This window comes from Urocitellus parryii, chromosome 12 (genome assembly GCF_045843805.1).
Source record: "Urocitellus parryii isolate mUroPar1 chromosome 12, mUroPar1.hap1, whole genome shotgun sequence".
Taxonomy (NCBI): domain Eukaryota; kingdom Metazoa; phylum Chordata; class Mammalia; order Rodentia; family Sciuridae; genus Urocitellus; species Urocitellus parryii.
In genome coordinates this window covers 83,741,961-83,886,139 of record NC_135542.1, presented here as the reverse complement: position 1 = coordinate 83,886,139, position 144,179 = coordinate 83,741,961, and the positions used below count along the sequence as shown (strand labels likewise).

The 144,179-nt window shown below is 38.9% G+C and overlaps 1 protein-coding gene across 7 annotated transcripts; it reads right to left on the bottom strand.

The window, feature by feature from the left end:
• Positions 1 to 28,984: 28,984 nt before the first annotated feature.
• Aftph (aftiphilin) lies at positions 28,985 to 99,643 on the bottom strand. Of its 7 annotated transcripts, XM_077791867.1 has the most exons (11): positions 99,451 to 99,643; positions 83,088 to 83,192; positions 75,275 to 77,238; positions 64,270 to 64,421; positions 62,108 to 62,234; positions 61,692 to 61,748; positions 48,124 to 48,246; positions 43,277 to 43,337; positions 41,668 to 41,751; positions 37,368 to 37,491; positions 28,985 to 30,063 (listed from the first exon to the last, which is right to left on the bottom strand). In XM_077791867.1, the coding sequence occupies exons 3-11, from the start codon at positions 77,204 to 77,206 to the stop codon at positions 29,919 to 29,921; spliced, it is 2,805 nt and encodes a 934-aa protein (XP_077647993.1). In that variant the 5' UTR covers positions 77,207 to 77,238; positions 83,088 to 83,192; positions 99,451 to 99,643; the 3' UTR covers positions 28,985 to 29,918. The 7 variants fall into 7 exon arrangements, with proteins under 7 accessions (XP_077647993.1, XP_077647992.1, XP_026242984.2 ...); XM_077791866.1 differs by lacking the exon at positions 83,088 to 83,192; XM_026387199.2 differs by lacking the exons at positions 41,668 to 41,751; positions 83,088 to 83,192.
• Positions 99,644 to 144,179: the final 44,536 nt, after the last annotated feature.

Genomic DNA, 144,179 nt, shown 5'->3' with positions numbered 1-144,179 from the left:
CCACTCACTTGGTTCCAGCTCCAACTGTCTCCAGTTCCTCCAGATCTACCAGAGTCCTCCTCTAGGCTTCATGCAGCCTGTTCCCTCTGCCTGGCTCACTCCTCCCTCCTGCTCTGCCCACCCACCACCCAGTACCTCTGGCTCACAGGCCCCTGTCCTGCTTGCCTTTTCTCATAGCACACCTCAGGGTTGATTTGATCATTTCGTCTCCCTCATGGAATTGTACAGTCTGGGAGGACGGGGGTGGGAGGGAGGGTAAGGGGGAGGGGGGAGGGGAGAGGAGTGTACAGTGTCTGCCTGCTGGGACTCCAGGCCAGAGCAAATCCCCCACAGAAGGACAGTAATAGTAATAGGGGAACCCTGTGGACAAGGCTGAGGGGCAGGCAGTCATGGTAGATGCTTCTTTTTTTTTTTAATATTTTATTTTTTAGTTGTAGTTGGACACAATACCTTTATTTTATTTATTTCTTTTTATGTGGTGCTGAGGATCGAACCCAGGACTTCCCACATGCTAGGTAAGCGCTCTGCTGCTGAGCCACAACCCCAGCCCTGGTAGATGTTTCTTGACCTCTTTTTATGTCTGTGCTGGGCTAAGTGTTGTCCATGGATTATCTCATTTAATCTTCACTACAGCAAGGCAGGCCCTGTAACTGCCACCCATTGGAGGTTGGCCTCCTGCTCTGCTGGCTACCCCGTAGCTCACGAGGGTCTCCCTCTCTCCCTGGGCCAGTGACCTGGCTTCCTTATCCAATCCTATCTTGTCCCAGAGCCAACATTTGGCAACCTACAAGAAGGAGAAGCTTCTAACCCTGTATCCCTTCAGACCAAAGGAGCAGGCCCTGTCCCTGGGTCATGGAATAATCCAGCCCCTGCAACCAGGGACACTGTGAAGATTGAGAGGGCTCACCTGGAGGGAGAAAGCCTGAAGACACCATCCCAGGTGAGAGAATTAATGGACATAACGTCGGCCGGCTGGTCTTGTGAAAGATGTCCCCTTTACCACCCCACCCTACACGGCGTCCACCCCCTGCCTCCAGAGCTACTCCTCCATGTCTCCCTGTCTCCATGATGTGGCCTGTTGGCAACTAGTATGGAGGGAGAGGGGCTGCCAGGCCCTGACCTGAAAGAAAGGGGAGTGGACACCAATGTTTTAAAAATTATTAATTTTTTTACAATAGATTTTATTTACCCAGAGCATTCTTAGGTTTACAAAAAAATATCAAAAAAAAAAATGTACAGAGTGGAGCTGGTAATGTAGCTCAGTGGTAGAGTGCATTCTAACACACACACACACACACACACACACACACACACACACACGGGTTCCCGTGTATGTGTCCCTCCCTCCCCCCTCAGGGTTCCTCTATTACTAACATTTTGCATCCGTGTGTTACAATTTGTGACTGTTGATGAGCCAATAGTGATATATAATTATTAACCAAAGTTCACTGTTCGTACCAGAACTCACTGTTGGTGTGGTACATTCTGTGCATTTTAACAAATTTAATGACATGTGTCCACCATTATTATATCATATGGAATAGTCTTACTACTCTGAAAATTCCCTGTTCCACCTGTTCATTCCTCACCTCTCCACCAGAATCCTGGCAACTATGGACGTTTTTGCTATCTCCATGGTTTTGCCTTTTACAGAATGTCATATACAGTGGTTGAAAGCATACAGCATGAGGCCTTTTCAGACTTAGCAATACTCGTTTAAGGTTCTTCTATGTCTTTTCATAGTTTGGTAGCTTTTGAGTCCTGAATAATATATATATATATATATATATATATATATATATATATATATATATATTGTTTTCCTTTTTCTTTTTTGGTACTGGGCATTGAACACTTAACCACTGAGACATATCCCCAGCCCTTTTTATTTTATTTTTTTAAATTTTGAGATAGTCTTGCTAAGTTGCTTAGGGCCTCACTAAATTGCTGAGGCTGGCTTTAAACTGGTGATTCTCCTGCCTCAGCCTCCCCAGTCACTATGATTACAGGTGTGTGCCATGGTGCCCCACTAATTTGCAATATCTCAATGTAATATTTTGTTGATTATGTTGAGCATAATTTTTTATATTTGCTGATCATCGATATGCCTTTGGTGAGGTGTTTTTTCAAATCTTTGCCCATTTTTAAAACTGGGTTGTCAATTTTCTTTCTTTTTAATATTTCTTTAGTTGTAGTTGGACACAATACCTTTATTTTATTTTTGTATTTATATGTGGTGCTGAGGATCGAACCCAGCACTGCACACATGCTAGGCAAGCCCTCTACTGCTAAACCAAAACTGCAGCCCCATCAATTTTCTTACTGAAGTGTTCTTTGTGTATTTTCAAAACCAGTCTTTTTGCAAGTATGTATTTTGTAAAGATTGCTCCCCATTCTGTGGCTTGTATTTTCATTCTCTTAACAATTTTACTTTTCAGAGCAGAATTTTTTTTTAAATTTTGTTGATGTCCATCTTAGTTTTTCTTAGTTTCTCACTTTTGGTGTTCTATCAAAAAAGTAATTCCCACATCCAAGATTGCCTAGATTTTCTCCTATGTCAACTTCTATGAGAAGATGATGTTTGCATTTACATTTGTAAATTCTGCATTTTACATTTTGTAAATTTGTAGTTCTGCATTTTACACTTAGGTTTATGATACATTTCAAGTTAATTTTTGGTTTCTTCTTCTTTCTGGCATTTTTGTATTTGTTTTATTTTATGGTACTGGGGATTGCATGCTGAGTACATGCTATAATGCTGAGCTATACTCCCAATGCCTAGATTCATTTTAAAATTTTTTTCATTAAATACAGCTTTATTAAATTCATTTTTATATGAATCCATATCATATAATTTGTTTCAGCAGCATTTGATGAAAAGACTATTTCTTCTTTATTGAACTGCTTTTTGCTATTTTATCAAACACTTGTTAAACTGTATTTGTGTGTGTCCATTTCTGGTCTATCTATTGCTCAAAATCAAAAATTACAAGGCTGGGGATGTGGTTCCATGGTAGAGCACTTGCCTGACATACCTGAGGCCCTAGATTCAATCCTCAGTACTACAAAAAGAAAAAAAAATACAGCAAATTTAGTTTAAAGATCTTAATTGGTTTTATTTGCAAATCTAAAATCAGGCAACATTTTATTCCATGAAATAAAATAAGCATTCCAATGAGGTGAGTAGAAGAGATTGGATTTATAAGGCTGGGCATGGTGGCGCACGTCTGTAATCCCAGCTACTCTGGAGGCTGAGGCAGGAGGATAGCAAGTTCAAAGCCAGCCTCAACAACAGCAAGGCACTAAGCAACTCAGTGAGACTCTGTGTCTAAAATACAGAATAGTGCTGGGGATGTGGCTCAGTGGTCAAGTGCACCTGAGTTCAATCCCTGGTATCCAAAAGAAAAAAAAAAAAAAGAGAGAGAGAGAGAGATTGGTTTTATAGACAGAGAAGGAAGGGCTGAAGAAAGGAGAAATAAATAATTTTAAAAGCAGACTGGTCATTTCAAAGTTACTTTTACTTTTCCTTGTAAGTTAGAGACTGGGATACAGAACAATAAAAAATTGCTGATTAGTGAAGTTCAGGTTACAAAAAAAAAGCAAAATGAACTTCATTATCATGCTGATTAAAACTGTCCTGGGAAACTTGGCTATCACCTCTCTCACTGCTTTTCTCAGAAGATAAGAACTTAGGTTTGGGGGCTGGGGTTATAGCTCAGTAGTAGCACGCTTGCTTGCCATACACAGACACTGGGTTCAATCCTCAGTACCACATAAAAATAAATAAATAAAGTAAAAGTATTGTGTCCATCTGCAACTAAAAAACATTTTTTTTTTTTTTTAAGTTACAAGGCAGTAAATTCTGAGGTTTTTTTTTTTTTTTTTTTTTTAAGGAACTTGGCTCTGGTGGAAGTCTAATGTGAGTGATTCCATTTTGACTTTTAGTCTGGTCTATTAGAGCCTAGTGCAGGACCTTAGTCCAAACCGACAGCCTCCTCAAATTTTTATTTAACAGTGTTCTGGTCTACTTATCTATTCGTGTATCTGTTTTTCAATACCATGCTGCCTTGATCACTGTAACTTTATACAGTGAAATGGGGAGAGGCAATCCAACTAACTTTGTTTTTCTCAACTTCAACATGTATTTAGCTATCCTAGGTCTTTGTTCTCCACATAAACTTTAGAATCAGTTTGCTAATATCTTACAAAATAATATGCTGGGATTTTGATTGTGATGATTGTCTTGAATCTCTAGATCGAGTTTAAAAGAATTGATGTCAGAGCAATATTGAGTCTTCCTAACCATGAATATGGACTATCTCTGTTTACTTAGATCTTTGCTTTCATTCATCCGTGTTTTGTAGTTTTCCTCAAATAGATTTTTGCATGTGTTTTGTTAATTTTTTTTCTTATTTTGGGGTGCTAATGTAAATAGTTGTGTCTTTAATTTGAAGTTCCAAAAACATTCAAAACTTCAACATTCTAAACACGAATCAGGTTACCTCCTGGTTCCCCTACCTCATTTTCTCCACTAAACTTAAAGCTTAAAGCGTCATCTCCCTTCCTTGCCAGACCTCCCCTCCAACCTCAGCTTTCCCGTGTTCTCCCTCCCACAGAGCCATCATTGCACAAGACCACCCCTCCAAGCTCCATCCTGCCACAGAAACTTTGCACCTGCTACCCCTCGTTTTCTGTTATTGTGGACCCTCTCCTACTTCTATTTTTATAAACCAAAGACAGTTAAATATTAGTGATAATATAAGGTTCTTCTCCTCAATATGTCTCACTCCTTGTAATCCTCCAAGTCTCAGCTTATGTGCCAACTTCTCAGAGTGACCTTTTCTGGCCCCCTCATCCCCATCTAGGCACATCATTGTTTTATATTCTCCAGCATTTATCACCATCAGAAGTCATCTCATGTGTTCATTTGTTTCCTGGTCTCTTACTTTCTTTCCCTCTTCTGGCATTCAGGAGTATGTTCCGAACAGTAGAGACCTTGACTTAGTGAGCAAGTCCCTTAGAGACCAGATAGGCTTTGGACCCTATCTGGTCCACCGTAAGGGAGGGGAAGTACGCACACCCACCTCACAATCATCTGATGCCATATTATCAGCTAGATCTCTGGTTGAGGAAGGAGCCTGATTCACCTGACGTAGAACAACAGGGAAACATGACATTTCTGCCCCTAAGTATTGAGGACCAAATTAATAATCTTCACCATCATGTGGTTGGAAGCAGAGGGAACGGGGTGAGAAGCAGCTTTGCTCTGGCAGCACCCATTTGTTTCTCCAACTACCACTTCCTTCAGCCTATCCCACACTCAGCAACAGAATGGCTTTCCTTACATCACCACTCTCTCCTGCCCCATTGACAGCTCCTGGAGTCCCCTGCAAAGGATGTCTTTCTTCCCTCTCTCCCTAACCAAATCCTGCCCTTCTGGAGCTCAGATTTAGCTAGAGACATTCTCCAAGTCCACCTACAATACAAGTTCCTGGGCTTCTCCTTTTGGGTGCCCAGATTAATTTGCTCAACTCACAGGGTTTCTTTGAGGACTACTGGACCCTGTTTCAGAGCTTAGGCAGGATGGGGATGGAGTACAGAGACTGAATGCCGCTTTGGCTGGTGTGATGACTTGTAGGAAGGGGAAGGAGAGGAGCCAGAGGGGCCTCCCACCTGGAAAGGACCTCTGGGGGCAACATCTCCTCCATGATAGGGACCACAACCCCCAGTGTACACAAGCTCAGGGAGGTCAGGTGTCATGCCCTCGAGGGGGGATCCGAGTAGTAGCAGTTCCCCCTCCCCTGCCTCCCCTCCCTTCTCTGAAGTGTGGAGCCAGCCGGTTTGACTCAAGTGGCAGGAGAAATGCCCCCCCTCCCCAAGCTGCTGCACATCTGTGCCCAGACAAAGCCAGCTATTAATCCTAGCCTTTGTGTGAGTGTTTGGGTGTTGAATTCCACTTGGATCTGCCGGCTTTTGGAAGGGGAGATTGGAGGGGATTTAGCAAGGACAAAAGGAACCCACTGAGTGGAATGGTGGGGCGGGGAAGCAGGGAAGCTAAGAAACCCAAGTGCATTCACTCCCAGGCTGGTCAGGCCTTCTGGGAACCCAGCTTCAGCCAGAGCTGAGTGGCACCCTGATTCCCAGGGTCTGAGTCACAAAAAGGGGGCCACTTCCCAGAAAATAAAAAACCACCAGTTCCACTGGCCTGACAGGGGTCTGCCTTTTACTCCAGCTGCTGCTCAGGGGCAGAGGCCCTGCTAGGACTAGGCACTTCTCCTTTCAGACTTGGAAGCTCATTGCTCAGACAAGTCAAAGGGTGGGAGTCAGGAAGAGAGAGAAGAAGCCCCCAACCCCAGGGACCATGTCTAGACCAGAGAGAGGGTGCCAAAGCCACCAGGAGTCCCCAGCTGAGATAACAGCACTAAGGTGAGGGCCTGAACAAGAACGGAGGGCCAGGATGGGATTGTCCAGGTCCCTGGTCTCTGGTGGAAGCTCAGTATTGAGGGAATACCATCTACACAAGTTCTAACTGGCTCAAGCATCAAACATGCAGAGTAACCCAGGATGGGGTTACACTGTGTGTATGTGTTGTGTGTGTGTGTGCACGTGTGCAAGTGTGAGCGTGTATTATAAGGGAAGGCAGTTCTGTGGGGAAGACCTGCATCCTGGGAAAGTGTTACTTGATTAGATTATTTAGCAGAAGCTCTGGTCTTGTTGCCAGACTGCTGGGCGGGCAGCCTGGGGTGGGAACTGAAACACCCTAATCTGCCCCTGCCCCTCCTACTTTGTTAATTTCATTTAAAACATGAGATTTCCCATCTGCAGGGATGTGACTCCAACTCATGGAGTTGTCAAGTCACGTCAAGAAGTACACATGATTTTAACTCTAGGTGGGTGTGAAAATACACACTCAAAGCTTCTCCCACCTTACCTGAGACACGAGGAGATATCATTCAATCACTGATTAATAGTTAACTGAATGATAACATTGTAAGACCAAATTCTGGGTTAGTTGCTGCTGGGCAGCAAATATAAAATGTGGTCCCTGATGCCTGCTTGCACCGTGATAAAGAAGCTTCTGGACTTATTTAACTATTTGCTACTTGGTGTCAGCACACGTGGATGTGTTATTCTCTATCTTATTAACTGTAGAAATGAAGAGTCTTTCATTCACTCACCCTTCACTCATTCAGGGACAGCGAAGGCAAGTCTGGTCCAATGCTCTCCCAACTCCCTCTTGGACTTTGGGGAAAGGACTTTGGGAATTAAGATGGGGGTGGGTGGGACATAACCTGTTGCTGTCAAGGCACTCTTTTTGAGGCCCTGGCAGCCCTACTCTGGAAGGTGGGGGGAGAGTAAGTGGGACCAGCCCCTTTGACTTCCAGATGGGGCTTTTTAGAAGACATAAAGCCACTTCTGTTCACCATTTTGCCAGAGCGCATCAGCACTTTTTGCGGGGGGTCCTGGGATTGAACTCGGGGGCACTCAACCACTGAGCCACATCCACAGCCTTGTTTTGAATTTTATTTAGGGTCTCTCTCACTGAGTTGCTTAGCGCCTTGCTGTTCCTGAGGCTGGCTTTGAACTCAGGATCCTCCTGCCTCAGCCTCCCCAGCAGCAGAGATTACAGACCTGTGCATGGAGCTTGGCCACCTGCACATTTGCTGAGGAGTCCTGAGTGACTGGGTGGAAGGCCAGCCCTGCACTGCCTGGGCAGTTTTGTCCTAGTGGAGACTTTGCTCTGTACTCAGGAGCTGGGCCACCTCTGGGTGTAGCTTCTCCTCTGAACTGACAGGGGCAGGGTGGGGGGTGGTGATCTATGAGTGGAGGTGGTTTGTATTCCCCAAGGCAAGGTCACATCACTGTAAGGAAGGGCAGGTGAAAATGAACAGTGGCAAATTTCGAAGATACGTTCTGAGGCTGGGGACAGCTCCTGCCCATCCCGGAGTGGACTGCAGCAAATGGAATTACTATGAGGAGGGAGGGTCAAGAGAGGGCAAGGGGACATTACAGGAGGTGTGGCAGGGCAGGTGGGGGAAGGGGCTAGGGTCAGAAGCCCTAATCAAGTGGCCTTCCAGGCCATTGGTCCAGGCACAGAATCCCCCAAGGCTCTGCTCTGCTGGGAGCAGGTGGGCTTGAGGAGGATCAGAATCATCACCATCCAGAGGCTCCCTGTGTGCATCTGCCCACCCTGGGTGCAGGGAGAGTCTGGCTTCCCAAATAAAAAGCAACCAGAGTAGCATTTTTTGAGTGTCCTGTGTGGGGCAATGTGCTAAGATTTTTTTTTTTTATATTGCATTATCCCAGTAAAGCTCAGAGCAACCCAGAGGTCATTACTACTATTATGCTCACTTATAGCTGCTACATGGAAGATTAGAGAGAGCAGAAACTTATCCAACATCATGTTGCTAAATAGAGCTGGAGTCAGGACCTTAAATGGAAGATCCCTCAGACCCTCAGAGTCCTTTTTTACTTCCCCAGCTCTACCTCCCCCACCCTTCACACCCAGCAGTGTGGAAAAGAACTGGAAGAGCAGAAAAAGTCCAGTTTGAGCTTCTGTTATTGCAACTTGGTCCAATGTGGGATGGCTGGTCAGGAAATTATCTGGGGATTTCATTGCTTCAAGATGTAAACCAGCTACTTCCAGAGCAAAACAGATTAGCCATCTTTGGAGAGTAAATATTTAATTTTTACTTTTTAAATTTCATTTATTTATTGTGGTGCTGGGATTAAACCCAGGGCCATGTGCATGCTAGGCAAGCATTCCACTACTGAGATGCATCCCTGTCCCAAAGCAAATTTTTAATATATTTTTTTCCTTTTTGCTTTTTTGTAGAAATAAACTGGAAAATCCAGAAAAACCAAACTAAAAATATAAAATACCCTTGCACTATTCAGGGATACTGACAGCTAAAACCTTGACATTTATTTTTACAAGCTCCTTCGTAAGTACATGGGCACATATACGTTTCAAACTCTTTTGTTTTTTAAGGCACTATTATTATTATTATTTGGAAACTGCTTTATTTCACTGGTTAATTTGTCTGAACATCTTCCCAAGTCAGGACTTATTTATCCTCTAGGTCATATTCACTGGCTCTGTGGCATTCTATTCTATGACTGTACCGTAATTCATTAAGTTAAATTAATGTTAGATATTTAGGAATTTTCATTTTTTTTGGTTCCCTGTTATGATTAACCATTAGTTAAATCTCAGTACATTCCCATCTAGAATCTTAATGTAAAACTGATGGTCAAAAGGTGTGTGGTATGTGCCCAATTGCCTTCACAAAAGATTATAGCCCTTTATTCGTAGAAGGGTTTGAAACACAACCTTCTCTCTGCCCCCAACACACACACACACACACACACACACACACACACCCTTGTTATGCCTGGGAATATTCTTTCATTAGAGAAAAAAAAAAGGTTGACAATTTGATACATGAAATGCTATCTCATTATTGTTTATTTAGCATTTCTTTAATTATTAATCAGGGTCAACAGGTTTTCATGTGTCTATTAGCCATTTCTTATTTTGGCTTGGTGAATGCCTCTGTCCATTTTTCTATGGGAGGATCTTTTTTTAACACAGCTGTCTTATTTTAGGTGAGTGCTTCTCAGCCCTAGCACATTAGTCACCTGAAAGACTTTTAAAAACGGGGATAGAAGGAAGGAGAGAGAGAGAGAGAAAGGGAGGAAAGAAGAGAGCTTCAATCCAAGGTAAATATCCGAGGGCCTAGACATCAGTAGTTTTGGTGTTCTATGCTTCTAATTGGAGCCACAGTTATAAATTAGATTTCTCCCACTGCCTGGCTCCAAATGCTTTCATTGCAGAATCTATTCTCATTTCATTGATACCCAGTTTTCTCTGGTGAAAAATGGGTGGCAGAACTGCAAAGCAACACAGCAACCCCTCTTTCAAACTGTAAATCCCACAGAGTAGGAGGAGTTTCAGGAAAGAGGGGGAGGTGCCCTGTGATGGTCAGGCTTTCTACCAGGTGGGTGGGAAAAACCTGAAAAGAGCTTGCTCAGGCCTGGAGACTTCCCTGCAGACCTGTGGGCTGTAGGTGGAGAAGGAAGCTGGGACTGTCTGGAGCTCCAGCTTCTCTTTTGCACCCTCTGCAGATGCACAGTAATCTTGCCCTCTCTCAGCTTCCAGATTGAGAATTAGCATCTTGTCCAAGGGAAGTTCATCTCTTTCCAGATGCCAGCATAAGAGAGAAAAGAGGAGTTTGGGTCCAAGGAATGGAATCCTTCAGGACAGAACTGCCCTCAGGCTCTGAGACTGGAACCCTCTTCTAGTCTTCTGGAGGGGTTGATGACATTCTCAGACTTATTTGAATTCACTTCTGTTAAAATCCAAAGAATGGCTGGGCTTGGTGGCACATGCCTGTAATCCCAGTGGCTCATGGAAGGCTGAGGCACAAGCATTTCTGAGTTCGAAGCCAGCCTCAGCAGAAGCGAGGTGCTGAACAACTCAGTGAGACTCTGTCTCTAAATCAAATACAAAATAGGGCTGGGGATGTGGCTCAGTGGTCCGGTGCCCCTGAGTTCAATCTCTGGTATGCCTCCCCCACCAAAAAAATCCAAAGAATCTGTTTCCCTTCCTCTCCACCGTGGCTCTACCTTTATGCACACCTGGGAGACAAGATGGGATGTAAAAGGTCTTTCAGGTGATTCAGTAGGGAAGGTTCCTGGAAATCTCAGGCTGACTTAGTGCTGGGGGCAGGGGTCCTCACCTGTATCCAGCCTTCCCCACACCCAGGCTGTGTCCAACCTCCCAGCCTCATTTCCCACCAGCCTCTGTGAGCCCTAAGCGCCTGCACCAGTTCCCTGTAGCCCCTGTGCTTTCCTGCTCAGACTCAACTTTGAATATTCCTTGAATTAGTTTGCGGTACTGAAGATTGCATATGCCAGGGAAGTGCTCTGCCTCCAAGTTAGATCCCCAGCCCTATTTTATTTCACTTATCTCATTTTACTTTAAAGACAGGGTCACACTAAGTTGCTCAGGCTGGCTCTCCAACTTGTTGTCCTCCTGCCTCAGCCTCCTATGTAACTGGGGGTATAGGCATGTGCCATCATGCCTGTCTGTAAATTTAATTTTTATTGGGCACTTGTGACAGGGAACATACCCTATCTTCATTAGTTTATTAATTGCTCATAGAGCCCTTTTATTATCCCATTTCATAGATGAGGAAAGCGAGACTAGCTCAGTAGAACTTGCTCCAAATCAAGGGCACTAGAGGGCAGAACCAGGGCTTTAACCCCAAGGTGTTCTACTGCTCAGGTTTTATATCACAGGCACTGACCTTCTCATGTGGCCCCAGGGAGCTTAAATTCCAAGATGTTCTGGCTCCCTCCCCTCCACTCTCACTACCTTTTGCTCTCTATTCAGCATTTAGTCTAACCTGCCTCAAAATGGAATTTTTCATGAGTTCCTCCAGGGAAGACATCTGTCTTCCTATCTTTTATTTTAATTTTTAATTTTTATTTTTTTAAATATTTATTTATTTTAGTTCTCAGCGGACACAACATCTTTGTTGGTATGTGGTGCTGAGGATCGAACCCCGGGCCGCACACATGCCAGGCGAGCGCGCTACTGCTTGAGCCACATCCCCAGCCCCACAATTTTTTATTTTTTGGTACCAGGGATTGAACTAGGGGTACTTAGCCACTGAGCCACACCCCCAGCCCTTTCAGATTTTATTTAGAGACAGGGTCTTACTGAGTTGCTTAAGGCCTCACCAAGTTTCTGAGGCTGGCTTTGAACTTGAGATCCTCCTGCCTTAGCCTCTCAAGTTGCTGGGATTAAGGTGTGCGCCACCACACCTGGCTATGGCTTGTTTTTTCGAGGCTGGGTCTGGCAGCTGGGTCTAGGCAGGCCCCAAACTCCTCTGCTCAAGTGATCCTACAGGTCCAGCCTCCTGGGCCACCCCACCTGGCTCATCTTTTTTGAAAAACTATGATATTTTTCTTAGATGAATAATATATATTTCGCATAAAGCAGGCATCCTACAACATTTATTTTTATTTTTATTTTTGTATTGAAGAATGAACCCAGGGGGTCTACCATTGAGCTACATCTCCAGCCCTTTTTATTTTATTTTGAGACAGGGTCTGGCTAAATTGACCAGGCTGGCCTTGAACTTGTGATCCTCCTGCCTCACCCCCTGGGCTGTGGGGATTACAGGCATTCTCCACCGCACCCAGCCGCAATACTACTTTCTTATAAGTACTGCCTGCTCACTGGTTGCGCCAATGGAGCTCCTACAGTACCGTATTCTATTCTGCTCTTTGCTTTATGTCATATACAATCCCCCATATCGGAAATTCTTTGAAGATGGAATTTTTACTTTATTCTTTTGTGGTACTGGAGAATGAACCTGGGCCCTTGCAGGTTAGGCAAGTACTCTACTACTGAGCAGTACTCCCAAACCTGAAAAAAGGGATTTTTCATCTTTGTGTGTGGTGTTGGGGATCAAATATGGGACTCAAACTCTGGAAAGCACTCTGTCAGTAAGCTATCTCCAGCTCCCTAAAATGGCTTTTTTTTTTTTTCCTTTTTTTGTCCTGGGGATTGAACCCAGGGGTGCTTAACCCCTCAGCCACATCCCAGCCCTTTTTATTTTTATTTTTTATTTAGAGACAAGGTCTTGCGAAGTTGGTTAGGGCCTCCCTAAGTTGCTAAGGCTGGCTTTGAACTTGCGATCTTCCTGCCTCAGCCTCCTGAGTTGCTGGTGTGAGCCTGGCCTCAAAATGGCACTTTTGATGGCAGCAGATTGTTCTCTCCTGTGATTGTGTCAGTCTCTAAGCAACATTCATAACTGTTGTTCCTTTAAGGTCTCTCTGGTTGTTCCCACAGGAGAAACTCCTGGAGTGGAATCTTTGGGAGGGAAGAGGGAGGGGTCTTTTCAAGGCTTTGATGCAGCACAATTGGACTCTCTCAAATCCTCTTCTATCCTCACTGTGGGTGTCCCCAAGACCAGCCAGAAAAGCCCCATCCGTAGGGCCCTCTCTTCCCACTCCTCCTTTAAAGATTCAAGTCACCCCCCCCCCCCATGTCTGACCTGGAGTCCACTATCAGAATTATCCCCTTGAGTTAAGAGCAGGATGGTTAGTTGGGTGAGAGGGCAGGATGGTTAGTTGGGTGAGAGGGCAGGATGGTTAGTTGGGTGAGAGGGCCCGTGCCTGTAATCCCAGCAAATCAGGAGGCTGAGGCAGGAGGATCCTGAGTTCAAAGTCAGCCTCTGCAAATTATCGATACCCTCAGCAATGCAATGAGACCCTGTCTCTTAATAAAATAAAAGAAAAGAAAAAGAAAAAGCGTTGGGGATGTGGCTCAGTGGTTAAGCACCCCTGGATTCAATCCTGGTACCTAAATAAATAAATAGATAAATAAGAGTGGGATAGTTTAAAGTTTGTTGGCTGCAAAATGGACTTCCACCAGGGAACATTCTAAGACAATAGTTCTTAACTAACAATGGCCAGGAGATTAACCTCTGTCACTAGGTTACCAGTAAAGACTTGGCCTCAGGATATGAGGCACATTACAGAGGTATACATATATTAAGTTTTTTTTTATATTTATATTTAATATTTATTTTATCGGCAGACACAACATCTTTGTTTTGTATGTGGTGCTGGGGATCAAACCCGGGTGAACACATGCCAGGCGAGTGTGCTACCGCTTGAGCCACATCCCCAGCCCCCATATGTTAATTTTTATTGCAAACATTATGTAAAAATATTAAATATTCTGGGGAAAAAGATACAAAGTCATGGCCACATCTTTTTAATTTATTTTTCATATTTTCTAGGTAAGGGAAGTAGTTCTTTTCCTATGAAATGAGAATAATCTTTAGCGAACTTCAGATCAATATCTTCAGATGTTTCCAGCACCTTCTGGGACAGATTCTTATTCAGCCTATGAAGGACACCCCTAGGGCAACGGCCCGTCTCCCTGCAGGATCTGTGAGTTTAGCAGGTGCTGTGAGCCCCCCAGAGGCCAGCACACGCAGTCAGAGGAGTTCTCCAGCTCCACTGCAAACAACTTTGGGCTTAATATAAACAGAGGCTCAGTGGATCAATCCTTTGAGGAAATTTGGTCAAGTTCCACATCAGTCCCGGCCGTTGTCCAAGAAAGACCATTTTTTATTAAGGAACCCCAGGATTACCCTAGCAACAATTCTCCCTGGTTCATCAATCAGCAATCAGCAGGGCACCCTGCTATTTGAGGGAACCAAGACAGGGTCCCTGTCTTCAGGGAGCGCAGTCTACCCTCCCGGAACAATTTGGAGTTCCCGAGCAGAGGGTCTCCAACGTCAGTGCCCTTGGGAAGCGCCTAGAGGGCCTGGGGCACTCGGCTGGTCTAGGAGATTCTGATCCAAGAGTTCTGCGGGGCTGGAGAGTTTGCACCCGGGGCGGGGGTGAGGGTGCAGAGGGCAACTGCTGGTCCTGGGACCGCACTCTGAGCAGCGCTGGCCGGGGAGGTCAGAGCAAGTGACAGCCGGGGACCGAGACCCAGGGGAGACTGCCGGGGCTGGAATCGGAGGTGGGGAGCCGAGGGAGCTCCGGGCGCAGGAGGTGGTCGGCACAGAGGCGGTAGGGGCGCGGCTGCCAGGCCCTGGGAGCTGGACAGAGAAGGCTCACAGGCCCAGATCTCCAGCGTCCGCGTGGGCCGGCGACACGGCGACTCCGTACGGTTCCGCCGCACGGGTCCGGAAGGTGAGGCCTCCTGCAGGCCCCGGAGCTCGGATCCAGCCTCCCCGGCAGGTCCGGATTGCACCGCGGGGATTCGCAGAGAGCGACCCGCAAAGAGGGCGCCCGGGCACCGCGGCCCGAGTGGACCCTGCCGCGGGCGGGGCGGGCCAGTGCTTCCTCTTGCCACCCAGGGCCCAGAGGCACCCCGGAGTCAGTGCCCTGGCAGCCAGCCCCGCCTGGCGACACCCCCTCCCCTGGCTTCTCAGTTTGTCTGGGCCTGGGGACAGAGGGAGAGTTAGGAGACTGTCGCGCAAGGGCAAAGTGGTTTGAGGAGGGGATAGCCCTCTGAAGCCTGTCACCTTCTTCGCTCTGTCTAGGCTGATAAGGTTCCTGCCTCTCAAACACCTCCTCTCCCCCAGTTTCCTGACATCAGAGCACTGGGCTCCCTCAGTCCACAGAGGATAAAAGGCTTCAAACGTATACCCCACCCCCACCCCGGTCCCCAGGCACATTCAGAGCACTGGCCACCTCTAGAGCCTGGTTCTACCCCCAGCACAGGTCCTCTCAGCTGGTACTTTCAAAAGCTCGCTTCACCTTCCTGGCCTTAGTTTCTCCTTCTATAAAGCAACCAGGTTAGATGGTGATGGTCTCTGAGGCTCCTTCCAGCTCCAAAGAACTTTAATTGGCCACTTTAAACACCTCCGTGAAAGTGTCAGAGGGTAGAGCTGGTCTGCACCAGGGAGGAGAGACGGGCTGCAGGCTGTGAAGTTGGGCAGAGGAAGGGAAGCTGGAGGCAGAAGAGGGGGCATTGAGGAGACCTTTGCCAGCCACTCCCCACCCCAGTCCATGCTAGGGGAGTCCCAAAGGCCTATACCAAGGAAGGCCTCCAAGGGAATCTCCTCACTATCTGGGTGTGAGTTTGCAGAAATATGTTTGCCAGAGGATGAGGGAACAGGAAGGAACGTGCAGGCTCAACTGGAAAATCCAGCTGGGCAAGAGACAGGACTTCAAGTACTGAGCAGAAAGTTCAGTAGCTTTTAGTTTAGTTTGCTTTCAAGACTATGTGCAAATGACATTTTTTTTTTCACTTAAATTCACTTTCCTATAAATTTAGTCAACATGTTCAAAGATGCTGGTTCTTTAATTTACAATATTGACAGCAGTTTTCAACACATTAACCCAAAGGCTTTCATGTCCTTCCCAGCCCATCCCAACCCCCTTCCACAGAAAGAGAAGCTTCCACAAAACACCCAAATGGAGCTGGGTGTAGTGACATGCATCTGTAATTCCAGTGACTCAGGAGGCTGAGGCAGGAGGATCCCAAGTCCAAGGCCAGCCTCAGCAACTTAGAGAGATCCTGTCTCAAAATTTTAAAAGAAGAAAAGAAAAGAACTGGGGATGTAGCTCAGTGGTAAAGTCCCCCTGGATCCAATCCCCAGTGCAAAAAGAAAAAAGGAAAAAAAATACAAATGGTTCAAGGAAGTATGAATATAAAACATTTTCTGTATATGACATACTTCTCTGAACCTATAAGTAACTTAAAGATACATGTATGTGGATGTGTTTATTTACCCATTCACAGAATCCAGGAGGTAAAGTTTAAATAATTTTCAGGATGTAATTGGGTCCTGAATGCAATAGGAGTCTTTGATAGCTGCTCCCAAGTTCAACAATTTGAAGTCTGACTGCAATTGTCCTCCAAAAATCTGGAGTAAGGCAGTCTTTGAGTTTAACCTGATGCCTTCACTGGGCTGTGATTGGGGGATGCTGAGTAAGGCACTTAACTTGTGGGCCAATCAGCAGGGCTTGGGGGCTGACCCATGCATGTTTCACCCACCCTGCAGTTTCCACACCAGCAGGGTTTTGGAAAGTGGAGGTGGGCAGACAGTCCCAAGGATGACCTGGAGAAGAAAGACCAGGTAGGTGCAATGGACACAGAATGTTTGAGAAAGTCCTCCTGAGGCCCTGCTTCTAAGATACAAAGCCCCTTACCTCCCACGACTGATGTAGTGCATACAATTATTAGACTGAGATCCTCCAGCCAGGCGTGCTGGAGAGCCAGAACCAGAGGAAGAAGCCCAGCTTCTTGGAAGGACTAAAATTTGACCTCTTCAGCAGAAGTGTTCAAAGCTATAGTTCCTAGTGGTGCATGTTGTGCACAACCTGCATCACTGTAGCATCCGGGGTGCCTGTGAAAGTGCTCCTTGGAGTTGTGCCATGCTCAGTGTGTGTGGTCTTGGAGGTATGTCATTATTCAAACAACCAGGACCAAACACATATACACACTTTTTCTTTCTTTTCTTTTTCTTTCTTTTTTTTTTTTTTTGCACAGTTTCTTTCCTTTTGGCAGTCTTTAGAAACAACTTGGTGAGGTACTGGCTCACACCTGACCTCTTAGAATTGCCCACTGGTATGGCTCCTACAGAGCTCAATCTCACATGGCCTGAATCTTGGAGAATCCTTCTTCCCCTGAAAGGCCACTCCTGCAGAACTGTAAACACTCATATGGCCAATGAAGGTGGACAGGAGGCCCAAGCAGGGCATTAGGTGGGGGTAGAGCTGGAGCTGCCTTGTCCATCTCTCCACCTATACAAGGCTCTCATTGGGGCCCCTGAGACTGGCACAGAAGAGAGAATGAAAGTATTAACTTTGAGATCTCGGCTTCATCTCCACTTCTGGGACCAAAAGCTATCTCTTGTGGGTTGCAGGCTCTGGAAGCCTGGCTATTCCCTGGTGCCCAGGAGCTGTCCTTCATTTCTACCTTCTTTTGACCCCTCCCTCACTGTGCTTAGAGTGACCTCTTGCCCTCTGAATTCCCAACTCTCCTCTGGCTCTTGGTTCTCACAGCAGGAGATATATAACCATGGGGTCACCTTGGGCAAGTTGCCAGACTTCAGTGTTATCACCTGTAGCACAAAATAGTAGTAACGGAGATATCAGGGGTGTCTTGCAGCTCAAATGAGATATCAGGTCCTCTTCCTGTGGCCACAGGCATCTACAGCTGGCTTCACTAGGTTTAAATTCATCTGCCATGGGTTTTTGGGTAAATTACTTAACCTCTTTGTGCCTCAGTTTTACCATCTGTAAAGTGAGATGAGAATAATGGTACCTACTTCATAGGTCTGCTGGGAATTAGATGGGAAGCATCACGAATGATACCTGGCACTTACCATGTGCTGGGTAAGAGCTAGCTACTGTGGATACTATAGAGCCCAACATTGTGCTGTGCATGTAGGGAACCCTCAAGAAATGGCAAAAAGAGCTGGGCGTGATGGCAAACACCTGTAATCCCAGTAGCTTGGAAGGCTAAGGCAGGAGGATTGCAAGTTCAAAGCCAGCCTCAGCAAAAGTGAGGCACTAAGCACTAACTCAGTGAGACCCTGTTTCTAAATAAAATATAAAATAGGGCTGGAAATGTGGCTCAGTGGTCAAATGCCTCTGAGTTCAATCCCTGATACCTCCACCCCAGCCCCGAAAAATGATAAAAAGAAATGAAGATGCAACCTGCCTCCTCCCCTGGGCCTTGAATCCTCCAGTAGCCTGAGCTCCTGGGTGAGGTAGGGCAGAGCGATGTTTGACACAACTTTGTTGATTGCTGTATCTCAAGAGCTGGCAGGTGCTACCTCTGTGCTTTCCTTACCCTTCCTTGGGGGTGAGGGTGGTTTCCAAACTCCCTTGGAAAATGGATGACAGCTACAGACCTTCTTCCCATAAAGGTACTCAGAAACAAATAGTCATAGTACATTGCACACAGTTTCAGAGGGTTCCTGGTCCCCCATCTGCCACCCTGAGAACCAGGGTGAGAAGCCCCACTTCTAGATGATGTCTGTTGCATGTCTCATATGTGGGTTTTACCCCAACAAAACAAAAGCTAGCCCTCCTCCTTCCCTCGTGGATTGGTGGTGCCAGGTTGCCCTCGCCCTCCCCCCACCAGGCCCTCTGGCTCAGTGCCTACTCCAAGCCACAGCCCTTGGCAAGGCATTGAATGCAGCACCTGTTCAGCATTTGAGACCAAAAAAAAAAAAAAAAGGGGGGTGGGGGTGGGGGACCAGATCCAACTTAAAAAAAAATCAAACAAAAGGAAACATCCTCCAAGCCAAGTGCCATAATTCACAGGGCTCTTATTTGCTGAGCAGAACTGAATGGTATTTATGGCTGAGAGGCCTTGGACTCACCCTCAATCAAGGGATCCAGGAGTTGCCCAAACTCTAAGGGAGGAGAGGGCTGGGTGGCCCGGGGGTTGGCAGATCAGACAGCTGGCAGGGAAGACTTTGTTGGTCACAAGATGTGGGTTTTATTCCCCCTCCCTCCCCCCCCCCCAATGTAAAGTGTAGTTTCTGTCCCTATTTCTTGGAAGATGATAACCTTGAATGATATCTTTTTGCTTGGGGTCAGTTATGCGTTTGCCATTGGACTAATTGCTCTGGGGCCCATCCATTCATTCATTCACTCATTTGTTCCAGGTTTATCTGGTGCCTTCTGTGTATGAAAAGCTATTCCAGGCTCTGGAGGTATAGCACGGAACACAGCAACAAAGGTCTCTGTCCTAATAAAGTTCACAGTCCTGGTAAGAGGACAGAACACACAAAATAAACATCTCATGTTGGAGGGTGATATGTGCTCAGAAGAAAAACACAGCAGTCAGGGTTCCAGAGAGGCCTGGGGCACTGTCTCAGCTAGTGGGCAGAAAAGGCTTCTTTAGGAGAGCCCAGAGGGAGGGAGGGAGCCATGCAAGGTTCTGAGGAAGGTCCAGTCAAGAAGGAGGGCCCTCTACCAGGTGGCCAGTCCGGTTGTTGGGATAGTCAGCAGGAGTGATGATAAGCTGAGCCAGTTCCCACTGCAGGAGCTTTTTGGATGACAAAGCTTCAGAATGTCCCCTTACTTACAGGTTATACTGTTGGAGGAAATATAGGGGACAGAAGGACAAGCTAAATGACACCAGGAGTAGACAATCAAATAAATCCAGAATGTGAGACATTCTATCATTCTATAAGACAACTGGTCTTATCTCTTATAAAAAAAAAAAGCAATGTAATGAAGAAAATAGAAGGAGGGGAGATCATTCTAGATTAAAAGAAATATACAAGCCAGGCATAGTGGATGCCAAGGCAGGAGGATTGCAAGTTCAAAGCTGGCCTCAGGAACTTAGTGAGGCTCTAAAAAACTTAAAATAATAGATAAAAAAGGCTGAAGATGTGTCTCAGTGGTTAAGCACCCCTGGGTTCAATCCCTGGTAGAAAGAAAGAATGAAAGAAAGAAAGAGAGAGAGAGAGAGAGAGAGAGAGAGAGAGAGAGAGAGAGAGAGAGAGAGAGAGAAGGAAGGAAGGAAAGAAAAAGAAAGAAAGAAGCTACTGGAATATGTCCTCTTTGAGTAGCCCCTGGTTTGAACAAGCAGCAATAAAAGACATTTTTTGGCACACTTCAGGGAACTCCAACATATCCAAACTTCAAATGACATTCAGAAATTATTAACTTTCTTAACTGTGAGGATGGGATTGAGGTCAGGTGAGTGAATATCCCCTTGTTTTGGATATGATGTTGGTGTGTACGGTGACATGTGATGATGTCCATGATTTATACTAAAAAATTTCAACAAAGTAAATAAGTAAATAAAATCTAGGATACATGAGGCTAGGGATGATTCAAGGGAGAAGAATGAGATGCTCCAAGAGGCATGGCAGCCTTCCTGGACTTGGCGAGACACTGAGTGCTTGGCAAACCCCGGGGGTGTGCACTTTCTGTGTAGTCCGAAGGGAATGTGCCCCAGCACTTGGCACATAGTAGGGTTCAATGGATGGATGGGTTGTCTTTATTGGAATTCATTTCCCAGGATGGTTTCAAGCCCTATCCCCTTTCTTATATGTTTGCATCCCACCTGCCTTTAAGTCTTGGACAAGGTTGCTAAAAACATAGCTCCAGGACAGTTAAAAATGAAGGCAAATTGTCAAGGGTCACCTTGACATAAATGGCAGTGCTGGGGAGGGCCCTCTGAGGTCTCCCTGAGTGATTCCAGGTAACACTGCTGTCTCCCCAGCATGCACCTCTGCAGTACCTCCTGGCAGGGCCACCTTGTGTAGCTTAATGACTTCAGTAGCCTCATCGGTCGGGTTGAGGGTAGATTCATAATGGCTTGATCACAGACAGCTGGCCTGTTGGTGCCTCCTCCTCATTTCATTCAATCAGGTGCTGAATCTTAAATACCCTTATGCCCTGAAACTCTCCCAAGTCAGGCAAGATACATTGTAATTGCTCAATAAGAACTTGACATCCTGAATAATAATAATACCTAATATTTGCCAAGTTCTTGCTGTTTCCAAGAGTCAGGTAAATGTTTAACAGGAGTGCTGTGGTCTGAATGTTGGTGTTCCCCCTCAAATTCATACGTAGAAACCTAATCCCCAGGTGGCGGTGTTAGAAGTGGAGGCATCTGGGAGGTGATGAGGTCATGAGAGTTGAGCCCTCTTAAAAAAGGCCTGAGGGAGCTTTGCCCTCGCTGCATGTGAGGACCCAGCAAGAAGCCAGCATCTGTGCAGCAGAGAGTGAGCCTTCTCAAGACGTTGGTGCCTCGACCTTGAGCTTCTTCATCCCCAGAACCATGAGCAACACATTTCTGTTGTTTAAATATTACCCAGTCCGAGGTATTTTGTTTTAGCAGCTCAAATGGACTAAGACAAGAAGTTATTCCTTTAACTCTCCTAAGGAGAATATTTTTGGCATTTCTTTATTTATTTGGTACTGGGGATTGAACCCAGGGGGGCTTTACCACTGAGTCACCTCCCCAGCCCCTTTTATTGATTTATTTTGAGACAGTCTTGATAAATTGCTTAGGGCCTCGCTAAAGTGCTGAGGCTGGTCTTGAACTTGTGATCCTCCTGCCTCAGCCTCCCCAGCTGCTGGGATTAGGTGCCTATTTTGGCATTTGTTATTCCCCTTTCTATCCCCATTTTATGAACTGTCTGCGGTCTCACAACTAGGAAGCGATAGTGCCAGGGTTCAAACTCTGCTGCCTCATTCCTGCTCTTCTGGGAGCAACACTCAAGCCACATCTTCTGTGGCCCTGAAAAGACTCAGGATTCTTTTGGTCCTGGGGCTGGTACACACTTGAGGACAGGGACCTAGAAAAGCCTTGAGCCACCAGGGCCTGAGTGCTGCCTCAGACGGGAAACCTGACTCCATTTGGGTTCTTTGTTCTCTACCAGGCCCCATGTTGAAATGATTTTCTAAAATAATAGCTTGTGTCCTTTCTTTCACAATCCTTCAGAAGCACACAACTAGACAATGAAAACTCGGGCAGACTGGCAAGTGTCATCTTTATGGAAGTATCTCGGAGAAGGCTTTCCTCTCAATCCTTTTGGTACTAGGGATTGAACCCAGGGGGGCTCTAACCATTGAGAAACACCTGACAGGGTCAGTTGCTGAGATTGGCCTCAAACTTGCAATCCTCCTGCCTCAACCTCCCGAGTTGCTGGGATCGCAGGCCTGCACCACTGTGCCTGGCTAGAGGTCACCTGTGGAGGTGATACCATAGTGGTAGTCACTCCCCTTCAGGGGGGGGAAAAGAGTCTGGCTTTCTCATCAGTCATTAGAGACCTGTAGCTGGTCCTCCCAACATCTGCCTTAGAACCTGTCACCTTTTCTTGTCTTTGCTCCTCTCGGTGCTGGGTTGCACCCTGTCCCTTTCCCTGTCAGTGGAGGCTAGTATTAGATAAATACCAGCTGTCACCAGTGGGCTCTGCCCAGATTTTCCACCCCTGAATGCATCCTTTCAACAGGTGTCTGGTGACACAGGGCCCATGAGGGTCTGTCTGCTTCACAGATGTTAGGTTCTAGCCACAAAACCAAAAAAACCTGGGGTGGGAAAGAAGGGTCCAGATTTCACTGAAAACGAAGCCTTCCAGGGCTGCTGACTAAGGAGTTTTCTTTCCAAACATCTGAAACAGCAAACAGATTGTAAATTAAGAGGGTGGAACAAGATAGTAGCTGAAGGAAGCAGTGCCTATTTTTTGGGCTGGAGCTGAGGCTGTGCAGCCAGGGTGTTGGTATCTCAGAGAGGTGAGAAGATGGGGCTCACCAGGAATAGGGGCACCAAGATGAATGTTAGGTTAATGGGGAAAAGGCTCAGAACTCTTTGAGCCAAGGGAGAACATTTTTTTTTTTTTCGTACTGGAGATTGAACCCAGGGGCACTCAACCACTGAACCACATTCCCTGCCCTATTTTGTATTTTATTTAGAGACAGGGTCTCACTGAGTTGCTTACTGCCTTGCTTTTGCTGAGGCTAGCTTTGAACTCTCAATTCTCCTGCCTCAGCCTCCCAAGCAGCTGGGGTTATAGGCACGTGCTACCATGCCCAGCAAGAGCATTTTATTCTGACAGGGTGTTGAATGCTGGCCTGGGCCATTCTCTTGAGCCGATGAATTAATGATTTCCACCAGGTCAAAGTTTAGGATGTAAGGCAACTCAGCAAAAATGAAGCCAATTGTAACGCCGCTCAATACTCCAATTGATGCTTCCTGTGACGGAAGCATGAAGTGAGGAGGTGAACAGTCCTTGGAACACTTCTTTCCTTGACCAAGTAAAAATACTGACTTGATGGAAATGTCTCCTTTCAGCTGAAGGACCCCCTTTAGCCATGGCTTGAATTGATAACGAAAGGAGAACCCTGGTGTGGCTTGCTTTGGCAGTAATCCTGCTGGATTTGGTGTACCTAACCAAATAGGATTTAACTTTCCATGATCCTACCTGAGGAAGCAGGTGAGTTTGGGAGCAGGGTTAGGGAACAGCAGTCTTCCCCCAGCTGTATCAGGACTTACACTGAAATTTAAATGGAAGAAGCCTCATACTGTACTAAACCAAAAAGTAAATTGTATGGTACTTTACTAATTACCAGCAGGTCATTTTTTCTAGGACTCTTATCTTTTTTTTTCCCTTAAATTCCATATTTTTTGAGTTCATAAGTTTGGTCCTATGCACCTAGGTTAATGTTTTTCTGATCAGTCCTATTTTTTATTCAACTATGGAGTTTTTAAACATCTGTAACATTGCAATGGAGATTCACCTGCTGAAAGATACAAGGCCTTTACTTTTGTATGTATGCACATTGTGTGTTGTGTTGTCTATCCATATGTGTGTGTCCATATGTCATGTACATGATATCAAAATTGACAGATTGAAAATGAGCACTCATAAATTTAAAAAAGTGGATCCAAAAACTTTTAATTCATGTGATTTAAAATGGTTCAATTTAAATTGGGTAAACAGATGAAAGTAAAGATTTCTTTAAAATTAAACTTACAAGTCTCTATGTGGTCAAAGAACTAGTAAAATGTTGATATCTATAAAAATGTCTAATATCCATTGTTTCTAGGACTTTTCTTCAACATGGAAGAAATGGCTAATACTGTTCAATATACTTGTCTGATATCTTGGAAAAAACAAGTAAAATAGACTTGACCTGGGATTACTCATAAATGTGTTTGTTAGACATCTGATTAATTCACAAGGTTAAAATGCTAACTGTTAAATATACCATCAAGTACTCTTAACTCCTTGAATTCCATTGTGTAACATGATTGATGTTTTCATAAATTGGTAAATGAAAAAAGGGTTTAAAGTTGCTTTGTCATCACTAAAAAAAGTTACTAAAAATTTAAAGTCCCAACATGTATAATTCTATATACTTGAACATTGTGTTTTCATGAAATGATACAGATGTGATTCAATATATAAAGGTTTATAGAAGATTTCTATATACAAAGGCCCAACAGCTTCAACTGTTCTAATTAATAGTACTGTAAATAACAAAGTATTTTCATTTAATAAAAAGAAATACTTAATCTAAATTTAGAAATTTATAAAGATTGTTTCAGAATATGAACAGAAAGGGGGTTAACAGATGGGAAAAAATTAGAAGGTTCTAGGTATGGAAACAATATTTAATAGGAAAAGAAAGTGTTTCTGGATAAGAAAGTATGTGATGAAGTAAATAAGAGGGCTTAAATAAGTGATAAAGAAGGTCCATATAAGTTGGTTATATATGTATATGAAACAATCAGTCAAAGCTATTTGAAGTTTTTTCCCTTAGGGTCAAATGTTAAGTACTGACATAAACCAAAGTTTAATCTGTGTTAAAAGGACAAGGATTTCTTAAAACATTAATTTACCTATAACATTGTGTTTATTAAGTTTTGTTTTTTTGAGCAAGTAATCTTGAAGGAATGTATCTCAGTAGTAAAGTGCCCCTGGGTTCAATCCTCAGTGCCAACAAAACAAAACAAAATACCCCAAACCAAAGCTCAATGACAAGTAGATGGCAGAGAAAATGTGGCTTGACATTAATTAGGGGAAAAACTCTGCCTATATGAGGTAAAGAGCTAACATTATTGCTATAAATAGTAATGCAATTTTAGGCACAATAAAAGAAGTGTCTGAGATAAAGTAAATATGAATCCAATGCTGGTGGTGAGGCGATATCTGGTCAAGTATGGGAAGCATCTTTTTTTTTTTTTTTTTTTTTTTGGTACTAGGGATTGAACCCAGGGATGCTCTACCACTAAGCTATCCCCAGTCTTTTTCTTTTTTTGGCAGGGGAACATGGGAGGAGGAGTGATTTTACCAGGGATTGAACTCAGGGGGACTCAGCCACTAAACCACATCCCCAGACCTGTTTTGTGTTTTATTTTATTTAGAGAAAGGGCCTCACTGAGTTGCTTAGCACCTCACTGTTGCTGAGGCCAACTTTGAATTCGCAATCCTCCTGCCTCAGCCTCCTGGGCAGCTGGGATCATAGGTATAGGCCACTGCGCCTGGCCCCAGTCTTTTTTGAGAGACAGGGTCTTGCTAAGTTACTGAGAGTTTTGCTAAGTTGTTGAGGCTGGCCTTAAACTTGGAATTCTTCTGCCTTAGTCTCCCAAGTTGCTGGGATTATAGGCATGCAACACCATGCCTGGCTGGGGAGCACATTTTAAGAGCAATTTGGCAATAGGGACAGTGTCCAGAGAAGAATGATGTGTATGGGAAAAGGCCTGGTGGAAGGGAGAACAGGACAGTGATCTTCAGATACTCATGGAAAAGGGTTTATAGGCTTTATCCCAAGCAGCTTGAGAGGCAATAACTGGAACTAAGAAGAGGTTACCGGGAACCAGGTTTCCATGCAAAGTCCTAGTGATGAGTGCTGCCAACGAAGCATGGGTATGGGTAGTGCCTTGCAAAGTCCTGAGCCCACAGGAATCCTGATAAATGTTTAGGCAAAGGCTGAACTCATCAGAGGCAAGGCATAGGAGGGTGTAAACAAAAAGGCCAAGAGTGAGAAAACTGGGATTGGGTCCTGCCTCTTTATAGGTGAGATTGTTGTATAAGTTGATTTCTTTATTTAGGCTTCAATTTCTTCAGGTATGAGTTCTGAATCATCTTTGGCTCTTTTGGTTGCAATGGAACACTTCAATCAAATGGAATTTTCTATTACCTCTCCCCTACCCCCAGCCACCCATATTAGCTCGTTGTGTTACTATAGGACACCCCTTTGCTGAGGGTGCCTAGGCTGTGGAGCTCCTGGAGTGGTTTGAAAAGCCCTGGACCAGTTGATTCTCCAGCCCTCTGAAGTTTCTTCCCAGCTTAGTTTATGTGTGTACTGGAGATTGAACTCTGGGCACTGTGCACATTCAACATGTGTCCTACCACTGAGCTACATCCTCAGTCCCTGCCTTAGCTTTTGAGTATTTGAAACTTGGAAAAGGGATTTATCCAAGATCTTTTACCTGGTTAGTGGGAGAACCGTATTTAACACACAACTCCTATCTAATTCAGTGCTCCTTCTACCTTATCTGCCTACTTCTACCCATGATTTACCTTACTCTAAGGTCCCAATAAATCCTGGACTGCCTTTGATAGATTATTTTCCTCCTTGGAAAAAGCACCAGGAAGGCAAAAGATCTACTCTGAGGCAATGATCCTGGAATTCACTTCTCTATAAATCACTTTCAATGAAATACTATTTATATGGGTTGAAAGGTGAAAGGTGCAGCCCAGACTTCTGCTTGGTCTATATTATCTGTTCTCTTCTTCCTTACTACCAGAATCCATCTGCTTTAAGAGAGCCAAAACCTAGAGAAAATATCCAGAATAAAGGTATTTATTAGGTTCTTGTGGCTACTAAGTTCTGGTCAATAGATTCTGATTGGAAATACTGTATCTCCCCTAGGGAAAGTTTCCTTCACAGGAGAGAGAATCCCTTCTTCACCCTTTCTTCCATGATGACCAGATCCTGAACAATTATGTCGGACCACAAGGTAGAAACCATATGTTGAGGATGGGATACACAAGATGTTAAGTGCTCCAGTCTTTGACCCTATGAAGTCCCCAAGGCAGATTTCCTCCAGTGTTTTACAGGATGGAAACTTCTACCACTCAGCCCACCATTACTATTTTCATCAGCTCTGTCATTGATTACAAGGCAGCATTATTTCATATATCACTAAGAAACCACTGCCATTTAAATAGACACTCCTTCCAACTGTATGACACATTCCAATTTCAGAGAAATTAAAATGTGACAAAAGGATGAGAATTATTACATGCAAAGCAGTATTTTGGCTTTTTGTTTCAGCCAAGCCTAATCTTGATTCAAAAACATAACAAGTTCTAAATAAGAAACATCATAATCATGAAGAAGAAAGAAGTTTCTCTGTAAGAAATGACTCATAAATAAGGAGTGATGTGGCTCAATTTAGGAAAGTCTTCTCCTATGCTTCCCAATCTGTTTTGGACTAACCTGGGAAATTATATATGGCTATTTGGATTTGGCCAGTAAATGGGATGAGACCCTCGTATGAGTTGGTTTTAATGCACCTGGGACATGAAGTGGATTGCTAAACTAATGTGTGATTTGGCCTACTGGGGCTTCTACTCCTAGGCTTCTTTCCTTCCCCAATTCTGCAAGGTCTTTCTGGTTGACTTTGAGGCAGTGAGTAGCTGCTGCCAGAAGTAGCTGATGACCAAGTAAGTGGGCAGATGACAGGCTCTCCCTTTGAGAGATGCCAGAAGTGCTTGAGACCCTTCCAGAGCCAACTGCTGAGTGCTATTGGAAAAATTTCAAACAGGGAGAACAGTTTTGGGCCTCAGTACTAAAGCACTGCCTTTAACCTAAGACAATCCAGTATTGATGTACCTGTTGTGACAAAGGCAGCAATGACCAATATGACAAACAAAGGAAGCCTGATTTATTTAGTATGAATATTCATCTTATAAACACTTCTGTCAGTCACTGATTGTTTTAAAGTAAGTTACTGTATTATCACTTAAATGATCCCTTCTCCTGTGACTACTCAAATCTGTCAGGCTCTAGGAGTCTTCACAGGGTTTGCTGCTGTTATGCTGTGGCTACCATGTCTATACATGTGATAAGTGTCTTATGTCTTTTATTTAATATATCGACCCCATGAGGTAGGTAGTATCATTCTCATGTTTAGAATTAATATAATTCAGGCTCAGAAGTTGATTAACTTTCTTACAATATTGCAGCTAGTAAGTGGGTTCATTACAATTTAGTTGTCAGAGACTATAGAAGCAGCTCTTTAAGCTTCAATTACTGACACATGTAAAATTCTGCTGAGGAATATTTTATCTTCTTCTATTCGAAAGTTTCTTCAGGCATTGGAAATATGACTTCTGAAGAAAAGTCTTCTATGAAAAGGATTGGTGGGAGGAAGTAGGGGAAATGGCTGAAAGTAGAATCTTATCACTTCAGGCAATAACCTGGTAACCAGGAAATCTCTGACAATGATTGAGATGCAAGAGTTCTGCTGTAACATTTTCAGTGTGAGTAAGGTGGGCTACTCTTGGCTGCCTGTAGCTTATGATAGGTCATGTGACTTTTTTGCTGATTTAACATCTAATAATCTAAAATTAATTTCTAAAAATCTGCTCACCTTAATTTCATTGTACATTTTCTTGGAAAAGAAAAAAAATTTCCTATAAATTCTTATTTAATTTTGCCAATATTGTGATGACATGTTATAATGATGGGAATTTTTTTCCAGAATCCCATGTTGTATATATAAAAATAGCTAAGTTACTAAAAGTACTGATCCAATTCTTATAAGCCAGATTCTAATTCTTATTTCAACAAAGCGGAAGTCCACCAAATGATTTTCTTTGGATTGAAATACATTAATATTGGATAAAATCTCATATTCAAACACATTAAATGTTTCCTTATATAAAAGTTACACAGACACCAGGCTAAAATTTCTTTTAAATTATTTTTATTTTTGTGTAAGCTAAACGGAAATTTACACACTGAAATCTCAAAAGACCTTGGGCATGCACATTAACCTTGTTAGAGGTTCTTCTACATGTCTCTTTTTTTTTTCCATAGGAATTTCCCCAAACATTTAAAACCCATAGTTTTACTGTATATACAGCCTAAACCATAGCAATCTATGATTATGTCATTTTACACTGTGCAAAATCCTCAAAAACTAGTGGTACGATAGAACCAAAAAAAAAATCAGTAACAAGTAAATTTCATTGTAAGACATTCATATAATTTGGTCCTTCTCCAAATCAAACTGATTTAAAACAGACACAATCTTTTTAAACCCCTCCAATCAAGTTCTGACAATGATCTATACCCTATAACAAAAGAGCTTTCGATGAAGTACCTTGCAAAAGGTCAAACAGCAATATGCCAGATTGAAAAGATTAAAAAAGAGCCCAAAATTGATAACAAAAGCCAGATCTGAAACAAACCCATCACACACAAATAAAAAAATTAAATAGGGACTTTGGAGCTTATTTATGACAGCAAAAGTGATTCAACATATGATATGAAAAATGAAGAGGACATTCAATGCAATCTGAAAAGACTGAAGGGGATTTCAGACAGTGGAGCTTTGAGTTTTTAATTTTTTTATTTCAAAAGTTTTGTAAGAAGGACACCACCAGTGTATTTCACAAAGACATAAATGTATACACCCCAGCAACACAAAAAGAATAAATCTTCAAAAATGTTCACCCCCGATTATTTACATGTTTTCTAATATAAATTTAGGACTTCAGTATGTAAATAAATATACATTACTATGTATACCTTTCTAGTGCGGCTTACCAACAAATCAGCTGAACTTGAATTTTCTTTAATTAAAGCAAGTATGCTTTTGATGGTAGGGAAGGGAGGAGGAGAGAAAGCATTTGAAACTGTCCAGTTCACATCAGTTATCAGTCTGCTTGATCCTGGGAGCTGGTGGAAGGTGTTAATGTGGCTGGGAACATCAACACCTTGGCATGCATGAATGTCAAGTCAGGAAGGCTGGCAATCACCTTGATAGCTTCTTCACTCAAGTGCTCTTCTCTTTTCGGTTTCCTATCAACAAATGAGAAAGAAAGTACGTTAATGGGACTTTGTAATAGGTCAAATGAGAGGAAATCCATTCTTATGGTTTGGATATGAGGTGTCTCCCAAAAGCTCACATGTGAAAAACAGTGCAAGAAGGTTTAGAGGAGAAATGACTGGGTTGTAAGAGTCTTAACCCAATCAGCGATTAATCCCCTGATAGGGATTAACTGAGTGTAAACTGAAGTGGTACGGTGTGGCTGGAGGTGGTGGGAATCGGGGGCATGGCTTTGTGGTATATGTTTGTATCTGGTGAGTGGAAGTCTTTCTGTTGCCTGATTATCATGTGAGCTGCTTTCCTTTGCCACACTCTTCTACCATGATGTCCTGCCTCACGTTGAACCCCTAGGAATTCAGCCAGCCACTTAGGGACTGAGAATTCTGAAACCATGAGCCCCTAAATAAATCCTTCCTTCTCTATCATTGTTCTGGTGGGGTGTTTCAGTTGCAGCAGCGAAAAAACTGACTAAACATCTCCTTTCTAGGTAAGCAGCCCTTGTAACACCTCATAGAGCCCTCACTACACACCCCCCCTCCACCGAGGGCTCTAACTAAACTTTCAGGTATTCAACCATCTTTTCTTCTGCTAGATCTTGAAGGTTGTACTTCTGCGTTCTATGCTTCCTGTGCCAGATGCCAACTCTTTCGTGAACAGAAACACAAGGCCTGTTTTTGTATGTTTATTAAAGCAAGGCATGTGCTTATGGATATTCACATGTACATGAGTACAGTTCACAGCTTAAGGCTAAAAGCATCTACCCAGCCATAATTTTAACATGCTACTCCACTGAAATATTAGTTACAAAGCCCTAAAAACATTTGGCCTGACTGGATTCCAAACTGCCCCCTGTGAAACTTCCAAAATTATCTTCACATAAAATGTGTGTGGCACAAGGCTTGTCATTTTAACCTCAGGCTTTCTTTATCCCCAGTGGGAAATTCCAGGAAAGAGAGCCTTCAGCCAGCTGAGATGCAAGCAGCATGAAGACTGGCTGCAGGAAGGAACCCAGGGGAGGCCATTTCTAATCTTATGGGTCTTGTAGATGAAGTCTATTTTACTATACCACTCCAACTCCCATGAGAAGTGACCAATTTGGCACCTAGAACAGATGTGAAGAACTCCTGGAGAGTCAGGTTGTCCTAGTGTACGTAGCCCAAATGGAGCACACGATTGAATCCAAACTGCATTTTTTCCTAGGACGTCCAATATATTGAAGGAATAGTTATAGTCATATATATTATTAATTTTAGACCAAAGATGTTTTTAAATGGATTCTAGAAAGCCCAATTTTCTTTTCTGGAAAAGGACAATTAGTACTCTATTAGATATGACACAAGTTGTTTCTTTCACCTAAATATTCTGTATTTGGACAGTGAGCAGGAAGTTAGTGGTGAAATTAAAAAAAAAGATTAGATGCAGGACTTCACTTAATACCTAGACTTTTCTGTTGTTACTAATTCTGAAAAGGCTGAAATAAGACTTTATAGAATGAATGAAAAATCTAACAGACTTTTTAAAAGAATATTTATTTTTTTAGTTGTAGTTGGACACAATCTTTATTTTGTTTATCTTTATGTGGTGCTGAGGATCGAACCCAAGGTCTTGCACCTGCTAGGTGAGCGCTCTACTGTTGATCCACAACCCCAGCCCCTAATAACAGACTTTTAGTTCAATAGCTTGAGGCATATAGGTAGAACAACCACTGAACTAATTTCTAGGGTTTTTTAGAAGAACAGAATAGCAATCTAACATTGTTTCTGATTAAAATATACATTTTTCCATTGCACTTAAATGGTGGCATAACTATTCAATGGATTTTTGAAGAAGTGGATATTTGCATCATTCCAATGTTCAACTGCTTACATTACTTTCCAGTCTCAATGTGAAAAACAATCTAGAATGGAAAAGATCAGCCTTTCACCAATGAACAGTATCATCATTAACAATGCAGTCAGCCAAATGTCAGGTATCTTCTGTGACATAACACCTATGATGTACTCCATACATCATGTCTGCCCTTTAGACGTAATTTCATATTCATAGGAAATTGGGAGAATAGAGAATTTAATAAGTACTACTTTAAGGAAGCAAATGGACAACTCCAAAGCTTAGAACATTCTGTAGGTCCACTGGACTAGTCTTTTTAACAAGCTAATATTAACAAAAAAACAAAAGGGGAGATATGCTAGGTTATAAGGGACATAAGAGACATAATGTCTAGATATAATTATCCTGAACTGAATATTGGTTTGTATAAAGCAGGATATTTTTGGAAAAACAAATATTTCGTGAAATAAAAACTCACTGAAATTGGCAAATATATATCATTGATTATAAAGATTGATTCCACGATTCCATTCAGGATGGATTATAAAATCTCATTTTGGGAGCTGGGAATATAGCTCACTCTTACCTAGCATGCATAAAGCCCTGAGTTTGACCCCCATATCACTACACAAAATATAATTTTTGGTTTAAAAAAGACATGCATGCATATTTGCATGAAAAGACTTGAGAGAATAACTTCCTAGAATATCCCTTACTGCTTCTGTAGTAAAAAAGGCTATTTAAAAATAACAAATTGCACCCAATTGAACTTCTCCATTTGTGGAGTGCAGCTGGGGTGTGGGAAAGGAGAGCAGAGAAATTTTTTAACAAAGATTACTTCTCAGGTTTGTATCAATTGTTTTTTATTTCAGAGGCAATATGAAGTTGTATTTTAAAATTTTAAAAAGCTCACATAATTTACAGTTTGAGCATTTGTTTTAATCACTGTATACTTATATAAGCTAGTCTTCTTAGAATGTAAGAAAAAAGAAATGCTTGGGGAAGACTTGAAAAACAAAATTTACATGCCATAACCCAATTTTTATCTATGTCTTTTCTAACTAAGATCTGCCATTTTTGTTAACAGAATACAATTAAGATTCCAGAAATAAACACCTATAACAATAAATTTTTTTTTTTTTTTTAAACAAGCATGCCAAGATCTTTCAACGGGGGAAAGAGTAGTCTTTTCAAAATAAATGTGTTAGGACAAGTGAATAGCCATATGCAAAAAAAAAAAAAAAAAAAAAAAAAAAAAAAATTGTGGTTCCCCCCACCTCATGCCATAGAAAGAAATTAATTCAGTTGATCAAGGACTTAAGAGATGGAATTATAAAACTCCGAAAAAACCTAGATGTAAATCTTCCTGACCTTGAATTAGGCAATGATTTCTTAGACCTAAAGCATAAATAAAAAAAATATTATACATAAAAATTCAATTTCATCACAATTTAGAAACATCTGTGCTTCAGAGGATACTATAAAAAAGTGAAGACAACCTACAGAATGGGAGACACTATTTGCAATGTATATATTTGATAACAAAAGTCTAGCACTTGCAACAAAGAACTGTTACAAATTATAAAAAATAGGCAAATATTTTTCAGGAAATTCAAATGAAATGATAATGGAGGACTAAGTGGCTCAAGTCTGAAATTCCACCTAGCTATAAGAATGAGGCAGGAGGCTAGGTGGCCTTGAACTTGCTTTAGCAACTTCGTGAGACCCTGTCTCAAAATTTAAAAAATGAAAAGGATGGCTGGGGACATGGCTCAGTGATACAGTGTTCCTGGATTAAATCCCCAGTACCATAAATAAAACAACAATGGGATACCACTTCACACTGTCTGGGGTAGCTATATCCAAAATAACAAGTACTGGTGAGAATTGAGAAATTGAAATGCTCATATACTGTTGTTGAGAATATAAAACAGTGCCATCAACTTTGGAAAACTTTGGCAGTTCCTCAAAGGATTAATTATAAAATTACCATATGATGGAGCAAATCCACTTGCAAGAGAATCTAAAACATTCGTCCTTGTATACAAATGTTCATAGCAGCATTACTCCTAACATTCAGAAAGTGAAAATGATGCTCACTCTGGCAGCACATACACTAAAAATAGCAAAATAACCTATTAATAAACAAAACATGTTTTTCCATACCAGAGAATATTATACAGCCATATAGTCATAAAAAGGAATTAAATATTGACATATGCCACAACACGAATGAACTTAAAACTGCAAAGAAGCCAGACATAAGGCCATGTTATAGGATTCAATTTATAGGAAACAGAATAGGCAAATCCACAGATAGAAAGCAGAGTAGAGATTGCTAAGGAATAGAGGGAGAAAGGTATAGGAAGTGTCTGCTAATGGGTACAGGGCATTTTTGGGGGAGAGGATATGATAAAAATGTTCTAGAATTAGTTGTACAAATTTGTGAATATATGAAATCCTACTGAATTATATATCTTTTTTTTTTTAATATTTATTTTTTAGTTATTGGCAGACACAACATCTTTGTTTGTATGTGGTGCTGAGGATTGAACCCGGGCTGCACGCATGCCAGGCGAGCGTGCTACCGCTTGAGCTACATTCCCAGCCCCTGAATTATATATCTTAAAGGTAGATTTTGTGGTATATGAATTAATCAATAAAAAGACAAAAAGTATCCCTTTTATAACTAGTCCTTAGGTTTGTAGAAACATCAATTAGACTAACCAGCAGGTCACCCATTGATGTAAGTTAAATGATTTTATCTATTTTAGGAAGGAAAAGAAGATGCAACTATTTTAAAGCTAAGAACTTGCATTCTTAGTGAGAAGTTACATTCACAACCTATGTACTGAAAAGAGAGGAACATGTGTGTATTTAGTTATTCAAAGATACTTAGAGGGCGGGCGTTGTGGCTCAGTGGTACAGTGTTTGCCTAGCATGTGTGAGGCACTGGGTTTGATTCTCAGCACCATATATAAATAAATGAATAAAACAAAGGTCCATCAACATCTAAAAATAATTTAAAAAAAAAGATACTTAGAGAAGAGTAGGATGCTGTTTGTTCCATGTCAAATTTCCTTTACCTCAATCACTGTTTATTTCCTTCTCTCCTCTCTCTTTTGTGGTATTGGATACTGAACCCAGGGGCACTCTACCACTGAGCTATATCTCCAGTCCTCCTCCTTTTTTGAGACAGGGTCTTGCTAAGTTACCTAAGTTGGCCTTGAACTTTCTTTCCTCCTGCCTCAGTTTCCCAAGTAGCTGGGATTAAGGGCATGCTATGTCTGGTTTAACCACTGTTTAACCCTTTCTTATCTGACAGGCACTCACAAAGCTTATTCACTCTATCTTCTGTTTTGTCAATATGTGAGACAATTTTGGTGAGCTTTACTTTCTATATTTTATTCAAAACAAAAAGAAAAATGAAACGAAACCTAAAAACAACCAAAATATTGAAAATTAAAATTTCTGAAATTATATATGCCACCTGCCTCTTTTTTGCACAATTAAAAATCACTCATGGAGATATGTTATAGTATAAGACCTTAAATTCTAATACTAAGAATTGATATTTGCATTTCTCAGGTGCAAATGGCATGTACTTATTTATTTTTAAACAATATACATTCCTTGAAACAAAATACAAAGTTGGCTACTTGTTATTTTGTTTTAAATACAAAGCTGGACAAGAACTAGAAAGTAATGCAATCCAGCTGTACTACTACCTCCAGGATGTACACTGTAGTTTTAGTGCTTTCTTCTAGTTCAGAATACCCTTACATAAAAGGAGAATAACTTCTTAAAAGCGATAGGTGTCAGAAATGTTCCCTAGTGTAGTTTGCAGGATAAGTTTTAAAAATTAGGAGAGCAAGCCAGCAAAGTGGTTTAGAGCTCCTCCTAATGGTACAAAAAATGAATTCTCAACATTGGGATTTCCAAAACTATTGCAGTTTAGTTAGTGAGACTGCAGGGGGAAAAATGTGAGCAAACAGTAGGGTTGTCCCAGAAATAGAAGGGAAAAGGCCAGACAACAAAGGCAGTAGGCTTCTGTTGTTTTTAAAGTCAAATGTACATTTCCTTTTAGATTACACAGAAAACAAAATCAATCAGAAATCTGTGTGACAAGTTTCAACTTGAAGAAATGGTTTGTTTAGAAAGAGAAAAAAAAAAAAGCCTAAAGTCCACAGGAACTGCAATTTACAAGTATTTTCATTTAAAAGGCGGCTTTGGCAGTGCCAGGGGGCATACTACAATGACAAGGGGCAATAAGAACAATGGAAAGACTCTGTGGACTTTAAAAATAGAACCTATATAGGCGGGGTTGTGGCTCAGTGGTAGAAGGCTTGCCTAGCATGCATGAGGCACTGGATTCGATCCCCAGCACCACATTAAAAAAACTAAACAAAATAAAGGTATTGTGTCCATCTACAACTAAAAATATTTTTTTTTTAAAAAAGGACTTATGTTACAAACCTGTTCTAGGGAAAAGTTAAGGGTACTCATAAAATAACAGTTTTTAATACCTGTTGAATGGATATAAACACACAATAAAGTTTAAAAGGCAATGGTCATTCAAGCTTACATTTTAAGACAGCATTTCATACATCAAAAAGGGAAATAATTTTCTATAAAAGAACTAACTTTAACTGGTAACTCTGAATTTAACACGATGACACTAAAACGTCTCTCCAAGTGGGCAAATAGCAGGTAACTATTCCTTTTTAAAATGCGGATGAATTATGGATTTGGGAAGCAGAGCTGGCCTGCCAACCAACCAGTATTGCTCTTAGGCTAGTGATTTCCTGGCTCATAATTACATTTCTATTAGGAACTGGCTTGTTCTTGTGGTTAATATGTCAAAGCAATGCATTATTCCAACATTTAATTATATAAAACTGAGGGTTTTCTAAATTCTCAACATAAGGCCCAAGTGATAATCCTTGGTTTTGGTTCCAACTCTGGGATATAGCTTTTCTAAAGGCTATGCCCTTAAAGAGAGTCCAAAGAAGCTTGGTAAAGGAAGGTTTCATGTCCCAAATCATAGATGCAGATCAGCAAGCTTTTGGAAAATACAAGTGGCTATTCTCTGTCTTAGCCTGGAAGAAAAAAGATCAGTCTAGGTGATCCTAAGATGGTGTTCCCAGTAATTATGAATTATAAATGTTTCTACAATGGCTTCAGTGAGAAAGATTCTCTACAAAGTGGGATGGGGGAGAGAAATAAAATCATATCTGTTAGTCCTTTCTTATGAAATAACTCTTCTCTAATAAAGTTAATAATTAAGCATAATTTGATACTATGTTCTGGATTTAGACATCTATTGGCTTTTATAAAGTGAATTTTAAAACAATATATTGAAAGACTGCCAACTTACGTGCTTTTCCCTTTGGACTGTTTTAACTCAGAATTCAAAATGAGGGTTTAATTGACCCTAACTTTTTACCTGGTAGATGTGCTTGTCTTCTCTACTGTGGACATGAGTCTTGCAAATGCATCAGTCACTTTGAGGCTTGAGGTGGAGATTTCCAGCTTAGAAGTTGTTAATTCATACAACTCTGGATCCACACCTTATAGTATAAAATGACAGTCAGTGATGGCAAGCTGCAGAGGTTACTTAATTAGTCACAATCCAAGATGCAAGAGTAGTATTCTGTAAACATCTGAGCCTTTTACAAGCACAATATAGCTTTAAAACACTGTAATACTGTGCTTATTTTTTAAATTAGAAATTTTACTTTTTGGAGAATTTGTAAAATACAACCCCCACTCCTGTTACTTTGTACTGGGGTTTGAACCCAGGGATGCTCTAACACTGAGCCATCGTCAGCCCTTTATAAGAGAGGGTCTCATTAAGTTTCAGAAACTAGCCTTAAATGTGCAATTCTCCTGCTTCAGCTGGGATTATAGATGTGCACCATTGCATCAGCAAAAGTCTCTGTTTTATAAACAGAATGCATATGATTTATTATATAATGCGACATTCCCAATTTTCAAATTGGCTTATTAACTTAATTTTAAAACCCTCTTTTCTCCCAACCTCCTAACAAGTTAGTTCTTTTTTTCATTATTTTCTTCCACAGCAAAAGATTTGGAAGTTAATATAAACTTTCAAACATGATAATTGATTTGGTTAGTTCAGACTATCTGCTGGGCATGGTGGTGCATGACAATGATCCCAGTGCTTGGGAGGCTGAGGCAGGAAGATCACCAAGTTCAAAGCCAGCCTTAACAACATAGCAAGACCCTGTCTTAAAATGAAAAATAAAAAAAGTTGGAGATGTCACTCAGTGGTTAAGCACCCCTGGGTTCAATCCCTGATTTAAAAAAAAAAAAAAAATATATATATATATACATATACATACATACATATATATATAGATAGATAGATAGACAGACAAGAACTATTATTATTCAAAGCATCAAATTACTAAATATGTACCACACTATTCTTTCTTTAGGTTAAAAGGTGGGAAGAATAAAATATTTTCAGAAAAAGCAAATAAAAACACAACTTTTTAAAATGAAAAAGTTCTCCAGGGTTTATTGTATTTCTGTATTCTCATCTTTGTCTGGTAGCAATAGTTCAAAAATCTATAGTAAGTCAAAAGGAATATGAATTAAAGAGGTTTAGATTTACTGTAAAAAATCTACCTAAAACCTTCCCCCATCTACATTCACTAAAATTAACAATTTATGATTTTTAAAATATTTCCTATGTAATAGATTTATATTATTAAATAATTACTACTGAAAAGTAACTATTTTATACCCAAGGTAAACTATACGTGAACAGAAACTTCAGGAGTTTCAGGGTATAACAGAAAAACAGGTAGTAAAAAGAAATGTTTTATGGCTTAAATTTTCATTTTTCCTTCTTTGTTTTTTTATTTAGGCTGTCTTGAACTGCTGGGCTAAAGTGATCCTCCTATCTCAGTCTTGTGAGTAGCTGGGCTACAGGTATATACTATTGTGTCTAATTTTTCTTATTTCTTTAAACAGGCCTCCAAGATCAGACAAAATTATAATGCATATATTTGTAAGTTCCCTCCTTTCAGGATATTTCAAGGTTAAGGAAAAAGAATCAGGAATTGGCTTCTATTAACCGGTTCTGTAGATGACCACCAAATTTAAACAGATCTCAGATGTTTACAGAAATTAAGCAAAAGCAGCTTCCACAGTTACCAAATCCAACAAGGGAGGAAGGCTATAGAATATGTAGGTTGACTCTCCCAAGTTCTTAATATTTCATTAAGGTACATTTCAAAGTATGTCTAAAAAGGACATTTATTTTTTATAGTAAGTATATGGATTGCAGTTACAATGTAAAACCTGGAAATTATCTGTAAAGGGACAAAATGAACTCAGTGCACTTCCCTTCTCTGCTGGTAAAGGTTACATTTCAATCAACCACAAAATTTAAGCTGATATCCAAGTATAATACAGAATAAAAAAGTGCATTCTGACTGGCAACAGAAAAGTGCCACTAAAACTTAGTTGGTTTTATAAAATACTGGATACTTGGCTGTCAAATAATGAAGTGGCAGATGAAAATTTTAAAAAATGACAAATCATCCCTTTTTCCAGCCCCAAACACCTTCCCCCCCAAAAAAACAAACAAACAAACAAAAAACCACCCCCCCCAACCACAACCACCAATGTTTTTTAAAAGAAACAAGACAACTTCCTATTGTACACTAGTAATTGGAGAGTAATTTTTTTAATGCAAGTTTTTTAAAACACAACCTTAATGAGGCATAGTTTATTTACATAATTAAAGCTAGCCAACCAAATTCTATGCCAACCTCCTAAGAATCACACACAAAATAATTAATTGCAAGCTAAGACAAAATGACTTTCCCAGAAACAAGTCAGAAAAAGTGCAAGCAAGTGGTGATGTGGAATACTAAAGTGTTGGTACCTGTAGCTTGATGTAAGTTTTAACAAAACCCAATAGCAATAAAAAGAAGCCAAAGCAAATTTATTATAACCAATTTATACAGCAGCTAGAGCATATTAATGAAAATAGTGAACAGAAATATTTAAAAGGTTCCAAAGTAATGAGGATTGCATTTGACCACGTTGATTTCACTTCTACTATAGCACTAAGCTTCTGAAACTGCTTACTCTTCTTGCAGCTGTGAACACTGAGGCTGATTATTAGGCCATTTCTATACTTCTTTATATGGCCAGTTTATTTGTGCTTCTATGATTTTTTTTAAATGAGTTTGAAATGTAAGCAAAAATTAAAACTAAATCAGGATTTTAGGCATCCAAAAGCAAAGTGACCTCATTTAAACTGTAATACTTGGTGACAAAACAAATTTGAGAACAAATTTAACATGGGACCCTGATGATTAATTCTTGGGAACATAGTAATAAGGAAAGTGATATACAAGTTTTTGGTTGCTCCCCCCCCCCCCAATTAAGTATTATAAAATGTCAGGCAACTTTAGCTCACCCAGGTCATTCCATAGATAGATATATTTAGAATTAATTTAAGTAAACAGTAAAATACCAGTTTTAAGTCAAAACCAGACACAGATTGGTTTTTTTGGTATGCTTGCAAAATTAACAACAAAAATGATATCCAGGAACTTAGATTTGAGGAATCCTGTCATTCTGTACCAGAGGACTTTGGAACTTCCCAGTAACAGGATCAGATTACCCTATCAGATTTTTTAAAAAGGGCATCCTGTGTTCCAGGTTCACCTTTAGTTGACTGTCATAACCTTCATATCCCATCATGTTCCTAAACTGTTGGAAGTGGGTTGGGTGGGTTATCTGATGGAACAAAACAAAACCAGCAAAATCTCAGGAACCAGGCTGGCTGTGAAATTGTTCACTAGTGGTCACAGAAAGGGATCCTCACTATGCATTTTAAGTATTGGCATCTATATAGCACCCCAGTGGCTGCCTGTTGATCAATGTGGCATGAGTACCAGATCACAATTAGGAATGACAGGGATACACTAAAATCATACTAAACAAATATAAACATAAAAATGCCATTAAAATTTTAATCCTTTATTCAGTTATAAATGACAAAGTACATTAGTTCTTTGGTCAATGAACTGAACTTTTGCAGGGCTAAATATTAACAGGCACTCCAGTAAGTTTTAATTTCTTACTTTTAGTATCTCATAGCAATTTTTTCTACTATTAAATTTGTTAACATTTTTTTTTCTCCATGGAAAACTAACAGTATACTTTTGATTTAAGAGCTACATAAAAACAATAATAGTTCTACGTAGATGTGTGCTAACTCCAGCATTCTGGAACCTAAATATATATTTAGCAGCACTAATAAATGAAAATGCTAAAATTTCAAAGTTATGTTATCAGAGGTACTACAATGTAAAGTTTCTATGTGTACTAAAATATTCTTATATCTCAAGTCTATTTTTTCAAGTGGCTTTATAGAATATGCTTTAAAAAATAAGCATATAAAAACCTCACATTATCTACTTATGGGGGGAAAAATCTTGCCTTTAACTGTCTAAGGACATTAAGACTATATTATTGCTACCTCTATTACACTCTAAAAAAGTTTTTCCTAAAAAATATCTCATACAAGTCACTTGTAATCAGATAACAGAAAATAACAACAGATAGATGAAAGAAAAGTATTAAAAAGACATTATGGAGAATGCAGTCTACTTGTTTCCTTGTTTATAGGAAAGTCAAGTGTTGTGGTCATGCTTTTAGTAAATTAACTAGAATTGTGGTTTTAACACTCTGCTGACCTGGGATTGTGGTGCTGCTGCTAGAGCTACTGTCATCCACGGGCCCAAAGAAATCAAGGTTCAGAAGAGTGGAACCTCCACTAGCTTGAAATTCAGTGACCGTGTTGGTAGGCAGCCACACAGAAGGTAAGCCAAGGGAGGAGGGGTTATGTGTAAAAAGGGGTAAGACACACACTTGAACATGCAGGTTATAATTAGTAGTCATTACACATTTTAAAAAATCAACATTAAAACAACATGTACAGTATTAGTTTTTCATTTCTAAGGACATTTCTAAAGTAACAATTTAATTCAATGTACATTTTCTCATGTACAATGTAAAGAACGTAACACTTAGTAAGGTTTTAGTTAGGAGTTCAGTTCTTTCAATCAAAACTGGAAGCCATACCAGAAAGATCGAGGGGAAAGCGTACCCGTTAAAGGGAAACAATACTTTAATCTCAACCCAACATTAAATCACTCACTATACATGCCCAAATCAATCTTTCACGTTAGTAATACTGGTTTCTAATTAATGGTGTTTTTAAAAAATGACAAAGTTGTCAGTTTCAGGACACGCACCATACATTAACTTAGTTTAAAATAAAATCATAAGGAATGTCATAACTGCCCTACCCTGATGTGCAACCTCAAGCTGTACTGTTCCCCTTTAACTCTGAAACAGTAATCAGAAATAGTATACATTTTTAAAGAAGTTGTTAATAAAAAGCATGATGATTTGACTAAAGACACCAGACAACAGCAAAAGGTGCATCCAGGCTTTCCTTCAGCACTGTTATTCAATTGGATGCTTTCCAGATATCCTAGGACCTACACTATAAGGCAAAACTGATGGTGTTTTAGACAATGGCAATGACAACTGCCATTGAGATGATAATATTGACAGATATTCTGGACAAAGGCTCAAACTTAAGCAGCACAAGGAGTAGAAACAATTATATCTCAGGGTCCACTGAAAACCTGTGGTGTGAACACTAGAAACTAGTATTGTGTGTTATTTTAAAGACCCCACATTACTAGAATAAGTTACTCCATTTTCAGATTTTTCTTTTAAAGCTATAAGCAAAACCAACGTTTTCTGGAACTACCTACTAGCATTTGGAGATAAATTTTAGAAAAGGATCATTAAAATCATTCATTTTACATTTGCATATAAGTGCTCTATAAAATATTAAATCTGAAAACTACTTTGAGTCAATAAATATGGATCCGCACATTGTTTTTGGTTAAATAATTGTGCTTTGAAGCAGCCTCTAGCCGTTAAGACTTTGCATTCAAGAAAATTCCGTAAATTAAAACTACAAAAAAAAATTTGAAATAAATCAGTCCTAGCTAAAATATCATTTAAGCTATCTAGATATCTGTAAAAAATAAGCTTATTTTTGACCTAAGATAAAGAAGCTAAAATTGTACCTTGCTACTACCATAAATACTGTTAATAATAGTAACAGCTGGTCTCTTGAGCAATTACTATTTAGAAAGAAAGCCTGAATTTCCAAAGATAAGTTATGTTCAAACAAAAAGGGAAATCAGCAGAGAGAAGTTTGTCTGAACTTTGTAGCTTTCTTAACTCTAGCTCTGGTGCTAGAGGCTCTACGGAGAGACGTACCATCTAAAGGGTTAGTAAGGCCACTGCTACTCCAGTCAAACTGGACGGGTGGTAGAGACTCCTAGAGTTGAAAACCAAAAAATCAAAATTAATCAGTACAGGTTGTAGCAACGTAAAGAATCCTTAATAAACAAAGCAAAATAAAAAAACTATTACAATAAGACTACTAGGCAACAAAGTACCTAAAGACAAAAATTGGGATAATTTACAATTTCAGAAGGTTACCTACAAATATAACACAAACTGAAATTGCAAGATTTATAAACAATACAGCTTACTGACATTAAAAAAAAAAACTTCACCTCAGAAATGAGATTATCTTTACATTTTCAAACAAATTTATGAACTGATTCTGTCAAACTATTAGCTTGATCAATAAGAAAATATTTTAAAAACTCATGGACTTTTTTCACTAAGAAGTGATTAAATTTATTTTAAATGACTGGTCATTTAAACTTTCTTAACAGATAAAATATAGCATATTAGAGAAAGTACCATACTGAAAATGAGATTTGGGTTGTTCAACATTAAGTAACCAGTAAGTAACTAGTTGTATGACCTTTGTATATTTCAGTTAATTTAGTGATCTTCCTATAAAATGAGAAGGTTTAAAGTCCAAGGTCTCTAAGCTTATGATTTTCCAAAAAGAAATTATGAGCCAATAGATGGGACTTACATTAAAAAAAAACTTCTCTGACTTATCAATTACTTATCTGATAACAGAATTTAATTTTTAAAATAAAGCACTAAAAAGAATTTTCAGAACTTATTTGACTATTCTAGGTTTCAAAATTTCATAACTGCCAAATATAAAGGTAAAATAAGCAAATGTTTATATAAAATGAAAGGTAGTTTAAAAACATTTTAAAAATGAGTATTCATTTCATTTTAAGAATATTCTTAAAAGGAAAAAAATTTTTGGTTTTTCTAGTTTTGGAATGCTGTGGGCAACTTTTAGGAACAACCTGTGTTTTTGTGTTTTTTTTTTTAGAATTTTAATATCAACATGTCATCTTTTCCTTTAAAAAAAATATTCCTGGGTAGGTAAAGACACTGTGGACAGAAGCCTGAATTCTGGAAATTTGAAATTTTGGAAAGTCTAATCCCATGATATTATAATTGTGTTGATATAACTGGGATACTACTGATAGGCAAAATTAAGTGTTTAATTTCCAAAAATTTGGTCCAGCTTGGACATTGAGAAAGAGAATAAAAACCAAGTAAAACATTGATATTAGAGGTTCTATGGATAAAAGACAGTTGGGGAGAGTGGAATGTGACTATTAACTTTATGGTAATGAAAGAGTTCTGTATGTTTATTACAGTGGTAGTTACCTAATTCTACGTGTAATACAGAACTACATACACATATTATACCAATATCATATTCCTGGTTTTTATTCTGTACCTTAATTATGTAAGATGTATCTTGGGGAATAGGGGATTTCTCTGTGTTATCTTTGCAACATTCTATGAATCTATAATTATTTCAAATAAGTTTTTAAAATGCTGGTAAAAGTTTAGTTTAAAATCTATCTGGCAAGATTAATAAACATTTAGAAAAGACCTTTTTTGAGCTCATCCCAGAAAACAAAACTAAGCAGTCCAGCAGATTCAACTTATTCCACTTTTGGATTAATAAGACCTTTTACTTATACTCAATGAATGGATGGACAAAACCTAGATTTGTGCAATAACAAAATTTCGGACGAATGAAGCAAACTCTGTAATATGTTCTATCTAAATAATGTCAAGGAGGTGGGTACTAAGAAATATCTCTGTGGTTTGTCGGAATATTAGCTTTCCATACAGGTATATGGCATTTTGAGGACACGACCAAAATTATAAGAATGGGTATGAACATAAATCAACATTTAGCAGGAATGAAGATGAAAAACAATAGGTAAGCAAAAACTGGCTATTGACATTTACAGGTAAGGAAACTCAAAGAGAAAGCACTCGGATGAAGCATTTTAAAACAACTTGAAATAATGTGGTATAAATGATTACTGCAGAGACAAAAGCACTTCGAAAACAAGGTCATAACAAAAAGAACAAATATGCAGAATGGAAACAGATTTGGATTTTAGTCCTAGTGGTACCACTAATGTATGATTTGGGACAAGTCACTCAGTTTTTCCAAATATTTTCTTTCTGAAAAAATGGATTATGGTATTAGATATTTTTTCTTCTAGTTTTAAAATTCTGATTCACAACTAAAAAAGTCACATCAAGCATCCCATGAGAAGTTGCTAGTGGGGACTAATTTTATTACTGCTTGTCAGAAATATTGCTCTATTGCCGTGAATAATGTGTGGTTTAAGTATTTATTGAGGGGCAAGCAGTAATGGCACCTCGAATAATGTGACCTTTGAATTCAGTGGGTAGAGCTGGGTGTGGTGGTATTTGCCTGTAATCACAGTAGCTTGAGGAGGATGAGGCAGGAGGATCGTGAGTTCAAAGCCAGCCTTAGCAACTCAGTGAGACCCTGCCTCAATAAAATGTGAACAAGGGCTGGGAGGGTAGCTCCGTGTTAAGCACCCCTGGGTTCAATCCCTTGCACTCCGCCCACCAAAAAAAGAAAAAAAAAGTGAATAAAAACAAAAGGTATCAGTATTACACATGAGCTGTCTTTTCAGGTAAAAGTATCTCAGAAAAATACCATTAACAATTATTAATAAGCATTTTAATTCCTTAAGAAGAGATACAATGGTTACAAGAAATCTAAGCCAGTCTGAAAATAAAAAAGTCCAACAAAACCAAACTCAATGGGTATCAAAACTGGGACAGAACAAGAAGACCCAAAAGCACTGTCACAATGGAAATTATACAACACTGCTGGTTGGAGGGGTGGGAAAGAAAAAATTAGGTACTGAACACAGATTTTTCTTGACACATTTTAGTAAGCTTCTAGTACTATGGGATAGAGCTATTTCATTTGGAAAATATGACTACTGGGAAGATGTTAACAGTATTACTGCATGACCAAAAATAAAAACTAAATTATATGGCATGCCAAGGACTAGTGGAAATATCATTTTATATAAGGAGAATCTTTATAATGCAACTTCAGATGTTAACTATTTTAACCTGAATCAGAGATGGAGACAAGCAAGGGTCATACAATTCAGTGGTGGAGGTCAGACATCTTACAGAATTCTAAATTAACACATGTTCTCTATTATATCATGTGGAATACGCTTTTAATCAAGTCAAAAATCAAACTATATAAAAGATGACAAGCTGTGAGGTATGCATAAAATGAACGTGTAAGATCAAATCAACAAGGGGCAAAAATGACAGGCAACAGCTAACTCCAATAAAATATGCAATAGCTTATGGGGCTGAACATGTGGAAGTGGTTGGCTGAAGAGAAGAAGAAGGCAAACAAAACTTAGCAATAAATGTTTCAGTAAGAAAGCTTTATTTTCAGTAAATGTTCCAAGTAGTTACTTTCCTAATACCTTATACTATAGAAATAAGAATGTTGACAGAGTAGAAGTGGAGATGTACTATGGGAGAGGTAATTTTGGAATATTCATAGATAGGCAGGGTTGTGATAGCAGTTGATAGCCAGAAGGCAATATCAAGGCAATGAAAGGAAAGTTAACTAAGATTCTACCTACTGAGATATTTTGCTGAAGCCACCTTGTCTGCTTGCCCAACCATCAGTAAAGCCAAGCACTGTACACATCAGATTACCTTGCCAACTAATTTTGTGCCAGTAATTCAATGGCTTCAAATTGATGTTTAAACCATGCCCAAGAATAACCACCGTGGTATGCAGCAGTAACATTAGCTATTTCTTGAAACACAAATGAGATGTGGACCTATGCATCATTTTCTAATGTTCTTAAAAATGCTGATTCTACAGGAGTGCTTTTCTTCCCTGCCCCTGCAAAAGGGTCTTGGGGCCAAGTAAATTTGAGAAATGAGTTAGAATTAAATAGGATTATTTACAACATGACTCTTCAGAATCTTTACTGTGTGTGTTGCTAGTCTTCAAGGGTGGATTTGGAGGTATAAGAATTATTTCCCAATTATTTTACCCTGGAACCTTATTTTAGTAGACCATTGCTGGGGATTTGTGTTCAATGGAATACACATTTTGGGCAAAGCTATCCAAAAGTACATTTTTGTGTTAGATACTACTGAAGATGGTATTTAAGCTTAAGAAATGACACACATGGCAAGAACATGGTTTAGAAACGTTAGTGTTCACTAACAAAACAATGTTTAACCAGCACTGAGTCAGTTTCTAATTTGATGTGGGAAGAGTAAGCAAGCCAAAAAGGCCTATTTTCTCCAGATACAAAGTGAGAGGGCAGACTTTAATATAAGCATACTGAACTGAAATAAAGCTTGTGCTTAAATGTGCCAAAGAAGTAAAGCACAAGAAAGGTAAGACAGCTTTTGTTGCTTTCTAAATTTTTAAAGGATTTCAGGAAAAACATACCATAGTAGAACTGAAGAGTTGGTATAAATGCATTGTTTCCCTTTTTTTTTTAAATTTTGGCACTTACCAGATTTGAGTCAGTAATTATGATCATATAATATTCAAACTGCAATATACTTTTGAGATCCCTTCTTCAAACTCTTCATTTTATAAGTCAAGAGACTAAGGCATGTGCTGGTTTAAAAAATTATCCACAATTACCCTGTTTTCATATTATGCCTTTCTGTTTTTGAAAAGTAGAGATAATTTGCTCATTGTATTCCAAGGAATGTTAATTAACAATCAATCCCATGTCCATCATCAAAACAAAGTAATATAGTAAGGAAAAAGGTACATGTGGACATGTGTCAATATATGCAAAACACATCTGTATAAATATGGATATTTTTACCTGGAATTGATCAGATGTACATGTGTTCATCTCTGGTGTCAAGGTGGTTGTCTGACCAATGGAAGCAATTTTTTCTGCGGCAGAGAGTGGTTTCAATGGTTCCTTGGTGGGCTCTAACATGCCCTGAAAAAGGTATATTAGACATTAATTGGTGGGTGGGGGGAAAATCAACCCATAAACTTAAAAAAAAAATTACTGTATTTCACCGAATTATCATTGCCACCCTGTTTTTTCAGTCCAAAAACTGGTTTATAACCTTTCACTGTATAATTACCACATGATATAATTAATTTGACTTCCTGCTTAAAAGGTAAACAGAACAATTTATTCATATGAATGCACATTCATCTCCTCCTGCACTGTGAGCTGGGAGCCTAGAATTCTTAGTGCACCAGTCTGTATATTTCCAAAGCTCACTCGTGGGTTTGTTTCAAGAGTTGCAGTACTAATGGTAAACGTAAGAGTGGCATCAAGGATGGCATAAAAACGAAACCAATGATAGAAGCCAGAATCTTTCAATATAGAAGATTACATTTTGTAGTTTATACTTTGCAACACTGTAGTAAATTTCTCAAGTGTAATATTTCAACTATAATACATAAATCAATGTGTTAATCTTTTACTTTCCAGACCAGAAAAATGTTTGCTAAACTGTTATGATGAAATGGTGTACATCCAATTCACAACAGCCAAACTATGAAACCAGCTTAGGTGTCTGGTCAGTGGATGAATGGATAAAATAAAATATGGTATATATGCACAATCGGGTTTTATTCAGCCATAAAGAGGAATTAAATTGTCATTATAGGAAAATGGATAAAACTTGAGAACATTATGTTAAGCACAATAAGCCAAACTCAAAGTCAAGGATTGTATGTCTTCTCTCATATGTAGAAGCTAAAGAGGAAAAGGTGTATAGGTGTGTGTGTGTGTATGTGTATGTTGGGTAGGAATCTCATGAAAACTGAAAGGCGATCAATAAAGGAAAGGGATGGGGGGGGGATAAGGAGAAATACCAGGGAATGATATTGATCAAATTATATCATTATATCATGTGCATGTATGAATATATAACAATGAATCCCACCATTATGTGTATTGATTTAGACATTCAATTTTAACATATATTCATGAGTATTCTTTTTTTTTTTTTAAGAAAAAGCTTCACATAATAATGGTCACATCCTCCTTTTTTGAAGAAAAAAAATTGGCATAAAATTGTGCACTGAAATAAGCTGAAAACAAATGAAGCTTACTTGGAAATTACTAAAAATATTTTGATTACAGAAAATCTTGTAGCATTATAATAGAAACTATTTTATAATCATAACTTTATAATCAAGTGTTTTGGAAGCCAGATCTTATATTTTATTTTATTTAAAAAAAATTTTTTTAGTTGTTGATGGACATTTATTTTATTTTTTTATTTTTATGTAGTGCTGAGAATCGAACCCAGTGCCTCACACATGCTAGGCAAGCACTCTACCACTGAGCCACAACCCCAGCCCCAGATCTTATATTTTAAATCAGACATTTTAAAGAGCATATTTATTACTGTCACACAAAAGCATACATGCAACTTGGGATGAGGGTGTGGAAAGAATCTAACACTTCTTTTTTTCGGGGGGTACTGGGGATTGAACCTAGAGGTGCTTAACCACTGAGCTACATCCTGAGCCCTTTTTAAAATACTTTATTAGAGACAGGGTCTTGCTGAGTTGCTAAGGGCCTCGATAAGTTGCTGAGACTGGATTTGAACTTGTGATCCTCCTGCCTTAGCTTCCTGAGCCACTGGAATTACAGGTGTGCACCACCACACCTGGCAATCCAACCCTTTATGATGATTATAAGAATGAAGTTGTAGGAAAGGGCCACTTTTGTATGCTTGGAGAAGTGAGAGCTGATTCTATTTTGTGATGTCTACATCCTTTAGTGTCAATTTAAGTGTTTGATCTTGGACTCCAATGAGGTATTTGGTTTTATTTTGTGTATGTGGTGTTGGTGTTAGAACTGTGGACATTGTGTATGCTAAGCATACATTCTACCACTGAGCTTCACCTCCTCTACTAAGGCACTTGAGTTAGTATTTAGTTTCTTAGACTGGCATGGTAGAGACACTGACATTTCAGAGGGTAAACCATCTTACATGTTCTAATGGCTTCTGAAGAAAGACATTCTGGATGGGTATAGAAACTAGGGGTGAGGGATCAACATTTTGTATCAACAAAACAAAAAATGGATAATCCAGGCTACTGACCTAAAAAGAGTGAAGCTTTACATATTTAGAAATAATATTTGAGGGAGGTGGTGTGGTTGGTGTGGGGAGAGGCGTGTGGAAGCCGGTAGTGGCAGTTGGGCTCTGAGGGTTTTTCCTGAGGAGCTGTGTTGTTTGGCGTTTGTAGTTTTAAAAATAAAGTTTGTTTCTTTTGACAAGTGGCTCCTGAATTGTGCCCAGCCAGACTGCGGCATTTGGTGGCTCGCACGGGGAGCGACTGAGGTGCCGGTGGAGATAATGTAAATTGTTAAGAAAATTGTTGAGGGGATCCAACATGGCGGCCGGCGAGGAAGCAGCGACTCCAACGTCTCCACTTTAACGGGATATGAAAGACTCATCGAAACAGCTGCAGCCTAGCTACGGAGGAACTTCTAGCATAACTTCCTTAAGAGGAGAGCTGCCGTGAACTGGTAGGTTTACTCAAAGTGACAGGTTGCCCCAGAGAAGTGGATCTTGGAAGGCCACGCGGGCACAGAGGTCTAGTCCCCCAACCATCAGCCGCTCCGGCAGGCGGCTCCCCCTGGAGGCCTAGCTCTCGCCCTGGGAGAAGCGGCCCCACCCGCCCGCTTCCTAACCTGGCGGCCACAGCTACTCAGCGATAAAGGTGCCCACGTGGCGGGTGCAGAAGTTAAGTCCTGCAGACGCCAGCCACCTTTGCAACCCCCGGGAACCCTGAGTGGCTTGGCCCGCCCCGCCCGAACCGGCAGTCCTCTGCCATACGGGCTCCCCCGGGAGGCCTAGCTCTCGACCTGGGAGAAGCGGCCCCACCCGCCTGGTTCCTAACCAGGCAGCCACAGCTACTCGGCAATAAAGGTGCCCACGTGGCGGGTGCAGAAGTTAAGTCCTGCAGACGCCAGCCGCCTTTGCAACCAGCGGGATCCCTGAGCGGCTTGGCCCGCCCCGCCCGAACCGGCGGGTGCAGAAGTTAAGTCCTGCAGACGCCAGCCACCTTTGCAACCCGCGGGAACCCTGAGCGGTTTGGCCCACCCCGCCCGAACCGGCAGTCCTCCGCCATACGGGCTCCCCCGGGAGGCCTAGCTCTCGCCCTGGGAGAAGCGGCCCCACCCGCCCGGTTTCTAACCAGGTGGCCTCAGCTACTTGGAGATAAAGGTGCCCTCGTGGTGGGTGCAGAAGTTAAGTCCTGCAGACGCCAGCCACCTTTGCAACCCGCGGGATCCCTGAGCGGCTTGGCCCGCCCCGCCGGAACCGGCAGTCCTCCGACATACAGGCTCCCCCGGGAGGCCTAGCTCTCGCCCTGGGAAAAGCGGCCCCACCAGCCCGGTTCCTAACCAGGCAGCCACAGCTACTAGGCAATAAAGGTGCCCACGTGGCGGGTGCAGAAGTTAAGTCCTGCAGACGCCAGCCGCCTTTGCAACTCGCGGGAACCCTGAGCGGCTTGGCCCGCCCCGCCCGAACCGGCGGCGGGTGCAGAAGTTAAGTCCTGCGGACGCCAACCGCCTTTGCAACCAGCGGGATCCCTGAGCGGCTTGGCCCGCCCCGCCCGAACCGGCAGCGGGTGCAGAAGTTAAGTCCTGCAGACGCCAGCCACCTTTGCAACCCGCGGGATCCCGGAGCGGCTTGGCCCGCTCCGCCTGAACCGGCAGTCCTCCGCCATCCGGGCTCCCCCGGGAGGCCCAGCTCTCGCCCTGGGAGAAGCGGCCCCACCCGCCCGGGTCCCAACCACGCGACCGCAGCTACTCGGCGATAAAGGTGCCCCCGCAGCGGGTGCAGGAGTTAAGTCCTGCTGATACCAGCCGCGTTTGCAAGCCGCCGGCACCCAGTGCGGCTTGGCCCACCCCGCCTGAACCGGCAGTCGGCCTCCACCATCCGGGCTCCCCCGGGAGGCCTAGCTCTCGCTCCGGGAGCAGCCCCCTGCAAGCTAGGCGAACCTTTGACCCATCGGGAGGTTAGGCCCAGCAACCTGCGGAGTGATAGAGGTGCCCCTCGTGCCTGCTGGGTAGGCGGACCTTTGACCGACCAGCAGAGCAGACCTAGGGCCTCCCAGCGTGGTAGACGGATCACACCAATTGGAGGAGGATCACAGCCACTACATGCCCTGCAAGGGTGATTATTCAACTATACAAGAGCAATATAAATAAATAGAGGGAAAATTTCAAAACACAACAGTTTCACCAAGCAGAAAGAAACGCCAGCAGTATGAAAAGACAAGGAAAGAAAGGACCACAGGCAATGCAGGTCAACTCAACTTTAGAAGAGGTAATAGGTGCAACAGATGGAATGTCAGATAGAGAGATCAGGATATACATGCTTCAGATGATCTGGAGTCTCAAGGAAGACATGAGACAGCAAAATCAGATAATGAAAGATCACATTGACAAACAAATCCAGGAAGTAAAAGATCAATTTCACAGGGAGATAGAGGAAATAAAAAACAAACAAATAGAAATACTAGAATTGCAGGAAAAAATAAACCAACTTAAAAACTCAATTGAGAATACTACCAGCAGAGTAGATCACTTAGAAGAGAGAACATCAGACAATGAAGACAAAGTATTTCAACTGGAAAAGAACATAGACAGCTCAGCAAGTCTGCTAAGAAACCATGAACAGAACATCCAAGAAATATGGGACAATATCAAAAGACCAAATTTAAGAGTCATTGGGATACAGGAAGGCACAGAGCTCCAAACCAGAGGAATACACAGCCTATTCAATGAAATAATACGAGAAAACTTCCCAGACTTGAAGAATGAGACAGAATCCCAAATCCTAGAAGCCTACAGGACGCCGAATGTACAAAACCATAAGAGATCCACACCTAGACACATTATAGTGAAGATGTCCAACATACAGAATAAGGAAAGAATTTTAAAAGCTACAAGGGAAAGGAAGCAGATTACATTTAGGGGTAAACCAATCAGGATAACAGCTGATCTCTCAACACAGACTCTGAAAGCTAGAAGATCCTGGAATAACATATTTCAAACACTGAAAGAAAATGGGTTCCAACCAAGAATCGTGTATCCGGCAAAATTAAGCTTCAGGTTAGAAGATGAAATTAAAACCTTCCATGATAAACAAAAGTTAAAAGAATTCGCAGCTAGAAAACCATCTCTTCAAAAAATCCTTGGCAAAACATTGCAGGAAGAGGAAAGGGAAAATAACATTGAAAACCAACAATGGGAGGTAGGACAGTAAAGGGGGGAAAGTAGTCAAAGAGGATAACAAATCAGGTTTAGTAACATCAACAAACAAATATGGATAGAAGTACAAACCATATCTCAATAATAACCCTAAATGTCAATGGCTTAAACTCACCAATTAAGAGACACAGGCTAGTAGAATGGATCACAAAACAAGACCCAACAATATGCTGTCTACAGGAGACGCATCTGATAGAAAAAGATATCCATAGACTGAAGGTGAAAGGTTGGGAAAAATCATACCACTCATATGGACAGCGGAAACAAGCAGGCGTGTCCATACTCATATCTAATAAAATAGATTTCAAGCCAAAGCTAATCAAAAGGGATAAAGAAGGACACTTCATACTGCTCAAGGGAACCATAAACCAACAAGACATAACAATCATAAATATATATGCCCCAAATAATGGTGCAGCGGTGTTCATCAAGCAAACTCTTCTCAAGTTCAAGAGTCTGATAGACCACCATACAATCATCATGGGAGACTTCAACACACCTCTCTCACCACTGGACAGATCTTCCAAACAAAAGTTAAACAAGGAAACTATAGAACTCAACAACACAATTAATAACCTAGACTTAATTGACATATATAGACTTTACCACCCAACATCAAGTAGTTACACTTTTTTTTCAGCAGCACATGGAACCTTCTCAAAAATAGACCATATATTATGTCACAGGGCAACTCTTAGACAATATAAAGGGGTAGAGATAATACCATGCATCTTATCTGATCATAATGGAATGAAACTGAAAATCAATGATAAAAGAAGAAAGGAAAAATCAAGCATCACTTGGAGAATGAACAACAGGTTGCTGAGTGACATATGGGTTATTGAAGACATCAAGGAGGAAATTAAAAAATTCCTAGAGTTAAATGAAAACACGGACACAACATATCGGAATCTATGGGACACATTGAAAGCAGTCCTAAGAGGAAAATTCATTGCTTGGAGTTCATTCCTCAAAAAAAGAAAAAACCAACAAATAAATGATCTCATACTTCATCTCAAAATCCTAGAAAAAGAGGAGCAAAACAACAGCAAAAGAAGTAGAAGGCAAGAAATAATCAAAATCAGAGCTGAAATTAATGAAATTGAAACAAAAGAAACAATTGAAAAAATTGACAAAACTAAAAGCTGGTTCTTTGAAAAAATAAATAAAATTGACAGACCCTTAGCCATGCTAACGAAGAGAAGAAGAGAGAGAACCCAGATTACTAGCATACGGGATGAAAAAGGCAATATCACAACAGACACTTCAGAAATACAGAAGATAATCAGAGACTATTTTGAAGCCTTATACTCCAATAAAATAGAAGATAGTGAAGGCATAGATAAATTCCTTAAGTCTTACGATCTGCCCAGATTGAACCAGGAGGATATAGACAACCTAAACAGACCAATAACAATAGAAGAAATAGAAGAAACCATCAAAAGACTACCAACTAAGAAAAGCCCAGGACCGGATGGGTATACAGCAGAGTTTTACAAAACCTTTAAAGAGGAACTAACACCAATACTTTTCAAGCTATTTCAGGAAATAGAAAAAGAGGGAGAACTTCCAAATTCATTCTACGAGGCCAACATCACCCTGATTCCGAAACCAGACAAAGACACTTCAAAGAAAGAAAACTACAGACCAATATCTCTAATGAACCTTGACGCAAAAATTCTCAATAAAATTCTGGCGAACCGGATTCAAATACATATCAAAAAAATTATACACCATGATCAAGTAGGATTCATCCATGGGATGCAAGGCTGGTTCAATATACGGAAATCAATAAATGTTATCCACCACATCAATAGACTAAAAAATAAGAACCATATGATAGTCTCGATAGACGCAGAAAAAGCATTCGACAAAGTACAGCATCCCTTTATGTTCAAAACTCTAGAAAAATTAGGGATAACAGGATCATACCTCAACATTGTAAAAGCAATATATGATAAGCCACAGGCCAGCATCATTCTGAATGGAGAAAAATTGAAGGCATTCCCTCTAAGATCTGGTACAAGACAGGGATGCCCTCTCTCACCACTTCTGTTCAACATAGTCCTCGAAACACTGGCCAGAGCAATTAGACAGACGAAAGAAATTAAAGGGATAAAAATTGGAAAAGAAGAACTTAAATTATCACTATTTGCAGATGATATGATTCTATACCTAGCAGACCCAAAAGGGTCTACAGAGAAGCTATTAGAGCTAATAAATGAATTCAGCAAAGTGGCAGGATATAAAATCAACACGCATAAATCAAAGGCATTCCTGTATATCAGCGACAAATCCTCTGAAACGGAAATGAGGACAACTACTCCATTCACAATATCCCCCCAAAAAATAAAATACTTGGGAATCAACCTAACAAAAGAGGTGAAAGATTTATACAATGAAAATTACAAAACCCTAAAGAAAGACATAGAAGAAGACCTTAGAAGATGGAAAAATATACCCTGCTCATGGATAGGCAGATCCAACATCATCAAAATGGCGATATTACCAAAAGTTCTCTATAAGTTCAATGCAATGCCAATCAAAATCCCAGCTGCATTTCTTGTAGAAATAGATAAAAGAATCATGAAATTCATATGGAATAATAAAAGACCCAGAATAGCAAAAACAATACTAAGCAGGAAGTGTGAATCAGGCGGTATAGCGATACCAGACTTCAAACTATACTACAGAGCAATAGTAACGAAAACAGCATGGTACTGGTACCAAAACAGGCGGGTGGACCAATGGTATAGAATAGAGGACACAGTAACCAATCCACAAAACTACAACTATCTTATATTTGATAAAGGGGCTAAAAGCATGCAATGGAGGAAGGATAGCATCTTCAACAAATGGTGCTGGGAAAACTGGAAATCCATTTGCATCAAAATGAATCTGAATCCCTATCTCTCGCCTTGCACAAAAGTTAACTCAAAATGGATCAAGGAGCTTGATATTAAATCAGAGACACGGCATCTGATAGAAGAAAAAGTTGGTTATGATCTACATACTGTGGGAGCAGGCTCCAAATTCCTCAATAGGACACCCATAGCGCAAGAGTTAACAACTAGAATCAACAAATGGGACTTACTCAAACTAAAAAGTTTTTTCTCAGCAAAAGAAACAATAAGAGAGATAAACAGGGAGCCTACATCCTGGGAACAAATCTTTACTCCACACACTTCAGATAGAGCCCTAATAACCAGAATATATAAAGAACTCAAAAAATTAGACAATAAGACAACAAGTAACCCAATCAATAAATGGGCAAAGGACCTGAACAGACACTTCTCAGAAGAGGACATACAATCAATCAATAAGTACATGAAAAAATGCTCACCATCGCTAGCAGTCAGAGAAATGCAAATCAAAACTACCCTAAGATACCATCTCACTCCAGTAAGATTGGCAGCCATTAGGAAGTCAAACAACAATAAGTGCTGGAGAGGATGTGGGGAAAAGGGCACTCTTGTTCATTGCTGGTGGGACTGCAAATTGGTGCAGCCAATTTGGAAAGCAGTATGGAGATTTCTTGGAAAGCTGGGAATGGAACCACCATTTGACCCAGCTATTCCCCTTCTCGGTCTATTCCCTAAAGACCTAATAAGAGCATGCTACAGGGACACTGCTACATCGATGTTCATAGCAGCACAATTCACGATAGCAAGATTGTGGAATCAGCCTAGATGCCCTTCAATAGATGAATGGATTAAAAAAATGTGGCATTTATACACAATGGAGTATTACTCTGCATTTAAAAATGACAAAATCATAGAATTTGGAGGGAAATGGATGGCATTAGAGCAGATTATGCTAAGTGAAGCTAGTCAATCTTTAAAAAACAAATACCAAATGACTCCTCTGATATAAGGGGAGGAAACAAGGACAGGGTAGGGACGAAGAGCTTGAGACGAAGATTTTCATTAACAGGGTTGAGAGGTGGGAGGGAAAGGAAACGAGAAGGGGAATCGCATGGAAATGGAAGGCGATCCTCAGGGTTATACAAAATGACATATAAGAGGAAAGGAGGGGTAAGACAAGATAATTCAAATGGAAGAAGTGATTTACAGTAGAAGGGGTAGAGAGAGAAAAGGGGAGGGGAGGGGAGGGGAGGGGGATAGTAGAGAATAATATAGACAGCAGAATACATCAGACACTAGAAAGGCAATATGTCAATCAATGGAAGGGTAACTGATGTGATGCAGCAATCTGTATACGGGATAAAATTGGGAGTTCATAACTCATTTGAATCAAACTGTGAAATATGATGTATGAGGAACTATGTAATGTTTTGAACGACCAACAATAAAAAAAAAAAAAAAAAGAAAAAATACTCTACTATAAAAAAAAAAAAAAAAGAAAATTGTTTTCTTTTAGTGCCTTCTGGAATGTTACACAATGTTTTCTTTAGCTATTATTGCCAGAATTTCTATCTTCATCCCAGTGCCAGTGAAGACAATGTAAATTGTTAAGAAAATTGTTTTCTTTTAGTACCTTCTAGAATGTTATATAATTTTTTCTTTAGCCATTATTGCCAGAATTCCTATCTTCATCCCTGTGCCGGTGAAGACAAAGATAAAACTAATCTACAGTCTCTGCAATAGCCATCACTGAACCGCTTACAGAACTTGCCTAAACTATGTGTCACTTGTATGCATTGTGAACTCACTTGTATGCATTGTGAACTATCTGTTGGTGCAGCGACTTGTGGTAGTGTTGGAGTATTTTTGCTGATGATGTCATCGGTGGTACAATTTTTCCAACAAGAGCTGTCAATTGGCTTGGTATATCTTCCTCTCTTCTGCTTGTCATGATCGTTCAGCTATTTGGGGGCCAACAGAGGTGAGGCAAAGAACCTCACCCCCCCGCTGGTACCTCTCCACAGGTGTGGCTGTATACTGGACCGGTAGTCAATGACGGGTAAGATCCAATTACAATGGTACCAACCTAAGACAGGAGGCTGACGCCCTGAGGTCAGCTCATCCGAAGACGGGTAAGGACCATATGTAGTATTGGACAACCTAAGGCAGGCACGGTCCCTAAGCCACATGCTTGTTGTTTAAACAGAGAGGGGGAGATGTTGAGAGCCACAGCCAAAGGGGCCCCAGAAAACTTCCAGCTGCCAGCAAACTCCCAGCTGCCGGCTGATGATTGGCTCACAGTGGCCCCAGCAACATCTAGCTGATTGGCTCCTCTGTGGTGATGTTCATTGGGCTGTTTCCCTGCCCTTCAGACTGCCAGCTGATGATTGGCTCACAGCGGCCCCAGCAACATCTAGCTGATTGGCTCCTCTGCGGTGATGTTCATTGGGCTGTTTCCCTGCCCTTCAGACTACGGAACTGCTCATTGGGGGACTTCTTTGGCTCCGCCCACGTGACCCAGCCAATCGGCCTCAAGAGCAGGAGGATTGTGGGAGGTGGTGTGGTTGGTGTGGGGAGAGGCGTGTGGAAGCCGGTAGTGGCAGTTGGGCTCTGAGGGTTTTTCCTGAGGAGCTGTGTTGTTTGGCGTTTGTAGTTTTAAAAATAAAGTTTGTTTCTTTTGACAAGTGGCTCCTGAATTGTGCCCAGCCAGACTGTGGCAGAGGGTTTTTATTTTTATGGTCATCCACCCTGTCATCTTTTGTAATATACCAGTATTGCTTTTCAAAAAAAAAAAAAAAAAAAAAAGAAATAATATTTGATAAGTTCCTGACTATTTATCAATTAAAGGTTAAATTCCAGACAAAAGCCATCCTTAACTGAGGGGGAAAAAAAACAACAAAGTTGACAAGTCAGTAATGCTAGAATCTGTAAATTTCTAAAAACATGCTTTCAGAAAAACCCCACTCCCTGTAAAACAGGGACTAAGCTAATGAAAGCAACTCACAGATTCAATTCTTTATAACAGTATACGTGAAAGGTCTTAATCTAGTGGCTAGAAAAATGAAAATAATTTCAAGGTCTAACTCAATACCCTATATATTATATAGGCTCTCTAAAGTGCTCTGATGCAAGAATATACATATGCCAAACAATTACTAGTGTCACCCAAGGCTTCTATTTTAAACCCATCACTTAAGCCAATGGTTCTCAAACTGTAGTCTCCAAAATCAGCAGTTTGTGTGTCAGATGTGTAAAATCTCAAGTCCCATACTTTAAAACTCTTAAGAAAGAAACAGGAGGTGGTACCCAACAATCTGTTTTAACAAGTCTCTCAAATGATTCTGATATACATTAAAGTTTGAGAAACAGTGAAAATGATGATTTCAGCTGGGCGTGGCAGTGCACGCCTGCAATTTCTGCAGCTGGGGAGGCTGAGGCAGGAGGATCATGAGTTCAAAGCCAGGTTCAGTAAAAAGCAAGGCACTAAGCAACTCAGTGAGACCTTGTCTCTAAATAAAATATAAAATAGGGCTGGGGATGTGGCTCAGTGGTCAAGTGCCCTTGAGTTCAATCCCCAGCATCCTCCACCACCAAAATAATGATTTCAGGTACTATTCCTCCAAATGCAATTCAAAGATTATTCACCTATGCATGTGAAATGTACCATGAGGAAAAATTCACATATAATTAAAATTTGATATTAGAATATGTTTCAAAATGAATGCCATCACAAAGATGGAGAGAAGCTACATTTATATGCACTAAACAAACTTTGGGATTAAGAAAATTATCAATAGTAAAGGTGATAAGGTAGAAAAAATAAAACAAATGTTAGCTCTAATTCCTCTCAAACCTCAAAGAACTGGCTAATGTGGTGAGGCTACACATAAGCAAGAGGTTAATGCCTTCAGCATAATGAATAGAAGCTCCTACAAATGAAATTCCTAGTTCCTGCTCAGATATGACAATCTAACAGCAACCACCTCTGGAGTGTGATTCTTTTAGTGGGGGGAAATACAAATAACCAAAAAGTTAAATATTCTAGAGTATCTGACCTACAGTAAAAAAGAATGTAGGGATAATGCAGGTAACTTTAAAGTATAAGATAACTATTTACAAAGGGGCAGAAATTGGCAAGAAAGCTCAAGCACAGAAAAAAAATCTCACAAAACAGAAAAAACCTGAAATGTTTTAATTCAATAACAATTAGTGTTTATTCACTGAAAAAGTTATAGGTTCTAAAAAGGTCAAGTTCCATAGCAAATTCACTTTCACAAGTGCATGTGGGTGGTAAAATTTAAATTCCTATCAAGTGTTATTTTTTTCCTATTCTTAAACACAGTATCTTTTTCCTTATTTTACAAGTTCTTGGCTCCCATAACTTGAAAATTTTTAGTATGGTAAGATATTTTTATTCACCAAAAACACAAACATCAAACTTTAAAATGCGACTGAGGTTATATAAGGAACCAAATGAAAATGCCTTAGTTTTCTGAGACTACTTGGCATATCTGAAAAAACAAAAATTAATACATTTAAAACAATGGAGAAACTAAGGAACAATTATGGGTCCTAGTTCATTATTGTTTACTATAATTTGGTAGTTCCAAGCTTTTATGTACATCCATTGCCTCAATTTTGCATTATTTAAAATTAATAACAATTTGGATTAAAAAAAACACCTCTGAGTTTTCAGATACTTCAGTTTCTTTTAAAATCAAGTTTAGAAGAGAGTTCTTCACAGGTGCATTTTAAAGTTATAAGCACTAATATTACTAAAAATAATTTTCAATTCAAAAACAGTATAGGAAAATTATATTCAACTAATTCTACTATCTTTTCTATTCCTATCCCGCCTCCCTTCCCTTCATTCCCCTTTGTCTAATCCAATCAACTTCTATACTATGCTCATATGAACATGACCAGTATAACTCCACATCATGTTCAACCACAAGAATGGGATCAAAATTGTAATGGGTTGTACCCATTACATACCCCATGTATGTATAATATGTCAAAATACACCCTGCTGTCATGTATATCTAAACTAAAACAAAATTTAAAAAGTATATAATTAATAAAATATTGAAAAATGTCCTGAGACAGAGACTAAAGGGGCTTACGATATCAAAAAGGGCATTTTTGTGTGTGTATCACTAAGATTTTGACCCTAATTGTCAACATACACTTGTCATTCTATGTAAGATGATTTTACAGAATAACTGCAGTAATGACAAATACATGCACAGACACTTCTGTACTTACCAATCCTGCTGCATACATGGGCACTATAACAGGCTGCTTCTTATTGCCCGTGAAGAGCTATAAATATGTGTTAGAGATAAAGAACACATTTAGTCTCCAAAATATGCTTACAATGCTTTATTATATACATTGTGAATGGATGAATTGTTTAATTGCACATATGGAGTTTCTTTTTTTCCCCCAATTCTCCTAGTTCCAATTCTCTCTTTTTATAGTTAAGGGAAAACACTAAAAATGACTTTTTTAAAAAATGGGAAATATTGCTTGGAGAAACATTTAGGTAGATTGATATTTAAAAGTTGGCATACTTAAAAACAAACATTTACTTTTCTGAGGAATAGGCTTGTTACGGTTTAACAGAAGTATAAAATTTAAAAAGCATTTGAAAGAATTTTTCAAAGTACTAACAAACTCACAATGTTTCGTGTGTCTATTCCTAAGGAGCACAAAAGCTTCTTGTTGCTATGGGAGCCGCCCCACTGATATCTCAAGCCATGTGCATCATGGATATCCTGTAGTTCGGTCCACACATCCAGCAGTTCTCTGCAGAGACCATAATAAAGCCACCAACAACAGGTTTCATTATGAAAGAAACAGTTTTCATTATGAACTTCACTTTTAATATGACCATGACACGTTACACATTCCAATTATCTTATGTCTAACATCGGTGTACAATAGTTATGTGAATGAAATCAAGAGCCATACTTATTAGAAAAGTAACTAACTCATATGAAACAATATGCCAGTAATGAGTAGAAATGTAGCCTTTTATTATAAAAGAAAATTAAAGGAAATCACTTAGCATTTCACTACCTTAATATAGCTATTTAATATTTGTGTTTTCTCCTTGAATCTTGATCTACAGAGTTGCAATTATAGCATATCTATACTTTTGTATTTTTTACATTTTAAACATTTCCTTGTTTACAAATGTAAAATAGTTCCTAAAAATAACTTTAAAATTAAAATGAGAAAAATCAATCTAGACCCTTTAAGATCCAATAATTAACAGGAATTCCCAAGAGAGAAAACAGGTAATGGAAGGAAGGCAATTGTTGAGGTAATAATATAAAAGAAATGCTCAATACTCAATAACAGAAGTCTTTAGATTGAATGATCCTACCTCATGAATGAAAACCAATTCTTATCAAGACACTCTGTTGTGAAATTTCAGAAGGTCAGCAGCAAAAAGAAGATTTTCAACTATAAATTCAATGTGAAAGTAGAATAAAATAAAATTTTGTCTCCCATGTATTTTTTTCCCCTCAGGAGGTTATTAGAAAATATGCTCCACCAAAATGGGATATGAGCAAAAGGAAGTCTCAAGAGAACACATGAGTAAGAGACCTAGACAGAAATCATTTTAGATATGAGGAAGATAACAGGGAGGAGGAAGAGCTCTTTGTGCTTCAGGAAAAAAAAAAAAAGAAAGGAAGGACAACCTGATAGGTTTGCTTACAATTAAAATTATACTAACAGGCTGCTGGAGGGTAGGGAAAGACTCAGTAAATGAGAAAGACAGGCAATTACAGCTAGAATATTCCTTATGAGAAATGGCTGGGACCATAAATGTTTCAGATTTTATAGATTTGCCTAGACTGTATCAATTGTGTACCCCTAATCTGAAACGTTCCAAAATTGGAAACTTTTTCCTTTTTTTGAGATGGGAACACTATGTGTTGACCAGCTGGCCCTGAATATGTATAAATCCTATATTACAAATGCTGAGGGCTCAAGTGATCCTCCTGCTTTAGCTTCCTAAGTAGCAGGGACTAGCATGAGCCACTTTTGTGTCCAGACAGAATTTTAGAGTATTTCAGATTTTGGACTTTCAGATTAGGGATGCTCAAAGTCCAAGAAAAAGTTGGATAAAGAAAACAGGGGCTTAGCAGTGAACAAAATTTACTTGATCATCATAATAATTATAATATTGAAAATACCAAATTAGAAAAATAACCAAGAACATAAGTATATCAGGAAGATGAAGGCAGAATAGCAGAGATAAGATCTAAAGGCTTATTTATTGTACTAGGAAATCAAAATATAATACATGCCATTGACTGATTAAAGTACTGACTTAGAAACATCAAAAGAAATAGTTCAAAATAGAGAAGCCAGGCTCAGTGGCACACACCTGTAACCCCAGTGGTTAGGGGGGCTGAGGCAGGAGGGACACAAGTTTGAGGTAAGCTTTAGCAACTTAGCAAGACCCTAAGCAACTTAGATCCTATCTTGAAATAAAAAATAAAAAGGGCTGAGGATGTGGCTCAGTGGTTAAGCGCCCCTGGGTTCAATCCCTGGTACCAAAACGAAAAGAAAAAAGCAGGGAATTTTTTCATTATGTCCTTTTTAGAGCTGGGGCATGGTTTGCTAGGGATTGAACCCAGGGCCTCACACATGCTAGGCAAGTACTCTACTGCTGAGTTACATCCCTAGCCCTTCACTGTCAGTCTTTTAGCAGAACACGACTAAATTTCAACACAGTAACCTTTTAGATACTTAATGCTATCAGAAAACTTTATATAAATTAGAATCCACAAAACCACATGGTATCTAAAAACTGTCTGCTACTTACCCACTTTCAGCTAAGGCCTCTCTTGTTTTTATTGGTAAGGTACTTGTTTCCAGCAAGTGCTTCAGGGAAGTAACTTCCTCTTCAGCATCAGGGACAAATATGGAAGGAAAACATGCTTCGAAAATTCGTTCCAGGCGGTTTAGTAAAGTTGTCTGTATCAAAATACCCCCAAAAGTTTATTTACACTTCTCCAATTGTAATGTCTTAGTACTATCATTAAAACACACATGCACACACCTTGTCCCTTACTGTAAATGAGTGAGGGAAATCCACCACTCAGGTACAAAAAACTCTAAGTGGAAAGCACATAATTACTCATAGAACAATCATTCTAAAGGATTACCTGAAGTAATCATGATGATGATACAGTAGGTGACAAATGTAGCTACACACCAAACACCATATAACTGGGTTCTTTACATTTGTTATATTATTTAATTCATTACAAGAGTCTATATAAAGAAGGTATTATTACTCTACTGTTCAATGAAAAGTAATATCAAAGTTTGAATAATGTACCCAAAGCCAAACCAAAAAAAACAAAGAAAACCCAGATAGCATTCATATTCTTTCCACCACTACTAATGTACTCTAGACTTAGGGACAATGAGATTGTTTGCTTGTGAAAGTATTATACTATTATAGCTGATCAGGACTTTTTTTTAGACATAAACACTTGAACTATAAAATCCTTTTTGAAATATTTCTGCTGTTAATAAGTACAAACCAAAGTAGAAAACAAAGTCTCAATTTTAACTGATTAGAAATTTAAAAACAGTTTATCATTTTGATGACCTGCACTATCTTCTAGAAATTCTATTTCTCTACTCCTTTGTTGCATGTGTATGTACATTTTAAAACTATCTTGCAAGTAAAGCTTGACTATTCCATATTTTCACCTAAAACAGAAAAAGTTCTTTGAAGTATTCTTATTAGTTCAGACTTATTGGATTTACAACTTTTTTTGGGGGGGAGAGTGGGGGAGAACACCAGGTTTATTGCACATGTGTAACTTATATAAACGTTTTTTCCTATTTTCATAACTGTACCACAGATATAAGCAAGATATTTTCAAACTTAGCCCAATTCACTATTTAAACATCAAAGAGGAATACAAAATGTTAATGAATTAAAACCTGCAGGAAGATTAAATGTACTATTGAGTTGATGCCAAATATATATTTTTAAAAAATGCCACATCATGGTAGTTCCCCCTGCCAAATCATTAAAAAAATAATAATAATGTTTGATTTTTGTTGTCTAGTATAGTCAGAAGCCTGAAAAAATTTCATAAACACATTTTCCAAACCCAAGTTTCTCTTTTGGAAGCTGAACCAGAACAAAAAAAATTAACACTGAATAATTAGTCTCTAGGCACTCTCCTGCTAACTCTACAAAAGTTACTCTGACACCTTCATTATATTCATTGTGTGATGGGAAAAGGTTCTCACTCTCAATTATGAACCCTAAAGTAAAGGGTAGACTCAAGATCCCAAGGCTTGTGAAACTTGAGTGCGTCAAGGGGACCCAGCACTTACTTGCTTCAACAGAGGGAATGGATAGACATTACTTTTAAAGGGATCAGATAACTTCCTAATTGGAAACCTGATAAGCACTGGCTCCTCCTGGACATAAAAGGTAAATAAAAAACTAACATATGGCCAAATTTTATTTCTCTGTAAATTAAATCTTTCTTGTATCTTCTCTGTTATCTTTTTAAAGGGCAGAGTAGGAAGCTTACCACCTGGACAAAGAAATGACCCTAAAACATACTAAATCAGCTGGGCATTATTACATATAAAGTGTAACTATGAAGAAATTCTCAAATGAGTGGAAAGTACTTGAGGAAAAGAAACACATTAATCACCTTAATTTACTTCTTCTACAACCTTTTCCCACAAAAGATATAAATTACATGAACATTTTTAAAGACTGTTTCATATATCTTTAGGGTTAGATCTAAAATTTGACTGCTTCAGATCTTTTGTTGAATGAGATAGAGTCAGAGCTGGCAATCTTTTCAATATAAAGTCAAAGAATAAACATTTTGGGTTTTGCAGTCCATTCATAAACAAATGTGGGTATGTTCCAGTGAAACTTTATTTGCAAAAACAGGCAGGACAGATTTGTCCCCTGGCCATACTTTGCCAACCCCTGAAGTAAAGCAATAAGTAAATATCAAATAACCAGAATCCACTAACAGCATCACCAAGAAAGCAGTTAACAAAATTAACAAAGGTTTTGATAAATTTAAATTTGTTCTGGCATTTTTACTTTAAAAAGTGTATCAACTTCCAACTCTCCATGAGACCAATTTGATGGTAAGGGCATCCTGTAAAAATAATTTTTTACTACTATCTTGTTCATGGCAACAAATGATGCCAAATTTAATTTATTACTAGTTAATTCCAGTAAGTAAATGCATGATATAATTACAACACTTTGATAGAAGGCTACAGGCCCAGGGGCTTATGATTCACTTATAACCTGGAGATATCTAGGTCTACCAGTGTGGTTGAGGTGGCAACTTTGATAATTTCTACTCCCCTTATACAGATGATACTTTAATGGCAGCCTACTCAGGAATAAAACAGAGTTAAAACTAGGCTCAAGGTGCTGGAATGTAGCTCTGTGGTACAGCGTTTGCCTAGTATGTGTGATTACCCGGAGTTCAGTTCTCAACACACACACATACACAGAAAACCAACCAACCAAACACACACTAGACTCAAAGCTCACTAAGAAAGTTTCTCTAATGAAACTCAGTCAATTAATTTCTACCATATTAGGATATAATAAAAAAAAATCCAAATACTTTGTTTCTTTCCCAAGATCTTCCTATTGAGTATATATGGATGGGGGAGAAAACACCTAGTTTTCAAGTATCTGTTCTTCAAAGAGCCTCTTATTTTAAGAGAATCTGTAACTGCTTCTCTTGCAGATTTTAAACTTTGGATATTGGTGATTGGCATTTGTGAGTTAAGTCTCAATTATATTATGAAACACAAAGTGTACAAAGCATACAGTAGATGCATTTAAGAGTAATATGCTTCCCCCAAAGCACAATAAATTTAAAAGTTCAAAAATATAATGGAACATAGTCCCAATAACTTGGTAAGTAGAACAGGTTACAAGAATACAACACATATGATACTCAGAGAAACTAATCTACCATAAAAAACAGAGTCGTTTGTGTCTTTCAAGACAGATTTTCCAAGAAACTGTAAACAGACACTAATTAAGAAAATAAAAAACAAACAAAAAATTGTTAGTTTGAGCAAAATATTGAGTATCTCTTACCAAACTAGTCAATAAAGTAAAATATTACACTTGGATTTGTTCTAACATTTATGAATAAAAAGGAATTTTGTTTATATTACTTCTGTTTCTCTACACAGAAGTTTACTCCTGGTTTTGATTCAATGATAGCACTGTTCATTTTTTTTGGTGGTGGTGCTGGGGGTTAAACTCAGGGCCTTGTGCATGAGAGGCAAGCACTCTACCAACTGAACTATAGTTATAACTCAGCCCTCATTTTTTTTTAAGTTTGTAGCTGAATTACTCAGAAAAAGGTTACATTGAATAGTGTCATTTATTAATATATTCCAGTATATAAAGAATGTATTAGATGTAAAATTCCAAAAAATTATATCTTATTATTTAGAATTAGTGATCAAGTCTGCTAGCTGATCTCTGCTTTCCTTACGCAGATAAGGCAGCAAATATAAAGCAAACAAAATCAGTATAACCCATTTCAGGAAAGTGAGAAACTAAATTCAACAAAAGATCGAAAGATGTTCTTTGAACATACTCAAACTGTAAAAGCCTTATTTGGTGCACTATAGTTTTGGTTTAATGTTTACATAGTGCTTCCCATGAGCCAGGCATTATTCTAAATTCATTAAAAATACCAGCTCATTGAAGTTTCATAAGAACCATATAAGGAAAATAACAATATTATTTCCATTTTTTGGATGAGAAAAATGGAGCAGGGAGAAGTTAAATTAACTTGCTTCTGGTCACGTGCATATTAAATGGGGAAGGTGAATCCTAAATCAGGAAGCATAGTCTCAGAGTAGGTGCTCTTGAACCACTATAATATGTTGTTATCAAAGCAGTTCTGTTTAATTTCTGAAAATTACAGGAGTGTTGAGGGAATGAACTATCTCTTATTCTTGAGTTTCTAGTATTGAGGTTTCTGCCTACTGTTAGTATAGGAATCCTAACTAAATCAAAGTGCTTTGGGGGGGGGGGAAAGCACTTTTGTTTAGGATTGTTAAGGGCATCATAGTTCTATTTATGAAAATATATCTTACTATAAGCCATCTAAATCATCATTTTATTTTATTGAGTACCGGGGATTGAACTCAGGGGCACTCCACCACTGAACCACATCCCCAGCCCTATTTTGTATTTTATTTAGAAACAAAGGTCTCAGTGAACTCACCATCCTCCTGCCTCAGCCTCCTGAGCTGCTGGGATTACAGGCATGCACCACTGTCCCCAGCTCTAAATCATTCTTGTATGTAGGTAGAACATATTTATATAATTATAATGTATTGATAACAATAGTCTAATGCTTTCTATGTGATTTACTATGCTTAACGCTGTACATATAACACTTGAAGAATCTTCTAAAAGAAACACTTCAGATAAGTATTACTGTCTCTACGTTACAGATAAACAAACTGAAACTCAGGGAACTTTAATTAATCAGCTTTAGTACTGGTATTGTGCATAGCAAGAATTTGACCCAAAGTCTGACTCCAAGGCCTACATTCCTTTCACCAAATTATGCTTTTACTTAAATTTTGTGATCTTTCAAACATTTCTAGCCATTAGACAATGGATCCCTTGTTAAGTACTGTGATGATGATCGTATTTAAAAAAGCAAACCATTTCATCTAACAGTTGTAAACATTTACTAAAGAGTCAGTGTTGCATTCTAAATGAATATGAAGGTAATAAGTGCACACACACTTAGCAGTCTAAATATTTAGCTGAGGCCACAGTATTAACTAAATGGCACACTGAGTACAAAAACATTCACACAAATTACCTGCATTTTAAATACCTTTAACTCCAAAGTATAAAAAAGAGAAAATGTCATTGATTCTCCCTTAACTCCATGGAATAAGGAAACTGGTAATGGGTTAGCTGAATACCAGTTTATAAAAATCATGTAATTCCACGTACACATGTACCAAATTCTAAGTCTGACAAACAGAAGCACATCTGGCTATTAAACACTTTAAGAAATGGGACTCTGATAAATGTAGGGTTGAAAAAATCAAATGCTCTTCAAGGCAGGTGCCAGACTTCCCTTTTATTTTTCTTTAGTATTCAATGCTATGAAACCAATTAGTCCAGGAAGTCTGCTATTGCACAAAAGTGCACTTAGATTCATATGCATTCTTATCTGTCAAAACCATTCTGAAAATGAGAACTAGCCCAAAGCAGGAGCTTTTTCTCTCAAAATAGCTTGAAAGGTGAGTATGTTGCCAAGAGCCAGAACTAGAGGTACTGCTCCACAAATTTTGATTTCTCTCTCTCTCTGTCTTTCCATGGTTAACCAACAATATAGTTAGCAACACTATTTCCTGCACTTTTGAGAACCATTTCTCAAGAAGTTTGTTTCTGAGGTTATTCAGTAATAGTTATTCAGTAACAGTTAACATACACTGAGCACTATGTACAAAGTGCTGTGCTAAGCATCTTTATAGCATAATTTCATTTATCCTCATAACAAAAGTTTTAAAGTCAGTACAATAATATTCTTGTATCCCCCCCCCCCATTCAATCTGGGCATTGAACACAAGAACTCATAAATTCTAGGCAAGCACTCTATTATTGAGCTCTCCCGTTGCTGATAGTATTATTCTGTAAATCTTGAGGCTCAGGGAAGTTGCTCATGTAAGTTACTCCAAATCCCTGGAACTAACAGCATGACTACAGAACCTTCTTTTAATCACTATGCCATATACCTAGGGTCCATGACACTTTTAGGGGCCCACAAAAATGTTTTAGTATTTAATATTAATAATAATCATATTTACTTAAAGTCATAAAATATAATTTAAAAAATATTTTATGGAGAAGTTTATGAAAGTCATAATGCAACCCTTGGCTATACCACAGCTCCAAAGGTACACACGCTACCTCAGCCACCCGAGTAGCTGGGATTACATATGTGTGCCATAACACCCAATCACCCAATGGCATAATTAATCAAAGAGTGCAAAACATTATACATAAATTCACTTTTACTCATTCCCAGTTCTGTCATCTTTCTATGTCTGGGGATAGAGAAGAAAGTCCTATGGTATATAAGCAGTCATATCATCTATTGGTGCAAATAAGCTGTATTATCTAATGCATACTCAAATGGTATGTTTTAGTCACAAACAGGTTACAGGTTTTCCAAAATCCTGAAGCAATATATGGACATATGGTATTCCCTCTTGGGATGATAATTCTATTCATCAACTTGACTCACCCATTGGGTGTCCAGACGTTTGATCAAATATGTGAGTGTGTTTCTGGATGTGATCAACATTTGGATTTAGACTGGAAGACTGAATAAAGCAGACTGTCCTCTCTAACATGAGTGGCCCTTGTCCTATCAATCAAAGACCTGAATAGAACAAAAACACTGAGTAAGAGGGAACTAGTCCTACCTGACTTTCTGAATAGAGACATCAATCTTTTCCTGCCTTTGGACTTAAGTGAAATATTGGTTCTTCTCTTTTTTGGGGGTGAGTAGGTGTGGGTACTGGGGATTTAACCCAGGGGTACTTTACCACTGAGCCACATTCCTAGCCTTTTTATTTTTGACGCAGAGTTTGCTTAGTTGCTTAAAGCCTAGCTAAGTTGCCTAAGCTGGTCTCAAACTTGAGTCACTGAGATTACAGGTGTGTATCTCCACACCATTGGCTCTACTAGTTCTCAGGCCTTCACATCAGAATGGAACTGTATCAGCTCTCAAGTCTCCAGCTTCCTTACTCTATTTTGGGACTTCTCACTCTCCAATCAATTAATGTATTCCTTCCTTCCTTCCCTCCCTTGCTCCCTTCCACTAATCCCGCCCCCCCCCCCCAATCCCATTTATTGGTTCTCTTTCTCTGGAGAACCAAATACATCTTGATTTTATAAATGACTACATTGGAGTATAAAATGATAAATTATACCACAAATCTAATTCACCTTTCCAGAGGGGTACATAAAAACCAGCACCTTAGGAGTCTATCTAGATTCTGCTTCTTAGGCAAACTCAAATGCCTATCTCCTTTAAAGTACATATTTAAGGTAACTGTTAAAATTCCTTCATATTTCCAGTTAGTTTTCCTTTCTTGCTTAGGAACAGAAGTTGATTAATGCCAATAGTTTCAATATTGGTAGCATTAGGTCTTGCACTTAAGTGGACCTTTAGAAGAAACATAAAATCCACTGAGTAATTTAATCTTCCACTTAAGGGGATACCTTATGTCTTACCACTATTAAAAATTAAGTAAGATATCAAGTACAATCTACACCTGTATACTTACCAATTCCTAATTTCAAGCTATCTAAAAAGAGGGACCAATTTACCAAGTTCAAAAAAGATGATCTGCTCTTTTTGCACAATTTCTGGATAAATCTAATAAGAGTATTTCTATCTATTTTAGAAGTAAAGACCAGAATGTCAAATTTTCTGAGGGAAAAATAGCAAAAGGAAATGCTATCCAAATAAGGAAAGCAAAGATCCTTAAAGGCCAAAATCTTAAAGTCTTAGTTTCTTTGTTGCTTGCTTCTATTTCAATCATAAATCCAAATGTTCACCCACAGAAGAGAAAACTGGCACACAATCTTAGGTAAATGATTAAACAAATCAAGTTGAAAATGTAGAATTGGTTACATTCCATTGGAGAATGTGAACTTTTAGGTGGGAAAAAAAACCCCAGAAATTTAACCTCAAAATAGCACAAACCAAAGAATTAATGATTTTCTTCTTTTCCTTTTTTGTAACATTCTTAGTACATTCTTAGTTTTTAAACCTTTCAAATCTTCCTTTTCTCAGTAGTACTACAAATTAGATGGCTAATAACAAAAAATGATTTATAGCTTCTCTTTATAGAGGAATTTTTAATATAAATTACCTAAATTCTCAAGTAACATTCAAAGTGATATTTTAAAAACTTATAAAAGTTCAGAGTGCAATGTAATGCTTATGACATTATCTCTTTCACCCATACATCTAAGAAAAAGGCATCTTGGCTATTTTAATCAAAATTCCTTTCTAAAACATTAAAAGGCTAAAAAAATAGAAAATGTTTAAATTTGCCTAGCATGTGAGAGGCACTAGGTTCGATTCTCAGCACCACATACAAATATATGAATAAAATAAAAGTCCATTGATGTTTTTTTTAAAAAAAAAGCAAAGAAAAATTTTGACCTCTTTGTGATTTGTAAAATGGAGGTTTTTTTTTTTTTTTTTTTTTTTTTGCAGTGCTGGGGATTGGATCCAGGGCCTCAAGCATGCTATGCAGGTGCTCTGCCACTGAGCTACACCTCTAGTCTACTACTTGACTTTTTCCAGTTCCCCCAGTCTACTACTTGTCATTCTTAAGAATGTTAAAAGAGAATGAAATATATCAGATTCTGAGTTCTCAGAAAAAAATTATTCACTAAAAGGATAATATCTTTTTTCTCAGTAATGAGGTATGCTGGACCAGCGGCTGACAATTAATTTGACTGAGAACATTTTTTGAGTTTGAAAAATTTCTTGATTGAATTTTCCCCACCTAAGTAACAAATAATTGCAATAAGCCTGAGAAAGATATATTTATTGAAACTTTATTTATGGTAGTTTAAGTTCATAGTAGACTTTAAAAAAAAAAGGTGCTAAAAAATATGGACCTGGATGTTACATACCAAATATAGTGAAAAGTGGGAAAAAACCTGAAATGACACCTATATTTGTCTGATTTTACAAAACAAAGAGCTGCCTTCCACCCCTGTTTAACTGAATTAATTGAGCTCTGAATTCTAAAATACTCTAATATGTGAGGATTTCTATTCTGTCCTGGACATTGCAGCAATTAAAAGAAGCATTTAGAGAAAACTGTTAGTAAACCCAATCCCTTCCAAGGACTAGATTAATGTACCATAAATAAAGTTTCAATAATTATATCTGGTCTTGTCAAATGGTAAGACATACCATTTGAGTATGCATTTGATGTTCTGGTCTTCAGTTCTAAGGTTTAAAAACTAAGATAATTACAATGTTATTTAAACATCAGAATCTGAAAGCCAAGAAGAAAGTACAGGCTACGATTCTCCTTTACAACAGCAGGATAAGAATCAAGGTCACTGTTTAATCTTTATCCACTACTGACTCAGTAACTTAGCAGGGTATACCTATTTCCCTACCTCAACTTTCTTCCCAAACTTCCTCCACTTCCTTCCAGAGTTTTTCCTCCCCAACATCCATCTCCAAATTCTGTCATTCTGTATAACCCATTCAGCAAAAAACAAAAGTCTAGGGCTGAGGTTGTAGCTCAGTGGTAGAGTACTTGCCTAGCATGTCTGAGGCACTGGGTTTGATCCTCAGCACCACATAAAAATAAACACAATAGATACTGTGTCCATGTATAACTAAAAAAATTAAATAAATAAATAAAATAAAGATACTATGTTCACCTACAACTAAAAATTAAAAAAAAAAAAAAAACAAGAAAAGAAAAGAAAAAAAAAAGTCTAAGGCCTGAGTCAAACAAATCTTGGAAAGTCTTAATGCATCTTGCCAAATATATGTAGCTTTTGTTTAATTTTTACCAAATATAATCATGCTACAAAATGTTTATTTTCTATTTTTTCAAAACCATAAAGCTTTTAAGAAGCTGAGTCAAGATTCAAAATCAGCTCTATCAGATTCCATGAAGCCCATTTCATGCTTTATTATCTCTTATATCCAGTTATCAAATTATAAATAAGTAACTTCAATCAACTTGTGTGATGCCAAAATTTCCTATTTGAAGGGATCATAGTTTAAAAAATTCACTATCTGATGATGTTAAAAGTTCTAGGGCTATAAATTAAAGATCGTTCAATACCAATGTCATCCTATATGCTAGTAAGATGAAACTAAATAGTTTGCAAAGGGTTAGGTCAAAACCCAACAGTCTTCATTTTGCATTATAATTAGTTCACTTCCTGTTTAAAATTCCAAGGTTCTGCCTCAATAATAAATTACCTAACAGGAATAATACACATTAGTCAAACCATATAATAACTGAACTAGCAAAGTAGACAATTCAGGCACCCAAAGCCAACTGAAAAATGATTAGCTGTGTACATCAACTGGTAATACCATAATTTGCCTAATATCTTTTTGTTAATTGGTTCTTTTTAGTTATACTTAATGTGTAAAGGTATCAAAGCAATGATGTATAACCATTTCAATTTACACACTTTGGAAATACTTCCAGTTGAAAATTGGTTTCTCAGCAAAAGATAACCAGAATTTACCCATAGTATCTTTTAAAAAAATCAAATGGGCACATTTCTGTAACTGTTACATCTTAACATTTTTTTTATTTTTGCAGTACTCGAGATGGAACCCAGAGGGTTTCTACCACTGAGCTACATCCCCCAAGCCTTTTAATTTTTTATTTTGAGGCAGGTCTCCCTAAGTTGCTGAGGCTGCCCTTGACCTGGTGATCCTCTTGCTTCAGCCTCCCTGAGTCCCTAGGATTATGGGTATGCCACTACACCTGGAAAAATTGGCAAATTTCTATGACTCTTAAGAAAACTCACTGGGATAAATATCAAGTTTTAGTACTGGACTATTTATAATTTCTCAAAGGGTTGTAAAAATGTAACTAACCTACAAAGCAGGCAAGCATTACATATAATAAAGAGACTCCTTTAACAGGTACTCAATTGAAAAAATATTTTTTAAAAAGCTGAATTGGAAGTCTTCACAGCAATTAATATGTCATAAAAAATAGAGAATATTAGTAAATACCTGAATGGAAGTGGCTGATTCCTGTAAATGGCCACTAGCAACTGCTCCTTTGGGAGTTGCTAAAGGGATACTGTGCATCTTGGGGGTTCCTGGAATATCAACATTTTCATCTGTCCTATGTGACTGCCAGACTTCCTTTCGATGATGAGCTTCAGTGGCTTGCTGATCTCCAAAAGCAGCCCAGGAACAACCATCTTTTTGTTCATCCCCAAAAGCATTCCAATCTACAATTTGGCTAGGACCAGCTGAACTGAAGTCCGCAAAGTCATCAGAGTCTTGAAAAGCACTGCAGTCATCTTGAATATTTGGCACTGAATCAAAATCTCCAAACTCACTGTCTTGCCCATTTTTCAGTTCTGAAACAGGTTCAGTGCCTGTTCCACTAGACTTTCTTGCCAATTGACATTCCTCTGATAAACTATCAGAGGTCTGTTTCAGGTCTGAATCAGTAAATATCATTTCCTCCGGGTAAGAAGCAGTATTTGTATCCCCAAATTCTCCAAAGTCATCACTTGGTTCACTAAAATGTGGAAAGTGCTCTGAGGACTCTTCAAAAGTGACATCACTCATTGAATCTTGAGTACCAGTGACGAAAGGTGGAGTGGTGCCACTGGCTGTGCCAAAGTCACCAAAATCATCCTCATTGGTATCATTGCAAGTCACAAAATCATTACTACTATCACCATTTTTTACACTTACAGAATCATCCAAAACATTTTCTTCTGTAGGACCAATGTTTGGGATTTGGGAATTAGTAAACTTTCTACTTTCTTCTTTGGAAGAACCAAGTTCTTCATCAGCATCAAAAGTTTTAATAGAATCCATGCATAGGTCAGCACATTTTGAAGTAACTAAATGTAGTTCTTCCTCAGTTTTACATTGTTCTTTCCTAATGGCTTCTGAATTATCAGTTGAATCTACCAAATTCCAAGCCTTTGATTGAATATTTGAATTTAAAAATTCATCCTGTTGCAGCATTGGAAGGCCTTGTTTTTCAACACCAAAACTTCTGTTAGGTGCTATGCTTATTTCTGAAACACAAACCTGATCCTCTCCATCAGTGTCTCCTTTTTCATCAAAACTTTTAACCAAAGACACTTCTTTTACAGAATTCAGTTCATTGACTCTGTTAATTTTGTTGTTTTCCTGAATGGTTAGTGCATCTCTCTCATTTAAAACTGCACATCTTATTTCTTCTAGTTGTATCCTTTCCTTTTGGGAAAATGTGGCAAAATCTGCAAATTCCTCAGCAGGACTAGGTGCAAAGTCTAAATTATACTCAGTGCTATGAGTGCTCAGAGGCTTTTGTCCCTTTGAATCAGCTACATTGTCTAGATCATCTGTTCCCTGAGGATTTACAGTTTCCAACCCTGCAAACCCATTTGTTAGAATCTCCAGACAAGGAGGCTTTTCACCATTGCAGCTCTCTAACTGCTTGTTTTGATGAACAATGTTCATATCAGTTCTAAAATCTCCTGGAGTGAAACTTTCAGGTGTTCCAACATTCTGTCTCTGCTCTATTACTTTGTTTAAATCTCCTGGACTTTCCATGCCATCAGTAGAAGTATCTAAAGTTTTAGATGAAATAATTTCTTTGCTGGTGGTACAAAGTAAAACATCAGACTGACCTTTCATGGGAGTACAAAGTTCAGCAGTGATGTCCTTATCATTACCATTTTTAATGGACTTAAAGCTTGTAAGGCTATCTACATTTTCTGAGAAATCATGAATTGGCATAAAATGGTTTGAAGATACAAACTCTTCCTTAGGACGAGTATAATCTGGTGTATCAAAATCGACAAACCCTATGCCAGAAGGGCTGACTTCTGAAAATCCACCAAATTCCCCAAATTCATCATCATCCTCCTCCTCTGCTCCATTGTCTAGTGGTGGTGGGGATGAAGAGTACATTCGAATGATGTCTGGCTCCATTGTTCAGTTGCTTTCTAAGGATTAATTTATACCTGTTAAAAAAAAAAAGTTTTTGAGGGAAGAATTATATATAATAAAGTCTTTCAAAATTTTCTCAAAGCTACCCTAAAGCAATGCAAATTCACACTGCTCTATTTTGTATCTTTTTTTTAAAAAAATATTTTTTAGTTGTAGATGGACACAATACCTTTAATTTTATTTATTTATTTTTACGTAGTGCTGAGGATCAAACCCAGTGCCTCACATGTGCTAGGCAAGCGCTCTACCACTGAGCTACAACCCTAGCCCTCTATTTTGTATCTTTTAAACTATATTTCTCTTAAATGAGATTACACAGTTACAACATAGTGGCAAAAAATATTTCTTTTCTCTTTTAGCATGTTACCAATGTCTTTGGGAGTACATTAAAGAAATATGGGACTCCAAAAAAATTTGAATAGACATCTTTAAAAGTACACCTACAAAGTTTTCTCTCAGGTACTTGCTTATTCTGTTAAATTCTCTTTCAAATTCACTGGGGACTCAGTGTTTGCCTTATGGATTTGTATGAACTCTCTATATATTAAGACATGAAAATCCTCAAATTGCTACAAATAATTCCTTCAGTTTGCTTTTCAATGTTTATTTCTGAACCCAGGTTAACTTTTTAATACCTGAATTTTGAAGTTAGTTTAAGGCTCACAAGAACTTGCAAAAATAGTCGAGCTCTTGTATATTCTACCAGCTTCTTTCAATGCTAATAAACATCATCAGATGCTCCTTGACTTATTATAGATATACATCTCCAAAAACCCATAAGTTGAAATTATCATAAAGCAAAAATGCATTTAATACACCCAATCTACTGAACATCACAGCTTAGCAACACAGTGCACTGTAGAGCAACACATTTGGCTTGCTGTTGCTCATGAGAAAGTGTCCTATTGCATATTGCTAGACCAGGAAAAGATCAAAATTCAAAATTCCAATTATAGCTTCTACTAAATTCATACTGCTTTCATACCATCATAAAGTTGAAAAATTGTAAGTCAAACCATCATAAACTGAGGACTGTCTGTACCTGGTCAAACTAGGAAACAGACACCAGTACAATTCTATTAGCTTAGCTACAGGCCTTGTTTGGACTTCACCTGTTTTTTTCTTTTTTTGGTCCATGTGTAGTTTTATGAAATGTTATCATGTGTATCAATTAGTTATCACTACAACTGGGATAAGTTCAATGAACACAAAGAAACTCCCTCATGTTGCCCCTTAATAGTCACATCTATCTTTGGGGGTGGTGATCTCATGAACATCCAAGGGAAATCAGTAGGGCAGAAGAAAGGAACCAGGGAAGAAAGAAGGGAAGGATTGAAAGGGGCAATAACTGGGAAATGACACTGGCCAAAAACACTGTCATATTGTGTGCATGTACAAATATGTAATAATGAATCCCACCATTATTGGTTGTAATTATAATGAACCAATAAAAAATATGGGAAAAGAGTTATACCTTTGCTTAGATTTTAATCCTTGACAATCACTGATCTATTCTCTTTCATTATAATTTTGCTATATCAAGAGTGTTAGGTAAATGAAATTATGTAATATGTAAACCTTTGAAGCTGGCTTTTTTCATTCAGCCTAATGCCCTTGAGGGCCATACATGTTGCTGTACGTATTAATAGTTCATTCTTTTTATTGCTAAGTAGTCATCCATTATATAGCTGTACCACAGGTTGTCTATCCATTCACTTTATAGAGGACATCTGAGTTGTTTTAATATTTGTATAGTGCAAATAAGGCTTCTATGAACACACATACAAATTACTGTGTGAACATAAGTTTTCATTTCTCCAAACCATATATCTAGGAGTGTGAATGCTGGGTCAGATGGTATATTCAATTTCATAAAACTGCCAACCTGTTTTCCCAAGTTTATTTAATGAAGTCAAGTCAACTGATCTTTTTATTTGTGATTTTCTTCATCGTTTTACTAGTATATAAGTGCAAGAATTCATAAATATTCACTTTTATTTGCCTGTATGTTTTAAAATTTATTTTTTAATACATTAGAACTTATTTTGGTGTAGGATGTAAGCAAGGATCTGATTTTTTCCCCTAAATAATCAAGCAATAATCATAACCCCATTTGTTGAGTAATACTCCCCATACTCATTAATTTATGATGTCTCCTTTTTCATATATTTAATTCTTAAATGCAATTTGTCAGGGCTATTCTGTTCCTCTATACTAAGGACACAAGTCAGACAACATTAGAAGCAATGGAAGGACAACCAACCAAAGTTCTAGAATAAAACTATCCCACAAATAATAAACTGATACTTCTTGAAACTCACAGTTGCTAAGTTAGATATATGAGGAAAATATCTGCTATAAAATATAACCAATTTTGCAAGCTAGAGAAAATCACTTTTTCCTAGTTCTCAAGTTTCCCCAGTTTTAGAGCCATGGTACTTAACAATCACATAATGTAATTCCTGAGATGAGGAAAATAAGGCCTATTGTTGATAACTTTCCCAAAGTTCATATACCTGCTTAGTGGAGAATGGCTTTGGAATTTTGAAAAGGAGGACCTTTGAGATCAGTGATGGGTCCAGCCACTGAGTTATTCTGAATGAAATATGCAAGCCAGAAAAAAGTAAAAGACAAAATTGTAATATTCCTACTTTAAATTATCTTCCTTATGAAATTAGCACCATAAATAAATAACTGCTTTAGCTCTGAGATACTGTTCTGCTGCTGATTTGAAAAGGATAAAGCAATAAAAGGTACAGATAAGTACTATTTTCTTCTCTTGTCTAACATTTTGATAACTTTTCTCATACTCAATGTCCAAGGTAATTTGATCTTTAACAGTTTCTCCCTAATTAGGAAGTTCCTATTATTTAAACATATTCTGCCAATGTCAATGGGAGTATAGGAAAAGGGACTCCTGCACATACATACTGCTGTTGGGACCGTGAATAGTTTAAAGGCTTACAGAAGGCAATATGACTATACTATGCAAACTCTGAAAACCAAAAATAAAGCTTATTATGCAGCCATTAACTGCATGATTACTTTTTCTAAAATTTAAAAGCATTAATAATGATAAGGACATGTCAAAAGCACACAAAAGCCAAACTGGGGGAGGGGGGGTCCTACTAGTAAAATCAGGGACAATTTAGTATTAAAATAAAGACAAATAAATTATAACATACTGAATAAAATAACAATCTGAGTTCTCCCAAATATAAGCATATCAATGAATAAATCAAATGTTAGATGAAGAACAGGATAGTTGAATAGTTTCAAAGTAATTCCCTACAATATAATTAATTACAAAGGGAAAAAGTATAACTTTACAGCAGTGAAGCCTGATACTCCCAGTGATCAAGGTGAATACTGAACTCATGTAGCACCTGATGAGATGTGATGAGAATAATACAGGACCATATCTGGAATATTCTTATCAAAAATATATAAACTGAATTAATGAGGAAACAAATCTAAAATGGGAGGCACTTTACAAACAAGTTGGCCTATAATCTTTAAAAGTATAAGGTTATGAAAGTCAAGGAAAGAAAGACTGAAGAACTGTTTCAGATTGAAGAGACAACAGTAAATGCAATATTTGATTCTCAACTAGATCCCTTTCTATAAAAGGTCACTTCGATGATTGTGAAACTTGAAGTCCACGGATTAGATAGAAGCAATGTTAATTTCTTGATTTTGATGAATTTGTGGTTATGTAAGAGAACACCTTAGGCCATAGGAAACATACACTAAAATATTTGGGAGTGATAGGGGCTTTAGTCTGGAGATCTACTTTCAAACTGTTCCAGAAAAAAATGTTATTTGTATTGAACTTGCAACTTTTTATAAGTTTGTGACTGATTCAGAATAAAAAAATTAAAAATATATTTAAAAACATTCAGGGAGAGTTGTGTACCTGCATTACTCCCCAGGCTTATTTCACTTTACATAAAATCTTCAAAGTTCATCTGTTTTGTAGCATATCTCAGATCTTCACTCCTTTTTATGGGTGAATAATACTCTATTATATGTATTACCCTAATGTGTTTATTCATCAAAGGATACTCAGGTTGCTTCTACTTTATGGCTATTGTGAATAATGCTACCATGAACATCGGTGTAGAATATATCTTATTTTAAAACCTTTTTATTTTGAAATAACATTACAAAAAAAGAGCATAAAGTCCTGTGTAACCCTTAAACCAGTTCCCAGAAATGGTGTTCTATTATATAGCTACTATTACGGTTTACTATTATGGTTTAGATATGAGGTGTCCCCTCAAAAAACACATGTATAAGACAATGCAAGAATGTTCAGAGGTGAAACAATTAGATTATGAGAACTATAACATAATCAGTAGATTAAATCCACTGATATGGATTAATTGTAGGCAGGTACAGTGCAGTTGCAGGAGGATCACCAGGGAAGTACCTTTGGGGTTTAAATTTTGTTCCTGGTGAGTGGAACGTGCTCTTGCTTTCTCTGCATGCCCTTCTGCCACAATGTTCTGCCTCACTTTGTTCCCACAGCAATGAAGTTGGCTATTTGTGGATTGAAACCACTGAAACTGTGAGTGTTAAATAAACTTTTCCTCCTCTATGCAGTTTTTGTCAGGTCTTTTGGTGACAATTAAGAAAAAAATTAACAACAACAACAAAAAAAAGCACAGTAGCAAAACCAAAAACTAACAGAGTTGGTATATTAATATTAACAATACTGTTAATATATCTAATTTTTATCTTTTTTAAAAAAGAATTTGCATTTGTGTTTAGATTAGTTCTGTTCAACTTCATTCCCTACAGATTGCAAAACTAATCACCATTGTCAAGACACAGAACTGCCCCTACCTGTTCTCCGTCCTTGTCAACTGGCAACCACCAATCTGTTCTCTAGCTCCACAGTTTTGTCACTTTAAGAGAGCTATGTAATCTGTGAGGTTGACTTTTTTCACCCAGCACAGTGCTCTTTAAAAAAAAAAAAAAAAAAATATATATATATATATATATATATATATATATATATATATATTTATTTTTTAGTTTTAAGTGGATATAATATTTTTATGTGGTGCTGAGGATTGAACCTAGTGCCTCACAGGTACGAGTACTCTACCACTTGAGCCACAACCCCAGACCCAAGTAGCACAATATTCTTGAGGTCTATCTTGGTTGTTGCATGTATCAATTGGTCAGTCCTTTTTACTGCTGAGTATTGTTTTGCTATCCAGATGTACTAGTTCATCCAACCATTTACCCATTGAAGGACACTGGGGTTGTTACCAGTATTTTACTAAAAATACTATATATAATACAAATGCTAATAACATTCATGTTCAGGTTTTTGTGTAAACATAAGTTGTCATTTTGCTGAGATAAATGATGATTGTGACTGCAGGGCACTAATGGTAAGTGCATGTTTAGTTTTATAAAAAGCTGCCAAATTATTTTCCAGTGTGTGTGTACCATCTTACATTCCTACAATACCTTATTTTTAAAGAACCATGTGTGATGTTTCTTTTTAGCAGAATCTGTTCATGGTAAAACTACAGCTTTTTCCAAAACACTGCTTCGTTTGAAAAATGGAATAATTTATTGGTTCAAGGCTTATTTCAAAATCAGTTGCTAATGCAAATATAAAATCTGAATCAGAAAACTTGTAACCAAGGCAACAACACAGGAAGTAGTTTCTCCTCCTCATGTACCTTGGCAAGGTACTCTATTTCCCCTTCTAGGTGACACAGGCTCTATCAGCCTTCCAGAATACAGACATTTGTATTTTTTAATACTGAGTCATCTACTGATAAGAAGAACTTGGGGTGCTGTGTACTCCTCTTCAGCAGGTCTTGGCTCTGGCCCAACTCACCTTCAGAAACCTAAGAGAATGCCAGTCTTTATAAGCTTCAGTCAACTACACAGTATGGAGGAGGCTCGAGGCTTTCCAGAAAATTCCTCTGTGTCCAGGCCAACTCTACTTAAAAGAAGCTTTATGTTAATTGAAGTATTACTTGTATAATGAATTTACAAATTAAGTTTGACTTAGATAATCTACTTTTTTAAACACAGAAAAGATGGGTTTTAAATAGCTACTTCTATTTAACAGGGGGAAAAAAAGGATGGATGAGCTAGTTTAATACTGTGTCTGGCACAAAGCAAACTCAATAACTGTTTCTTCATCCTTTCTAATGGACTACTTAATCCACACAAGATGTCCCAATTAGTCATTCAATTTCTTTATAACCTGAACAAACAGGTGTGTATGTATGTATGTATAAGGGTTCAACTTGCTATTTTTATGTCTGTTTATTGCAAGACCTATTAGAGGGGAGTAAACAAGGCTATTGCCTTGGCAGTAGGGAACATTCAAGCCACAGATAACACAAATAGTTCACACAAGGGTCTTATAATTACATAGTGAACTAAAAGGAGTTAGAGAAGGGAGACAGAATCGGGGAGGCTTGCTGTACTTTGGAGATTTATCCATGGGATATCATATCCTTATAAAATGACTAGGAGACAATACAGGTGAATAACTATTTAAAAATGCAGGCAAAGCAGACCTTCATGTTGATAAACAGTGATTATCAAAGGGTTTAGGATCTGAGAATTCTGGTGCAGAAGGTCTAATATAGGGTCAGGACAGCAATAATCAGCAACAGACTTGAGTCCTAAACCAGGTTAGTAGCCAGGGTGGCAGAGCACATAGTGGGTGAAGGGGATCAATATTAATCTTCAATCAGAAAGAAGATGCACACAAGGACTGCTGGCTTCAAAAATGAAATGATCATGGAAAAGAAGAGACAGTGAGTCTGTTGGCTGAGAGCTCTGGATTCAAGAGGTAAAAGGGGCTTAATTCAAGAGGTAAAAGGGGCTTAGGAAGGCAGAGGAAAGAAAGAAAGAGTCAACTATTATTTGACACTATTTGATGATTTAAAAATAGTTTTCTCAAGAACAAAATGGAGCACAAACTGCCAGATATAAAGTCTTGGTTTAAAGCCCCGTAGTCACATGATAACAAAAATGTCACTGCTGTGAGGTAGGGAAAGGATGGACTTTTCAACAAGTGACCCTAGATTAGCTGCTTATCCACACATGGGGGAAAGCCTTTGATTCTACCTAACATAAAAATAAATACCTTTGACTCTATCTTATGTAAAAATAAACCTAGATAGATCAAAGACCCAAACAATAAAGTAAAGAAATCAACCTTTCAGGAGATAAGATTATTTTCACCACCCTAGGGAAAGCAAAAATGCTTTAAACAAGATATAGAAAGTGGACTATATTAAAATTTAAAATTTCATCAAAAGAACATCATTAATAGAGTAAAATGGCAAAAAAAAAAAAACACTGTCTGGCTATTTGCAATACATGTAATTGTCAACTAACTTATATCCAGAATATACAAAGAATTTCTATAAAACAATGAAAAACAATCCAATAGAAAAATGGCCAAAATATCTGAACAGGTATTTCACAAAAGAGGATATCCAAAATGGCTGATAAGCATATGCAAAGTCAACAGGGGAATGCACATTAAGATCACAAGACACCACTACACACACACTAGAATGGCTAAAATTAAAACAAAGTTATTCTAACGATAGCCACTTTGGCAAGGTGCAACTAGAATTCTCATACTTTATTGATAAACTGTTCTATGCATTTTGGAAACTATTTGACAATATCTACTAAAAGAACATGTGGCATATTTTGTGCATTCAATAATTCAGTAATCATCACATTTTAACTCTAAGTCTATGCCTCAAACAAATGTAAGCCATTAAAAAATGTAAGCCAAGGGGTTGGGGGTTATAGCTCAGTGGCAGGGCATTTGCCTAGCATGTGTGAGGCACTGGGTTTGATCCTTAGCACCACTTAAACACATGCTGTCCATCTACAACTAAGAAAAAAAAATTTAAGTTAATACTTGTTTAATTGGCTCTCTAGATTTTAAAAGATCATTGAAGAAAATCCTTTAAGAAAAATATTTATAACTAAAGATACACTAAAGAGTAATTTTTATAAACAATCCCTAGAAAATAAGCAATTTACATGCATACTATAATTTCATAGGCTTGAGTGGGCCTAAAGACAAAACAAATCTGAAGCCCAAGATTGAATGACCAAGACTGTAATCTCTAAGGCCAATAAGAGTTTGTTAACATGGGGAGAGGAATAGATATATGCAACTTAGAAGTTCTTTTTTTAAAAAAATATCTTTATTTTATTTATTTATTTTTATGTGGTACTGAGGATTGAACCCAGGGCCTTGCACATTCAAGATGAGCGCTCTACCGCTGACCCACAACCCCAGACCCAACTTAAAAGTTCTTATAAGTGTCTCGAAGTAAACTGTCTATGACTCCTATACAGTTAGAGGAAAGACCACAAGAATAAAGGCTTATAAGAAGGGTGGAGTGGAAATGATTTTTGTATGTAGGAAACACATAGGGTATTATTTGCACATTCCTCAAAGAGAATTAGCCCTTGCCCTTTCTACCCTCTTATCCACATACAGTATTATCTACTGTAAAGGTGTTTGGAGTCTCATATGGTGGTGGTGGTATGGCCTCTAAGAGGCCCTCTAAAAATCTCCCAGAATCAAACACAGAGATAAGCTAAAAGCTTACAACCAGTACTGCTTACACCAAATTTATTTGTATAGGGACTGAGGTGGGACTGGGGACCAAAATTAAGAAGAATGGTGATTAAGAAATGGGAAAAGAAAGACAACTTTATCTGAAGTTATATGACTGACTCTGTTAGTACAAACTATTAGGTAATGGATCACACACACAAACAAATCACTACATTTTTGCCAGAGGATGCCTGAGATTTATAATTAGTCACTTGTTAAACCAACTGAGTAAGTTTAAAAAAGAAAAAGAGGAAGAGGAAAGAGAAAGAAGCTGGGTATGGTGGCTCACCCCTGTAATCCCAGTGACTCAGGAGGCTGAGGCAGGAAGATCCAAAGTTTGAGGCCATCCTGGGAAACTTACTAAAATCCTATCTCAAAAACTAAAAAAGGGTTGGGGATGTAGCTTGGTGGTAGAAGCCCCTGGGGTTCAACCCCCAGCATCAATGAAAGAAAATCTGTATTTTAGAAAAATTAATTAAAATGTCATATAAGCAATAACATTGATTTGTATTACCAATGTTGTAATAGCTCATATTCTTCAAAATCTTTTCTGTAACATCCTTATGAAAATTTGAAGATAATGTCAAAATGTACTATCAATGAATCTTCCCACCCAGCCTACATTCCTGCTTTGCTTAAGAATCATTAAAACAAAACAAAACCACCACATAAGAGCCCTCCTTCTGAGCCACATGAAGACAGGGATTTAGTTCACTTTTTAGTTTTTAATTAAGAAGACCATGATGTCACTGTCACAAAGATTTTCATGGCTTCTTGACTATTAGCTCTATAGGGGCTAACAAATACACAGAGAGCCCCTGAAAGTAAATGCTCTTAAAGAACTGAGAAAGGTTTTTATTGTTGTTAGTTTTTAGGACTACCATCCTCTTTTCAATACAGGCTGCAAACTTTGAAGCTACTTAATGTAACTTCCACAATTTCAAAGCTGATTTTCTTTTTCTTGGTGGTAATGAGGACTGATCTCAGAGGTACTCTAACAATGAGTTATATCCCCAGCCTTTTATATCACTTATTTTTAATTTTGAGGCAGGATCTCACTAAGTTGCTTAGGTTGGCCTTGATCTTACAATATTCTTGCCTCTGCCTCTGCCTCTGGAGTGGCTGGGATTATGGACTGCCACCATGCCCAGCTCATAGCTGAATGTATATTTTTTTTATTGTCATAATTTTTTTTTTAAAGAGAGAGTGAGAAGAGAGAGAGAGAATTTTTTTTAATATTTATTTTTTAGTTCTTGGCGGACACAACATCTTTGTTGGTATGTGGTGCTGAGGATCGAACCCGGGCCACACGCATGCCAGGCGAGCACGCTACCGCTTGAGCCACATCCCCAGCCCTTATTGTCATAATTAACTTGCCAACTTAAAAGAAAAAGATATCATAGACATCGTCTGTATGTCTGTGTCATCAACTACATAATACACAGTATTATTTAAGGTGTTTGTTAAACAAGTTATCTTTGATGTATTTTCAATCCCCTGCTTATACACAATATCAAGTTATTTACTGAGTGCTTGTTAGGTTCCAATATCATGTGAAAAGCAAATATGAATTATCTAATCTAGTCCTTGTACTACTCCTCGTCTTTTTTTTGGTGTGTGTGTGTGTGTGTGTGTGTGTGTGTGTGTGTACGCGCGCGCTGAGGATTGAACTCAGGGGTACTCAACCATGGAGCTACGTCCTCAGCCCTTTTTATATTTTATTTAGAGACAGGGTCTCACTGAGTTTTAGGGCCTTGCTAAATTGCTGAGGCTGGCTTTGAATTCACCATCCTCCTGCCTCATAAAAGTAAAAGCTTAAAGGTAAGTAATCTATCAAAGGTAGTGTAACTAGTAAGTGGTCTGTTAATCATGAGCTAATCAAATATTTTATAAGTGACTTAAAATACTGCAGAAATGACTAAAAGAAAATATTAAAATTGTAAGAATTGCCCCTCAAATATTTTTGAATTGTTCAGAAAAGGGTTTTTGAAGCTTCCACAGTAATTTGGAAGGAGAAAGAAGATTTTTACAAGAGGAAGGAAGTATAATCAACAAAAATGTCAAGAAGCAAATATCTTGTGTAATGCACATAGTATCAAATATGAGCAAATAATAAAAATAAGCAGGAAAATATCTTTACACCTAAGTTGATCACTCAAAGACAGCCAGACTGCTTACACTGGAAACTGTTTTACCTTCAACATGTCATATACACTGACCTTATTTGAGAATTTACTAGCTCTTTCCCCTGAAAGCTACTTGAAATTGATTAGGTAAATTGGCTAACTATTGATAAAAGGACACCAAAACTAGCAGCATTGAGAATGTATATGCATCAGCCTTTGCAAAATAATTTTTTCCCTAGTATGCTCTGCTCCAATTGTATAGCAGCAGAATAAATTAACCACTCTAAATTCTCCACACTCATATCCCTGAAACTTTACAATGCAAATAAAATCTAAAATGCAAGAACTACTTAGATTTCAGGCCTCTTCACTAAAATTTTGCTTACATCCACAATCTTGATCAGATAATCCCTGGACCACCTGCTTTTCTTCTCACTTGCTGCTCAGGGGCTATCTGAATTTCTCTATCACCACTGATGCTTTCTTCTCAGCTCATAAATGTTCAAGACTCTTCTATTCTCAAAACAAAAGCCCTCCTTTCTGTGTACTTTCTAGTTCTCACTACAGACCTTCTTAAAAGGGACCTATCTGTTCACTATCTCTACTTCCTAACCTCCCACTCGTAATCCTCAACATTGCACACTCTGGCTTTCATCCTAGCACTCCACTGAAATTGCTCCCACAAGTTACTTGAGCTCAAAAGACAGTGTTAGTGGGCAGAGGCCTCTGTTGAGTTTCCACTGCATCCTCAGGGCCTGGCTCACAACAGGGACTGGATACATTATTATAGTTCTTTCTGGGGCATTAATTCCACTGACTGCTCTTGAATAAGCCCCCACCCTAACTAGATTTCAATAACCCTACCTCTGGTCTTTCAGTGCTCGACCAAAATTAAGTTAGAAAATATATAATTTCCATCAAAAATAAGTAAGTGTGTTCTGAGGGGGAGTGGTGTAAAAAGTGATGAGTGTGAAAGAAAACAAATGCAATCCTTTGTGCTGCAATATTTTACGTATAAGCTATGAAAAACATTGCTTAAAGGACAAAAATTTGTTAGTGTGTTAACAGACCTGCTAACATGAATATTTGCTTTGGTTTAGGATAATTTCTCTGTGTAAGTAGAGGTGTCAGCTAGTGTCACAAGAGTGTGGTCCTACTCTAGAAGTCCAACTGATTTTCCCATGCCTTCTTTTTCTGTCTTCCCAGCAACTTTCCTTAGCACTTCATGAAAGATTTCCCACAGAAGGTTCTGCAGTCAGCTGAAATGAATAGCTGACATGCTCTGAAAGACATTTCTTGCTGTACAGTTTAAATTAGCATTCTAGATAAGCATGATGAGTTAAACTTCAAGAGCTCAGGATATTCTGAGAAATAAAAATAAACAAACCAACTCCCAAATTCAAATCACAAACCACTTTGTGGACTTCCAAAACTAAAATCATCAGTCTGTAACTAGAAGATGCACACCTTGGCAAGTACCCTTTATTTGACAGTGCTGCTCTTCATGCAATTATAAGTACCTACCATGAGAGCAACTTTCTCAGAAGCAACTACTAAAAGGTTATAAAACTGCAATCGAATGCAATTACAACTACTTGAGTTAACAGGCAATATCCTAGATACTATGACTCAAAAACAAGGCCTTAAAATATGACCTAGGGAACAGCAGATTTATGTTACAAATTAAGTTTTTGCCAGATACTGTTAATTTTACTTTAATTTGTTCTCCGACCACCCATCAATTAAGAAAAAAAAGTGACCTAGAGGCATATGAAGAGACAGAAGGAAACCAGAAAATAAACCATGCTTAAATAGAATCTTACATGATCCACAAAACAAAACAAACAAACAAACAAACAAAAAACCCCATAACAACATTCTTGAAGGGGATTATCATAAAACAAAACTTTGCCAAAACAATGCTCATGACTGTCTGTAAATAATGTCATGAGTGGGTCAACCTGTACTGATAACCACATGAAAACTATAGAAGGAACTGAACCCAGGGCACTGAACCACAGAGCCACATCCCCAGCTCTTTTCATTTTTTATTTTGAGAAAGGGTCTCACTCAGTTGCTTAGGGCATCACTTAGTTTCTGAGGCTGGTCTCGAACTTGCAATCTCTTGCCTCAGCTTCCTGAGTTGCTGGGATTACATGCATGGTTGACCTTTTAATGGTGTCTTTTGCTTGGCTTAAAGTTTTACTTTTTCTTGAAAGGTAATTAAAAGGAAAAAATAGATAACATTCATTATTTGCAACATACCAAATACCTTTGATTAGAAATAATTTTAGAATTCAATTGTCATAGAAAACATTATTTTTCACACATTACCCTCTTCGTGATACACAGGAGAAACACATCTTCCATTATGATCTAATGTACATTAAAAAAAAAAAATTTCACCAAACAGTATTCACTGCTTTTTAGTTCTATTTCATTTTTTCTTCAAAACTGATCATGATCCCCCTAAATTGATATTATAAACCAGAAATAGTTCTTAGTCCAAAGTTTATAAAAGTAATCTCTTTCCTTCTGATCCAAGTATTCCAAATCTAATTATTGCTACTATTTCGTCTAGTACACAAATAGGAGAATATGGCTTCGTGTGTGTGTGTGTGTGTGTGTGTGTGTGTGTCTCTCTCTCTGTCTCTCTCTCTCTCTCTCTCTCTCTCTGTGGTACCTTTTAAAACAAAGAAGTCCTCCTTCCTCTGGTACTTAACAAGAAAAAAATGCATTCTTAAATTACACTATTTTAATGAACAAACCAATCTGATGAAATTTAAGTGCTCTTTTTCTCTTTGCATAAAAGTAATTCACTATTTCTTTTCCTTCAAATTCATACTACCCTCAATCTAGAAGCAAGATGCTTAAAGGATGGAGCTTTTTAAAAAACACGTTACACAAAATATGAACATTTTGGCAAATTCTAATGATTTTGTTGTTTAGGTCTGCTAATATTAAAAAAAAAATTGTGTGCCATATCTACAATGTAAAAGATGCTACTGGTGGGAGTATATATTGGTTTGTACATCCTACAGCAATTTAGTAATACATCAAAATTTTTAATGTACATTCTTAAACTAAGCAATTTTATCTGCAATAATGTGTCCCATTCATAAAAGTTGTGTAAAGATATTTCATGCAAGTATGAAAAACATATTTAATTCAGTGTGGTTTAATTTTTTTAAAAAAGCATCTAAAACAACGTATCAATAAGTGAGTAAAAAAAGGTACAGCAATTAAAAAAAAGATAAAACTATTCTACTAATGTGAAAAAAATCTTAAAAAGTACTATTAAGAGAAAGCACCTTTTTTGAAAGACAGTTCTCTTTTGATTTTCCTACTATCTAATCCTTTCTCGTACAATGGATCTATTTCTTCTGTTCACCCTATAACTTTTAAATATGCTGGAGGCCTTATCCTGGCAAAATTCTTATCCTAGCAAAATCTTCTATACTCTTTGTTTTTATATGTTCATAATACCCACACCTCTATCTGATAGCTATCTGACCTCCAGATCTGCCTACCCAAATGTCTTTTTAAAAAATATTTACCTGGATGTCCTAGGGATATCTTATAGTCTCCATTTGCAAACTGAAATCAGCTTCTACTCAAAAAACAAAACAAAAACAAAAATAAAAAACAACCAAAAACCATTTATTAAGCCTTTCAGATCCCAGGAATAAAGTTTTCTGTAAAGTCTGAGAAGTGAGATCACTTATAATGAAGCAACAGGGTCAATGAGACTGAATAATCTGTTCTTATACAAAGTGGGGCTCTAATATTAAAACCAGTGTTCTTTTCATTATGTTATTAGGTTGCCTGTCTTAATTAATCCTTCTTTTATTACATTAAATGAGTCATGTTTGTTTCCATGTTTTTCTCCCCTCTTAGGCTATGTTTTTTTTAAATTAGAATGGATGAACTGTAATATCTGAATTTTTACAAAGTTTCAAAGGTGGTACCAATGGCTAGCCAAAGTTGAGAGTCACTGTAGTAAGTTCTAAGGTATGATAAAAATATTTCTCAAACTGAAATGCTGAAATCATTGTGCTGTACACATTTATGTGAGAATATCATTAAGAAATTTAACGTTATCAAGATTTCAAAACTAAGGAGTTCCCAATATTAAATTTTCAATATTTTTCTTAAAAATGAAACTCAGAAAATTTACTTATAGGATTAAATTTAATTATTGTAACAATCCTTGAAATATGATATTTCAGACATCCATAGTTTGGGGGCATTTCATTTCAGAAATGTTTAATTACTACTTCTACTAACCACACTTATGACATAATATATTCCTTTTTGAAGCTCCACTTCTAATTATGAATATAATTTAAATGCATAGGATTCTTAGAAAAATAAAACCACGTTTAAAAAATTAATATTTCCTCTGCGAATGAACCTTAAGATATGAATACACAAACTGTAGCAACAACAAATACTTTTCTCCGTTTCCAGAAACCAAACTCATTGGTAATCTGATTGAAATCTGAGCTTTTTATTTCCAGGTAACACTTACACTGTGCTTCAAGTAAACTTCTGAAACCTAATAAGAGACAGCTATCATCTGCTGTTCCATTATGATATGGGAAAATGAACCTGAATATGGAAAAAAGTACAAGGAATGGTGACTTAACTAGAAGTAAAAAGTAATGAATATTCAAATAATCATTAAAGAGTTGAGTATGATACTTGAAAAACTTGGTAATATATTTTTTCCAAGGAACAAAGATACTATTAAAAATAGTAAAAAGTATGTTGGGCACTGTGGCACACGCCTGTAATCCTGGCTACTTGGGAAACTGAGGCAGAAGAATAGCAGGTTTGAGGCCAGCCTGGGCAACTTAGCAAGATCCCATCTCAAAATTTAAAAAAATAAACACATTAACAGGCTGGGGTATAGCTCAGTGGTAGAACATCCCTGGGTTCAATCTCCAGAACCACAAAATAAATAAAGTCATTAATATAATAAAAAAGTAAAATAAAAAGTTATGAATTAAATTATCTCAAGTTCATTAGTAAAATCTGTTAGCAATACAGGGTCTTTACATTTATTGCTAAGTTTCTTATTAAGTATTTCATCTTTTTATCTGCTGATACATCATAACTAACAAATACTGTTTACATAAATAATAAAAGATCTTGGAAGTTATATAGTATACTATCACATCATAAGCAAAGTGGAATAGAGTAACCTTTTCCTTTCCAATTCTCATGTCTCTGCTTTTCCTTACTGATTGTGTTGGCTATACTAATACCAGGTTTCATATTAATAGTAATGAGAGACATCTATTGTTCTGTCTTTGTGAAGATATTGACTTCTGGGTTGATATAAATTTTGTCCTATTTGAGAATTATCCTGTAATTCTCATTTAAGTTGCTTTGTTAGAAAAAAATCAGGTACTAAGAAAAAAATTAGACTTGGTTTTAAAATGCCTTTTCAGTATTTATGGAGATAATTACATAATTTTTCCTTAGGTCTATTAATGTAGCAAAAACACCAGTACCTATTTGTAACTGGCCTCAGCCTGTTAGTTAGGAAGCCCAGCTAATTTTCTGCTACAAGAAAAAGGTAAATGTTTCCAAATTATCAAATAAGCATTATATAAGATTACTTGATTATACAAATCAAGTAGCATGTTAGTTAACTTACTTAATCTTACTCCTTACTTTCACTTTCACACAAATAGTCTTCAAAATAAACTTAAAAATTCTCATTAGTATTAAACACACCCAAATTAGGAGTACAGTCTGCTCTTCATATCCATAATTTCCACATCTACAAATTCAAACTGCAGATTGAAAATACTTGGTAATAAAATGTGTCTGTAATGAACATGTACAGACTTTTCTTGTTATTATTTCCTAAACAATATAGTATATCAATTATTTGAATAGCATTTATATTTTGATACGTATTACAAGTAATCTAGGGATGATTCAGAACATTGGGAGGAGTGCGTAGTCTATACACAAATACTACACCATTTTATATGAGGGACGTTGAGTATCCATAGATTTTCATATGGGTGTGTACCCTGGAATTAATTCTCCATGGATACTGAAGGACAAGTATATAAATTTTCTAGGTTTCATCTAGTCTATCTTCTTACACAACATACCCCCAAAACTTCAAACAATTTCATCTACCTAAAGTTTATAATTACTACATTCTAGGACTACCAGATTTTATCTCTACAGTCTAGCTAAGCCATTCGCTACTAGACTTCCCTCCACTTGAATTCCTCAAAGACCTCAAACTGAATTTAATAAGAACAAAGCTCAGGAGTCCGGGGATGTAGCTCTGTGATAGACAACCATACAAGAGACCCTGGCTGTGCAACCCCTCCCCCCCCCCAAAAAAAAGAGCAAAAGAAACAGAGATCAAACGCTCCTTCCTTATATATCTTTGGCCTCTTCCAGGATCCTCTGACTCAATACCCCCACATCCCACCATCACCCAGTTACCAACCAGAAATTTACAGGGGAATTTACCTCTATGAGGTAATTTATAATTTATAATTCCCCAATTCTGGAATATTTGTAGCTCTTTTCAGCTAAGCTGCTGAGACTGGCCTTGAACTTGCAACCTCCGTCAGCCTCCCAGTTTGCTGGGATTACAGATCCACACCACCATGCCCGGCTAAAAGTCAAATCTTGTCATGTCAATTCTGCTTCTGATAAAGATTTTTAATTTCTCTCTTCTTTTTCTTCTTCTTCTTCTTTTTTTTTTTTTTTTTGGCAGTACTGGGGACTGAATCCAGTTGTGCTCTATCACTGAGTTATACCCTTTTTATCCTCTAGTTTGAGACAGGGTCTTGCTAAGTTGCCCAGACTAGCCTCAAACTTGTGATCTTGTTGCCTCAGCCTCCCAAACTGCTGGAATTATAAACACGCACTGCTGCACCCAGCTTGTTCTATCACTTCTTTATCATCTTTACTACTATTACCTTGATTCAAGTCCCTATAATCCTAAAGCTCTACCACTGTAACCAACTCCTAACTGATCTTTCTGCCTCTCTTTTTGTATTTCTGATTTATTTTCAATATAGCTGTCAGAGATATTCTTTTATTGGGAGGGGGGCCCTCTAGGCATGGAATCCAGGGCCTCACCCATGCTAGCTAGACACATACTCTCCCACTGAGCTACACTTCTAGCCCCAGCAGATCCTTTTAAAGCATGATTTATCTCAAATCCTGCAATAACTTCCCATCTCACATAGTAAAAAGACAAAAGTCACTAAAATTTCTAAAAAGAGTCTCCCACACTGTGCCCCCACTCTTCTTGGCTCTATTCTAGCCACACTGGACTTTCCTGTCCCAGGTCTTTGAATATTCTAGGCATACATCTGCCTCTACCACTCTTCCCTTATTCTCTTCACTTCCTTCAGGTCTTAAGCCCTCTCTAATACTACTCTATATAAAAAAGCAAACCATAACAATCCTCACCTAATCCCCCTCAATTAACTCTTTTTCTACATGATATTTAACATCACCTGCCATCTTATTGCTCTTATATTTGTCCCAAACACAAATATGCATGTATGAGTGTGCACTTGCATGTGCACACAAAGAAAATGAAACTTCAAGAGATCAGATTTTTATTCTTTTTTTTTTTTTTCATTTCAGTATCCCTAGCACCTAGAACAGGGCCTGACATATAAGAGGTGCTCAATAAATATCTGTTATAAGAACGAAGGGAAGAAAATATAATGGTGTTAGCAGATACTTAGTTGAAATGTTTTATGGCTAACTTTAAGTATTTACATAAATAAACTTACAGTATTATAAATCTGATTTACTATGTAATATTCCTCTGGGAATTATTCACTAATATAGTGCTGTAAATTAAGCTTTGAACATGTGAACAACCTTAATTTATTAGCAATTTATTTCTGAAAGCCTTTCTTTTAATTTAGTTATTTGGAATAGGGGTGACAAGGATAGGATGGAGTCTTAAATTTGCTTTCTTCGTCTTTTCTCCTACACCAATAAGCAATGAATGATTCCCCATCTCCCGTTTTCCTCCCCACTGAATAGTTCCTGAACTTTTCTATTTCCCAGGGAAGAGGTCTAATTCATATACCTAGGAGCCCCCACCCTAGGGTAAGGCCAGAAATAGAACTTGAAGTGTGATACAAGGCTGTAAGAATTGGCAGCACTTAGAGGAAAGCCCCGGCAAGTGAAGTCAATGCTGAGGAATCCAGAAAAGCTAACAATTCTTAATTCAAATGTTTGTTAAGTTAGAAATAACACCAACTCCTTCCCTGTTCCCTTTTTAAAACATACAATGCTGGAAGACTGCTATTTTATGTTTTAATTACAAAGGATTTCAAGCATATAGTGAAACTCAGGGAGAAAACAAATGATCAAGTACCCACCAAGCAGCTGTGTTAAATCTTTTTTTTTTTTTTTATAAATACTTTTTTTTTTTTTTAAGGAGAGTGGGGGGGGGAGAGAGAGAGAGAGAGAGAGAGAGAGAGAGAGAGAGAGAGAGAGAGAGAGAGAGATAGATAGATATCTCAGCGGACACAACATCTTTGTTTGTATGTGGTGCTGAGGATCGAACCTGGGCCGCATGCATGCCAGGTGAGCATGCTACCGCTTGAGCCACATCCCCAGCCCTGTGTTAAATCTTAATCTCTTACCAAATCTGCTTCAGATTGAAGATAGTAAAGATATGTTTGAAAATTCCTGAACCCCTCAGAGACCTTTTAACCCTCTCCAGTTCTCCAAAAGTAACTTTTATCATGACAAAGTTTATCATTTCCATGAGATTTTAGACTTTTGTTACATACTCCTCAATTTACAGTAAATACATGGTTCATATCCTGGTCCTGTGTCACTTACCAATCGTTTGACATTAGGCAAGTTCCTTACTATCTCTGTGTCTTCGTGTCCTCTCTGAAAAATGGGGATAGCACTATCTACTACCTTATATAATTGTTGTGAGTATTAAACAAATTAATCCTCACAAGTATTTTTTAAAGTATCTTGCTGGGCTGGGGGTATAGCACAGTGGCTAAGCACTTGCCATCATGCTCTGGGTTCACATCCCTGGACTACGAAGAAAAACAATTACAAAAAAAAGAAGGGAAGAAAGAAAAGTACCTTGCTCATAGGGAGCAGTGTACAGCAGTGTTAGTAATTATCACACAAAGCTGCAAAAGAATCTGTCATTGTGTGTAACTATACACACAAACATATACTGCTTGAGGGCAGATTAACTACCAAATGACATACATAAAACCCATACTGTCAGAGAGTTTCAAAAGTGGATTAAAGGGGCTGGGGATGTGGCTCAAGCGGTAGTGTGCTCGCCTGGCATGCGTGCTGCCCGGGTTCGATTCTCAGCACCACATACCAACAAAGATGTTGTGTCCGCCGATAACTAAAAAATAAATATTAAAATTTAAAAAAAAGTGGATTAAAACCAAAAGTACTAAGTTCATTCTGGAAAGGTTCACTAGCCTACATAAGGAGGAATTGAAAGTGCTAAGAAAAAAAGAGCAAAATAACTTTAAAAAAATTATAAATGGTAGATAACATTAAATCAGAATATAAATATTTGATCTGAATTCATAATGATTTAAAAATATCTAAATAGCCTCTTTTTATGAGATTTGGGTAGAGGGTTGGGAAAGAAGGGGCAACTACTCAACAAGATGCTATTCAAAGAATATTTTTTGCCTCCTGAGGTTAAAAAAAAAATCTACACAAAGTAAAACATTAACTGGCACTCAAATTTTACTGCTCTTCTCATTTAGCTCTTTACTAACTGTAAGCAAAACTAATTTAAATTTAAAATGATGTTTTATAATAGGATTGACCTAGATAATATGATTTTTCATAATGACAATTAGATTCTACAAAATTTATTAATGCAATTATGGACACATTATCTTTGTTTTGACATGGAATTATTTTTAGTATAGTCTCTATGTCAAAAGATCAGAATACATCACAACTCAAGTGCCCTATATATTATCTGACTTCCAATGAATTTCTTTCAAAAGCTTTTTGATGACTTAAAAATACATCTGTGCTTTGTAGACCAATTGACACACCTAATTTGATACATACACAGAGGAACAACTAGAGCTAATGAGCATCTAGTAGATGACATTTGCTGGGCTAGAAGTTTTTATTCACGATCCACCTTTTAATTCATGTGAAATATCTCTATGGACAAAATTTAGAAGGCTACTAAACAAATGTACTTCTGCAAAGTGCTAAAAATGACTACTACGAAAACCAACACTTAATCTCAAGCCACATTAAAAGGAGGTAAACTATGCTAATGACACCAACAGAACAGAACTGAAACATTTGTTTCCCCTATAGTTCAGCATATAGTTCTAATTCCAAGAGGTTAAACTGAAAGTAACAAATGTAACGTCAAGGAAAAACTCTACCCCACCCCTCCCAACAAAATCCCTCTGAGGGAATTTGTGCGGAAGAGAAGATTTATGCCTTAGAAAAAGTTTATAAGTATAGTTACACTTTACTTCTCCTCAAGTGAGAACTCTGAAATGGAACAACTGCTTCTGTTTCACGCTCTCCCTACCCCCAACTCCAGTAAAAATTTTTACATGTATGAGTCAGTTCTTCCCTCAGCCCCAGTAGAAAACTCAGTGGGAAATCAAGCTATATAACTTGAATAAACCACCCCCACCATCATCACCCACAACAACAACAAACTATTCTCACTACTTTCCTAATGGAAGAACCACCCCACCGCTGCTCATCCTCTGTCCCCCGCCCCAAGCAAGACGCAACGCCTGCAAAGCCGGGCGCTTGAAGAATAATGGTCCAACTTTTCGAATGCAATCTGGATAGAAGACGCAGATTATTTCTTTGAGTAGTGCAAGAAGAAAGCAGAAAAGGTCCTCTCTGAAAAGAAGGCTCGAGCTTTAGGGCTCTCTCTCTGCCTGTTGGAGGATTCGAAATCGGCGTGTTTTAGAGACTCTCGGAAGCACCACACTTCGGTCGCGGCCGGCCACAGGCCTCCGCGAAGCCGGCATGTTTACACCTGTCACGAGGGAGGGGGAGGGAGAAGGAGGAAGCCCGAGCGAAGCCCCAAACTTCTCAAACAGCTCTCGGGAGGGAGCGGCCGGCGCGGAGCTGCAGGCAGGTGGAAACCAAGGGGAAGGGCGAGACAGCGGCGGCCAGGGAGTGAACGGCTCACACACCCCCGGCTCGTGCCCGGGGTGGCAAGGAGGGTGCGGTGCGCTTCGGGCGCCGCCAGCGGCGTCCCCGCACCAGCCGCGGAAGGGAGAAGAGCCGGAGCCCGAAACCCGCAGGCCCTCAGAGCCGGCTCCGTCCCCACAGCCCCGGCTCCGCGGCGAGCAGGTGCTTCGGTCCAAGGCGAGGGGCCGGCCGGTGGGCCGGGCCGGGCCCCCTCACCCTATCCCTCGGTGCGGGCGGGGAATCCTCGCGGCAGCGCTTACCTGGCTCGTCCGGGGCGGCCGCGATGGGCATGGCTCAGGGGCCCGGGGAGGAACTGGCTCCCCGGGGAAGGACTGGCTATTCGGAGCTGGTGAGAGCGGAAGGCAGGCTGCTCCCAGCCCTGTCAGTGCAGCAGCGCCATGGACGCCCACCCGGAGTTTTAGCGCTGCCGCGGGACCCCCATCCCACTACCCTCCGCCCTCTTCCGCCGCCGCCGCCGCCGCCGCCGCCTCCACCTCCTCCTCCGCGGAGACCCCCCGCCCACTCCACACACTCTCCCATCATGCAGCGGGGGAACCGCTGCCGCTGACACGTCACTTCCGGGCGCAGGTGGCTAGGTCGGGGCCAGGCGCTAGTGGGTGCTGGGGGTGGGGGAAGATACTCTGGGGGAATTAGTGTCACAGAAAGCTTACCCTTGCGCAGGCGCCGATGCGCTGACCGCCGGCCGCCATTTTGGGTGCGGGCAAATTGCCCTTTCCTTTACTTCCTTTGCGAGTCATCGAAGTGTGGGGGATAGACATCCTCCGCCCTCCTCCGCCCGCTGGGGCGGCGCTGCAGGCGAGGGACTGGCGTTCCTGTCAGCCGGTTAATGTTAATGTTCAGCTCACGAGAGTTCAGTCTCTCGCTCTCCAAATAAAATTGCAAAGGTTTGGAAATACAGAACCAGATCTTCTCCACCAGAAACCTTCTAGACAGCATTTATCCGCTTGCCCCTTTCGCTTCCAAAAGCTACTTTTTTGTTCAGTCTAAATTGTTTCCCCTTTTTATGTTAGACAACAGAAGAGGAAGCTGTTTTTAATAAATAATAAAGAAGTGATTGTTATAAATAAAATTTAAGATGAGAAACCAGCCGCCGAACTAACAGATCGTCTTCCACAAAATAATAATAATCCGGAATTTTGCTAACAGGTATAGGTGATGGTCGTTTTTCATAGATCCTTCAAATAAATTTATGCATTTAAACGCATTTCTGTAACAGAGGTCACAACCGATTGTTTCCATCATCGATCCTGAGCAGTTGATCCTTTTCGTTCTTGTAACCTTTCCCCCTCCGTTAGCATGATATCTCTTCGAACACCTGCCACTGTAAAAATCAGACTATAGGGCTCTCGGATTATTATTGTACAGGGTTCTACCCCACAAATTACAAGCCCTGTCGGGTCCTCGTTCTGCCCACATTTGCAAAACCTCTGCATCAGTAATTTGAATAATTTAAAATAGTTCCCAAACAGCAAAGCTCACAGCTACGCAGAGAAACAAGGATGGGAAACACCCTTCAGTCACAGAGAAGTGTCCACCCCTTTGAGTAGAGGAATTATACAAATCAGGGGAAAGATAAGGACAATAGCAGTTCATCAAGGTTTATCCCGCCTCTGCAATGTTATAGACAAATTAACTTGGCGCGCTAAAACAGACCCACATTTGTCTCTTTACAACTCCATTGCTCTAAGATACACAGAGACTGCATCACTTTAAATTGGAGTACCAATTGCTTTATGGTTACGCTGGATTTTTTGTTATTGCTCAGTCACCAAAGTGAGAAAAATCTATATGGCTTGTCAAATTTATTCCTATTGTATTTCGCCCCCTGCTGGTTTAGCTCGTGTGCAAGCTTGGGGAAAAAAAAGTTTATAAATGTTTATCTACCGGGAAGGAAAGAAACAAAAATGTGTGTGTGTGAGAGTGTGTGTGTGTGTAGAAACTGGAAATGAACTTATTTTAGACAAACACATACTTGTTTTCATTTGATGACGCTAATAAATACATTGGAATAAGAAATACATTGGATAGACAAGATCCTACAGCGACTATTTGCTAAGAAATGTTTCAATAGTGAACTTTAAATAATTTAGTGAATTTTAAAAGTTTAATGAATTTAAGTATCAGAACGTTAATTGCCTGATGTAGTGACACACACTTGTAATCCCAGCTATTCGAGAAGCTAAGGTAGGAGGATCTCAAGTTTGAGGCCAGTTTAGGTAACTTAGAAAGACCCAGTCTCAAAAATAAAAAAGGGTTGTGGATGTAGCTCAGTGGGAAACTGCTCTTGGGTAATTCCCAGTAACCCTCCCCACACCACATACACACACACAAAGCTGGGAGGGACCTAGAAAAATTAAAAAGAAAACCCTGCTGCTAGGAAAATATCTTCCTGATTTCATATGTAACATGTGATTATAAAATGATGATTTTTATCAGGTAAATGTAGAAACCAATTCTAGCCTCTTAAAAGCAACAATTAAAAAGACCAACTTCCAACTTTGTCTATGGATTTGAGTAGCTATTTGGCCAACTGACTTATGAGTACAATCAGCCAAACTGTAACTAATACTCTTAAATGAAATTCTGAAGATAGAATTTTAATACTTACAAAATTGTACTTAAAAAAGGAAAGTCTGTGACTGTTTTTAAGATGATCAACCTGTGGGAAATATGCTTATTAAAATTCATGGCATTTGGAGGCAATGATAGTATTGTTTTTGCTTACTTAAGTATGACCTTAATTGTATTATCTGAGATTTGGTATCAAGAAAGGAAATAAAATGGCCAATTATCATTTCTTGTATTTATTTCTAGTTTTTCTCCTGCGCACACTTTTTACAAGGCTATAATCACAAAATAATTAGGTTTTGTATTCGTTTTTTCACCTAATGGTATGTTGTAAGTATTTCTTCCTATTAACATCTTATAAAAGTTCAATTTTAGTTGTCTACACAATAATTGATGGAGTAGAAATACCATGATGTATCTAGTTCCCTATAAATGAATAAATTCCATTATTGCAATCAATACTTTGATGAATATTTTGTGTATGTGGCTTTCTCCAATTTTCAGAATTTTTTCTTAATATAAAAATTACTGAACCAACCCAGCAGCTCCAGAGGCTGAGGCAAGAGAATCATGAGTTCAAAGTCAGTTCAGCAAAAGCGAGGTGCTAAGCAACTCAAGTGAGACCCCTTCTCTAAATAAAATACAAAAAATAAGGCTAAGGATGTGGCTCAGTAGTTGAGTGTCCCTGAGTTCAATCCCCAGTACCATAAATAAATAAACAAACAAACAAATAAATAAATAACTGAACCAAAAGGCTATGAATGTATTATCTTCATATTATTTTCCAAAAAAATCTATGTCAAGTTACATTGCCACCAGTACCAGGGATGTGCTGATTTTAACGTCTCCTCACCAGCAATGGACATAATTAAAAAGAAAAAAACCCGACTACACTAAAAATAAAACAAATGTAATTCAGTATATTATTTAAGAAATCAACAAATAAGCAAGAATGAAACCCCAGCAATGTAATGTTATGGAATAGGTTTATGAATAGTCTCTATTACATGATTTTCTAAAAGTTACCTAACTTTTGCCTCAATTTTCTTGTGTGTCAAATGAGAGAATGGAACTTGATCACAGGTTCTCACAGGTTTTTAACACATGTATCTCTTTAAGAATATAGTGAAAGCTTTGGCCTGTTCTGTAGAAAACATCCCCACAGACATTCAAATGTCTTATATCTTCTACAGTCATTCATGGAATAAGGTCTGTGAACCATACCTTAAGAAAACTACACCAAATGATCCCCAGAGTCCTTTTTGTTTCTAAATAATTACCTATGATATTATTTTATAATTCAGTTTAAAAATTGAATAAATAAGTGCTTTTTTTTAAAAAAAAATTATCTTTAGTTGAGGATGGACATAGTATCTTATTTTTATGTGGTGCTGAGGACTGAACCTAGTGCCTCACACGTACAAGGCAAGTGTTCTACCTCTGAGCTACAATCCCAGCCGTAAATAAGTACTTTTTAATGAATAAAATAAATTGTGATATATTCATAAATACATAACTATTCAGTATTTAAATAAACCAGTATGGTTAGGTTGTAAAAATAATGAAAAGTGAACAAAGGTTAAAAATTAATAAAATATAATTTTTACAGATAAGTCAGTATGTCATTGTTTATAGATGTACTTTTTTAAAGTATAAAAATATAGATGAGATGCATACACACCAAATTTATTGGGATATGGTTTGGTCATGCAGTTCATTTATAACTGTATGATGCTTCTTATCTTAAAAAAAAAGAATTGAAGAAATACGTGAACCACATATGTGATTTATAATTTTCTGGTAATTGCATTTTTAAAAAAGAAAGGGAGGGGCTGGGGTTGTGGCTCAGTGGTGGAGCATTTGTCTCACATGTGTGAGGCACTGGGTTTGATTCTCAGCACAGCATATAAATAAATGAATAAAATAAAAGTCCATCAATAACTAAAAAATATTAAAAAAGAAATTATCCTTGGGGCTGGGGTTGTGGCTCAGCGGTAGAATGCTCACCTAGCACATTCAAGGCCCTGGGTTTGATCCTCAGCACCACATAAAAATAAATAAATAAAAATAAAGATTAAAAAAAAAGCTAGTTTCCCTTAAAAAGAAAGAAAGAAAGAAAGAAAGAAATATAAAAAAATGGAAAGGAAACAAGTGAAACTAATTTTTATAATATATTTTAGTTAACCAAATATGTCTAAAATATTTAACATGCAATAAATATCATTATATTGTTAATGAGGCAATTTGTAGTATTTACAATATACCTAAAGTGTCCTTTTTTAACATGCAATAAATACCTTTAAATTATTAATGAGATAATTTACATTATTTTTGTACCAGGACTTCAAAATCCTATATATCATATTCATAGCATATTTCACACATTCTGAGTGCTGGACAACCACAGTGGCGAGTGGCTACCATATTGAGTGTTATTTTTTAAAGTAGCATGTTAATAAGTGAATGAAACTGAGAATTTCTGTGACATATTACCAAGAGTATTAATTAAACTTGGGAACAGGGAAACTTGGCAAGTTTGCAGCCAAAGCATAAAACTTGTTTGACTATCTGAAAATGTTAAATTCCATATTAATGTAAAGTGCAAATACAACAATAGCCTACTCTTTAAATTTAGTGAGGAGGAATTTTTAAATCAATTTGTAGAAATACTAAACAGATAATTCCCAAATTAGTAAATACGTCTACTAAACAAATACCTTCTCTCATATGGTCATCTCTACTTAGATTAGAAAAATCTTAGAGAATAACTGATATTAGACTGGTCTATTCACTTGGACTGGAGGTGGTTGCGAAGTAAAACTTGCAGCTCCTAGTAGAAAAAGGTGGTAGCAGATAAGTTCTAGCACAAAAAGGAAGATTAGAGTGTCAGATGTAAAAGCAATAAATGAAGTAAAAATTGGAGTAATATCAAATTTAGATAACTGACTTATTATGAATAGCAGAATATACAGAAAACCTGACCAGAAGAAATGAAATTATTGGCGAAACTATTATGTCTCAAACTTTTGCATCTCTACTAATGTAACCAAGAATTTCCTGTAATTATAATATTTCATCTCATCTTCCTAGACATGATTTTTACAAGATTGATAGCATAAATAGAAATTTAAATTCAAAGTCTAAGTTTTGTTGGTGTGATAATAAAATGTAAGAAAATATTCTCTTTTCCCCTACCTCCAAATAGAGTAGCAGGAGGATCAGATGAGTTCATGATCCATCTTCTCACTCAAGCCTCACACTGGTCTAGGAAACATTGCTCCTGGAGGTGGCAGGGTCTTGGATACTGCTTTTCAAGAGGCGCTGAAGGCTACCCTCATCACCTCATCCACCACTGTTCACCAAGCAGAAGATGAGCCAGTCCCTTCTATGATAACTATTTCAATGTGTTACTAAGGCCAATTAAAGAGGAGCCAAATTTAGGTAGTAAACTCATGTCCCCTATGTTTAGGAAATATTTGGGGTTCTTTATTTAAATAGTACATCTTGATACCAATTCCCACCCTCAGTAGCCTATCCTTCAGATTTTACCCTTGGAATGGTCTGTAGAATTTGATGGATCTTTATATATAGAATTTGAGCCTTTGGAAAATTTGCTGAACTAGAGCTTTACCTTTGTGAAAGACCTGCATCTATATTTAACTTTTGTGTGGTAGCAGGATTCAGAGAAATACAACAGAAACAAGTTTTCATGCAACTTACAGTTACTGGAGGGCAGAGTTCTGTCTTACTCACTTCAATGTTCCCAATTTCAAGAACATGGTCCATCACATGGTTGATGGTAATAAATATTTGTCCAATAAATGAAATTATCTTAAATCAGTGGAGTATTTTCAGAAAAATATTTAAATGTAATTGTTAGGGCTGGGGATGTGGCTCAAGCGGTAGCGCGCTCGCCTGGCATGCGTGCGGCCGGGGTTCGATCCTCAGCACCACATACAAACAAAGATGTTGTGTCCGCCGAAAACTGAAAAATAAATATTAAAAAATTAAAAAATAAATAAATAAATGTAATTGTTAATATCTTTCTTGAAAGTTTTCTATTTATCATGTTTATGTTTCATGGCTTTATAGTTGTTATGGTTTAGCATGAGGTGTCCCCAAAAAGCTCATGTATGCAATAATGCAAGAAGGTTTAGAGGTGAAATGATTGGATAACAAGAGCCTTAACCCAATCAGTGAATTAACCCCCTGACAGGTATTAACTGAATTGTAAGGGTAGGCTGGTAGGGTATAGCTGGAGGAAGTGGGTCACTGGGGTCATGCTTTGGGGGCATATATTTGGTGGCTGAACTTAGTCACTTTCTGCTTCTGTGTTGGAGTCTCCTGCGTTGCTTCCCTCTGCCACACTCTTCTGCCTTGATATTCAGCTTCACCTAGAGCGTGGGGGAATGGGTTCAGCCTTCTACAGACTGAGACCTCTGCAACCGTGAGCCCCAAAATAAACTTTTCCTCTCATAATGGTTCTTGGTAGGTCTTTTGGTCTCAGTAATGAAAAAGCTGACCAAAACAATAATTTCTAGATATAATGTCAATTTATGATCCTATACTTGATTATTTTTGTAATTTGTCTTTGAAATTTAATTAACATTTAATTGAACTCCTTGATGCCTTCAGCACTGTACTGAGTAAGAAGCTGGCTTTGATTCTTGCCCATAAATACAAATTTACAGTCAAGGAAGACAAGACCAATATACCTAAAACAATCACCACCTTGAAACCTGATTCTATCACAATACCTTTATTTTATTTATTTATATTTATGTGGTGCTGAAGATTGAACCCAGTGCCTCACACATGCTAGGCAAGTGCTTTACCACTGAGCTACAACCCCAGCCCCCTGATTCTATCAAACCGAGAACAATCAAAGGATGAGCTGTGTAGGACTGACAAGAAGAGTACCTGGAGTTCAGAGAAGAGGGAGATCTCTTGGGGTAGCTGGGAAATGCTTCACTTCAGATATGTTGGGACAAACATGCCCAAAGCCCTCTCATAGCACCCATCCTCTCTCATTAGGGGTATTCAGGGTAAGCTTCTTTTGACCTTATGCTATTCCAGTGAACTATGGCTTATCCAAGGCAATGTTCTCATGCTGTAACTCCTGGAGTATCTCAGGCTTCTTCAGGGCCTAGAATCTTGTTCCTTACTTGAAGAACTTAAGGACAGACTTCCCATGGTTATTTTTCAGGGGCCCACCACTTTTTATTCAATGTTTTTGGCATAGTCCATGATCCCATCCCAACTTTGAAGCTAATCTCATGGATGTCTTTCCTCCGAGTTTTCATTGATGGAGCCCCATGAAGAATATCAGTGGAACTTCTGTGAGCCCCTTGGAAACTCCAACCAGATATTTACTGATGACCTGGAAGCTTTACCCTCCTGGAGCTGATACTCCTTCAAGACTGTCAGTCATACTCCTCTGCTGCAGGCAGGCCGGGGATGCCTGCATTCTGGCAACTGCTCCCTGCTGTCAGAAAGAGAAGCAGGTTGGTATATGAATAGAGAATTAGCTTTAAAGTGGGATAGATCCAGGTCTGAACCTCTGCAACAGCATAGAACCTTGCTAAGTTCTTCCCTGAACTGCAAAAATCAAGATAGTGCCCCTAGGAAATAGGGCCAAACTTTGCCCAGATTTGGGCAGAAGAGACCTGTGCAGAGCTTACACTGGGAGTTTCCTTCTCTCTGGGGTAGAAGGGTTTGGTCCTCAGATTGGGCAGGCACTTCGCATCCCTTCATTAATACCAAAAAAGTCTCTCCTCTTAGGCGAGGATTCAGCCTAAAGCTGGCTATGCTTCTCTCTGTACCTTTAGACCTGTTGTAATCCTATCTTAGATTATTTCACCTCACTCGAACTGATATGCTATGAATTACTTTTGCTCTTCCCCCAGCCACAAACTAAAAGACAAAGACAATTGTACACACCAAGAGTCTCCTGATGTGATGCAAAAGGAAGTATACAAATCACAGACGAAGAATGCAGATCACAGAAATAGACAGTATCCTTGCCAAATGTAATCTGTTTAACCTGGATCTACATGTATTAGTCATTTGGTCACCTAGAAAAAAAAATTACTGAAGAAAAACGAGATTTATTTTGGCTGAGGGTTTCAGAAGTTTCAGTCTATGACTGGCCAGCTCCATCGCTCTGGGCCTGAGACAAAACAGAACATCATGGCAGAAGAGCATGGGCGAGGAAAGCTGCTCAGTTCACAGCAGACAGGAAGTGGAGAGGGGAATGGGCAGTGAAGAGATGTACCCTTTCCAGGAACACCCCTCATGACCTACTTCCTCCAGGTTGGCCCTGCCACCTCCAGTTTCCACCAACTCCCAATAATACTATCAAATATGAATCCCCCAATCAATTAATCCATTACGAGGGCAGAGCCCCCATCATTCGCTTACTTAGAAAAATCCCCACTTCTGAATATTGCTCTATTGGGGACCAAGCCTTCAACTCTTGAGTCTTTGGAGGTCACTTTAGGTCCACAGCATAATGCTACATAAGCCTTTAAATCTAGCTTCCAGTTTACAGGAAATACTGGAGAAACAAGTTAAACAACACTCTAAGAAAATGCAGTACATAAATAATTCTACAAGACAAATAACTCTGTCTCTTCCAAAGGGATATTCTAGATTAAAAGAGACTTAAAAGAAATAATCAAATGCAATGCATGGTTTTTGATAGGATCCTCATTTGAATAAGTCATTAAAAATATTTTGGCAGTAAAATGGAAATATGAATAGGGCATTAAATGCTCTCGGATTTATTATTAATTTTTGAATATAATATTAATGAAATTATGGATATGTACAAAACGTTCTTATTTTTTAGACATGTCTGAAAATATCATGTACATCGTTTATTTTTAATTAGTTTAGGAAAAAAGCCCAATATACATAGAGACTCTAGGTGCCTATATTACTATTCCATTTTCCTGGTACTTTGAATATTTTCATAAAGAGAAATAAAAGAAAAGACTGTTAAAAAATACCTGAGTATAGAGATGAGGTATGGCTTTATTTATTTCCAAATTACTGCATTCCCCAGGCAATCATTGTCAAATACACATTTCCCACCCTGAAGCAACTCTTGTAAAGAATGATCTTGAAAAGGGTTTTAAAGATGTAGAAAGGAGAAAACAAACAAGGCCTGCAACTTCAGAATCAATTGTAATTAGTTTAAACCCTCTAATGTGCACAAATACAGTAGAATTACAACTCTGTCCAACAAGGAGCAGTTCTAATGCAGTGTTAGCAAGAGAACAGCAGGACTTATATTATCATAAGTAGTGCACCACTCAAATCCTCTCTCTGACTTTCCAGTACTGTTCCCTCTAGTTGGAATGTCCTTCTTTCTGCTTCTGACAGATGATGATCTGAACCCCTTTCCTCTGTTTGAAAAAATAAAATCTCCAACTTAGGAGTTTAGGTGGGAGGCAAGGCCTGACTCCTAGTATAAAAGCTGAAAATGCCAGTTAAGAAAATTAAAGATAGCTTCAGTCTTTTTTTTTTTTTCTTTTCCATACTGGGCATTGAGCTCAGGGGTATTTTACCACTGAGCTACATTCCCAGCCACTTTTTTTTTTTTTTTTCATTTTGAGACAGGGTCTTGCCAAGTTGTTTGGCTGGCCTTGAACATGCAAATCCTCCTGCCTCAGCCTCCTGAGTCAGTGGGAATACTGGTGTGTACCACCACGCCCAGCTAGCTTCAATTTTTTTTTTGTTGTTATTATTTATGTTGCAAGATGGAGCTTACCTCTCTCTTTTATGAGTGTGTGCTCTCCGGTGGCGAGGTTTAACTAATAAAATGAGTAGAAGTGATGCTATATTACTTCAGGAATTATCATTAAGAGAGATGAAACGTCTGACTTCATTACTTGGCATTTTCTTTCTTAAAAGGGAGGCACTATGCAAAAGCATGGTGGTGTGGAAACCCAATCTGTATGCAGAAGCCCCATGAAGAAGAATCCACCTGCTCTGCCTGAGTTCCCAGCCAGCAGCTAGCCATCTTGGACATCTCAGGCACATGAGCCTTCAGCTGCTTTGAGACCCAGCTGATGCTACTTGGAGCAGAAGAACTGTCCAGATGAGACCAGTCAATCTATAGAAGGTTGAGATTATACTAATGGTTATTGATAGTTTAAGCCATGGAAGTGGCTTGTTATGCAGCAATAGATAATAAAAACTGGCAGATATCTGCTTTTTCTAGCTTTCCTGTGTTAGCTTTTTGTTGCGGACAAAGTACTGACAAAAACAACTTAGAAAAAAAGTTTATTTGGGCTCACAGTTTTAGAGGTCTCAGCCCATGGTCAACTGGCTCCATTGCTCTGGACCTACAGCAAGGCAGAACAGCATGGTGGAAAGGTGTGGCAGAGGAAAGCTGTTTACCTCCTGGTGGTGGGGAAGAGGGGTGAGGGAGAAGGAGCTGCAGGGAAGGTGAACCCTTCCAGTGACCCACTTCCTCTAGCCACACCTCACCTGCCTATAGTTACCACCCACTTAGTTCATTTACATTAGATAGACAGCTTAGGTTTTGGCTATCATAATCTGATGATTGCACCTCTGAATATTCCTGCATTATTAACACAGGAGTTTTTTTGAGACACCTTATATCCAAATCATAACGCTTCCTTTTAATCTAGGTGTAGGTATGTTACCTCTGCTGGGCCAAGCAAATATTTCTGTTCCAGAATTTGATTTAGGAGCTATGACACAAAGAAGCAAGATCCACAGAGAATTTTTCTCTGATAGTACTATTTGTATTTGCAGCAAGACTGAACTCCTGAGGCAGCTGGGGCTGGTGGTAGTTTAATGTCCAGGGCTGGTGGATACTGACTGACCATATCAGCTTCAGCAGCATCCCCACAAGACCAGATCTCTGGCATGATTTGGGGAGATGTTTCTGGCTGTGTGCTTTCAGAGCCTGATTTTTGAGTTATCCAGGAAATTTAGTGAACTATCTAACATCATTTTAGCATACTTCTTTTCTACTTAATCAGCCTCTGTTGATTTCTGTTGATTATGACTAAGAACTCTGGCACATACTCCTCTTGAACTAGCTGCCTCCTATTTTTTCCTTAAGATAAAATCCAGAGCTCAAGAATCATTCCTTCTCAAAGCCTTCAGTAACTTTCTACCCTCAAATGTGTTGCTCCCCTTCTAAGCCCATGTGTGATCTTGTGCATATCTATACCATTGGTCTTATATATATTGCAATTTCCTTTGCTTTTCTCTTTTTCTTTCTTTCTTTCATTCATTCATTTTGTTTTTTGTTTTGCAATGCCAGTGATGGAATCTAAGCCCTCACACATGCTAGGCAAGTGCTCTACCACTGAGCTACAACCAGAGCCCTATACATTGCAATTTTTAATTTCTCGGTTCCTCACTAACCTGATAACTTTAAAGGAAAAAAAAAAAGCTATATTTTTTATCTCTGTATCTCTAGTGTCAAATATAGTGCTCATCTAATATTTGCTAGAGGAATAAGTAATTGAATGAACAAAATTGATGGTATGAAATTTATTATAACAGTAATGCAAATGGGCATCATTTCAAAGTTTTCATAATCATTTACATTCTTGTCATAATAGAACACCAGTAAGGTTCTACTGACAATAAAAATAGAGACAAATTTAAAACATCGCTTTTATAAAATACCGAGTAAATTCTTTGGAAATTACCACTATCCATAATATTAATGGATTTCTTCTTAGACTAACAACAGTTCCCCTTTTAGGCACTGCAAGAAAATCTTTCATTGTTATTCCAACAATTACTTTTATTCTTTTTGATGTAAAAATGTTGAAAGTGCTAGCTTAAAAAATCCATTTAGATGATAGTTACTAGAGAACACTAATTATTTGGGTAGAAGAATTGTGTAAGAAAAATCACTTTAGAAGTAAAAAGATAAAATACTGGAGAATGATATTAGCCAAATTATATTGTTCTGTTATGTGCATGTACAAATATGTAACAACGAATCCCACCATTATGTACAACTATAATGCACCAATAAAAAATATGGGGAAAAAGAAGTAAAAAGATAACAGATACACATTATGATGCTTTTAAGCTTTATGATTTAGTGAAGTCCTGGCAAGCACATTCTCATTTGGGAAGAGCATGGTATTAAAGATGAGTGAAAATATTTGTATGATAAAAAATACAGCTGGTAAATCTGTATTCATCTACTACTTCAGGATCTCCAGGATCTCCAGGCATGTGATGTTAACAGCTGGGTTTTCAGAGTTCCGTGCGTGATGGTGACATGTACCAAACCCTGAGAATAATTACGACAAGGAGCTATTTATTGTCTTTTGGCTGTGAGCATATTTTTTAACCACTTGACAAATATTATCTGCTATGCCAATTCTTCATCTCAGATGCTTTGGGAGCATAAAGATGAATAAGATACTATGTGTTCTCCAGGAGTTTGGGGTTACTATTAGGTACATGCATTTTTTTTGTCTGTGTTTTGTCCACTATACTCTAATAAAACAATTATTAAAACATAATTGTCTCTACCACATGAATCTATATGAGGCCTAGGTGAAATGCTATAAATGAAACTCTGGACACAAGGGTTAGGACATAGTAAGTATCAGCAGATGTTACAGCTGCTGGTGCTGCTGTGGTTACTTCATGGCATTGTACCCCTATCAGATGGGAAATAGACCCAATTAGCTGCAAAGAGTTTTAGACACACAAGTCATACTAAGAGAAAATGGCATATCTCTGAATACCGGAGTCCTCAGGATTCTGAGCATCAGGTGGATCAGTGTTCTAGGTATTACAGGACCCTTCCTCCCTGCAGTTCCTATGGTACAGCAAGGCAGGGTTGAATCTTGGGTGTGTTACTGCAGCTCAGTCTTACCGGTTCCACCACAGATCAGCAATCCAGATTTGTAGTCATGCAGATTCTAAATCTTTCAGCCAAGTAAGGCAACCACTTTCTGGTGGAACATTTTTCAAATCCCTTTGTAAGAGGAGGTCTATGGTTTGCTGCTCTATGCATCACCTCTGGGCATGCTGGTCGCTTTTCCTTCTGTTGGTTTATTTATTTTTGCCAGTCCAGCCTCCTCCAAATTCAACCTTGAAATTGCTTCCAGAGTAATTATCTAATATTACAAATCTAATTGTGTCATTTATTACCAAAAATACTTCACTGGTTTCTTCCAGCCTGTCTGTGTGATAAAAACAGAATTCTTTTGCTTAGTAAACAAGATCTTTCATAATTTGCCATCAGCTTCCTCTTGTGTTGCTGCTTCATATGCACTCAATTGCTTAGATTTCCCTAAACAATTGTCAAGCATGCATTTCCCCACTTGATCCCCTCTGTCTAGTATACCCTTCCCTTTCTACTGGCTAATGACTACAAGTACTATACGATTTGCTCAGATATCACCTACTTTGACTCACTGGTCTGAGATTGTCCTTTTTCTTTGCCTGGAACACACTGGTACCCAACATGTTGCCATAATAGGTAAGGTTCTTGAGAGCAAATAAAGGTAGGAAATACAGTATATTGATTTTAAGATGATCAAAATTAAGCACATATGTTACTAAGGTCCAGGGAATTGTTTATGTCACTCAATTTTTAACAAGATACCCGAGTATCTAGAAGAAACCCATTCATTAGGTCTGGAGTGGGAGTTAAGATTCTGCATTTCTAGAAAGCACTCAGGTGATGCCAACAGTGCTGGTTTGAGGTGCACACTGAAGAGCAAGAGGTTACACTATGTAAAGGTCACTGTCCTAGGTGGTGGAAATTGTAATTCCAACATATAGTCACTCTTGACAAGAGGTTTCTGGCTCAGCTGGAGAGTTGGATACACACATTGAAAGGCAGACAAAGTCAGATAATACTATAAAATTCTACTTCTCTTTCTAAGGTGCAGAGGATCATTATCTCTGATTTTGCAGTCTCTTTCATTTTAGGTTAACATAACTGAAGTTACCAAACCATATATACCTAGAAATGTTCAAGACCCCATACATTCATAAACAATGAAGACATTCATTTAAATGTTTCAGAGTACATTATACAGTATGAGGAAGTTCAGAAAATATTTGTCAATAGCTCTCAGGAACAATTCCAACACTTGTGCACAAGAAGTAAGTCCAAAAATAATCACTGCTGCTCTATAACAGCAAAATAGTGGATGTGCTCTGTTCACCTATAGCAGGGTGGATAAAATGAAATGTGGTGTTTAATACTTAACATGAATGAATCTTCATGGATTAACCCAGATAAATCTCACAAAAAAGGTTAACTGAAAAAGAAAGCAAGTAGCCAGGCACAGTGGCACGAGTCCATAATCCCAGCTACTCAGGATACTGAAGCATCACTTGAGCCCAGGAGTTAGAAGGCAGCCTAGGCAACATAGCAAGACTCCATCTCAAAAAAACAAATGAAAGCAAGTTGCTAAAGGGTACACATAGCATAAAATTGCCTGTGTAAATTTAAACATAACACAAAATGGAAGCTATTTTACAATATAAAAGCATGCACAGGAAATATTACATGATAAATATCAAGGTAATAGTGGTTGCTAGAAAGGAAGGTAGGGCTTGATAAGTTGGGCTTATCTCTGGGATGCAAGATAAGGGGAAGAGCAGAAGCTTAGTAGGTAAGGTTCCCCTGTCCGTTAATGCTGAATATGGGTGGAGGAGGGCTCTGCTATCCCAAGACTACACTCCAGACTGGACATTTGCCAAAGATGGATAACTTAATATTTCCCCCAAAGGTGCTTTGGGCCAGTGTTTCAGGATTCCTGATGTTCTTCCTCCCCTGTGGTCTGCAAAGTAGTTCCTAGTCTGGGATGAGGGGGGGTTGAGTCTTGAGCTGTACTCAGGTGTGAAAGAGAAACTGTAATCTGCACATAGTCAGGAACAGGGGTGGATGATCCCCAGCCCCTGGCTGGTGAGTCCTCTCCTTCTTTTTGGCAGTAAAGTTATTAGGAAGAGCAAAGGCTTGCTTTTAAATTCCAAAGTTGACATCTTTTTTATCTTTGCAAAACGTATTTGTAATTTTCATATTATATAATTAAAAATAAAAATTAAGTTCTTAAAAAGCCCAAAGTCAAGAAATATTTCATGTCAGATAATACATTTATAATAGAACACAAAACAGACAAAGGTAAGGGTCTTACCCCAACTTTGTGACTCCTGTCCTGAGCAATTGCAAATCTTAGTATCTCATATATCTGTATGTGCATGTTCATGGACTTTTTTAAAAGTATTTTTTTAGTTGTAGATGGACACGATATTTATTTATTTATTATGTGGTGCTGAGGATCATACCCAGTGTCTTACACATGCCCGGCAAGCACTCTACCACTGAGCCACAACCCTAGCTCCTAGTGTTTTTGCCTAAACAAATGCACATAAACATTTTTAACAATAAAAGGAGAATAAAGCTGTCTTTTTTTCTATTGGAAATATGTTGAGTACCTTTTCCCACATAATTATATAAAAATTTATTCTAGACTCTATAGTGGCTGTGTTGTATTTCATTCAATACAAACACCCAATTAATTAACCAGTCCCCTTTCTGGGTATATTTATGTGTCAATTTTAGATAATACAAAGAGTACTGCAACATTTCTCATAGTGAAACTTTGAGGACTTATGCTGCTGCTACTTCCTAGAATTGGAACTGCAAGATCAAAGGGTATGTTCCTTTTGGATGATCTGCACTCCAACTTCTTAAAATTAGGTGCAACAAAAATGTCTTATGAGTGTCAAACTATGTAATTGACATACTATGGATCAAAGCAGGAAAACATGAAGCTAATTGTCAAAGAGTCACAGTAGATCTTATTATAATGAAGATATAAACATGCTACAGAATATTTCACTCAGAAAAAAAAAGGTCGGCTGCAATGGACACATGGGAAACAATAGAAATAAACAGAGCATTATTATCTGGTTTGTGAGAAAGGAAACTTGGCTTACAATCGTGAAAGTAAACTGGTCTTTTGCTATGGTGGAAAACTAAACATTGATCTGTTACAGCTTGATGACAGCCCAATTAACCCCATAGTAAACTACCTTCTGGGAATGATCTGGTTTCTCAGAAAAGTTTGTCCACAGAAAGTGCTGAGCAGAAGACGCCCAAATCTGGACCACTTGATACTTATTTTTGTTGCTATAAAGTAATTGAAACTCTAGTCAATCTTTCATAAGTGTGGTCAGCATAAGTCAGTTTACTGAGGTCTGGTCCCCACTAAGTGTCCATGAAAAGGCATAAGGATGTAAAACCCCTCTCTGAAGAAGAGTCAAGTTATCACAAAAACCTACTGCAAATGTTAAAGGTAGCAGTAATATTTCAGAAGCACTTTCTTTGAAATCAAGGCTAAGACAAAGATGCTTGCTATCACCTGGAGGTCCTAGCCAGCATGGTATGGTAAGAAAAAAAATTATACAGATTAGGAGCCAGGAGCAGCAGTGTGTGTTTATAATCCCAGTCACACAGGAGGCTAAAGCAGGAGGCTCCAGAGTTCAAGGCCCACAGGACTCCTCCTCACACACACTCACAAAGGGGACATAGTCAGAAACTGAGGATGTAGCTCACTGGTGGTGCTGATGTAGCATGTGTAATGCCCTATGTTTGAACCCCGGCACTGCAAAAACAGCAACAAATGTTAGACAGTATGAATGGTCATATAGAAAACCCCAGATACTCTGCAGACAACTTGCTGGAGCTCAGCAAGTTTTCTGCATATAAGATTAACACGTAAAAATCTTTGCATTACCATAAAAAGCACAGTGAGAAAATCATAATTTAAATATATATGACATTTACAATGGCAACAAAAATATAAAAATTTGTTAGGATTCAATGCTCAAGAGCCTATGGAGAAAAAAATCATAGATCTTTATTGGAATGCATTAAAGCCATCCTAAATAAAGAGACATACTGTATTCACAGAAAGGAAAACTCAATATGGTAGAGATTTCAATATGGTAAAGATTTTTTCCATGAATAAATTTATAAGTTTTGTGAATTTCCAATAAAAACCCAAATAGTTTCTTTCTTTCATAGTTTTTATTATTATTATTTGTATCAGGGATTGAACTCAGGGGCCCATAACCACTGACCCACATCCTTAGCCTTTTTTATTTTTTCTTTTGAAAACAGGCTTTCACTAAGTTGCTTAGGGCCTTGCTAAGTTGCTGAGGCTGACTTTGGATTTGGGATCCTCCTGCCTCAGCTTCCCGAGCTGCTGGGATTACAGGCATGTGCCATGACAATTGGCTCATTCTTTTTTTTGGAGTAAAATTTAACAAGCAGGTTTAAAAATTTATCTGGAAGAGCAAAGAGAGCCAATAAAAAGTACAAATTTGAAGAACAAGGTGGGGTAATCTAATTTATAAAATTAAACCCTAATATAAAGCTATAATTTTTAAGACAATATGTATTAATTAGCTCAGGGACATGCAAGTAAACCAGCAGAATGGATTGATGCACCCAGAAACAGCCATACAAATAGTAAAACTTCATATATAATGCAGCTATCATTGCAGATCAGTGGTGAAAGAACAGACAATGGGATAAATGGTGCTGGCAAAATTAGTTATTTGAATTTTTTATTCAGACATAAAATTAGAATCACATTTCATAATAGATGAGAAATAGATTCCAGATAGATTAAAAATCTGTCAAAAACAAAAATTTTTAACTTTTGGGAAATATGGAATATTTTTATAATTTTATAAGGAAGTATTACTTAAATAAAATACAGAAAGCACAAACCTCAAAAGATTGATAAAATTGACTACATTAAAATTTAAAGATTAATACTTCAATAACTTAAAAGACACCACATTTTAAAAGTGCTAAGATGTACCTAAAACCAAAAGGAGAGATTTGCAATGCATATGACAAAGTATTAATATCCAGAATATATGAAGGATTCCTACAGACAAATAAGAAAAAAAGTAAACATCTCACTATGGACAAAGAATATTAACAAGTAATTGAAAGAAAATTGAAATGGCCATAGACATGAATGGATTTCTAACTTTGCTGATGGGAAAAAAATTGAACCATAATAAGATACAATTTTAAGGTCTCTCAGCTCAGTACATATGCACACCCTCCCCCAAACCTATAAGGACAAAATGTTAATAAGAATGTGAAGTAACAGGAATTCTCATTTTCCTGTTGGTGGGAATGTAAGTTAGTATAGTAGTCCCCTTTTTTCCAAGGCAGAGACATCCCAAGACCTCCTGTAGATGTCTGAAACCAAGGAAAGTACTGGGCTCTCTGTACTATGTTTTGTTCTTACGTAGATCTTAGCAACTTCAGCAGATTTTTTTTTCTTATTAAGTCTGGAACTCTTACCTTTTCACTTAAAAGGAAGCCATTTATGGCTTCTCTCTGGCATATCCAAATTGTCAGTGACAATACTCTTGTGTTTGGGGCCATTATTAAGTAAAATAAAGGTTACTGAAACAGAAACCCTATGATGTCATGATAGTCAAACTGATAACCAAGACACTACTGATTAGTGCATGGGTAGCATATAGAGCATGGATATACTGGATAAATGTGATTCATGACCTGGAAAGAGCTGGATTGCAAAAGATTGCATCATACTACTTAGAGTGACATGCAGTTTCAATTTATGAATTGTTTATTTCTGAAAATTTCCATTTAATATTTTCAGATAGTGGTTGACTGTAACTAAAACCACAAAAGTAAACTGAAGATGAAGTATGTGTGAGGGGATTATGGTACACCCATCCTAGAAAGCATTTGCCAATATCCAATAAAGCAACTAGCACAACTGCAGCTCAAATTTAGATGTACATTCCAGAGAAAACCTTCCAAGTGAGCATAATAAGACAAGAACGTGAATATTACTGGTAGCATCATTTGTAGGGACAAAAATTTTGAAACAAAAAGGGGAATGAATGGAAAGGAGGGGAGATGGAAATAGGAAAGACAGTAGAATGAATTGGACATAACTTTCCTATGTTCATATATGAATACACCACCGATGAAACGCCACATCATGTACAGCCAAAAGAACGGGATCCTAAAAAGAATAAGTTATACTCCATGTATATATAATATGTAAAAGTACACCCTACTGTCATGTATACTTAAAAAGAACAAATAAAAATGTTGCAAAAGTAAAAAGAAAAAATTGGAAACAACTTGTATCGTTGCCCAGAATAGATTGATTATAAAGTTATATAGTATTTAGAACAACTAAAATAAATGATAGAGCTACCTGTATAAATGGGTATATATATATATATATATATATATATATATATATATATATATATCTGAGATGCAATGTTGAAGAAGTTGCCAAAGGATACATATAATATTATACCATATATATATATATATATATAATGTCTGAAAGTCTACAATATCATTTATCACTTAGAAATACATATATAATAAAAGCATGATGATACACTTGGAAATGAAGCACATCAAATTCAGGATGATGATTTTCACTAGCTATGGATGGGTGTACCATAAGAGGGTGGAGTAATCATGAGAAGGTCAGACAAAAACCTTCTGCTGTGTTTATACAGTTTTACATCTTTAGACTTGATGGGGAGTGTGTTCATTATACTACTCTTTATGCATTTTAGAAATTTTTATCAAGAACAAAATAAGAAGGTTTGGTTTGGCAGGAGCATAGAAATGGAGATAGCTTTTGGGAGAGATAAATCTGGGAGTGGTGGTGGGGTCAGATCAGGACTGTGGAGTCACCCGTGCAGCCACTGTGGATCGTAGACAGTAGCATGGAGACCTGCATGGAGGCTGGTGATGAGTTAGGTGGATGTTACACAGTTCAAGGGCATACAATAGTGAGCAGATTAAGCAGGAATGCAGAAGAAGGGACAGAGTTGATATTAAAGCATCAGGATGCTTCCATGGTCCCTTACTTTACTCCTCAGCCTCCTTTGTCAAGTGGCCTGGAGAGCTTCCATTATGGGAGGTGCAGGTAAGAGGTCAGAGGTGGAAGGGAGAAGCCTGGGTATCTCTCCCACACTGTTTCTCTGCTTTGAGTGGACTCTCCAACAGGGACATTACTTCCTCTATGCCCATCTCCCATGATAGCCCCTCTCTAGATGGAGCCAGCTCTCCCCAGGTAGCTCTGCTTCTAAGTCCTGATAATAATGGGTCCCTGCAGCCTAGGGCAGGAGATGGCTTCCAGCTATCAGAACACAGAGTAACTGGTCCTCTGTGTTAAATCTCCCCTATGGATCTCTGCCTGGACACTGATTGGCCCAGATACTTCTTGGATATTTCACATTGTTTTCTATGGGAAATGGAGGTATAGTGACCAATGAGCAGGACTGTAGCTTCAGTTGGCAGAGCAGGAGCTACTGGCAGCTCGAGGCAACTGAAGCTCAGACTAGGGTACTTTTCATCCACAAATTGTAGTAACTGCATTTTCCTCCTGGAAGATCAATAAGATCCCCAGCCCAGGTAGGCATACCCAATGATCAGAAGTGACCCCTCCATTAACCAGTTTTCTTCTTTGAGGAGACACCCTGATTCTTCTCTGGGAACATACAGCACATCAGCATGGAATCGAACTGTGGAACTGAATCTTTTTAAAAGCCTTCTCGTTTAATTATTGGTCTGCATTATGTTTTAAAATCATTTTTGTGGTTATAAATAAAAATACATCTATTATAAACAATTTAGACAAAGACTATATTTAAATTTGAAATGATAACAATAGAAAAAAAATAACAACCCAGAAATCTATTTCCTCTTAGGAAGGGAATCAGTTTATATTAGGTGGAATCTGGGAAACAAGTATCTTGTAGCTGAAGTATTTTGTTTACTCAGTATTGTGTAGTAAATGTTGTGCTGTTTGCTGATAAGGAAGTTACAGTCCTCACCTAATGAAGTAAACTAGAATCCTTTGTTAGCTGTACTGGAATGGTGGTGAAGGTCTCAAATTAGAATAAATCTGTCTGTGCTCTGATATCCATCATGGGACAGATTTCTCTGTTGTCATTAGTTACAAAGGGATAGGATGCTTTTGTTGTCAAATGGCTTTTCTATGGAGTCTTACCCACGTGAAATACAAACTTATAACACCCGTATGGACATAAAGACGTGTGCAAAGGCTTAGTTGTGGAAGGCAGTACCACAAATGTGGCCAACAGCGATGCAACACAAATTATCTGTTATCCATCAGGATGATCTCTGGTTTGGAAGGCCACACATATCAGCTTCATTATCTTCTTTCTGCAGTGATTTAAAAGTAACTAAATAAAAGTTCTTCTGACAGTTTATAGTCCTAAAACTCAGTGAGGAGTTTTGTTGTTTCCATAGTATGCCAAAAATATTCTGAACTGAGACACTGGCTCTAGAAAGTGGTGATCATGTCACAACCCCACAATGACAAATCATCCACAAAGTAGTTCCTCTCCATCTGGCATCTGCTCTTTCTATCTTGCTCAAAATCTGCCTCCTCCCACCCACTCTGCCCCTCCCCCAGGCTGGCTCAGGTTCTCTTCCTCCTTGATTTCCACATCTAGACCAGCTCAGTGTGTATTCTCATCCTAACCCATCAAGACCTGGGCCTTGGGGCTCTGCAATGCCACATAATCTGTTGTTCCCCAAGTAAACCTTTGGGGAAGGGTTTGATCTTAAGGCATCTATGTAGTTTTTGTTGTATCTATTTTTCAAAATTGCCTTATTACTGCTGAGTGCAGTGGCACACATCTGTAATCTCAGCAACTCAGGAGGCTGAAGCAAGAGGATCGCAAGTTCAAAGCCAACCTGGGCAACTTAGCCAGAATCTGTTTCTAAATAAATAAAAAACGGCTGAGTATAGGGGTATCTCAACAGTAGAGCACCCCCAATTTCAATCTCTGGTGCCACATATATACAAAAAATATATTATGAACATTTCCTCCTACCCATTCATATAGTGCTTTTCCTTTTTCTTATGACTACATAGTATTCCCTAATGTGGTTGACTATAACTTTTATTTTCAAGCCAGTTTCCATGCTGATTAACTATAAGGTGTCTCTATGGTGTTATGTTCTAACAAACAATGCTATGATTTCCTTATTGCATAATTTGTTTGGGGAGTGGGGTAGAAAGTGGAAGGAAAGGAGGATAGTACATTTGGAGCAGGTCATAGGGTAGGCAAGCCTGGTTCAGGCTGTGAAGGTCATTTGGGTTAGTCAGAGAGTACTTTCAGAGTGAAACTGAATTCCTGGAGATGGGCTGGGAGCAAAGACAACCAGTTTTAGGTGACCACTGGTTATTAGGCAACCAGTAATATCTATCAGTTATTGAGGTGGGGTAAATGGGGCCCAGTATTTTCCTTAATCCTGTATTGGGGATTGAATTCAGGGTCTTGCGCTTCCTAGCAAGTGCTCTACCACTGAACTACACCTTCAGCCCTGAGGTCCAAGGTTAGCACATCTCTTCCTGATCTAATGCTGTAATTACTGACTCTTCTCTGCCTTCATTAGGAAAGGCAGCCTGAAACGGCCTCGTGGAGGATCTTTAGTTTCATACCAAGTTCACAGCAATGGGGGGCTGCTAGTAGATATGTTCAAGTTCAGACTTCATTTCTCAGCTCAAAAGTTGGCTTTGAAGCTACTCAAGGGTTCTTGGGAGATAAACAGCACAATTCAAGAAAACCAAACCGTCCTTGGGGAAAAAAAAAAACATAATGTATCACCTTCTGGTTGTGTTAAACCTAATGGTTTACCTTTATCTTATAGGAGTACCAACCTCCCCCATTCATTTAACTCCATATCCTTTGTACTCTTTAACTGTTTACAACCATATCCCCCCAGCATTTCCATCTGCTGATCAGCTGTGCTGATCTCTTCCCCTCCTGTTTGCCATGAAGGATTCATAATGCACACTTATAGCATCCAGCAGAACTTCTAAAGGTAAATGTGACTTGTCTCCAAGCCTGACTTTTTCTAAATCGTTTAACTTATGGCTATTTTATTTTTTATTCATTTATTTTTAAAATATATATTTATTTTTTAGTTGTAGTTGAACACAATATCTTTATTTTATTTATTTATTTTATGTGGTGCTAAGGATTGAACCCAGGGCCTTGCACATGCTAGGCAAGCGCTTTACCGCTGAGCCACAACCCCAGCCCCTGGCTATTTTATTTTTTAAAGAAAAGCTTTTTTTTTTTTTTTTTTTTTTTTTTTTTACAGAATCATCCCTTCAGTTATTATTTATTTAGAGGTGGTTGTTTCCTACATGGGATGTTCAGCAAACAACAAAGTAATTTCAACAATCATAGCAAAATGTAATATGATGTGCATATATTAGAACTACACAGCTAATTGCAACCTAACACCAGCCCCCAAATAACAAAATGCTGCAAATTCTTAATTTTTGTAGAGTACATTTGAATCTCTTAATATAATGAATAATATAATGAATTCTACCTTCTCTGCAGGGATGACCATGGAGGAAGGATTTCATTCCTGTTTGTTCCTTCTATTGCTGCTCACCTAAGGTCAAACATGGCTCCAAACTTTCTCTAACCTCCACTCTGTTCTTGGGTTCCCCTTTCAGCAACGTGCCACAGGGCTTCTGGGGCTTCCCAGGCTGCATTCTTCAATCTCTGTTCTCAGGATCAATTGAGGGTAACTCTCCTCACTGCTTCCCATCTGCTGCCATTTGCCGAAAACTTGAACCCATGGAGAAACACTTTGGTACCTGGAAGGAGACTCCATCAACACCTGTGCCTTCTCTCTGGCATCAGTACCTTCCCTTGCCAACATTTTCCTTCCCCTTTCTGGAGAACCATATCATTCCTTACCAGCGCTTTCAGCCTTTGTTACCCCAGAAATGATGTTCTCAGTCTCTCCACAACATCCCAGGAGGAAGAAACCGGCATTTCATTCACAATTGGGCACAGTGTGATATGAAAAGGCAGTGGGGGGTGTGAGTAAATGCGTCTTCCAACAAAAGCCAGCTGCTGCTATCACTGGAATGGGTAGAAAGTCGACTTTGTTTGGATCAATCAATTTAGGATTACCAGAGAGTCAACGTGTCCAAGAGTGACTTAGGGTATTGTGATGGATGGGGAAATGCAGATCGATTTGTTTTATTCATGGTGTGTATGAATGGGTACTCATGTGTGTGATTTCTTTCCTTTGTAAAGGAGCTAGTTTCTGAAATTGAGAGGGCTAGGCTCCAAGGGGATAATTAGGATTTTAACAGCTTTCTGTGAGTGGAAAATTTCATTTCTCTAAGTATTGAAAAGTGCATGCTAATAGTTATCCCAGCCATTAGTTACTCTGCCAGAGATTTCTATCAGACTTAGACATTCAGATAGATGTTCCAACAAGCACTGCAATCAGCAGAGACCTGTAAAGGCTTCTGGAGCCAATCAATGTAGACCCAATGCATTATCTAGGCACTTTTGTTTTTCAGATTCATAAGTCATTTTTGTTGTCAGAGGCGAGCCATTTCTCTTGACTTTCTGTTGAATTCTTCAAGGTGATTTGTCCAAACCCCCTCTCAATTTTCTTGAAGAAGCTCTGATCTACCCCATTCCCCGCCAGATGACCTCCACACCTAATTTACCAACAAGTCAAAACCTCAGCTCACCTCTCTACTGTCTCAATTATGTCTGGATCATCATCCACCCTTTGCTTTTTCATTCATTCTTTCTCCTATTTCCAGAGAAATCAGACCCTATTTTTATTTCCCAAACTCACCTTATCTTGTTGATAAGGTTCTTGATTTTACCAATAATTTTCCACCTCTTCCTCCACCTACCATTATCTCCCTCTTTCTGGCATCTCTGGGTGGTTATTCTCCAGCTCCTTGAAATTCACCTTAATGTTCCAACTGCAAAAGCCTGTGCCATGCATGCCCTGCTCCTCTGTCAGATTGTAACTTGTCTTTCTCCTTTTTTCTAAAAGCATATAACTGCATAGTGTAGGCTACAATCATTTGTTCTAATTTTCTTACCTGCTTTATACTACTCAACTCCCTGAAACCTGAAACCATCACACTGTTTATTAAAAGTGACTTCTTAAAAGTTACCAATGAACTACTTAAACACCAGAACTAAACTCCTCATCCTGCTGATCTTTGTAACTCTCAATGCCCCAGACTGTGAGCCATGCTTAGAAAAGAGGGAGAGTGAGATTAAGGAGGAGGAGGTTGGTAAATGGATTCCAGCGGGGAAGTTTCTGTAAGCAGCCATCAAAGAAGTAAAGTTGAATTAAATTCACCAGGGCCTTGGGCGTTGTTGCTTTTTATGATGACAGGTAGAGGGGACAGATTGGGCTCCCAGGCTCTGCTGTCAAAGCCAGATCAGTGTATCCTATACATTCAGATGGGTTTGGGTGCAGTACTGCCTGTGCAGATAAACAGCCATGTGGATTTTGTTTGGGGGAAAGGCATTAAACAGATATCCCAGAGCCTACAGAGGTAGCCCCTTACTTTATTGATATAGGTATGTTGATAAAGTTCAACCCAAGTTTTTTCTAATCTTCAGAACCAATTATTCTAGATCCAAGACTATGTCCAGGAATGGAAGACTGCATTGGATACTCTCTTTCTTCAGACTTCTTTTTATTTATTTATTTATTTTTATTTTTGACTGGGGGTTGAACCCAGAGGCACTTAACCACTGAGCCACATCCCCAGGTCTTTTTATTTTTTATTTTGAGACAGGATCTTACTAAGTTGTTTAGAGCTTTGCTAAGTTGCTGAGGCTGGCTTTGAGCTTTCAATCCTTCTGTTTCAGCCTTCTAAGCAGCTGTTTGCGTGTGTGTGTGCGTGTGTGTGTGTGTGTGTGCGTGTGTTTGTATGGTGCTGAGATCAAAACCAGGGTCTGAGCATGCTAGCCAAGTATTATACTACGGAGTTACACCCCGGACCTTTATATATATTTGGGATAAATTGCTCAGGCTGGCAATTTGTGACCCTCTTGCCTGAGTTTCCTGAGCAGCTGGGATTACAGACATGTGTCACCAAGCCTGATTCGAATAAGGTTTGTAGATTAGATAATACTATTTTTCAGTAACAGTTTCTTTTTTAACAATTTTATTATGGTTCTTTAAGAGAATGTTCTTGTTTTTAGAAAATGCACACTGATATATTTAGAGGTAAAGAGCCACGGTTTCTGCAATTTATTCACAAATCTCTCCCAAAAATTGTGTATCTAGAGAGAATTAAAAAAAAAAGGCAAGTGTGGTAAAGTATTAACACCTAAGGAATTTAGAAAGAATATATGGGATTTTTTTTGGACTGGTTTTGCAACTTGTTAGTCTGAAATTATTTCATAACAGTTCAAAAACATCTCATAATAATAATACTAATATTTACTGAAGTCAATGGATACTTACCAAGATTCTAAAGAGATTTCACTTTTGGGCATGAAAATAACAACAATGACTAACAATTTCAAAGCATTTTGTATGTATAATATCTTTTAATCTTCACGTATGTTATGTTGATGTGTGTGAAGGAAACTCTTATCTTCAAATTATAGCTGAGGAAGCAGGTTTAGAGAGGTTGAAAAAACTTGGCCAAAGTTATACTGTTAGCAATGGAAGAACCATAATTGAAACAGAACCTGTCTGATTCCAGGGCTCATGTACTTAACCTCTGTGCCACATATATAATTACTGAAGATTACTTAGATAAATCAGCCACCTAACTGGGAAGTTCAGTTCTCTGGAAAGTTTTTCAATGCTATCATATCATACAGATATCCCCAAATGACTCTAGCTGAGACTCTATGCATAGATTCTAAAAAAAGTTTTAAACCAGCGAAGGGAAGAGACTAATACTTCTTACTTTTTCTGTCCTTTCTAGATACAAGGGAAGACTATACTGCCCGGCTTTTACAGTTGAACAAGGTCATGTGACTAGTTCTAGTCCATAAAATATGAGCTTAAGTGATGGGAATCACATTCAAGGTGAAGCACTCAAGGGCCAGGGTCACCCCTCCAAGCTCTCTCTTCCTCTTCTAAAGTGACTATGAAGTCCATAGGTTTAAATGGCAGAGCCACAAGATGGAACTAACCTGCATTCTGGGAATCATTGTGTGGAAGAGAGATGCAATGAGAGGGGTGCAATGCACCCCACACCTGTGGGATTGGTATGGATGAGAAGTAAACTGACTTTTAATGTAGGACAGAAAACTATGTAATTTTCTTTAAATCATAATAAAACTGAACTGAGTCCCCATATGGCAGGACTGGAGGAAAATTCAATCTCAGTCACTATTAGGAATTCCTCCATTCAGAGTTAAACAAAGTCCTGAGGATCTTATCCAGAGCTAAATATTTAGAGGGGCCCCTGCAGTTCAGGGCATGCTGGTTACTGTGGATATAATCATTTTTCGAGCCCACATGGCTAGGGAAATGGCTCCCAGGCCCATACAGAGGCTGGGCCACTTTGGGGCATGAAAATTACAACAATGACTAACATTTTTGCAACATTACTCAGGTGCCAGAAACTAGTGCTTTACACAAATAGTTTTAAGTGAGTCAACTACTCTTTGATCTAGAACATTCTTTTCTCAGATAACTAACAGTTTTCCCTCATCTCCTTCAGATATGTTCCTTCTCAGTGAGGCCTCTTCTGATGGCTGGTAACTGTTTTTTGTCCCCCACAACTTCCCTTTTCTCTGTTCCAGTTTTGTCCTTATTGCACTTTCTATCTTCTAACACATGATGCTGTGTCATTTATTTAATAATAGGCATTTACGGGTCAGCATTTTTCATAGCAAGAGGATTCCATGGTTTCTGTCTGCCTGTTCCCACTAGAATGTAAGATCTGTAAGGGTAGGGTCTTATTTTTGCACTTCTGTCTCTCAACCACTTGAACAGTACCTTGCATATACAGTTCAATAAATATTGATGGAATAAATAATAAATAAATAAATAATCATCATTTTACAGATGAGGAAACTGACACAATAAAGGGGAGTAACTACCATGTCACTGAGCCAGCAAGTGACAGAGCTTGGAGTCAAATCCAAGTCATTTAATTTCTTTTCACCATTATTGTGCCACCTGAGTATCCACACACTCAGATCTGAGCTCCCTAGGCATATTCCCCAGTCACTCTTCCCAGAGTCTCTGCCATATCCCTGAGGCACTGGGAAAGCCCAGAATGTGGATCCCAATTCTCAGTGAGCCCATGAATCTTCTTCTCCCTTTAGCTTAATCTCTCTTCTTTCCCTACACATACCTCATTCCCAGAATTCCTAATATAATATCTTCATTGAGATGAATCTTTAATTTAGATGAGGAAAAGAGTTTATCTTTTAGAAACACTAACTTTCCACTCCTCCTGAGGTCAAGAAACAGAAGGGCTGGACACTCTCTTGGAATGAGGAAGTGGTGTGTCCAGAAAAAAAAAAGTACAAGTAGCTCTTGAGTGTCTGAATGTGTGTATGGGCGAGGGGGTGGGGATGGTGGATCACTGTTTTTGTACCCCAACCAGCTGCAAGATCCTGTCCTTCTCTTATTTTAATTCTGCTCCCAAAATCCAACCATGTTACCAGTAGCTGCCAAAGCCCCCCTGAATGGAACAGGCCTGCCCAAACCCACCTCTCCAGAGGGCAGGTGTGAAAGGAACATCTTTTTTTATTATGGATTACTTCCTCCAGTGCTTCCTGAATCCATCCAGCTGCAGCACTGAATTAGAGACTCCTGGGAAATGACTCCCCCACACTGGCTGAGAAAGTGTAATTTTCCCCTTGAGCTCCCCCACTTCCACCCCCTGGTTTAGAAAAGTATGGGAACCTGTGTGGTGATGTTTTGAAACAAAAGAACATTGAACCTGTTGCAAAAAATAAGTGGAGAGGCAAAGAAAGACCTTCCCTGGCTGAGTTAGCACCTGGTAGTGTGACTCCATAGACAGTGCTTGCACTGTGAGTCCCTCATTTCTCTGCTCTGACACAAAGCTGTGTCTTCAAATTATAACCTCCTGCTGGGTGTGGTGGTACACGCCTATAATCCCAGCTAGTAAGGAGGCAGAGGCAGGAGAATCACAGGTTGAAAATCAGCCTCAGTAATTTAGTGAGGCCCTAAGAAACTCACGAGTCCCTGTCTCAAAATGAAAAATAAATAGAGCTGGGCATGTAGCTCAGTGATCAAGCACCCCTGGATTCAGTCTCCAGTACCAGAAAAAGAAAAAGTATAATATCCTTTTTGGGATCCAATGCTTTGATGATGGTCACAAACAGTATACTAACACCATAAGACACTATTTCCCCTTCCTTTTCTCTCCCTCCCACCTCCACTCTAGAAAATCAACCTTTGTAAATACCATGGGGCTAGAGAGGCAGGGCCATGTCTTCTTTGCAAAACCTGCTAAAAGGACCCTGAAAAGACACCTGTGCCATAGGACCAGGTGCAGGGGGCTGTGTTTCCCATCTTTCCAGTGACTTCCTATCTCTTTATGATTGACAAGTACTTTTAGATACTGGAGATTGGCTTTAAAAAGACAAACCCTGTTGTGATCTCTTCACAGCTGGACCCTTCACATTCCATCTCTGAGTGAGTGGCAGCTAGGACAGTTGTGAGCAAAGGGGAACAAGCTGAATGGAACATTCAGCACCTGAGGGCAGAAAGACAAGGCAAGGGACTGCAGAAACTGTGATGGGCCAGGGCTCCGCAGTGACCCAGGACTGAGCAGCTTTGCAGAGCCCTGAAAACCAGAGTGGGCAGCTCAGAGGACTCTTTTGTTGTCCTCCTTTTTCCTCTCATGTAATTTGGGAAGATTGGGGGTAAATTCCCTGCCCAAATTGCCTTGGGCAAACCTCAGAGTTCTCTTCTGGGGAATGCAATAGATAGCTCTGAAATGCTGTGGTTTGAGGCTGATTGAAGCAGGAGAAGCCAAGTCTTATGAAGCCATGCTATTTAGTAGGGCTCCCTGGGTGGCCACGCTGCTTGCTGGATCAGTGCCTCTCAGACTCAAGGGTGCCTCCGGCTCTCCTGCAGGGCTTGCTAAAGCACAGATTGCAGGGCCCACCCCAGAGCTGTCTTTTAACTCCGTTAAATTCCCAGGTGATGCTATTGCTTCTAGTCTGGGGTTCACATGCTGAGAAACACAGGTTGAGTCATCCCTGGCCAGTGGATGTAGCTCACCTGGGCAGAGCACAGCCAATCAGGGTGGCAGTCTTTGGGATGCCTAGCTTTCTGTCCTCCTTTAGGGGTCAGCCTGGTCAGCCCGACCAGGATAACTACAGAATTAACACCTGCTAAGGTCCATCCATTTCCTGAAGGGACCTGGGTTTGGGGCCCTTGGCCGGGCTCTCCTTTAGTCTGGGGGTTCCCAGCCTTGGATGGCGAGGGTTTTACTACTGGAAAGAGAGCGGCTCCACTTAGGGCTGGCCTCCCAAAGAAAACAATAAGCATGTCCCATTCACCTCGGTGAATCCCCAGTCCTGGTCTCTGGCTTAGTGTCAGGGTCCAACCAATGTTCTACAAGTGAACAAAATAGGAACCTGAATATTTGTGCAAGAGCTAGTAAAATAGAAAGGCAGAAAATGATGGAATGAGTTTAAAGCTTTGTCAGTCTAACAGACACACTGACCATTAGTTCTGAAAGCAAGCGTATCTTCTGAAGCTGGGTGAAACTACCTAGGACCTCAAAGGGCTAAAGCATTGGGAGGGGCAGAGGCTGTAGGAGCAAAAGTCAGCCAGCAGGGGGCGCCTCCACCACCTTCACACCTTAGCTGTTTAGGAAGGCACCCCTGGTCTCTCTCTTTGTATTAAAAAAAAAAAAAATTAAACTGCCTCAATCATTTTGAATCAAGCTTAGAGTGAATATTCAATACACAAAAAGTTCCCAAGCTAAACAAAAATTTTCTGTTTGTGAAGTACTCAAATAGTCTACCAAGTCCAGAATAGACTGCTCCTGCAGATAATAGTTCCCCACCAGGAAGCTGTGGGCAAACAGACTTGCCCACTGAGGAAGAGGAAGGCATTCCAGGAACAAAAAAGGTACAACAGAGGCTCTGAGAAAGGATGAGGCTGATTGGAAGGAGGGTGTCTCTCCCTACTCCATCCTTAAACTGTGAAGTCATATTTGGACAGAGTACTGAGGAGGAAGGAACTGAGGACACTCACCCCACGGTTAGACCATCTATCCTGGCATACTCAGTTTTCCACTACCAAGAGATTTCCATGCAGCCTCTAAATGTTTAGAAGATGTGAATGTACCACATGGATCCCACTATCAGTAGCAGGTATTGGTTGGGTCTCTAAGGGTAGCCCTGGGCTTATACTGCTTCATTCTCATACCTCTCAAAATTTCTGTGGTGACCATGGGGCACAATCAGGATGCAAGATAAGGTATGGTTGTTGGGAAGACAACTTCAATTTAAGCAGCTGGAGATCAACCTGCAATGGACCATTAGCAATGTATCCTGTTTCCTATCCTGGTAACTGGACACAGAATTGAAATCTTAGCATCACCATTTGGCATTTTTCACCAAATAGTTCTTCAAGCTTTCTTTTTCTTTTTTTTAAATCACCATTTCTCCTAAACTGGATTTCTGTCTGTATTGTCACTTTGCTTTGGTAGTGTCATCATTCACAAAAGTCATCAAAATAAGAAACTCTCTAGTCATTTTTCTGAAGCTGGGTGATTTTAATATTCTCCAGTGAAACTACCTAGGACCTCACAAGGGCTAAAGCATTGGGAGGGGCAGAGGCTGTAGGAGCAAAAATCAACCAGCAGGGGGAGCCTCCACCTTCATACCTTAGTTCTTTAGGAAGGCACTCCTGGTCTCTGTATTTAATAAACAAACAAATAAATAAATCATGACATTGTCTCAATCATTTTGAATTAAGCTGAGAGTGAATATTCAATACATAAAAAATACTACCCACATTCAACTAGTCAATAAATCTTGCTTAATTAATCCTGCTTAATTAATTAATTAATCTTAATTAATCTCCATCCTTTCTCTAATCAGGACTCATGTAGATGGCGACCAGCCTCTGTCTCCTCTAAATTCATCCTCATTCCATATCTCATCATGGAGCCTGCTACTTAAAAGCCATTGATGGCTTCCTAGTCCCGATAAAGGAGAAGACTACAATATTTCCAGGGCTGAGACAGGGTATGAATGAGTGAATGAATGAAAACAATCAGATGGGGAAGAGATATTAAGGGTAAGAGAAGGTTTTTATTATTATTATTATTATTATTATTATTATTAATCTCATTCATTTGGGAGACCATGCACTGTGATCCTGTAAGCCCTACCATGCCCTAGAATTTAATTCCAAGCAGCACAGGAGAATAAAAATTGTATTTAAAATATTTATTTCACTATTAACTTTGAAAACTTTGCATCATCAAGTACATATCTCATTTTCTTCCCCACTCTCCACAGAGATTTCAAAAGCCCTTGCACTGTTTCCCTAAGATTTACACTAATAAGAAATGAGGTACCACATGGTCTCCCCCACTTGGCTTAGCACAGAAGTCCTTTCTGTAGTCAATCAGGTGGGTACCTCTAGTGATCTCTTCTAGCTTTACCCAGTCTCTAGAATGTGAAAAGAATGTGTATTCAGAAGTGGGGAAATGTTTCCTCTTTGGATACAATCCTTGTTTTATATTCACCTTAGAAAGGAGTCTTTTTCTGAATGCTTGCTTGCCTAATTAGCTTTTTTTCCTTGCCGGGCCTCATGCATGCTCTGCAAATGCTCTACCTGCAACCCACACTCCCACTCCCTTGTTTAACTTCTTGTAAAACTGTAGTTACTGTGTTTTGTCCTTGATATCTGGACATACATCTTGGGTGGGGCGGTAGGCCTTTGCTGCTATACTTGACAGGATTTGACAAGTAGCCACTTGTGGTGACCTTGATGCCCATGACTTCAGTGTCTCAGAGATGAGGTGGGGAGGAACTGGTTGTGTTTATGCACCCAGGCAACTGTCATGTTTACTGTCTCTGGTCAGCTTCCAAACCAGCAGCACCGCACCCGTTAATACGGGCTCCATGGCTGGTTGCTGATGGGTTGGCTTACCAGTTGTGAGCAGTTGTTTTAGCTTGAGCAATTGGTGGTTTCATCTGAGGAGCAGCTTTACAATCATACATCAGAGTTTCGCCTGACAAAAGTCCCTAATGCTCAATGAAGCTGTAAAACTGAAATGTGTGGCGTGTACTAATCAGACCATCTGCTCTTCTTCTTGAGACACTGTTTGCTCAATCCACTTGGAGTTCTTGAGCTCCTCTGTGTTTGACATAGATCTAGGCTTCAGGAACCCAAGATAAGATATGGTGAGCCAGGAGTGATGGATATGTGAGGGGGTAAATGAGATATAGGGTCATCAGGCTGGGAAGCTAGAAGGCAGGAATAAAGTCTTTCAGGGGATAGAGGATATAGGGGGTGGCTTGGGAAGATTTGCTGGATAGTTGATATTTGAGCTGGGTGTAAAAGGCAAGGAAAGACATTTTAAGAAAGCATGTGCCAGGTACTGTGCTTGGTGTTTACCTGCATTGACTCATTGCATCCTCACAATAGCCCTGTGAGAAAGGAACTATTATTACCCCTGTTTCATAGGTGAGGAGGCAAAGGCTTATGGTGGTTAAGTTGCTTCCCTATGGTCATGCAACTAGTAAGTAAGGAAGTGGGTCTTGAGACATTGCCAGGTACATCATAAACACTCAGTGAACACATAGGTATTTTATAATGATAATCGTTGCATCCAAAGTTGCTGCCTTTTAGAACCTGCACCCTTAACTTCTGTGTTACTGTGATTGTGACAGTATATGTTTGGACTCTCTGTGGAATCACGAGAGGTGTGAATCTTTTTTGGTGGCATTCGTATAATCCTAAGTTAAAAGGAAGAGCCTTATGGAAATTCTGAAGAACCAGGAGTGATCCTCTTCTGCACTTCTCTTCTATCAGGCCACTCCCTCTTGCTTTTTACTCACTTTTGTAAAATCTGTTTCTTAGTAAAGGAGACTTAGAATTTGAAATACAGGGGAAGAAAACATGGAGGTCATTTAATTCAGTTTCTTGGTTTTACAGATGCTAAAATGGCAGCTAAATTAATCAAGATTCTTTCTGCTACAGATAACACAATCCAATTTAAACTATCTCAAGTGAAAAACAGAGATATATTAGCTTAGGGAGCCAGTAGACCTAGCCTCTCAGCTTAAAATATGTTACTAGATGATATTTAGGCCTTCTCTTTAATCTCAAATTGTCTCTGCTTCAGAATGTGATGGCCTCAGTTGTTCCTGGTGTAGTTGGAATTCCTTTACACAATTGGAAGAAGACTGGTCCCAGGAAACCCTAGATTTATATCATTCCATGTTAGTGATTTCAGACTAAAGAGAAAACTTCTCTCTCCTTATTTCAGTATATATAAATCCCAGGGAAAGTCTCTGATTGGCCAAGCTTTGGTCACATGTCTACTTTTTGAGCCAATCGTCATGCCAAGAGAATATGTTATGATGATTCACCCACCTGGTTTGAAGCCATACTGTATTAGGATGCAGTGAGAGTGGCGGGTATTATGGAGGACAGCCTCACTAGAATCATGTGTGTCTTTACAGAGAAAGAATTGGTTGTCCTTACCAAAAAGAAGGACTGTGAGATACTAAGCTTCTAAGATTGTCCCCAGTGATCACTGCCTTGTGATATGCTGGTCTTCATGTAATCTTCCCTTGGAGATTCTCCCCTTGAGTGTAGGCTAGACCTAGGCACTCACTTCTAATGAGTGAAATATGGGAAATGTTGATGGCACGTCCCTTCTGAGGTTATTTCATTAAAGTCTGTACTCTCTTTATCACTATTCTAATGAAGTCAGCTTCCATATTGTAAGTTGCTCTATGGAAATGCCCATATGACAGAAACTAAGATTTTCTTCTAGCCAACAGGCAGCAAGGAACTGAGACCCTCAATCTAGTATTCCATGAGGAGCTGAGTTTGGCCAATGACCACTGAGGGAGTTTGAAAGCAGATCTTTCTCCAACCAAGCTTAGAGATGAAGGCAACCCTGACTGACATGTTGATTGCAGCCTTGTGAGAGACCCTAAACCAGATGACCCAGCTAATCCACACCCAAATTCCTGACCCAGAGATACTATCAGAGGATAAATGTGTATTACTTCAAGTTGCTAAACTCTGGGGTGATTTGTTATACGGCAACAGAAAACCAATACAGGGAGAGACATTGGGTAGACAGAAAAAAAACTTATAAGGATACAAAATGCCATAATTGTTTTGGTTTCTGAATATCCTAAAGCTGTCTTTCTCAGACTCATCCTTCCAGTTCCATATTCCTCCCTGTATAGATTGTCTTTTTTCCTTCTTACTTTTTATTTTTTCCCATTCTCTTTGATTTAATAAGAAGCACCAGGAGGGGGAGATGTACAGAGAAGGTAATATGTTAAAGAAGTAGTAATAAGTTGGGCATAATGGCGCATTCCTTTACTCCCAGCAACTCAGGAGGCTGAGGCAGGAGGATCACAAGTTCAAGGTCCAGCTTCAGCAATTTCGCCCTCAGCAACTTAGTGAGGCCTTAAGCAACTTAGTGAGACCTATTTCAAAATAAAAAGACAGGGGATGTGGGTCAGTGATAAAGTACTTCTGGGTTCAATCCCCAGAGAAAAAGAAGAAGAAGGAGAAGGAGAAGGAGAAGAAAGTAATAATGTGGGCCTACTGTGTGTCCAGCACTTTGAAGGCCAGGTTCCATGCTTGATCTCATTTAATCATTCCCCTCAACTCTATACAGGGAGTTTTATTTGTCTTCTTCTATAGATAGGAACACTGAAGCCTGGAGAGCTAACACAGGGGGCTCAGGATTACTCACCTTGGAAGTGTCAGAGTTGGGACACAAGCAAAGCACATTCATTCCACCGCAGCCTGCTGTTTGTCTCCTGCAGGAAGGTAATTGTTTTTATCCACTGATGGCCTGCTGGTGATACAGGGCTAATTCCAACATCAGGCCTTCATTCAGAGAGGGCTGACCTATTTGTAGAATGTTCACTAGATTACTCTGTGCTTTTCTTTCTGTGCCAAGAGGTGAATTTCTAACCAGACCTACTATCAGTTGAACAAGTCCCCTGGGAAGGAATCCCTTTTTCACTCTCCAAGTCCCGCTGTTCAGGAGCCTGTGACAGTCCTTGTTTATTGAGGAGGGCAGCCCATCCTAGTGAAGAGGCCAGGAAGGAACTTCAAAGCCCAGACAGAGTGCCCTGGGCCTCCACACCAAGAAGTAGGAAACCCCAGGGTTGCCTTCTGCAACATCAACCAAGGCATGCAATTGAGGGGAGAGGCCTAGTTTGCAGATATAACTCTGATTCCTTCATCAAGACGGCTGAATAAGAGAACAAGCAGAATTCTCATCCACAAGAACAAGGACAAGAGAAACCACAACAGAGACTAGAGATGAAGAAAGTAATTTCCCTGAAATGTTATCCTGTGTCATGTGGCTCCTAGAAGTGTTGAAACCAGTTTTAGAACATCGTATTGGAGACAGCCAGAGATCTAAGGCTTTACAGACTACATTTTTTTAAAGGTCAATTGCCCCTCCAGGTCCTTTCTAATAGGGACCTCAAGATGGATAATTACTGCTTATGATATTAAGAATGTGGCATGAAAGGTGAGGTGGTGAGACTAATTTCTCATCTAAGACCTGCTTCTCTTCTTGCTTTGTCCTCATCTAGGGACCCAATGCTGCTTTGCTCAGGTTTTCAGACCCTGGCTCTCAGTCCTGATGATCTTGCTGTTGTATTTCAATATAAATCCAATTTATAGAGCTAGGAGTAATATTTTATCAGGACCCACTATCATGGCCATGTCTCCCAGATTATTTTTCTCCCAATTATATTTTCAATATTCTTTCTTAATTGTCACATTCTTTTCCACACCACAAACATGTGATGCATTTGTGTATACAATATTGAGCATTTACCTGGTGTGTACTGGTAGCCCAATTAAAAAAAATCAGGGGAAGGAAATGAATATGTGACACTTTTTTTGCTTTCCCGTTTCTGAGACAAGTCACCTGTTTTAAATTTCTATTCGCACTCTAATGATTTCTCCTAGGTTTTGCTTCCATCTCTACTGCCCCTGAATCCTAATGTCTTGTCTCCATAACTTGGAGTGTTCTGCCTCCAACCAGATTCCCCAAGGTTTTTTGTCTGCTGAGACTATGTATGAGCTACAGAGGCCACAACTTCCCCATGTTATAGCTCGGCCTCAGAATGGATCAGTGCTTCTTGCTCAGGATGGAATGTGATCTTGGAAGGCGTACTCCACTCCAGGAGTGGTTTATAATAATACCTGACCCTTACTAAGGACTTGGTACAATCATCCCTAGTGTCTGCAGAGGATTACTTCTGGAACTCTCTCCTTTCTATAAAACATTGTGGTATTTGCATGTAACTTATGCGCATCCTCTTCCATACTGCAAATCATCTCTAAATTATTTATGATACTTAATACAATGTAAATGCTATGTAAATAGTTGTTCTACTGTTTTGTTTAGGGAATAATTATAAGAAAAATTTGTACATGTTTAATACAGTTGCAATTTTTTTTTCCTCAAAGATTTTTGATCCATGGTTGTTTGAATCCATGGAGGGCACCTGTATATGCTAGGCATGCACTAAACTCTCTATGAGCATCATCTTATTTTTTTCTTTCTTTTATTTTTCTTTTTGTACTGGGGATTGAATACCAGGGGCACTCAACCACTGAGTTATCCCCAGCCCTTTTTTATTTTGAGACAGGGTTTCAATAAGTTGCCTAGGCTGGCCTTGAACTTGAGGCCTCTTGACTCAGTTACTGAATGGCTGGGACTAAAGCATGCACCACCATGCCCAGCATATAAGCATCATCTTGGTTAATCTCACAAGAATTTTTTTCTCTCTTGTCATCACTGCCTTGCAGATGAAGACACTGAGGAAGAGAGTCTAAGTATGAAGCGCAGAGTTGTAAATCTAGAGGTGGTGCTGGATTTTTGAACCCATTTAACCTGGCTCCAGAACCTGTGCTCTTAATCATGAGACAATTGGTTGCTCCAGAATTTAGTCCTTTTCCTTTGAGTCACAGTTAATTGGGTCAAATATGGCAATATTATAAGATAAAATAGGGGGCCAATAAATTCTATCCAAGTTTCATTTGTTGAACATCTCCTGGGAGCAAGGCACTTTATAAATTCATAAACCTGGCATGTGGGTTTGGTGTGGAGATGAAGCGTGTTAATCATTCACCAAACAAGGAGGCAGGGAATCCTGTTTTTTGAGAGGATAGCAGATTTGACCTGAGGCAAGATTGTGATGTCTCTATGTCTCATTGTCTGGTCCTCTTGAATCCTGCTTGTGTTCCTCCTTTATCTTGGGAAGTTTCCCCTCCTCCACCCAGGCCTTCCTCTCCCTCCTTCTGTGCTCAGCACTGGACTCAGAAATAGGTTACCTTCACTCAGAGAATCTTTGAAAATAAGCTTTGCCTTCAGATTATCCAGATGTGCATACGTCAACATTTAATTAGTTGCCTAACTCTAGAAGGAGAGGACATGGTACCCCCAACCTCACTGAGCTTATACTTTGGTTGAGGAAGGTGGACACGAGTTCTTATCACAGGGTGAAAATGAAGTAAGAATAATAGAGGGGAATAACTGAGTAAGTCTCCAAGATGACTAATAAAAGGCATTTTTCCCAGTAGTGATGGAAATATTATAATTTTTTTTTAAGTATCAAGGATTGAACCCAAGGGTGCTCAACCATTGAGCTACATCCCCATCCTTTAATTTTTTTTTTTTTTAAATTTAGAGACAGGGTCTCACTAGGTTGCTTATTCTTGCTATCTTCCTGCTTCAGCTTCCCAAGACGCTGGGATTATAGGCATGTACCATTGTACCTGGCTCAATATTATAAATCTTGAGTGGAGTATTGGTTGTACATGTAATACATTTGTCAAAGCTTATTAAATAGTGCTAACAAAGACCTGAACATTTCTCTGTGCATACATCTTACCTAAAGAGAAACATTTTTTTTTGTCTAGTAAATTTAAAGGACACCAGTAAGTACAGAGAGAGGTGTGCCCAAGTGCATATAGGTAAACCATCTCTCCGTGAGCCATTCATTTAACATGAATGACCCAATTCAACATTGAGAACCTGATCAGGACTGGGAACGGTTCTAGGACCCATCGGTGAAGAAGACAAAGACCCCTGTCTCCAAGAGCTTACATACTAGCAGGACAGTTGAAGTGCGAGTGGAGGGGTGGGAACTTTTGCTATTGCAGCAGGAGCAACTGTAAGCTTTGGCCTTAGCGGGGCCAGTAATCCATGGAAAGGTGAGGCTGGTTTAAAAGGCTTGGAAAGCTGGAAGCAAAACTTCTTGACATGCTTCAGAGATGAGAACTGCTTTCAGGTGGGGCCCTGAAAGAGGAGAACCTGCGAGTCTTCCAGCCCTAACCCCAGCATCTCCCTGAGGCTTGGGAGGGCAGCGTCCATACCACCTTACCATCGCCGACTGCGTGGGTGCTTCAGCAAGTACCCCGCCAGAGGTGCTGGCTCTTTTTAAGCACATCTGCCAACAGGTGTGGGCTGTGGCCAAAGCTAGTGAACCAGAAGGTTGGAAACTCAGTTTCTGAGAGCTGGGAGGGGTGGGGAGGTGTCAGTTATTTTAGAAACCAAACCTAAGTACTTAGAAACACCGCAGAAGGGCTTGGCAGAGTCCTGGGGAGTTGGATGGTGTTGCTGTGAATCATAGGGACGCCAGGTGAGAAGAGGCCATCTGAGAGGGGACGGAGGTTCTTAAGTCTTTAATTTTTTTTTTTTTAAGATTCTAGGAAGACTTGATCGTACAGCAAAATTTAACACATTATACGAATAATAAAGGACAATGAAGCAACATATAGTCATTGTTTAGAAAAGGATCTAAGTTACATATAGTCTCTGAATTTTCAAAGATAGCACAATTTATGCATGAAATCTTATTTACAGGTGTCCCCCCCGCCATTAACAATGATAGGATATTGGAGAGGTAGGCTGGGGCTGCAAAATGTGAGACTTGTTGCAATTTCTCATTTCTCTTCCCAATTTTTGCTTTCTATGACCCTGTTTTTAATCCTTTAATGTTTACATTGATATTGTTTGCTTTCTGTTCCATAAGTTGAGAACACAAACAGCACTTCCATGTGAATTTAAGAATTTCATCTGGAGGCTGAATAAGATCCCAGAATTACATTTAGAAAGAGTTTTCTTAAACTTCAAAACATGAAAAAATTTAGCAATGTTAAGAAAATAACCAAAATCCCCCAGTAAAGTTCAGGAATAAATAAGCATTTGAGTTCTTTTGTAGCAGACTGGAACCTTACTTTAGAGACTGTATCATCTAGTGGTTTACCCAGTCCAGCATGGTGACCTGTAGGAAGAAGAAAACAGGAGAGGAAAAGACAGTCAAGAGAGATCAAGTGCCAGGTGGGTGGCATACACCTGTGATCCCAGCAGCTTGGGAGGCTGAGGCAGGAGGATCGAGAGTTCAAAGCCAGCCTCAGCAAAAGTGAGGCACTAAGCAACTCAGTGAGACCCTGTCTCTAAATAAAATACAAAATAGGTCTGGAGATGAGGCTCAGTGGTCGAGTATCCCTGAGTTCAATCCCCAGTAGCCCCCCGCAGGAAAAAAAAAAAAAAAAGATCATGCACTTTGGGAATTTAGAAAGCTTGTGCATTTTTGCAGGAATTGGCAATTTTTTTTTCCTGTAAAGTTCCAGAAAGAAAATAGTTTAGGTTTTGCTGGCCCATGGTCTGTTAAAAATGTTCAAGTCTACCAAGAGAGCATGGAAACAGCCAGAGGCAGTGAGAGAGCAAGTGGGTGTGGCAGTGTCTCAATAAAATTTTATTTACCAAACCAGCCACTGGGCTGGATTTGCCCCCTGGCTGTTTGTCATTCCCTGTATTATTGGTTAAATGATGGCCAGAGACAAATGAAAAAAATAAGATTAGGGGAAATAGGGAAGGAAAATGGAGTCCAGGGCCACTGTACCTTCACTAGTCCTCCCTTTCCGCTTCCTTCTGCATATGTGCCTACATTATATTTTTCAGTCTCTCTCACAGTTAGGTGGGACTATGCAACTAAGTCTGGATAGTGCAATATGGGCAGAAATGAGTCGTGCCTGGTCTCTCAGACACATCCTTGCAGATCTCTGTGTGCTCACTTGGCCTACCTTTGTAGACTGAGCACAGAGGATATCCAGGATCACCCTGAAGCCCTGGAAATGGCAAACTCCGATTCCCAGATAACTATGTTGAGCAGAGCTTCCCTTCCAGCATTAGTAGACTTTGATGTGAGTTAGACACTAACTTTTTCTTTTGTGATGTCACTGTGAACTGGAGACTTGTTTGTTACAGCAGCCAGCTTCACTGTGACCGTATAAAAATTCAAGTATCAAGTTGCTTGGTGCCATGGGATCCTGAAAGCCAAGGAATTAGGAGCATTTATTTTTTTAAAACTTTTCACTTATTTATTTTTTATTGTATATATTTAGGGGGTACAAAATGTTGTTTTGATAGACATATTTATAATGAAATGATTACTATAATCCAGCAAATTAGTGTGGCCATCAATTCACAGAGTAATTGTGTGTGTGAGTGTGTATGTGTGGTAACAGCACCTAAAAATCTATTAGCAAATTTCTGTGGTATGATATGATATGATATTAGTGACTACAGTCTTCATGCTGTATATTAGATCTCCAGATGTTATGGTTTAGATATGAGGTGTTCTCAAAAAGCTCATATGTGCGACAATGCAAGAAGGTTCAGAGGAGAAATGATTGGATTCACCCAATCAGTGAATTAATCCCCTGATAGGAATTAACTGAGTGATGACTAGAGGCAGGTGGGGTGTGGCTGAAGGAAGTGGTTAATTGGGGGCATGCCTCTAGGGTCTGGAGCTAGAGTCTCTGCTGCTTCTTTTTTTTTTTTATTTTTTTAGTTGTAGATGGACACAATACTTTTATTATTAATTTATGTATTTTTTATTTGAGGATTGAACCCAGTGCCTCACTCATGCTAGGCAAGCACTCTACCATTGAGCTGCAGCCCCACCCCCTCTCTCTGCTTCTTGATCACCTTGATGTGAGCTGTTTTCCTCTGCCATCCTCTCCAGCCATGATGTTCAGCCTCACCTCCAGACCCGAGGAATGGAGCTGGCCTTCTCTGGACTAAGACCTCTGAAACCATGAGCCCTCAAATAAACTTTTCCTCCCCTACAGTTGTGCTGGTCAGATCCTTTAGTCACAGCAGCAAAAGACACCAGACTTATCCATGCTACATAATTGTCACGTTGTACCCTTGGCCCTGACATCCCCATTTCCTAATCTAACAATCTACTTTCTATTTCTATGTATTCAACTTTTTAAAGATTCCCATGGGTAAGATCAGGAAGTATTTTTCTGTCTGTGTCTGGTGTATTTCACTTAGCATAATGTCCTCAGGGTCCATCCACATGGTTGCAAACAGCAGCAGGTATTTCTGAACATGGGTGAAGGTTGGGTTGAAATCGACAGACATATTTGTGTCAGTCAGCTTTTTGTTGCTGTGACAATACTTGAGGAGGAAGATAAAGACTGAGAGGAGGAAAGATTTACTTTGGCTCATGGTTTCAGTCCATAGTTGGCTGGCTCCATTGTTTTGGGCCTGAGGTGAGGGAGATATCATGGTGGAAGGGTGTGACAGAGGAAAGAAAGCTGCTCAGCTCAGGGCAGCCAGGAGCTGGGGATGAAGGGGGTGGACAGGGACAAAAAATCCATTTCCAGGGCACATCCCCAGGGAACTACTTCCTGCAACTAGGCCCCAGCTCCTACAGGTCCATCACCTCCCAATAATCCATTCAAATTATTAATCAAATTAATAAAAAAAATCCATTTGATGGATTAATCCATTGAGAGGTTGGAGCCCTCACAATCCAAACCAATCATTTCCCAAAAGACCCACCTCTGAACGTTGCTGCATTTGGACCATGAGTCTCTCGGGAACGTCTCATATCCGAACCATGACATGTTGGATTTGAAGTTAAAAAACCAGTCAGACCCTGAGATGCTACCCTAACTGTAGCTAGGGGAGTCCTTGAAAAGGATTTTTTCAAATGTCTCATTTAAAATTGGTTCATTTCGGGAGGCTGAGGCAGGAGGACTGCAAGTTCAAAGCCCGCCTCAGCAACTTAGCCAAGACCTAAGCAACTCAACAAGACCCTCTCTCTAAATAAAAGATATAAAAAGGGTTGGGATGTGGTTTAGTGGTTAAGTTCCCCTGGGTTCAATCCTTAGTAGCACAGTGGGGGTGGGGAATTGGTCCACTTCATTTTCACAAAAGCATTAGGACTGTTCAGTCATATTAGATATGGAAAATGACAAACCCCCCAAATAGTGTGGCCTGGGAAAAGGGAGTGAAAAGGAAACCCACATTGATAGCATTGATCCTTTCCTAGTACATTCTTTCCCGGTGACAAAACAAGTCCTGGGGAGAAGGTGTCCATCAAACTTAGAATGAGACTCTCTGGGAAGAGACTTAAGCATTGATCTCTCCCACAATAAATCCTTTCCAGATGCTGGCTGCTGACCCCGACTCTCCATCTTGCGGAGTAAAAACAAATCCCAGATATTGACTGCTGACCCCAGACCCTCCATTGCCCAGTAAAAAAAAAAAAAAACAAAAGTAAATTCCTGAGTGCCCCAACTGGCATGCTCACTAATTAAGTCACCTCTCAGGTTAACCTCCATAAGCCCAGACTCCCCCTTTGGCCGGTGGCTTACTTTCTACCAGGTAAGTGGGTCCATCAGAGGTTTGATTCCATTTCTGAATAAAGGCTTTGGCTGATCCGTGAAGTTTGCATCCAGCCCAATTCTTTTGTGTTAACAAGTTATGAAAACAGAGACTAAATTAGGTTATGTAAAATTGGGGAATTTATGATGCAAAGATAAAGGCCTTCTCCAAGTCTTGAAGATAAGAATGTAGCTCAGCCTGAGAGCTGGCTGGGCTGGGCTGGGCTTGCCACCCAGGGACACCAACTCTTTCAGCACTGCCTGTCTCAGCCAGCGCCTCTGTTCTTTTGTAATCCAGCTTTTTCTATCAAAAAATGGCTGCTATGGTTTTAATATGATTGGTGTCGCTCCAAATATCCATTGTGATTAAACATTTGGTCCCAGGATAGTGCTGTTGGGAGGTCCTTTGGGAGGGGGACCTAGTGGGAGGTCCTTAGATCTTTGGAGGTGTGCCCTTGGAAGGGAGAGAGATGGGGAGGGTCGGTATAAAAGCCTGAGTTTGACTCCGCTAAGACCTCTCTGCTTTTTGGTTTGAGGTGTAATCTCCTGCTTCTGCATGCATTCCTGCCATTACCATCACCATGAGGTGATGCAACCAACAACTGAGCCAGTTTT

Bases quoted from the DNA above. Each gene is read 5' to 3' on its own strand.
- Aftph (XM_077791867.1), bottom strand. From the start codon at position 77,206: ATGGAGCCAGACATCATTCGAATGTACTCTTCATCCCCACCACCACTA. The intron at 64,422-75,274 runs GTATTTACTAAT...ATTTTGATACAG, and splicing joins AATCAGCCACTTCCATTCAG to ACAACTTTACTAAACCGCCT. The intron at 30,064-37,367 runs GTAAAAAGTTAG...ATTTGTTGATAG, and splicing joins AAGACAAGCACATCTACCAG to GAAACCGAAAAGAGAAGAGC.